The sequence below is a fragment of the Adiantum capillus-veneris genome, chromosome 19 (assembly GCF_014529385.1).
Source record: "Adiantum capillus-veneris isolate H3 chromosome 19, ASM1452938v2, whole genome shotgun sequence".
Lineage (NCBI taxonomy): Eukaryota > Viridiplantae > Streptophyta > Polypodiopsida > Polypodiales > Pteridaceae > Adiantum > Adiantum capillus-veneris.
In genome coordinates, this window is record NC_140949.1 from 83,446,113 (window position 1) to 83,590,291 (window position 144,179).

The window sequence follows — 144,179 nt, forward strand, 5'->3', positions numbered from 1 at the left end:
TCACTGCGGTAACTCTACAAGGTGAAGCACCTTCAAAGCTGATTTGATGCACTTTGGATCTGTCTCAATGTGGGATTGTTGATTGCCACCAAGGGGTAGATCTAGGGCTGAATTGCCCTTCTGATGTGAGAGGGATGAAGAGCTGAAAATGCAGATCTCAAAGATGCCGATGATGGCAGCAATGGGAGCACTCAATGCTATGAGGGAATCGCCAAGAAGAGACTCAATGGGCTGCCAAAGTATCAAACCACATCTAGGAGACTAACACTCATAGATTTCATGCACCTTCGACAACGGAAGTGCTAAAAAGTAAAAACGTGCTGGTTTGCAAGGCTTTTGCTAGCGCTAGGGTTGGAAACTGCAATTGTTGGAATCTACTACTAAAAATCGGTAGGATGATTTGGGAGTAAAAATGCTAGGGTGGTCTCTGCTTTTCAAAAACGTTGAGGCTCTCCTCCACCTAGCATTTCCAAATTTGATGCCAATCAATGGAGCCCTTTCTCCCTTCATAGTCTAGAATTTAGGTTTATAAATATCCTAGGGCTCAGGTAGGAAAAAACCTTTGTAAAATTCCTTACACATAAATCATTAAATTATTTATCCAATAAGTTTGATCGGGGGTTAGTTTCCGAGTGAAACTATCGCTTTGACCGGGTGTTAGTTTCTGAGTGAAACATGCAGTCCTGCAAACAAGCTCACAAAATTGTCGGTACTAATCCCCTAGAATTCTAGACACTCCTACCTAGGAGCTGGCTAATAGGATTCTCCACTGCCTGCTCCCTTTGGCCATTTAATTTTCCTTGATCTCTGCCTCTACCAAAAAGTGGGTATATACCACCTCTCTCCCTAGACAGTTGGGGACAATCTGGTGCATAATGTCTGTTTTCTCCACAACTGTAGATCTACGCCTTGCCTTACCTCTTACTCCTCTTGGATGTCCTCTATCCATCACACTTAGACTTAATTCCTGATCTGATCGGACAAATCTTGTGAAGGAGTATGAGCGGAAGTGCGACGCGAGAGAGAGTGCGAGAAGAAGAGCACGACGATATGGTGACCTCGCTCTACTGTAATGTGTAGAGCATAGTGAGTTCTTATTAGGTTTTTACAAAAGAATATGTGTACATACCTGGCGGCCCGCACACTTACCTGGGCGACCACATTGGGCTTTATACCCCAACAACCTCCCACTTAAAGTCCAATGTGGTACTTTAAGTGTGAGAGAAGCTACTATACAAGCTAATATACAAGAGATGTAGAGAAGTGATGTACTACCCTACACCTAACTGCTTGCAAAAATGCGCAAAGCTCTCTGAGGGAAGTCCTTTTGTAAGTAGATCAGCAGGATTTTCTGTGGTATCAACTTTGACAAGCTGAAGTTGCTTATCCTCGAGCATTTCCCTGATGAAATGATATTTCACATCCACATGCTTTGTCTTTGAGTGATAAACTGGATTGCGAGCCAATTGTATAGCACTTTGACTATCACAATATAACACAGGCATCTCTTCTTTGATTCCCAAATCTGTTACTAGTCGATTAAGCCAAATTGATTCTTTGCATGCCTCTGATGCTGCAACATATTCAGCCTCTGTAGTAGACTGAGTAACACAATCTTGTAATCTAGAACGCCATGATACTGCTCCACCAGCCAATGTAAAGACATACTCTGACGTAGACCTTCGGTTGTCTAAGTCACCTGTATAATCTGAGTCTCTAAAACCCTTTACACTTAGCTCCTGACTCCCATAGCATATACGCATACTCTTTGTAGCTTTCAGGTATCTCAATATTCCTTTCACTGCCTCCCAATGTTTCTTGCCTAGGTTTGACATGTATCGACTTACTACTCCCACTGCAAATGCAATGTCTGGGCGAGTAGCAATCATTGCATACATTAAACTACCCACTGCAGACGCATATGGAATCTTATCCATTTCAGCCTGTTCTTCCTCAGACACAGGACAATCTTGTTTGCTAAGTTTCACATATGGTGGCAATGGAACACTCAATGCCTTTCCCTTCTCCATATTGAAACGTTGCAAAACCTTGTCAATATACTCTGTTTGAGATAACCAAATCAACTTCTTTGATCTGTCTCTCTCAATGCGCATACCAAGTATATGACTTGCCTCACCCATGTCTTTCATGTCAAACGATTTTGCCATCTTTGACTTCAAAGCTAAAATTTCTTCCAAGTGCTTGCGAGCAATCAACATGTCATCCACATACAAAATAAGGATTAGCCAACTGCCATCCTTAGCCTTCTTTGTATATAGACAGTGATCGAACTCACTACGTTTGTAGCCTTGAGAAAGCATAAACTTGTGGAATTTATGGTACCATACCCTTGGTGATTGTTTTAAGCCATAAAGACTCTTTAACAACTGGCATACCCAATCTTCCTTGCCTTTCTCAACAAACCCTTCTGGCTGCTGCATGTAAATTTCCACATCTAAATCACCATGCAAGAACGCTGTCTTGACATCCATTTGGTGCAACACCAAATCTAATATGGCAACCAATGCAAGAAAGCATCTCAATGTAGTCATCTTGACCACCGGAGAGAAGAATTCATCAAAGTCAATGCCTTGTTCTTGCTTAAATCCCTTGGCAACAAGCCTTGCTTTGTACTTTGGCTGACTATCATGAGCGGTGATCTTATACATGTAAATCCATTTACAGGGTAGAGCCTTTTTGCCCCGTGGTAACTTAACTAGCTTCCATGTCTGGTTTTTATGCAGAGCTGTCATCTCTGACTGCATGGCCAATTGCCAATTCCCGGAGTCCTTCATTTGCACTGCTTCCTTGTAACATGAAGGCTCATTGCAATCAGTCAACATGACATAATTCATAGATGGAACAAACCTATCAAGAGGTGGTGTGACACGTCCAGATCTACGCACAATAGGTGGCTCAGGCTCAGCCACAACCTGTGGTTCCACTCTATCCTATCCTTGCTCCTCTTGAGCCCTGACATTTTGTCTTGCACGTGCAGGTCTATCTTCTTAGAAGACAACTCTTCTAATCTCCTCAACCCTCTCTGGTTTAGAATGATATTTGGATTCATTAAAGTGAACATCATTGCTGTGGACAACCTTTCTGGATTCGGGATCCCAAAGTCTGTACCCCATCTCACCAGAATTACCATAGCCTAGAAAGATGCACTTTCTAGTCTTTGGCTCAAGTTTGTTCCTAAATTCCTTTGGAATGTGAGTATATGCCTCATAGCCAAAGACTATGAGATGCTTGTATGAGCGCATTTTGCCTGACCATACCATCTCTGGCCTTGAATCCTTCTGCAAAACCTTGCTAGGAGATCTATTTACAAGATGAACAGCTGTTGATACAGCTTCAGCCCAAAACCCATTTGGCAGCTGTGCATTAGACAACATACTTCTGACCTTCTCTTGTATGGTCCTATTCATCCTCTCAGCAACACCATTTTGAGGAGGATTGTAAGGAGCAGTAAGTTCACGTTTTATACCTTTTGACTCACAAAAGTCCTGAAAGGACTTTGAAACATACTCTCCACCATTGTCAGTGCGTAAGCATTTAAGCTTCTTGCCACTCTGATTCTCCACAAGTGTCACAAACGTTTTGAAAACACTAAACGCTTCATCCTTGTGCTTGAGAAAGTAAACCCATACTTTCCTCGAGTAATCATCTATAAATGTCATAAAGTAAGAAGCTCCCCCTAGAGATAGGTTAGGCATAGGTCCACACAAATCACTATGAACAAGTGCCAACTGTGTATCTCTTCTATTGCTTCTATGCTTATGTGGCTGCTGTGTTTGCTTACCATACAGACAATGTTCACAGAATTCAAAATCATTAAATGAAAAGCCGGGCAAATAACCAGAACGAGACAAGATTTCCATTCCCTTCTTGGACATATGTCCTAACCGGCTATGCCACAAAGAAACGTTCGGCTGCTCGGTTACATTGATTACATTTTTAGAGACATTTGATACATAAATCATGTAAAGTCCTCCAGAATTTACTCCATGTGCTACTGTCATAGAACCCTTGGATATCTTCCACATGTTCTGTCCAAAAGTGGTGACGTAGCCAGCATCATCAAGTAAACCTGTGCTGATCAAGCTCTTTGTAATTGCGGGAACATGTCTCACATTCTTCAGCGTGAAAGAAGAGCCATTCTAAAACTTCAATTGTACATCTCCAACACCTAAGATCTCACATGTCTGCCCATTGCCTAGCCGAACATGATCTTTAGTGGTCACATAAGAGGTAAACCACTCCTTGTTTGGAGACACATGAAGTGATGCCCCTGAGTCTATAATCCAGTCACTCAGTGCATTTCCATCAGATGTTGTAAGAAGAGCTGAGTCCATTGTATTCTTCAAGAAGTAGATGTCTCCTGACACTAGACTGTCATCCTCTGCAACAGTGTTTGTCACATTTATTTCTTGAATCTTCACTGAGGACTTGTTCTTCTCACCATGGTCTTCAGCTTTCTCTTTGCCTTTTTCTACTTTCCATTCTCTGCAGTCTCTTTTCATGTGACCCTTCTTGCCACAATGGTAGCATTCTATGTCACTCTTGCCTTTAGCACTGCGGGACTTGCTACGAGACTGGTTCCTCTTTCCACCTTTGTACTTTTCTTTGGTCCTTCCCCTGACAACTAAGGCTGTTCCTTTGCCTTTGTCCATTGTCTTTCTATTGGTTTCTTCAATAAGCAGACTTACTTCTACACCTGCTATGTTCAAACCATCTGGAGGTGCAGAATTACTTAAAGCTGTGCGAAAAGTGTCCCATCTTTCCGGCAATGTGATCAACAGGAACATAGCTCTAACAGGTTCATCAAACTTGACACCTTGAGCTGACAACTGACTATAGATTGTGTTGAATTCATTCAGATGATTGGACATAGGTGTCCCTTCTTTCATCTTCAAGTCAACAAGCTTCATAAGCCAGTATACGTGTGAAGCTGCACTCTGCTTCTCATAAAGATCACTCAGCTTTAACCATGCTTGATAAGCCGACATCTAGTCTGCTACATTGAAGTAAACGCTTTCTGCCAAAGTCAGCATAATGATAGAAAGTGCCAATTTATCCATTTCGCTCCATTCATCTTCATCCATATCTTCTGGTTTTATCCCCTTGAGCTTTATAGGTTTTATATGCTTCTTTTGTACCAACACATGCCAAATCTGCTGCTTCCACAATGGGAGATTTGTTCCATCCAGCTTCTTGATATTGTAAAGAGCAGTGTCCTGTGATCCAGGCATGGATACGCTTCACAGTAGTTTACTTTCCTGGGAAAAATTCGGCAGAGTTTCCCCTGTAAACTGACCTCTGAACCAATATCAACCTGTCAAATGAACCAAGAAAGCTTCAGATTCTGCAGAAATTTTGGCAGAGTCTCCTTTGTAAAATGGCTCTGGTGTACTAAAAACAGACCAAAAAACAGCTCAAAAAACACTGTCTCTCTGACACTGTAAGCTGCGGGTAAACTTGTCCTGCACCTGTACTGTCTCTCACTGTCCTGTCACTGTCCTATAAGCATAAACTGCAACAATGCCTCAACGGCAGTAAAGCAAAGATGCAATCCCAACTGTCTAACTCACAGTCAATACATCCTAGCTGCCTATCTAAGGGTGCTCAAGGGATCGCTCCAAGACCTGTATCACCGAAAGGATCTCAACATTCGAAAATCCCCCAGCTCAATAAAACCTCACTCGACCCTCAACAAAGGCTGCAATAAATCTGACAGTACATAGACTTCCCACAAAGTCATACATCCACAAATTTCCCACTGTATGTTGTAACCGCTGTGGCGGTTGTTTGCTGCGTGACTCACAGCCAGCAAACCCTCAACAGACATACATCATCTCTGACAATACATCCCATGTGGAAGTACCTGCAATGTCAAGATGAAATCTGGAATATCAAGCAGCAAACACAAGCTACCTGATGAACTAGTGGATGTCGCCTACAGTCTGTGTGTAGATGCGCCCGTGTCGTATGTGACACGCCTCCAAGAACTGTGAGCCGTCCTTTGATGTGTAGACAGCCACAAATCAACACTCTGGGAGTGTCGATATCCTCAGCACCTGCAGTCGTAGGCCGAAAAACCCCAAATTTGCAGAGTCGGATCTGCACGGATCTGCACCCGCTGAGACCACGTAGTCAAAAATGGTCTACGCAGACCTTTGTCGAAGCCGAACGGTGGCCGAGATGACCTCAGAATGAAATTCTGAGAACACCGAGTCCTTCGGGGTCTCCCACAAGATTTGGGGCTGTGTCTTCGCCTGTCGAATTTCACTCCAATCTGAGCTGGTGACTCTAGCCTCCTGCAGTGCTGCCCCGAGCCTCGATCTGAGCTCTGATACCAGTTGAAGGAGTACGAGCGGAAGTGCGACGCGAGAGAGAGTGCGAGAAGAAGAGCACGACGATATGGTGAACTCGCTCTACTGTAATGTGTAGAGCATAGTGAGTTCTTATGAGGTTTTTACAAAAGAATATGTGTACATACCTGGCGGCCCGCCCACTTACCTGGGCGACCACATTGGGCTTTATACCCCAACATCTTGCACCATGCACCCAATTCTGTGGCACAGCTGCTACACCTCAATTTCCATGATTCTCCTCATGAACAGCCTCTAGGACTCTGTGGTTTGGGGGGAGGGAGACATTGTCTCCTAGCCTAACATGCCCTGCTCTATCCTCTTCTTTATCTTCTTGCTCTTTGATCATGCAATAGCCACAACACCATTGTAATTATTTGGGCTTTCAACATCTCCCTTTTCTCTCACTTTAGGATGCAGACATGCCATGAATTTATCCAACATGAAATAATCCCCATTAGCCAATTTCATGGATGCCGCTAATTTTGCCCAACATTCTTCAAAAGATCCAAAAACAAATTGAACTCTTCACTTACATCTTGTTTAACCGCCTTTAGCTTCGCATCCATCTCGACTTGGGACGCTTCCTGGCAAAAGTCGTGAAGAACCGGCCGGTAGAGCTGGCCACACTTGCCTCAGCTTGCCTTCTAGAGCTTTGTACCAAATTTAGCTTTTCCATGTATCACCAAAGGAAATGTCTGCATTTTTCTATCCTCGTTTGGCATACGCCATGATAGCATATACAACCAAAATCCAACATCCACTCGTCGGGATTCTCTTCACCTATGGAAATTGGTCCATAGCTTCTCCTTGCCATGACATCCAACACCAAAAAACACTTCTTTTCGACCAATTGGGAGCAATTAGTGTGCTCCTTCGTGGGGGAACCAGAAGATGGAGAGGGGGAATGGGGGAACACGCCCAACACAAACACACACAAGGGCCTCTCTATATCTCAGGGTATCCGCAACACCCTTATCCTCTCAAAAACACCTTCGAAAGACACACTTTGCACTAGCAGACCATCGCCTGCTCACTTCCCAATGCTTACACACTCCTCAAGACCACCACACAACTCACACCCAACACTGCCACAACCTGTATCAACCCTTGAACATGCACACAATTACTCAATCTCACTCTCTTACGCAAAGCACCGCCAGTTTGGGGGGCCACACGCATCACCGGCACCACGGGGAAACATAAGAGCGGGAGAAAGAGAAGGGGGGAAGGGGAAACGATACCAAGAACTGGACAATAGTGGTTTGATTACACTTCAAGATACATGCACAAAGATTACACTGCCGTCACAATGGCCATTTTCATGAGAAAACACAAAGGGGGTTGACAAGCACACTCCTCTGTCAATTTTCTGGCTTCAAACGACACCAAAAAGCCCCCAATTTGATTTAAAAAATGACTTTTATATGTTTGGGGGGGGGGGGGGGGGGGGGGGGGGGTGTCTTCAACTTTGGAAATTTCTGTGTGATTGGTCCACTTGGCATCCTCTTTTAGAAACTTTGAAAGTAAAACTCCTTGCTTGCTCACTTGTTCTTTATCTTCTCTCACTTTGAACTTGAGCACTAGCGATGTCGCAGTGCCCTTGGACTTTTCCAATTTTATATTTTATTTTTCCCTTTTTTGCTACCTCCTTACCACTTTGGTAATGCCCTTTTGACGGGCTTCATTTGGGCCTTGGACTGCCTTGACTTGTCATGTGGAATACTCTCCCCCTTGCATCATTTGGGGACGACTTTGTCCTCTCTCTCACTCTCCTACATGCTCTGGGGGGAGGCACTAGCAAGGTTGCTATTGCCCTCACCCTTGATCTTTAAAAATTGGGCCTAAGGAGGTTGTGGGAGCACCCCCTTACCCGATGCCATGTCAACACCCTACAATGCAATCTTTGATGGATGTGTCATATAATCCTACTAACTTCATGTGATGCCCACTACCTTCTGAAACTTGGTCAAGCCCCACAAAAAACACATGGTGGTACACCTACCGATGCAATCAACTTGGCACACACTCGGTACCCAACAAAATTTTTAGCTAGCCATGACTTTACCTGTAGAGCTTCGATTGAGGATCCAAAAGAACTGACATGCTTCAAAACTCAAGCTCTTCTCTTATCCCCTCATTCCAGCTTTGCCCACATATCCCCAGTTGCCCTGTCAATCGAGGATGTGCTAGAATTTCCAACTTTGAACTACAATATCTTTCACACTGGGGCTCCGTTTGAGGAGCCATCTTGATTGGATTCTAGAGAATATTAAACACTACATTCTCAAGCACAACATCAACACTTTGGACACCTAGATGTGCCATACCAATCGGCTCATTCTAAGGCCCTTTTGGCTTAAAACACCACCTTAAACATACATTTCTGTTATCCTTTGCCTGCCCAAGACCTTTGTACCTATTGAAACAATTTTCCATGCACTTGTGCACACCTCTGGCAGTGCTTAGTACCCCTTCTAGCCTCAACCAACTTTGTCTGTACCAACGTGACAATGTCAGGGTACAAAAACAAACTTTAAATGGCTATTGTCATTAAACTAAGGAGCCCAGAGATGTGTAGCACTATAAAGTGTGTGATGATGAAACAATGGGTAGTACAATCTCAATGTATGAACATCAATGTCTGCAGATGTCTGACATGGGGTGATGTTCAAGGATGTACCACATCAATTGTTGTAGAATATTGTTGATGTCCACCATGGTAAGTACTCTTATTGGGACTCTTGCATTTCAAGCTACAGTGATACATATCCTCTTTTGTAGTCTTTGTCGATGTTGTGAGGTACCCCCAGTCGTGGGTGTTAGGATCTCCATAGCTCAGTAGCACGATCAATCAACATACCTCTGGTATGGGTGATCTCTAGGCTAACTCTCACTCTATTGGTCTTCACAACTTGCTCTCTCTATGTCTACGTAGCTCGAGCAAAAATTACCCAAGACATCTCTGTTCCAAATATCTCATGACCTTGGATAGTGGTCCAAAACCCTCTCTAAAGAGACAATGAAATTGCCCTTGTATCTTGTAGTTAGTACATCGAACGATGACATATGTAATTGTTGGTAAATTGTTGCAATCGGACAATACATCCTAGAGAGAACTTAAACCAAGATAAATATGTCAATCCGAGGATATAGACAACCCAACTAGTGGATGGAAATGTTGAATGCAAAATGCCCCAACAACAATGCACCGGGGAAAGAAGTGTCACTCTCAAGGAAGCAACTAAGTGGAGAATGCCGAGGTCTCCCCTGCGGTCTAACTAACACTCAAATGGTCATAGAGGTATCAAATGAACTCCAAATGACATGAAACTTGCGATTGGGGGTCTCTAATCTATAGGTAATAGGTTCCCAACATCAAAATCTGCAAATGTCACAGTCGTGTAGGTGAGCAACCGCAATTGTTTCCACCTCTCAACTTCACCAAAAATGATGAATGAGGGGTTGTTTGGCTCCTCCTAAGGCCTAATTACCTCTGTTCATGCTTAATTTCATGCAAAACACCATCAGCAACTCAAAACAATCAATTAAACACACTAGGCAACCTAGAGCTCTACACTCATTGCATCACGTACACACACACACACACACACTCAAACATATCACATTGAACATTTACACGATGCCAAGAGCATGAGGAAGCAACACATGAAGTTTCATTAGTAATGCTTACCTATATTAAGAGTAGTGAGCGTGCAAGCATAGGCGTACTCTTCATTACGTGAGCTCCAAAGTAAAAACAGTTCTTCTAATAATTACAAATTTTGGCTTATATACCCAAGGTATAAAATTGGGTATTTGGCTAGAAAGGGATAATTACTTCAAGAATGTGATGGAATAGGACATCTAGCCTCTTCCTTAAGTATATTAAAATGAGCTAAAGATAATCAAAATATTTTGAGTTCAGTTTTTGCAACGCCGGCTAGGCAGAAATTAAATGATTAAAGGGAAAAGGTTTTGCAAACCTGTCCAAATTGGCACGATTGGGCTCCTTGCTTCAACACTCCCCCCTCTCGGCTTCTTTTCGTCCCTGACAAGATTTCAATCTATGAGCAAGGGCTTCATTTGCTTTTGTTTGTCAAACATGCGGCTGAAAATCCATCATCATTTGTCGTACTTGGTCTTCTTCTTGTGGCTTCTAGATTCTAGTTAAGGGGTTCTCTTGTTCATGGAGGGTGTATGCCACAAACTTGAGTCTGAGATCTTTGCAGATGGGCATGAACATTGTGGAGTCCATCTTAATGTCTGCATGTAGTGGCTGGGAAAGAACATGATTGTAGAGAATAGGCCATAAATTATCTTCATCTTGGGGGTATCATTCAAGTTGCATATTAGTCCTTTATAGCCCTCCAAGAATGAAGTCCATTTTACTTTGGTGGCCTCTGTATTCCTGAAAGTGTTGATGCATGTGGAGATCATGTAGAAAATTGTTTAGCATCATCTTGCACGCTACATCTGGCTTTCCTCGAATGAGGCTAATCATTTGCTTGATGGCCTTCCTCATGTAAACGAGTGAAGGTGCCTCTCGCTGTTTGGGGAAGGCTGGGTAATTTAGCCATGTGGGGTGAGAGATAAATAGGTGCTCAAAATCAACCTACCTTCTCCTTCTGGATGATTGGGCAGTATGTTGGGTCAATTTAAAGGTGATTTGGAGCAAAGGAGTTTACAACAATGGCCTGCTTGTTCTCCCCCATGATTTTATCCTTCCATTCTGGTATGGCTTCTTTGATCTATTATGTGGTCCATCTAAAAGATCAGCTTCTTTGTAGCTCCCCTCAGCATCTAGTAGAATTGATGGTAATAGATCTTTCTTTTTCTCTATTGTCAGTCATTTGAGTAGTGGATAGGGAAGTTTTGGCTCAGGAACCTCCTCTCATAGATGCTCTGGAGTAATGTACTTTAGTAAATCTGATTTTAATAAATGGTGCTCCTAGCAAAGGTTCTTGGCCACAACTTCCCTAGTCACTTCCCAATGTTCCTCCAGTAGATGCAAGTACTCTTGAGGTAATTTGTGGGGTTCAGTTGAAGTGCCCACATCTACCGGGCCTTTAAACTGCATGTCCTCTTGCTCTGTCCCTTCTTCTGTTTGCTCAAAATCAGGCCCTGTTTCCAAGGGTCCTTTCTCTCTAAGTGGGAGGTTCTGGAACTGCTCTATTGTTGATAGTTGTTTTCTTAACTCGTCCACCTCCTTCATAAGCATCTTGATGATTTTTTCTTTTGCCTTTCCTTCTTTTGTCATGGCCTTGCTCTTGGTGTGTAGAGCTTCTTCCAATGTGATTCTTATTGTTTGAGAAACCTCTAGAGCCTATTGCAGTTCTATGGTATGCTTCTTGTAAATGTTGGTATGCTAAGAACTACTTGTTGGGATGAGCAAGGGATCTTCTATAAATGCATTTAGCTGTCTGTTCTGATCAACTATTTTTCCTTTAAGCACGTCTAGTGAGATCCTTTGCTTCTGAGCAAGTGTTGTTGATTCTTTGGCACTTTCATGGGCTTGTTGATAATACTTTCCTTTTTTGTCTAAGGAAAGTTTACTGCTTTGAACTATACCCTCTTGCACTTGCTTGGTCATCTTTTATTTCTCATATATCTCCTTGTACTTTGCTAGCTCCCCACTGGCATGCTCTAATTGTGCATCTCGTCTTTGAAAATCTTCTACTAAAAGAGTGTGAGTTTTGACCAACTCCTTGTTTTCACTTCTTTTGTCCATCTCTTCTTGTATGCTGACCATTGCTAAGCTGAGATCAAAATTGTTGTCTTCTTCTCTCTAGTATTTCTTCTTATCCCTAGTATTTGAGAGTTATCTGCATCATTTTCTTGTTTAAATCCTCAACTAGCTTGGATATCAATGCTACCTTGGCCATACTAGACATTGTCTCTTGGATGAGTCACCTTTGAACAACAGCTTGTGTTGTTTTTGTAGCGGTTTCTGGTATGGATTCTTTGCTTTTATCTTTCTTGATCAGCCGTGATGGGGTTTTCTTGTGTTTTTGTAAGCCCTCTGACTAATCATCTTCACTTGTAGCCTGCTCGTGCGTTTTTGCAAGCCCTCTGACTAATCATCTTCACTTGTAGCCTGCTCGGGTTTTTTCAACTCTGGGCTGGGCTCTTTTAGGAAGGACATTGGTAAGTCCACTGTATCTTGGGCCTCTTCTAGACTATAGCTTACAGCCAATAAATCTTGGATAGTCTTTTCTGCTTGCTTTTCCTCTGTGAGTGGTCTGTATGGGACCTCTACCTTTGTACTTTCTGTGTGGATTTGGCTGGCTTGTTTTGACTGAAGACTTACATTAGTGGGTGGGGACTCCATATGAATGAGATATGTAGGCACAAGGCTTGGTGTTTTTTGTTCCTCTTATTGTTGAGTTTCATGTTGCTACCGTTGCCTTGCCTACTCCTCTTGCTGGTAGATATGGTTCATCATTTCTATGACATTTTCTTGATCAAAGGTTTCTTCTTCCGTAGTGGTTGTAGTGGTTTGTTGGCAGTCCAATCGTCTTTTTGTTTTTAATTCTCTGGTGGAGGTACTTTCTTCAGTCTGATCTTGAGTCTTCATTATTTTGGGCTCCTCCCCTTCTATTCCTTCCTTTGCTAGTCTCTTTGATGTCTGGCCTGTTTGTTCTTTGAGCTTGGCCCTCATCATGTCTGAAAAACTCTGGGCTTGCTCTTCTTTTCTAAGATTTTCTGTATCTCTTCTCCTATGAGAAGATTCCCTTTGTTTCTTCTTCCTTTCTTCTTCATCTTTCTACTTTATCTCCTGTTCATCTTTAGCTCTTTGCTCCACTCTCTTGATGTATGCCGATACTGGCTTTATTTCTTGGGTAGTGGGATCTAACTGTTGGAGCTCAATCTTTTCTTTGTCAGTCTTTGATCCAAACAAATCAAATTTGGTGGCCCCTTCATCCCTATGTGTTGTGTTGTTTTCTTTGCCCTTGTAGTCCTTGCAGATGTAGAAGAAGATGATGCCACCTTGTTTGCTTTGGGTTGTTGTACTCTTTCAGCCCATTCATTTGAATTTGGGGTATCATCCAGTGAATCCCGCTCTTTGACTAGACATGCCGCAATCTTTGTCAAAAAATCAGCTCCCCTTAGGTGTGGGATGCCGACTACTTGGCCCATTGCTTTTTCTCAATTGCTGCTACTTAGCCGATCGAAGCCCCAGTTGGTTAGATCAACATGTACATGTCTGTGTTGTGGTACTATCTTGTATAGGGTTGATGCCAAATTTTTGTATGGCCTTGTGTATCTAGTCTGTCTATCAAAATGTAGATGTTGATGCAGAACCCTCATTAAATTTTTTTTCCCTCTTTCTTTGATGCTGCTAAATGTAGGCAACTTCATGGTACTGAAGTTCTCCTCAGCATAGCCCTGGAGCTTTATCAGTTCTCCCCTTTGTGAATTCTGCTATGGCATTTGGGGTGAATTCCACATTTACCTTCTCTTCATATGCCATTGTGAGAGTTGCCATCATCTTTTCTCCATCTACCTTTTGGAGAGTGGTGATCAGCTCATGAGTCGTCCTTTGTAATCAACTTGTACTATTGGCTCGATAGGAAATCCTCAATTCCTAGCCTTGAGATGGATATGTCAGCATTTTGTGGTATATATGCAATAGTGTTGAAATATTTTGGCATCTATGATGCCTCCCATCTTTTTCCTTGTTCATCTTTCCATACACAATTGAAAACTTTGAGGCCATACTGCACTTGGATGGCCTCGCCGTCAACAAAACAAGCACAGGACCCTGAATGTGGTCCACGACGTCAATCTGATAGCTCCCCTTTTCTTCAAGTTTGTAAATGCTTCTACGTCTCATTTTTTGGGAGTATCTGATCTTGTGGCAAACAAATGAGAAAAATCCAATTTTTAGTTAGATAATCATCAAATGTCAGTTATTTTTGCAATTAGTACCCTCAAAGTTAGTTTGGTCAATATCTTGAGCTTGGAGTGTCCAATTTTGGAATATGAGGTGTCATTGGAATCCCCTTGAGATGTACTTCATCATGGTATACTCCAGGTCCTAAAATCTGACAAGTGGTAGCAATCGATCGGTGACATGTACGTCCAATCTGATATTTTTTCACATATTTTGTATGTTCATCTCTCCTTGATCCCATCCATTGTATGTATGATCAATTTGTACACCTAAAACCTCAAAAGTGTATGGATCCATTCTGATTTGGTCTTTCCGGGTTCAAGTTGGAATTTTTGCCTTTTGAGCTGCCTTTTGACTTTATTTTTACCTTTTTCTCTTCAAATGGGTTCTCTAGACTGGCAACATACTATAGCCTGTCAATTTTCCTAGCTCAAGTGCACTTTTCAGATCATTTGGCAACAATCGCAGTACCTGTCAACTATCCCCATTTTTAGCATGAGTGGTACCATTTGATTCCTCTTTATGTGTAGAGTCTACTCCCACCCTGCATGGTCAATTTGGATCACTGGTTTGTCCACCACTTAATTTTTCCTCTTGCCGAAATTCCTATTTGTTAAGCAAGCCCTAGTTATGGTTTTGCAGTTGGGTTCATGCCTTCCCTGTAGCTTCCTATGGTCATTTATGTGCTTCTGGAGAGTTGGGTTGTAAACTTGTCCCAAGGGCTAGCCAATCTGCATGTTTTTAGAAAAAGCGCACTAAAAATGCACATTCTGTGAGGATAAGTTGAACTCTGGCCAACTTTCTATCATATTCCTTGTTGCAATTGGTTCCTTATGGTTAGATGGAGCTTATGGTCCAAAATGCGAGGCTTTTGCACAAGTTTGGCCTAGTTTTGCAATTTTTCCCGTTGTTAGACTCTGAAACCTGTAAATCTTTGAGTGGAAATTCCATGTTGGTCGAATTTGAGCAAATGAAGTGTCTATGGACTCCTCATCCCCTATAGAAATTGTTGGTCTCAAAATTTGCAGGGTCTGGGTCATGTGGCAGCTATCGCGGTTGGTGGAAGCTGAGGCCATTTTGCACAAAGATCACATGGTTGGGTTCCCTATGCCAAGGAGATCCTACTAGGGCCATGCACCTGCAGTTTGGCAACCTGTCCTTTGTGTGAGGGCAATATCTAGGTCCCTGGGCACTTTGGATGTTCCTGTTGGGTTTTCAGGTAGCCATTTGAGGTGAACATAGCCTCATTAGGATCCATTGGTGGTGTACTACTTGCTGATATGCTTTTTTCTACTTTGGTATCAGATGGAAACTACCACGATAGCTATCATAGGCACCTACTGTTGACTTGGGTCATACATTTGCATTCCCCATGCTTTGCGGTTTCTTTAGATACCCTGCGCCTTTTATTTGGACTTTTCTACCTTGTGGTGCAGTGCTCAATTCTCTATGTGAGGTGCCTATACCCTGTTTTTGTGTTTTTGGTGAGTGGGTTAGTTTTTGGCATGCATGCACATGTTCGATAAGTAGTATAAAACTCACCATCACTAGCTCTGCTTTCCATGGGGATGCCTAATCTATGCATATGAGTTCTCCAAAATACGCACGTACTCGCTCGCTCGCTCTCTCCCGCAAAGTCGCTATGTGGAAATGACTAGAAAATCCCCCTAAGTTAGTATATGTGTCCAGTGCTTCGGAAACCCGTTTTCCTTTTTGATCCCATCATTCCCTATGCATACCTTAGATTTCCATCGGATCTTCAATTTCAGCGTTTGGACTTTGTATGTCCTAGATACGACAGGTTACCTTTCGGGCCACCGTTGTATTTAGGTCAAAATTTGACGTCTTCCATTTGCTTCCAAACTTTTTCTGTGAGTTCCTTTTGTTATGGAATTTTGTCATTTGGATTCAGATTCTTAATGTCTTTTTGGGGATTTTTATTATATTTTTGAAAAGAAATTCCAAAAAACTGTGGTAATTCCAAAATTTAGCAAAAGCAAGCCAAAAGTTATAGAAAATTACCCAAAATCATCAGGTAGATTGTTCTTGGCTTAAGAAAATAAGCTTTCTGCTATGTACAAAGTGTTTAAGCTACCATTGATCTATTTTTGTGGTTTTTCTCAATTTTTGACCAAGGTTGACCATATAATTAGAAACAAAATACGAAAAGCTTTTATGTATGGAGTATATACTAAATCCATTACATGGTTTTTGAAGGCAAGGGTTTTTGTCCGTGTCATTAGTCGTTTTCATTGTTGACCCTGTTTTAGTGACTTTGGTCAGTGGAACAGTTTGCTTCTCCGTTTCATTCTCAATTTGTACCAGGTTGGATTTCCAATCTATGTGAACATTGTACATCCTTTGCCATGGTTGTCCTAGCAAAATTTTGTGTTGGTTTTGATGATCCTCCACCACATAAAATTTGTGTGGGTAGCAATATTGATTGATTTGAACATACAAGGTCACCAATCATAATGCTTTGATCTAGTGGTCAGTATAGCTCTGCATCTCGTGTGATGTCGTTTGAAGCTCTGCCTCGTGACCAAGCTATGTATACAAGATAATGGGAATGATATTTTGTTGGACTCATGTATCAAGTAGAGTGGTACTTTCTACTTGATTGTTGCCGGTTTTGACTTTGATTATTGGATCCACTCTATGTTCTTCGAATTCAATTATGGAAATGGCATTGATCCACAATGGTCTGCCATGTTTTTGTTGTTTTCATAGAAGCCTTTGTTTAGCCATTTGTTCTTTAGCTTCTATTTGTGCTTCTTCAACAATTTGTTGCTTTTCTTTTGTTCTTTGTTTTTCAATGTGAATCTGTTGTAGCATCTCTTGGGTTAGTGGCAGATGAACTTCTTGAGCCTACATCCACTAATCCAATTAAGCATTTCTTCCCCGTCTAATGTCACAAGCTTTACGGCCCCACTTGGTGACAAATTTTTTATCACAAAGGGTCCCATCCTGTGCTTTTTGAGTTTCGTAGCATGTTGGTTTTCATTGTGAATCTGATGTAGCATCTTGTGGGTTAGTGGTAGATGAACTTCTTGAGCTACATCCACTAATCCAATTAAGCATTTCTTCTCTGTCTAATGTTGGAAGCTTGATGGCCCCACTCGGTGACAAATTTTTGGTCACAAAGGGTCCCATCTTGTGATTTTTGAGTTTCGTAGCATGTTGTTTTAGAGTATACACCAAGATGTAACCCCTATTTTAAATTCTTTGGATCGCAGATGCTAGTCGAAGAACTCTTTTTTGTGTCTTTTCTTAGGATAGAGAGATGCTACACTTGAAGGTGTAGCTCATCTAACTTTTCAAAATCATCTAGTTTTGATGACAATTCATGACCAGTCCACTCTAGTTGTTTAGCTACTCCCAAAGTTGAGATTAAGAATTCAATGGGTAGAATGAGATTAAGACCAAACACCATATTGTAGGGTGCCGTTCCAATGGATGTCATATAGGCCACTATATATGCCCATAAAGTAGAATATAGATTTTGGTCCCAATTTGTTTGTGATTCCGTCATATTTTTGTTAGTATTGTACAGAGTGTTTTATTAGTAGCTTCAGCCTGTCCCAGTGGCTTGTGGGTGATATGGGACAAATTTCTTATGAATAACCATGAATTTATCAAGAATATTTTCAATAACTTAGTTCATGAAAAGTGTGCCTCTATCACTGACAATTTCTATGGGTAATCTATATCTTACAAAGACATTTTCATATAGAAACTGTGGAGTGGTTCTCTGATCCGCTTTTTGTGTGGCTTTCACTTCAGCCCATTTTGTGAGATAGTCCATGGAAATGGTGTGATCAAGCATTGTGGTGGCATCGGCGGTGGTGAGGAGGTTGAGTGCGGTGGTGGCAACGGCTCCTACTTCTTTGCAGCATTGGATACTTCACAACGGAAGCATTGAGTGCTGAGTGACACACCATTGCCCCTTTGAGCTTGCTAGGACTGTCTAGTTGTGTGCTTGCAGCCATTCGTGGCTCGCATATGGTGTTTTGGCAAGTTCCCAACCTCTGACACGTGCACTAGAGTGCCACCTACAACAATGTTGCAAGTAAAATCATGGGAGAGTACCTTACCATCCTTGCAGCTAAATGAAATACTTAGGGTGGTCAAAAATTATTGTCAAAGTCTTCACCCATAACGACTTGGAACAATTGGTTTCAAAAGGTGACAACATCGTTCCAAAAGGTATGATCTACCCAAGGAAGGGGGGAGTGTTTGTTGACATCTGTCATTCACTTGCTCCCCTCTTAACCTTCCTTCCTGACCTCTCAATCTCCCAATATTAGGGAATGTATATATATATCCCAATACTCAAGAAAAATAAATAAGAGCAAGAGCCACCAAACCAAACGATGGAAACCTACAAATTCTAGTACATGACCCAAAATCATAAAAACACATTATGCACAAGGACACGACCTTTTGACATGACCCTTATAATATTTGCACACTAACCATCATCTATTTGTGTGTACAAATATACCTAGTATACTAGAGTCATCCACTCCTACCTTGCGTGAGAGGTACCCTCTTTACTATTCACAGGTGTTTCCCATAGTCTACCCGGTGCTTGCATGTGAATGGGATTTGGTAGATACACTAGCGTGTAGAAGAAATTTTGAGGAATTAGAATGGTTGATACGTCTCTTGACCACGACTGATCCCTACTTAGTAGAGAGCGTTTCTCCAATTGCACAAGCTTATCCTTTTGACCAAGATGACTATAGACGCCTAGTGACATTCTTAGTGAACATTTGTGCCTCTACTAATGAGGAAGATTTACATGATTACACAGATGGTATGTATGGTCTCACGGATGACAACATTGTTTTTCTCAACGATGATGAGGTTAGGGGTTTATACCTAGGGCTACCCGCCCATCTATTCAATATCCTGTTCCCTTGACTCTCTAGGGGGGTGCAAATAATTAGGTTAGGGTTCCTTAAGTTGTTTTGATTGTGTTCAATACAGGTTGGTCCCTCCTAGAGGTATTCATTCTGTTTTCTAGTGTGTGCAAGAATGCATTCTAGTTGTTGGGATTTTGAATATTTCTCTAGTTCAGTCTTCGTATTGAGTGTGATCCCATCAATCCGAATAGGAGTTTCTTGTCCATTATCATTGTTGGAATTAGGGTTGCAGAGAAATGCACACAGCTTTTAGAAGACGAAGGAATCTCAAGGCACACAATAGAGAGTGTGTTACTTAGTATGCAATGGAAAGATAGATAGCCCTAGTGTGATGGGCGTATTTACAATGCTTGGGGGGAAAAAACCTCCTAAAGAGGGAAAAAATGCCCGGGCGGTCCTAGTGTGTTCACACACATCACTAGCACATGTATATGGTAACAAATCCCCCCTAGAGTGATGCGGTGAACAAGAGCTGGCACATGAGTAAAGCGAAGTGCCATGCCTTGAGGACATGATCAGTCCACAAAGGGGAGTAAGCCCAAAGCTTTGCAGAAAGCTTCAAGCTTCTCACAAGACAATGCCTTTGTGAAAAGATCTGCAAGGTTGTCCTGTGCTGGCACATGAGCCAAGTTGATCTCTCCTGCTGAGAGCCTCTCCTTGACATAGTGGTAATGCACCTCAATGTGCTTTGTGCGAGCATGAAAAACAGGGTTCCTTGCAACTGCCAATGCACTCTGACTGTCAGTGTAGATAGTGTTGGCAGTGTCTTGTCCAACACCCAAATCAGCCATAAGGTGTCTGAGCCATACACAATTAACCGTAGCTGTGAAGACTGCCCTGTACTCAGCCTCACAACTCGCAGTGGCCACAGTAGGTTGCTTCTTGCTCAACCATGATATACATGAGCTGCCAAGCATGAAACAAAAACCACTTGTGGACACTCGCATGTCAAAACAACCAGCCCAATTTGAGTTCGAAAAAGCATGTACGTCTGGCGGCAATGATCCCCCCTTGGGATAGAACAAGCCAAGATGTAAAGTGCCACTAAGGTAGCGGAAAATCCTCTTGACATCCTGCCAATGCTTAGACCCTAGGCTATGCATAAATTTGTTGACCTGTGAGACTGCAAACTGAATATCTGGCCTCGTGTTGCATACATAAATGAGGCAGCCAACAGCAGTTTGGTAGAGAGTGACATCAGCAGGATCGCCAGCATCATGTAGACTCAACTTGTTTCTATGGGAGTGGCAATAGGTTTGCAATCCTCAAGTCCAAACTTACATAGCAATGTCTCTATGTAACTTTTTTGACACAAGGCAATACCACCATCACACTGCTTAAACTGTATACCCAAGTAATGATGCAACAGACCCAAATCTTTCATCTTGAAAGTATCATTCAAATCAACCTTAAATTCGAGCCTCAAGTGATCGATCAAATACTTATGCCATAACTTATGCATTCTATGTATTGCATCTCTAGTGCATAATAACTTGTATATGCTTATCAATAGCATACTCATATGTAGATTGATACTAGTAACCACATTGTATATAATACTCAAAATGCTTGTTAACATGCTAGGTACGATAGGTAGCATGCCATGAGTATGCTAGTTAGCATGCCTAGTAATCTACATAGCATACAGAGGATGCTGGTGAACACAATATTCTATGCTAGTTAACATAACAAGTATGATGTTAAGCATGTTGAGTATGCTATTTAACAAAATGTTTATGCTAGTTAGCATTCCTAGTATGATGGATATGTTGTTTAGCATAATGAGTATGCTAGCTAGCATGCCTAGTAATCTATCTAGCATACAAAGTATGCTAGTTAACACAATATTTATGCTAATTAACATACCTAGTATGCTCACTAGCATTCTCAATATGTTGGAGCACAAGGTTTATTCTAGTTAGCATTCCTAGTATGTTGGGTGTGTTGTTTAGCATAATGAGTATGCTAGCATAATGTGTTGTTTAGCATAATGAGTATGCTAGTTAGCATGCCTAGTCATCTTACAAAGTATGCTGGTTAACATAATATGTATGCTAATTAACACCCTTTATGCTAGTTAACATACCTAGTATGATCACTAGCATTATGAGTATGTTGTTTAACAGAAGGTTTAAGCTAGTTATGTTTAGCATAGTGATTATGCTAGTGAGCATGCCTAGTAGCCTCCTAGCACTACAGAGTATGCTAGTTAACACAATCTGTATGCTAATTAACACCCTAGTAATCTTACAGAGTATGCTGGTTAACACAATATGCTAAGTAACACCATTTATGCTAGTTAGCATACCTAGTATGCTCACTAGCATGCAAAGTATGTTGTTTAACACAATATGTATGCTAATCAGCACCCTTTATGCTAGATAGCATACCTAGTATGCTCACTAGCATGCAAAGTATGTTGTTTAACACAATATGTATGCTAATCAGCACCCTTTATGCTAGATAGCATACCTAGCATGCTCACTAGCATGTCGAGTATGTTCTTTTACAAAAGGTTATGCTAGTTAGCATTCCTAGTATGTTGGGTATGATGCTTATCATAATGAGTATGCTAGTTAGCATGCCTAGTAATCTACCTAGCATACAGAGTATGCTAGTTAACACAATATGAATGCTAATTAACACTATTTATGCTAGTTCACATACCCAAGATGTTTCATATGATGTTTAACACAATGTTTATGCTAGTCCTGGTATGCAAACTAGCATAATGGGTATATTGGTTAATTAATTTTATGCTTTTTAGCATACCTACTATGCTAATTACTATGCAGGGTATGATCAACTGTATAATTGATGTCGTGTAGCTCCACTTCCTTGATGTGAAAAAGGTTAGAAGGATGTACATTGTGCTTGATTGAAATCTACATAATTTTTTACCAATGGTCAGGGCTTGATAACAAGCTAATTCTATGTTAAATGTATGCCAGATGCGGCTTAAAAGGGCCAAAAATTGTCTTGATTAATGCTAAAAAGGAGTATGCTTGAAGTGATCACAAATAAGAGTTTACAGACTAGATTGTAGTACTCAAGGTGCTCTACAAGCATGTCTTTACGGCTCATCCATTGGAGCTACGGAGAGGAAGTTTATGCCATTTTGAAGTTTGAGCAATTTGCAAATCTGTACCGGATTGAGCGGCTATAGATGAAGGATCAAGGATGAAGTAAGTGCATGGACCTGAAGTGCTCATCTTGTCGAGCATGTTGGTCTTTTCAAATTGGCAATCGAAGTTCCAATTGCCAAGATACTACCAGTTTCAGTTTCACCAGGGGCTAGTTCAGTACCAGATTGGTCGCATCAGTTAATGTGCTACCTGAAGGTTTACAGCCTTGACAGGGTTTGTATGCAAATTTTACAATGTGTGAAGACCATATGAATTGATGGATTGTCAATCAAAGCTTGGAACTATTGGAATTAGGGTTGCACGAAAACACACACAGCTTAGAGAAGACGAAGGAAGCTCAAGGCACACAACTGAGAGTGTTTTACTTAGTGTGTAATGGAAAGATAGATAGCCCTAGAGTGATGGGTGTATATACAATGCACGGGGGAAAAAACCTCCTAAAGAGAGGAAAAATGCCCCGGTGGTCCTAGTGTGTTCACACACATCACTACCACATGTATATGGTAACAAACCCCGCATTGGAGTGATGCGGGGAATGAGAGCTAGCACATGAGTAAAGGGAAGTGCCATGCCTTGAGGACATGACTAGTTCACAAAGGGGAGTAAGCCCAAAGCTTTGCGGAAAGCTTCAAACTTCTCATGAGACAATGCCTTTGTGAAAAGATCTGCAAGGTTGTCCTGTGTTGGCACATAAGCCAAGCTGATCTCTCCTGCTGCGAGCCTCTCCCTGACACAGTGGTAATGCACCTCAATGTGCTTTGTGCGAGGATGAAAAACTGGGTTCCTCGCAACTGCCAATGCACTCTGACTATCAGTGTAGATAGTGTTGGCAGTGTCCTATCCAACACCCAAATCAGCCATAAGGCGTCTAAGCCACACTCAATCATAGCTATGAAGACTGCCATGTACTCAGCCTCATAACTCGAAGTGGCCACAGTAGGTTGCTTCTTGCTCAACCATGATATACATGAGCTGCCAAGCATGAAACAAAAACCACTTGTGGACACTCGCGTGTCAAAACAACCAGCCCAATCTGAGTTCGAAAAAGCATGTAAGTCTGGCACCAATGATCCTCCCTTGGGATAGAACAAGCCAAGATGTAAAGTGCCACTAAGTTAGCGGAAAATCCTCTTGACAGCCTGCCAATTCTTAGACCCTGGGCTATGCATAAATCTGCTGACCTGTGAGACTGCAAACTGAATATCTGGCCTTGTGTTGCATACATAAATGAGGCAGCCAACAGCAGTTTGGTAAAGAGTGACATCAGCAGGATCACCACCATCATGTAGACTCAACTTGTTTCCATGGGAGTGGCAACAGGTTTGCAATCCTCAAGTCCAAACTTACATAGAAATGTCTCTATGTAACTTTTCTGACACAAGGCAATACCACCATCACACTGCTTAAACTTTGTACCCAAGTAATGATGCAACAACCCCAAATCTTTCATCTTGAAAGTTTCATTCATATCAGCCTTAAATTCAGCAATATGTCTCTCATTTGGTCCAATGATCAGCAAATCCTCGACATAAAGAACCACAATGAGAAGTACATCACCCTCACGCTTTACATACAATGTGCTTTCTGTTGGACTGTTACGAAAGCCTCGTTTAACCAAATGGGTGTCAGCTTTCTCATACCAAGCACGAGGAGATTGCTTCAACCCATACAAAGCCTTCTTACATTTGCACACTTTGTCCTCTTGTCCTTTTATGACAAAACCACGAGGTTGCATTACATAAACTTCCTCAAATATGTCACCATTCAAGAAAGCAGTAACAATGTCTAATTGATGTACATCCCAACCAAAATGAGCTGCCAATGCACATAGAAAATGAACAGTAGTCATAGGACAAGTGGGAGCAAAAGTTTCAACATAATCTATGAGCTGCCACAATAGGTTGCTTCTTGCTCAACCATGATATACATGAACTTGCAAGCATGAAACAAAAACCACTTGTTCAAAACAACCAGCCCAATCTGAGTCTAAAAAAGCATGTAAGTCTGGTGGTAATGATCCTCCCTTGGGATAAAACAATCCAAGACGTAAAAGGCCACCAAGGTAGCAGAAAATCCTTTTGACAGCCTGCCAATGCTTAGAGCCTGGTCAATGCATAAATCTGCTGACCTATGAGACTACAAACTAAATATCCGGCCTCGTGTTGCATGCCTTTTTGCTGCGCATAGCCTTTTGCAACAAGTCGAGCCTTATGGCGATCAACCTCACCATCCGGTTTGCGTTTCAACTTGTAAACCCACTTTGTACCAATGGCCTTTTTTCTAGGAGGTGAATCACATAAAGTCCATGTGTCATTTTCTATAAGTGCATCATATTCAGATTGCATGGCAACCATCCAATTTTCTAAATTTTGTGCTTCATCAAAAGAGAGAGGTTCCTCAACATCATGTAAGCTAGACACAACCAAAGCATAACAATCTGATGCATATCATCAAAAGAGAGAGGTTCCTCAATATCATGTAAGCTAGACACAGCCAAAGCATAACAATCTCATGCATAAGATGCATGGCGAGAGCCTGAATGAGTACGACTAGACAAAGGTGCATCCAATTTATTATCATGTAATGTATGCATCAGCCATTTTGGCAAACCTTTCCCCTGCTCATTTTCAGCCCTTTCCTCATCAAGTACATCATGTACATCTGATCAGTAATAGGCTGATCTGTAGCATTTTCAAAAGCCCCCATAGGATATACATTTGTCTCATTGGAATTTACATTTGAACTTCCACCACTGAAAAGAGGCAACAAAGTGTCATAAATGTCCCGTGAGCTTACATTCCTATCTCTAGTACATGACAGCAAGGGCTGAACAAAATCTTCCACAGACACTACATCCCGTGAAACCATAATACGCTTTGTTTGCGAATGATACAACTTGTAACCTTTGCTTTCAGCACTATAATCAACAAAAATACATTTGACAGCCTTATCATCCAATTTCCTGCGTTGTGTCTGTGGCACCAAAGCATATGCCAAACAGCCAAAAACATGCATGTGCTCAATAGAAGGCTTTCTATCATGCCATGCTTCATATGGAGTAATAGATTGCAAAGCTTTCATAGGACATATGTTAAGTACATACGTGGCACACATGATGGCCTCAAGCCAAAAAGAATGTGGCAAAGCTTGACTTTTGACCATACATCGTGCCATTTCCGTAAGTGACCTGTTTTTCCTCTCAACTACACCATTTTGCTGAGGCGTATAAGGCACTGTACATTGGTGTTTTATCCCATGACTAGCCAGAAATGCATTAAATTCATGAGACATATACTCCCCTCCTTGATCGGAACGGAGGGTGCCCATAGTACATTTTGAGACATTTTCAGCCATAACCAAAAATTGTTTGAAACACATAAAAACTTTGGACTTCGCTTTAAACGGAAATACTCATGCATGCTTGGAGTAATCATCAATTAAAGTCACGAAGTACAGGTAATTGTCCAAAGACGGAGTTTGCATGGGCCCACAAACATCACTATGCACAAGCTGCAACCTGCATGTGACCCTGAACCTTCCTTTGGAAACTTAGAACGCTGCATTTTACCCAAAATACAGCCTTCACAAACATGTTTGACAAGTGCTTCAAGAGGTAGAAAAGAAGCAACCATATCAGATTTCTGCAAATGCAGCAAACTGGCAAAATGCATGCCACAATTTTGCATCTAAAACGGTCCTTGAATCTGCAACTGTATTTGCAAAATTTTGTCCACACTTGTCATACAAAGTAAGCTTATACAGCCCACGGCACAAAAGGCTAGATGCAACAATTTCATCACCAAAACTGAGATCATGAACTGTACATCTGTCATCCACAAATTTGACTACAAGTCCAAGTCTAGCAAGTGCAGATACAGACAAAAGATTCTTCTTGATCCCAAGTACATAAAGTGCATCAACAAGTGTGAAAGAACTGCCATTTGCAGCAGTAAGCACAATTTTTCCAATTCCCTGAACCGAAGAAGAGGCATTGTTGGCACAAGTGACTGAATTCCCATGAGGGACAGACTCGAGAGAGGTGAACAATTCACGATGTGAGGTAATGTGCTTTTTAGCACCACTATCACAATACCACACATGCATGCAACATCAGCATCACAGTCTCCTTTCACAAAAGACTCAACAATGGCCACATTTGTAGTGGAACTAGCATTTGCAGTGGAACCACCCTCTTTCTTCTTATCCTCTTTGGCCTTCAACTTAGGGCATTGCTTGATCAAGTGATCATTAGCTTTGCAATAATGGCAACGCATCTTCTTTTTGCCCTTATCACCAGAATTGCTAGACGTAGTGCTGCCAGCAGAAGCATTGGGAACAAAAGTTTTTCCACTCGCAACAGAACCATAAGAAGTGGCTGCATTGTTGTTACCACCCTTTCTTTGACAAGCAATAAAATCCCATTCAATTGTACGATGTCTAGTCCTTTTCTTTCTCGAAAGTGACACTTGCAACAGCAATGGGGACAATGCATCAAACTTGACAACTTCAAGATTTCCTTGGGTCATAAGTCTCCAAGTACTAGCAAAAGTCTGGTAAGAATCTGGTAAGGCATCAAGAACAGTCTGCACAAGGGAACTGTCTGAAATGACTTCACCTACAAAAATAAGTTGCTCATTGATATCCTTGACACCAGCAAGGAAAGTCATCTTCCTCATGCATAATCTTCGACTCCAACTCTTTACGCAGCAATGCAATTTTTGCCTCATTGCGGCTTGCATAAAGACCAACTAGAATATCCCAAGCCTGCTTTGCAGATTTTGTTGAACAAATGTGATGAGTAATGGTGCGCTTTATAGACAACGCAATCAACGCATGAGCCTGCGCATCCTTTACATCCCAACGAGCTCGTTCTGCCGTAGGCAAAACAACTCTAACAGCAGCAATCCTTGCAGCAAGACCTGCAACATCCTCAATATCGCTTACATCCTCAGAATCAGGACGAGCATTAATGTCCTACACAATATTTCATCAACAACAAACATCTTGAACACATCTGTGTTGTTGTCAGCCATCGTAAATGTTGCAGCTGATGTGAAAACTGCCCAAAAAGAGGATAAACGAAGCGGGAACAACATGTACTATATAGCACAAACCATAGAAGACTGTAAGGGACTTGCTATGCAGAAAATGGCACTGACAAAATTTTTGCATAAAATGACGGAATAGCCTGTGCAACACTGCCTGTAGTGGAAATGGATGCCGAAATGAGCCCGAATCAAAAATCTGAGCAGAATGAGCTCTCCCAAAAGTTTTGTCACCTGCGAACGCTCGCCAAAGCTCACTGAAATCGGAGAAAGTGAGCAGGCGTATGCTGGATCTGCTGGCGACTAAGCCCGGGAGGACGCAACCTGCTCTAATACCAATTGTTGGAATTAGGGTTGCAGGAAAACACACACAGCTAGGAGAAGACGAAGGAAGCTCAAGGCACACAACTGAGAGTGTTTTACTTAGTATGCAATGGAAAGATAGATAGCTCTGGAGTGATGGACATATATACAATACACGGGGGGAAAAACCTCCTAAAGAGGGAAAAAATGCCCCGGCGGTCCTAATGTGTTCACACACATCACTATCACATGTATAATGGTAATAGGAACAGCAAGATATTAAAGTTCAAGTCGGTGATAGTTGTCAACAGTCCGGTACCAGGTGAATGGCGGCCTTGGATTGTGTGTCCAACAGAGTCCAAGTGAGGTGGAGTTCTTATGAGTCGAAGATAATAAGTTGAGATTTTGGTGTGGCTTGTCAGATTAAAAATCTAAGCAACAGGGAGCAAACTACAGAGCAAGGAACTGGAGGTGAAAAGGAGGCTTTTTCCTTTGAATTTTATAAGGATTTGAGAAGATTAGAGGCTTAGATATTTCCATGCTTCCACATGGCAATGGGAAGCAAAAATCCCACATGCGATTCAAATGGCCTTGATGGTGGGGTATATGGGTTGGATCGAGTCACTCCCTTGGCATCACAAAGGCATGATCCTCTTGAGCTTCATGGTGTGGTTATGGCGCCCGTTGCCTTGGCGCTGCTTTCTGTCGTGGTTGATAACGCCACGGGCGGCCGTTGGCAACATTGTGGTGTACTGAGTGACACATGGCAAAGATGCTAGGGTCTGGGCATCCAAAACGATGTTGACGTGGCAGGGGTCTATCTTGCGCACCCATAAGCCCATATCTTTTTTGAAAGTGGGCCGGGGGGGGGGGGGGGGGGTTGATGCTCAAGAAAAGCCAGAAATAGACAACGGGTGTCACACGCAAAAAGCAAGCCGAGAATAGCAAGAGGGGGATCTCATGCAGGGAGAGATGGACAAAATAGAAAAAACACACCCATAAGGGGAAAAAAATTTGGAAGTAAGGAGAGCTCGAGTTTTTTGGGGGGGAACCAATACAGAGAGAGTTTTCTAAAGAGCTCTTGTCAAGATTTGAAGAGGAGAAGAAGACTGTCCATGCATTATTTGTGCCACAAGCGAGAACATAAGCAAGGGTTCCTTGGCTTCACATCACGTGTTCAAAGGAGAGTCACAATGTGGGAGTCAGTTCTCTATCCAAAGCTAGTAGATGCATTTTTTCATAGAAGAGAATGCCTGACGGAGACTATAAGATACGAGGAGTCAAGAGGTTAGAATTATGGTTCTTGTAGATAGAAAATCCATGTAAGAATATGATTGCCTATGATGCTTGATTAGCTAGATCTTAACTAATTAGTGGTTAATCTAGCTCTAATCTTGTTTCATTGCCCTTTATTCTTTGTGTGTGCATGTAGGTTTGATTGGATCTATGTGTGTGCGCTTGTGATTAATGTGTTGCATGATGGGATTAGTGCGGCGTTGCAACTATTAATGTGTGTGATTGAATTGATTTGAAGTGAAGAGAAGTGGATGCGGAGATTACCAATTCTTTGTGGCTTAGCTCCTCCATAGTCCAAGAAGATCACCTTGTAGAGTCACCATTTTGTTGCCAAATTTAGCTCACTAAAATTGTGAGTGTTTCCAAGCCCTAATCGGGTAGCTCATCACTCCGGATTGAAATTTATGTGTTGGTCATTTGAGAGAGAGAGAGAGAGAGAGAGAGAGAGAGAGAGAGAGAGAGAGAGAGTAATAACATCTTGAATAGGTCAATGGGGCCCACGAGATCACACACAATCTATACAAGCATTACAAAGTTGGATGCTATGCAAGAGAAGTGTAGCTACAGGCTAAGACAAACAGCTAGAATTAATTATCTAATCTCAATATCGACATAGTTGTTTTAACATCCTCTATTCATCTAAAACTAGCCTAGAGCTAAAAGGCTAAAAAGCTGCCTCTGTAAGTACATTCAGAGTCCAAGATGTTACATGATATCATTGAGAAGGTGTTCTCTCTTAGAGTATCTCTCTTAGGGGAAGATAATGGCATACACTAAGCTTGAGTCTCATTTCAGTAGACGAGAAGTCATGGCATAATAGTTGCACGATACATTTCCAAATAACACTATATTACAATGAGTAGGTGAAATTTCATGCGCCATCAGAGGGAGGAAGAATTTCCAGTCATCCTTCCGACAATCAAATATTGCAAGCACTTTCACTAGCAAATGTATTCCATTCTTGCTCAAGTCAAAAGCATATATTGAAAACTTGTTTAGCTCTACCTTTTCTTGAAAATTCACAATATCATACCCTATTACATGGTTTACTGAATTGGTCTACTACCGCTAGGTCTTCAAGCAAAATCGCATGGCACCTAGAATGGACATGAGACCGACAAGGTACGAAACAAGAGCAAGGTGTACAAAAGAATACAGCAAGTTTGCAAATTTGAGTTTGACGTGTAAACTTTGAATACTATAAGCCTCTTGACTTTAGTAGCCTAAATGTAAGACGGAGGGGATTGGACCATGCAACTCTCCACCCAACCATGCTATATGTAGGCTCGTAGCCATCTAAATATAGCACCCCTTGACTGCATGTCCTTCTTGGCCCTTGGCCAAACAATACTCCCCCCTTGGAGAAGCGTTTTCATCCTCGAAAACACAAGTGGTGATATCTTCATAAGAGCACTAATGTTTTCCACAGTGGCATCCCTTACTTGGGCCAACTGTTCATTTACATATTGCAGTAGGAGGTTCAATGAAACCAAGAGAAACATCTTGATTTTCCACATTGTTGTCCCCTTGCAACCACCTATATCCAGAATTGGATGAATATGATAGTGAGTAGACTCACTTTATAACTCACTTGAGAACTTGAAATGAATTACCACAATTAGGAGGAGATGTCTAATGAATGACCAAGTTTCAAACTTTCTGAAGGTACTAGAATATGCAATAATACCTCTACTCAACTTTGCATGAAAGTGACACGCTTATATAACTCATCAAGCATCGACCAAGTCCTTGACTTACTTCATTCTGTGTAGTACACATTCTCATCATAACCCGTGATCAAGGTTGAAAAACTGGACAATTACATGCAGGGACTAAAACTAATCGCAACATGCTTTGCTAGCGTATGCTCTTAGCATATCCTCTAGTGCTTCTCGCTAACGTATGCTCTTAGCATATAATTTATCGCTGGATCAATACTTACTTGTCCATCCGTGTCTAGATGAGTGGTAGTATGTATTGTTGTATCTCCCCAACTGTTTACAAACATTCCCCAAAAAAGGACTAGTAAATGTGTGGTGCAATATGCTTCATAAGCTATCATGTCCATAAATTTGCGTGCCGTTCCAAACAAGCCTATGTTAAACACTAGGGTCCATAACACTTAGTGTGCATGCATTCAACACAAACTTATTCGAACCTGAATTTTCATAACTAGACTTTCCATGGTACGTACGTGAAAGCCTTGTTACAAAAGTTGAACCATAATAGAATGGGAAAAATCAATCACATCTAAGTACCAACAATGAGACATTTTCATTAACAAAACATAGCCTTGCTATATATTTAAACAACCATCCGTTGATGATGTTTACCATACTTGTAACCTCAACAAGTATGTACTTAGTACTCGATAATTTTCTATGTGCTCAGAATGCACTAACGGATGTGACCAGCACCTAGGGTCTATGTCATGACACATCATTAAGAAACGAACGCTAGTGTCAATCTCAAAAACTCATATTCTCCACATGTGGAATATGTCTCAAAACATAATGTCAGGGAAAGTGACATCTAACAAGTACGAGATGTACTTGTGTGTGGAGGTGATTTGCAAACACTCAGCGACATGAGTGAGAGGGACCCTCATATACTTGCTCCACACTGGCTAAACTAAACTTTATGAATTCTTGGACTTGCAGAGCTTAACCAAACTTATTTGGAAATGAAAACGAACCGAAAGCGTATACTTACGATGAGGTTGAAATTACCTTACTTACCAGGAGTTTAAGTACATATTTCAACCTATAAGAATACATTATCAAATTCCCTTTGACCTTCTGATCACTAAAAATAAAGATTAGTGAAGATAAAGATATTTAAGCTATTAACCTTGGGTGTTCCCTTGGCAATCCGAACCCCTTGGTTAGATTTATGAAATAACATATCAAATAACCCATGGCAGATGGATAATTCCTTTTCCCAAAACAAAAGTATGAAGGTTTTCGGAATTGACCGTTAACACTTATTGAGTGATTTAGTAATCACCATTGGGTCCTACCTTAAAAACAGTACTCCTATAGACACCTCTAGTGCTATAGAGAAAAATGAATCTCAGGTTGAAATCTTATTCACAACTAGATTTGCACAAGACTTGAAAGTCTGTAACCTTGGGTTCTTGTGGACAGTTGTGCTTTTTCTGGAACACTGTGCTCAGCTATACACCATGGTATAGATAAGCCTATATGAGTGTAAGTTCATCTAAAACCTAACTCGATCCTTGCATAAAAAATATGTAGTGCTAAAGTGACACCCAAAATACCATAAATGGCACGGCTCTTGCTTGTCCATTAACATCGATGGGTACTCCACTAGGTAGATATGTTCGATCTTGAGAACAATGACCCATGGACTGAAAATAGTTGGTTGTTAGCCCCTTGAAAACAAATGGCCCTTAGCCTTTGTGGCTCTTAGTCCTTATGCCAATTTTAAGGAAATATTCAATCTAGTGACCAATGGATACTAAATTTTTATGGCGTCATTGCCAATTTCTTGTTGAGAGTCAGAGCACCCTAGATCATGAGTACATACAATCAAAACATGCATCAAATACCTACTTAGAATGTTTTCATTATTCCTTGAGAGAAAGAGGAAAGATAGAGAGAACGAGCATGTTGGGGTAAGGAAAATTTATTAGCCTACTGTGGTGGATTCCTTTTGCGTATGTTGTTGTGCATACTATGCTTGGCTTGCAGCATATCCTATAAGCATACAACAATCTGCTTGTATGACGCTCTCGCAGAGAGAGGGAACAAAAAACATAAGTCACATCTTGGCCCACCTACCTTGTATGCGATCGTGGCGATACTAGGGTGACTTAATTATAGCACTTTACATGTGAAGCAAGTCCTTGTGTTTTAGGTTCCTTTTAGTGTTGTTTCATGTTGACATCAATAGAAGAAACAAAAATAAAAATCGGTTTAAACAACCAATAACTTACCTCGTCCTTGACAAAGTAGTTTGTGTTATGGCGGAAGCATAAACACTGATGAGGTGAAATTCATTCTACCTGACTAGCATGCCGTACATGAAGAGGTGTAAGCCCTTGGCTACAATGACGGCCTCAAAAGAGAATCGACCGTGTCTAGCCCTTTCAACTCAAATTGGCTAATAATGCCGCATGGTTAAGTATTCTCCGCAAGCTTCTAGAAGCGGTGACAAGTAGGCAGCCATGCCGAGCAACTTTGCACCCTTCATCAAGTCTAGCAACAAGCCGTGCCGATCTCCTTGAGATGCTAGAATATTATGGATTTGTCATGCTTTGCATGGATACTCGGGAGAAACCATGCTTCTGATGGACACTATTTATACTCAAGCCGGGCTTGAGTCGGGTTTACAAACTAATCATTGGTCCGTTGGCAACAATGTATGCAGCAAAATTGTAATGTTTATGGTAATTGTCACAAGCCGTGCTTGTGATTGGAGTGCTTAAACTGCACTCACCTCTATTACATGACAGAGCTATGTAGCATGTTTTGAAAAATTTCCCAAACAAATTGACAATCTATGCATACCTTATGGTGGTTTGTAGCCTTGCCGATTGCCTTGGTCCTATTTCCGAGCAAGGCTGAAGTGTCTCCTCAAAGAAGAGCATCCTCACCTTCACAGGTCGTATGCTTGATCTTGGAACATCTTGGCAAGATACTTTGTCGTAGCCTTGATTCCCTTGATGTCAACATCTGGCATGTATGTTGGCTCATAGCCTTGCCAAAATCTGCACGTCAAGAGCGCTCCATGTTGAAGGATATTGCTTTGCCACCATGCCAAAACATACATGGAGGCCTTGCCTAAGCATGACAGCGCAATCAAAGCCTTGCTTTACCATTCTCGATCACATCGTAGTCAACATCGTCGCACTTGCTTGACCTCAAGATTTGTATCAACGGTAGCTCTTCGACAACGCCAAATCCAAAAACATGGCTTGAATTGCGCAAATCCGTTGATTTGGGAGCATTTGCCTAGTTGGCCATGCCGAGAAATCCTACCGAGCCCTTTTAAAATTTTTGTGTGCATCGCTAATTAGTTGTGGGTATCTTCGAGCTGCTGGTGGGCCAAAACCGTTAACTGGGGAGGGGGGGTTGCCCAAATTAGGGCACCCACCCTAAAATAAATGGTGTGGGGGGGAAAACATGGTGATGCACCCTCTACAAATGTTATCTGCTCCAGCCGCAGTGACAAGAATTACTCCCCCTGCTATTGCAAACCAAGCAAGCTCGTCCAGGTCGTATTTCATGCACATCGTCGCCGCCTTCTTGTGCATGCAAGGGGTCTTTCCCCCACAACCTAGCCCTGTCGAACCGGCCATGGGAATCCTCACATGCAAGAGGTTGCTCCCACGTCCATGTCCTCTGCCGGTCCAGCCATGGGACTCTTCCCGAGAAAGAGAAAGAGAGAGAGACCATCGAGAGCGAGGCTATGCCTCCACGCTTCTGAGAGAGAGAGAGAGGCCATGTCTTTATGCTTCTCCATAGCTGCCCTTCTTTCCCAAGCTCTCATACCAATGTAAGACAATGGGGACTGAACCATGCAACTCTCCACCCAACCATGCCATATATAGGCTCGTAGCCGTCTAAATATAGCACCCCTTGACCGCATGTTCATCTTGGCCCTCGGCGTGACACTAAAACCAGCACATTTGAAACAAGTCCAAATTGACTCTTAGCTGGATGCATGGCTTACACATTGCTAGATACAGCATTGATACAACTTACATGGCAAGAAAATCAAGAGAGAGCAACATTCTTTCTTAATTAAGCAATGACCCAAAAGAGGAAGAAAAGTGATCCAATAAAAGTGGGAGAATATGCAAAGTTGAAAAATAAGGTGGTGCAATAATGTGTTGAGAGCACATTGATCACTAGCCTCCAAACAACAGTCTAGTGGCTCACCACTTTATTTGCCTTTTGACGAAGAGCCTCAAACTCAAAATCCATCATGAAAGCTACTCATGCAAGTTAAGAGGCATAGATGTTCCAAAGGGTCATAAATCTCTTGTATCTTTGTTTGTTGGGCTCCCTCTTTTCAAGAAGCTCTAGCTTGCAATTCATGGCGATTGACATTAACCTTTACCATGCCCAGGCATCATGCTGTCCACCACTTTGAGCAAGTGGACCATAGGATGCAGTGCCCCAACAAGGGTGTTTAAATTCTCCCAAATTGGAGATTATCTGACCATTCGAGTGCTGGAAAGATTGATGAAAGAAAATCCTAACAGTATCAACAATGATGAGCTCAAATTTTAGCAACTTCCCAATATCTTTCAAGAGAATATCAAGACAAAATCCTAAGCACAATGAAGAAATCTGATGTGGAGACTCTCTTATAGCGGGCACATGCACGTCAATCTCGCCCCCATTCGACCAAAAAGAAGAGGGGGCCAGCCATTGTATTGTCTTCTTGTTGAACGCATGTGCATCGACACCAATAGGATGCGCCCCCCCCACCCTCCCCAAACACGAAATCCCGTTCATTCGCGATCAGTTCACTACGTTCAATTGGCTCTGGAGAGGATTTTCTGAAGTCTATCAGAGTGGCGAAGCACCTTTTGCAGATCAACTAAGTGTCGAACCCATTGACCTATCAAAGTCGACCATATGAAAGCATAGAGACCAAGAGAGAGAGAGAGAGAGAGAGAGAGAGAGAGAGAGAGAGAGAGAGAGAGAAATGAAATGAAATGAAATGTTACATTAACGTCTTCAAAAGGCCAAAATGACCTATGAGACCAAAGCGTTACAATGTGGTGAATCTGATACAAAGTCAGAGTAACAAAATGAAATGACAAAATGACAAAATGATAAAATGATAAAATAAAAGTACTATGGGATCCTAAACTATCAGAGTGGCGAAGCACCTTTTGCAGATCAACTAAGTGTCGAACCCATTGACCTATCAAAGTTGACCATACGAAAGCGTAGAGACCCAGGAGAGAGAGAGAGAGAGAGAGAGAGAGAGAGAGAGAACCAATCAACCTTTGCAATGAATAATTGATACAATGTACAATGGGGACAAGGGGTCACATATATACCCACCTCAGTAAATTTCCCTACCCAAACTGACAAATAAGTAAAATAAATACCTAAAAGCCAAAATAAATAATGGGATCACTTTGCGTAGTTCACTTGAGATGCCAAAACTCCTCTCTCTGCAACTCATAGTGGACATAAATAGTGAGACCAAGTCGATGAAAGAGCTACCATGGACACCCCAGTAACAGCTGTCATGTTGGATACACCTCGATTTGCTACCCTCAATTTTGTACCTTATTAAAAATGCCATCTTGAGCATCGGTTTTCTTTTAGAAAATTTGAACTACAGACCACAGTATGTCCAAGAATCCCCATTCCCAATCTGTCCATAATCCGACCAACAACAATGGGTTGGTGCACTCATCCATAGTGTTTTAGATACGTCTGTTTGATTCCGTGTCAAATGCATGTGCCTTCAACTCCGACCCACCGGTTCAAACACCGATAACTTGAACTCCAACACAAGGGTCCAAATTAATTATAGGGAGCATTGCTTGCCCCTCTCTGCCACTCATAAGCCTCTCTCTGACTGAAGCTGGTGGCCTTCATGTGACTAGAAGATGGGGGTCCTTGCCAATGTAGTGGCCTGAGTCACTATCACTGCTTTCCTCATGATGCTCGTTTTTGCCTCTGTCCTTTGTAAAGCCTTTGTCTTTGCCTTTGGATCTGCAATCTTTAGACAAATGACCACGCTTTCCACAATTGTAACGACGGTTCTTTGTCTTCTTTTTGGAATCCGATGCATCAAGTGCTTCCACACCTTTCTCAAAAATCTGAATTTTGCCTTGCATGGCTTCCTCCTCAATGAGGTAAGAGCTTAGATCATCAAATCCAAGCTCTTCCTTCATGAATTGTAGTCTAAGTGTCCTCGACACCGTTTCATACGCCTCAGGCAACTTCATGAGAACCAAAGCAGCTAACTGAGTACTAGTCAATGCACTTTCTATAGACAATGGTTGATCATGAATAACTTTAGTGTTCATTAGAAATGATTGCATGGAACTTCCTCGTGAAAACTAGATGGCAAATAATTGTCCAAGAAGGGTGATTGCTCGCATCATAGAATCATGATCAAACATTCCAACAAGCTTGAACCACATCATTGGCAGTCTTCAAAGTCTGAATGGCTGGAGAAATTTCCTTTGTAAGAGATTCCGCAATGGCCAACATTGCCTTCGCATTACGAGCATCCCAATTGACACATAATTTTTTATACTCGTCATCTTTAAGGCGGTGTACCTGTTGTAGGGATCCCTCGTAGGACGGGGCTCCGAGCCGTCGACTATGTCCCATAAGCCTTTCCGTGAGGACCAAAGTCGCATAATCAAATTCCAATGGGCGGAGTTATCGTCGTTCAATTTGTCGTTGGCGCTCGAGAAAAGGGGGGCCATACTGAAGTTGCAAGATCTGGAATTGGCAAGTCCTTCTCACACTCGAGGGGTGACCGCACAATCTCCAAGCCGCTCCTTCTATTATCCCTCTCTTGAGCTCCAATTTCCGCTTATTCCAAGCGGCAACAAAGCGTTTCAGAGGTGGCCGCAAGGTTGGTACAAAGCCGCTCCCAAAGACAAAGGCCTCCACTGCCAGGGTCGTGCCCCAAACTCGTCCAAAGCTTCTCCCCGTAGGTGCTCCACAATCCCTCGTTGAAAGCAAGCAAGACTTTGTCGACAGTTGCCCCCTCTACTGCCCTAGTGTGCCCACGATTCTATGAACGCTAGCTCAGCATGTGAGAGAGGAGGCGTAGTCAGGTGTTGCAGATTGGGGGGGGGGGGGGGGGGGGGGGGGGGGGGGGGGGCACGTCAAGGGGCTGTTGCAACCAGCGTTTTAAAACGCAGAGGGGTTGAGATCCGCTATTGTCACTATCACCGAGAGGACACCGTTTCACAACACCAGACTGCCAGACAGGGGACTGCATGTGCCCACTACATCTGCTTGGCTCTAGCCACATTATTAATAATAGCCGTCCAAACCATGCCAAAGCCAACAACATGCTTGTGGCTCTATGGCATTAATATCCACCCTGAGGCGGCATGAGAAGTGGCAGCAGCAGATCGAGCAAGACAAGATGATGCATCATCGATAGAGCAATGTGTTTAGGTCTACACTGTGCATATCGTTCAGCTTACAGCTATAGTCCCATGTGCAGCAACCTTTCCTAGAAGCTCTTTTATCTTCTCAGTGGAGATGAGCATGCAAAACTGTACCTCATGTTTGGACTCCAGCAAATAGATCTGGCTGCCCCTTGTAATCCCACCCTCCTTCCCCTAGTATATTTTGTCTCTCTGGATAGGCTTCACATTGCAATAAGCGCTAAAGCTGACAATCAACAACGGCTTGAAATGCACCTCATCCACCTGTGTGGATTCATCTCCTACTCAGAGAATCTATGCATAAAAGGAAAAAGGGACACGAGCCAGTTTAAGACTCGACAAGACCACCACTACAAAAAACGAGAACTCAGTACAGCACGAAAAGGAAAAATTCGATACTTAGTTGAGAATACCCCAAAAAGAATCGTTGAGTAATATTATGTCTGTTGTATCAGTAATTTACAAGGTCACAGCCAATAATGTGGTTGTGTGTGTTAAGCCACCTACAAGTAGTCTATGTCAAGGGGCTTGAATTTGTTACAAGGTTTAGTAACTGTAGAGCCGTGTAGGGGCTCACAATATCTATTTGATCCTGGATGAGGATAAGCTTCAAATGTAAAATGGCAGTCCGTGTTGAACCCTTCGGTCATTGATGATGCATGCTGCTAATCCAGCATTAAGTAACTTGCACAAGTAGCATTGAATTTGAAATGGTACTGATGTAGCCTCTGACCAATCATTCAACTAAACATTGTCAAGTGCAGTGGTCCAACCTTATGATCTTTGCACTGGAGCAAAATGCATATTCATCCATATCAGGCTCCGACCGAAATCCGCCAAGCTAGGGCAAGCTCCATGGGACACTCTCTGCAGACCGAGCAGTACTACATTGATGCAAGAGCAGCAGCAAAACCTCATTAACACATTGACATTTCCTTCATCCAACCATGCCACTGCAGTAATCTTGCTTGCTCTATGAAAGCACCCTATATGTCTGTAAATGTAATAGCTGGTGCTGGGGAGAAGCTAACATAACCATAGGTTCTGATCCCGAGGAATCCACAGTCATTTCTGGGTCTGTGTCACCTCTTTTCTTGGCCAAACCACCTTGTAGTCCTCGCCTTCAAAGTACGCCTTTGAGGTACTCTGATGCTGTTGATACAGAATACATTAGGGTCGCCTCGCTACTTTTACTGACCTCTTTTCCTGCATCTCTTTGTTCAACCACTCTAAGGCTTCTGCAGCTGCATTTCTTTCTGCCTGCCTTTTACTTGATGCTGGCTTTCCAAGGAAGTACTGACCATTACATTTTACCCTCGCTTGAAACATATCCTTTTTGGGACCTTTCACCTTGTAACTAGGTAGCTCCTGGCCAGTTCGTTGCAGTAGATTGTGAAGCAAACTTAAAACATTTTGCTCACCTTTGTCCTCCAAGACCTTCTTGGGCTCTTTCGCCTTTTCAGGTTGTGTAACAGCTCCCACAGATTCAAATTTTCCTAAACTTTCATCTCCATTAACAAGTGTAGTCACAGCATCTAAAAGATGCCTACTATCCTCGTATATGTCCAGTTTTGGATCCTGCATCTGCAACAAAGACAAACCAGCTCTAAAAACTATAAAGGGGCTCACATAGATCGGCGAAGGAAGATACTCTAATACTAGAGTTATAAACAGCTTGATAAGTATAAGTAAACTAACCTTTCTTTGCAGTAAATGATCAAGCTCCGTGCGAAGTTGCAGAATGGTATTTGCCAAATTGGTCGACATGAAAAACTCAAGGTTATCTCCCATTATGATTTGACCAGGCTGAAAGTATCAACAACAGGAAAGGTTAACATTAGGTAGCATTCATAAAAGTATGTAGTACGTATAAGGCCGTGTGTATGCTATAATTCTCTCTCCTTTTGACAATAGAAAAGAACGGCGTCAAATGAGGCCTTAGAATTCATACAAACAGAAAAGACTGATCACTGTAACACAAGAGTTGTCCACATAACAAGCTCAGAAATGCTCATTGTGTAACACATCTCAGAGAAATTCTACAAACAATTGAACCGTACAAAACATTTGATGATTTATACCTTTGCCCCACATCTTAACCCACCCACAAACAATAACACCATTATTCCTGAAAAAAAAATTGTAATTTACTGAAGTTCCTTGACTATTTACCTTTGTCCCACAACTTAACCGACCCCCAAACAATAGCAGCATTGTGTCCGATATCCCAGTGGAATCCCGAAGAATAACAATGCCTGTCTTCACTTTTTCATGAAAGACTATCCAAGGATGAGGAATGGCTCTCAGTTTTGAAAGCACAGAATTCTGCACAAAGAATAAATGAATGTTCAATTATCTGACAGGGCACCCGGTATTTTTCATCTGCTGAAGATAAACTGGCATCACTCACTTGATTTAGAAGCACTTCACCATCCTCGACTGTCTTGAAATGTACAACATTGTTCTTCGGTGGCTGTCACAAGAAGCATATTCAATTATGAAAACACTGAGTAAAAGTCAGTTGACAAGATGCTTTACTGAAAAGTACCTACCAAAACTGCTGCAACTCTTGGAAAAAGGCCAGAGCATATAACTCCACCAAGAAGCTCCGATGAAGTGCGATCATGGTTCACGAAAACATCCCCATTCAGAAAACCAGCGTCCCTAATGAGATCCTTGAACTGTCTGCGAAGAGAATGCATCGCCTCAAGGGCTTGAGCAGATAGATAATTGTCCCAACAAAAATCCATAGCATTGCCCTGCACTTTGGCTTCCCGCCAACCATCATAAGCATGCACATAAGCTATATGATCACTACAATCTCTAGCTCCAAATTCGAACCGTTTTCTGTCTGCCATCTGCCACATATAACAAAAGCCTGAGAACGAATCAAAAGTAAGGTAATCCACCACTTCCCTGCTCTAATGCTGCAAACTATCTTTTCAAACCATAAAGCAAAGATTATCCTTTCTTATCCAAACAATTCCTTGAGCAGACCGACACATCCAGCACACAGATCAACTCATGAAAGTAAAAAGGGAACCTTTTGTTTGAGTAAACTACACTAATAAAAGAGCTTGACCAAATTTCGGTAACCTTTAGTTTGATTAAACTACACTAATAAAAGAGCTTGACTGAATTTCAGTGGCTTCAGACTTATACCAGAGACATTTCATAGGATTCCCATCATGTGATTGCTACACAATTATGCTCAGAGCTGTGTTTCATCTAAAAGCTGATTAGCTGATTAAGCATCAATAATTAGTTTTACTTATTGGTTAAGTCTTCTTATTTCCCCATACGTATTTTCTTCTCCAACATCATCTTATCTCCCAATTCAAACTCCAGCATTCAAAGTTCCCAAATCATAAGAGTTATATAGCACAAAAACCTCTTGTACAGGTTTGGCACGCAAGTTATCAAGGAAACATCCCTATTTGACTCCTACAAAGATTGTGTGGTAAAAATAGACGGCAATATGGTCAGATGCCAAAAATTGCACACGGAATTTAATATCCATGAACTTGGTCAAATCAGCCGATACATGCAGTCATTCTTTACAGCAGAAAAACACATTCGGCACACATGCACCAAAGGCTTCCACATATTGGGGCCTTACAAATGTGCAAACATATAACAAAGGTAAGCAAAACAGAGAGGTGGCATTGAAAGTACAATGACATGATTCATAATAACCACTTCTGCTCATTTGCAAATCAGTTTCAATTCTTCGACAAATATCTAACTGTCGACAGATAGTGATGAGCATTTTGATTGAACAACAGAACTTCAATTTATACAGGCCATTAGTCAAAAGTCAATGTGTAAGCCCTTGCATTTAGAGCCATGTGGTTGATGTAATAAGCGAGATCCATTGATGCCTACACATGAATTGGTCCATGCTTTCGAGGGCCTCCTACCTTCTTAAGAACAAGGCAAGCAGCATTGACCACACTATAAACTGCGCATTCAGAAAATCAAACTGGCCTCATCAAATGAAACAAAGGCAAGCCAGTAGGAGTAAAAATATGCGCCTCAAAAGACACACGTCTCCTTTTATTAAAGACTCACACAGTGTCTGGACAAACGTTGGTCTTGAATAATGTGTGCCTAAATTAAGGATGCGAATAAGTTCCAGCTATAGCGATGAAAGATCATGAGGAGCATCAATTTCTTTTATCCAGAAATTAAAAAAGAATTAAGAATGGGCATTGTAACCTCAAATCACAAACATTAAAGTTCCTCATCTAATCAAGAAATAGAAGGGAATATATTTAATAATGGCCTCCATAACATCGATGAACATTAACATTTGGTGACCAACTAACATTGATGCCATCTCCTAATTAAGTAATCCGTGTACTTCCACTCAGATTAACTGTAAAGTTATCTAATCATTAAAAAGAACTGTTACATGTCTTGATCAGCGATAAATAGACTAGCTTACATCTCTTTTATCGAAGGGAGAGACAAATGGGTCTCTGAGAGTAAGACCAGCTGCAATTGTAAGGACTGGTTCCAGACATCCAAAAGTAGAACCCATGACCAGCATTTTTCCAATGGTTGGCTCCACAGGAAAAGTTGATAGATGACGGCCTTAAATAGTCCCCCCCCCCCCCCCCGGCCCCACAAAAAAAAACAAGATTGGTTTCAATAAATGAAGCTATATATAAAACATTGTTTTTCAATGAAAACAAAGGACCCAAATAAAGAGCATTTCCTCAGTAGCCTGCGAGTATACCTAAATATGTTAGCTCTTCGTTATCATCCAAAGCCCCAATTATTTTTAGCAGATGTATGGCATTCTTTACCTGAGATGATGAAATAGATAGTAAGACCATCAGAATTCACACCATGTTTGAAAAAAAAAACACGCTCTACAAAAGCTTACTGATAAAGGTTCAGGTGGTTGCATAGCTTTTGATAAGAAGCCTTCAATGCTCCCTAAATTAAGACTTTTTATTTGAAGACACAAGGAATGCAAAGGAACTCTGTGTAACTCTGGCTGTTGATAGTCAGCAAAGGCATCAAACACAGCTTTTGGATAAATATGGTAGGACTCCCCTGGTTGAACTCGTCCAGCCCTTCCTCTCCTCTACACACAATAAAAATAAAAGGGTCGGTATCTGAGCTCATAAATGGAGATTGTTACATGTGGGTATCTGAAGCCCTAGCTGAAAATTGGAATTGAAAAAATAAATATGATGAGGAAATATCCTGTACATCTAAAATTTTGACTGCTGAAAAAGTGATGATAATCATCAGTTTCAGTTAGAGCACTAACAACATGGTGATCCGGTTAATTACACAACAAATCTCAAAAACCTCAAGGGTAGAATACTCACTTGGCGAGCAGATGCTTTCGATATCCACGAAGGCAAAAGACAAGGTGTGTTATTTAGAGCATCATAAGAGGTCTCCTTTGCCTTTCCACAATCTACAACAAAGACGACATCATTGATAGTGATGCTTGTTTCCGCCATGTTTGTCGCGAGTACTATCTTGCGAACGTTTGGAGGTGGATGTTCAAAAATCAATTTCTGATATCGAATGATCAGTGCCCTTGTAAGTTTTCACAATTCCAGAGCACCATTTAAACCATCATAAGAAGATAAGAAGAAGAAGCATACCTGCTCTGCACTAGCCATACTCCCGTGGCATGGCAGAATCAAAACCTTTCTTCCATCACCCAAAAGCGGATGTGAAGAGAGTTTATCCTTTAATGCTGTGATCTCTTCCCACCCTGTCATAAAGACCAAAACTGCACCAGGTTTTTCTCGTGAACAAATATGGCAAAGCAGAGCTTGAATAAGGTTGAACCCTAGGCTTTCTGGATCCCATCTTGAAAGAGAAAATCTGGTTGAATAACTGCATCCCTCAAAATTTGTGCCTGAGAGAGCATTCTGCGAGAATTCAAAATACAAACTTGAACCTGGTCACAATATTCAGTGCTTACCATGACAAGAAGCTCGTAATGAAAAGCAATTACACAGCCTACCGTGACCAGGTTATTCACGGATGTTTTACGCTTTCTATTATGACATTGTTTTTGCATTTTCCAGGATTTTGAGTGGCCATAATCATCAATCTGATTTCCCTCTGTCAACCTGTGGCCAGTGAGCTCTAATATATCCTCCAGAAAATGATCCTTTACAGGATGAGTGAAACCCTGTATTAGAAAAATGCAGCAGCATCAAAAAAGGAGTGTGGCACAGTGGCACATTATCAAACCTCTGACCATACATGATGCAGGCGGCAGAATAATAATTATGATGCTCTACAAATTTCAAACATACTGATATGTCATCAGCACCCAGACTTCATAGTTTTGCAAAATCTGAGAAGCACATCAGCGGAATGACAAAGAAAGATTTTCAAATGTATGGTGGTTAAGGAGGTCATATTTGTGTTCGATTAGTTTTCTACCGCAAGTATGGTCTTTAACAAAAGCACCTTTTGCAGGACCTGTTTTGTACTATACTGTCATGTTGCTTAAAAGTTATCAGATTTGTGTGAAATTTCTACTTTTATTGGTTTGATAAGAGAGGATTGATTTTCACACACAAATTTGAATAGCCCTAGAAGATCTAATTACCAGATAAGGTGGGTTTTGGATAAACCCTTTTCCACAAAAACACAGTTAGCGCCCAACGTGTGTACAAATGCGGGCGTAGAAAATACAACCTTTTCTACAACTAAGGCAAAGGTTAAGGAGAATGCAAAACGGATTGTAGTCATGAAATTCCAAAAGAGTGTTCCATATAAAAAGGTGGAGGTGATGAATGCCCACCCTTGAAAAGGAAGCTAAGAGACGTGCTCGCTATTGATGCAGTCCCTCCTTTTGACTCTAGCCTTGACTGCCTTTTCCTCAATCTTAAGTCTCACAGACCTGAACTGAGTCATTTGGATGAAAATTGTGAAATTAGACTTGGAATGGACATGAATAAGGCCCTCACAACCACATGGCACAAAATGGTACATTACTAGGAGCATTTTCTACACTCCTCTCCAGGCAGGGTTATTATACGCACCACATACATGTACACACATCTCTGACATGGTAACAAAGGTGCTATTGGCCACATATCAGAGGTGTTATTTCAACTTATTGGCCACATGCGTATCTCCACTAAGATTGGAGACAGGTAGGTATAAGGGTATATCACAAGACAGAAATTGCAGGATGTGTCATTAGGAGGTGGAGTTGGAAGAGCACTATGTATGGCATTGTACTGTCTATAATGAGATTGAGGGAGGTACCATTGCTTTTCTCGTGAAGGTTTTGGACCATTGCATTGAATCAAGTGCTTTGAGGGGTGTCTTGGGCTCATTTTATTCGAGCTTAGGCGGCACTAAAAGAGTCTCTTGAAGGAAGAGAGCAGTGAGCCTCGTGTAGCAAGCACAGAGACCGCTTACAGACTTTTTCATTCCCAATCCTACAGCTCTGACAGGTTCTACACCCTCATCTACTCGCATCACTGTAACATACGCCTCTCTAGAGCAGTAACGTTGTACAAGGTCATTGCCATTTGCAGAGAAAGATGTCCACGACCACAGAGACCTCACTTACAGCTTCCTTGCCCATTCAAGCCGTGATTCCTTTTTACTGGGAGGCTTGTCGCTCGTAGGCCCACCTGCTTTATTAACCTAGCTTTGCTCCTCCTCACCCACATGTCAACATTCCTCCATGCCTTCATACACCCTTCGTTGACATGATAAAAGAGTATAAACAGCCTAACCTTTATGGCCGGTTTCGTTGCTAGATTATGCACAGCTAAAAAGATATAGGAATGAGTCACTGCATTTACAGTGAAAAGAATTTGTGCATTTACAGTACATTTCTCCTTGTTGTTTTTGCACCTGCATATACCTTCTTGCAAGCCAAAAAGCCAATCTCATCTGTGCTTTTAAGGCAATCTAATTTATCAACAGATCATCCTTATTTAAAGCCAGTACTTCCTATTTTACTAGGCAGGAACTTTCTCGAAAAGTCACCACACCTTAGTTTGAATTACTCCAGGTTAGCTCGATGTAAAGTGCACTTGGAAAAGATAAGACTTCTACGGCTGCTGTAAGTAATATGCTGTTGCACCTTGTGAAGCTTCAAGAAATCTACATTCTGGGGTTATCGTGGAGTCAAGCAAGAAACAGGACATGTGCAAAAGGAGGTATAGGCTTATCGCATTAGAGATTGAGACTTACAAAGGCTGCACTAAGATATCTTCTATCTTACATGGTGAAGCTTCAAAATACTCCTAATCAATTGTTTATAATGTCATGACATATGAAATAAGTAAGTAGGCAACTAAAAGGTGACCTACCATGGACTCTTTATCTATAAGATTGTTTGATCAAAGGCGGTGGAGGCTGGGAGAGAGTCATGAACCAGACAGACGTGACAAACAAAGATGAAGGGTAACATAATACAGAGACCTCGCCTACAAGCACAAACCTTGTCTGATTATCAAGGCATTCAAGCTCAAAGTGCAAACATTCCGTTGCTAAACCAGACAAAGAAATACACACTGAGCATCTGATTTGAAATGAGAAAGTGTGTCATGAAAATACAATAAAGTGGAGTGTACGCCACAAAAACCACACGAGAATTAGAACTGCAGCCAAGGAAATAGATCTGGATGCATGTGTATAACCAAATATATACAGCTACAGCTTATTCTCAGAACTATATTTGAGATCATGTCTGATACTCACAGGTATATGGCAAGTAGGAGCCATATTGAAGAAGGTTGAAAATAATTCAGCATTCAAGGTTGCACTCATCAATATAACTCTGAGATCCGGACGGCGAGGAAGTATGTCTTTTAAGACAATTAACAAAAAATCTGGAGCACAACCACAGACATATTGCTCGGTAACACCATGCATGTGAATCGTTGGGCTTTTGAAAAATGACATGCACAGTACTAACCTTCATTCATGCCTCTTTCATGAATTTCATCCACAACCACATGGCTAACTCCTGAAAGTGTCGGGTCCAATATCAATCTCCTCAGTAAAATCCCTGTAGTGCAAAAAAGTAAGCGTGTGTCCCTTCCGCGAGTACCCTCAAGCCTTACTTTGTAACCCACCTGGAATAACAACCTTAATGCATTAATGTAGGCATCCAGAATTTCACATGTCTCAGCATTGCATATTTGCAAACTGGAAACAGAATGCTGTCAATTCGAACTCACAGAATCACCCAATGGTTCCCCTCTCTCTGCAGCTACTCTCTCTGCAACAGACATTGCAGAGATACGTCGAGGCTGCGTGCAGATGATATTGCAGGATCCTCCACGGCCAGCTTCGATTTCTGATTCCAAAATGTACTGTGGTAACTGTGTTGTCTTACCACAACCAGTCTCACCAGACACAACAAGGACCTAAAGAAAAAAACACAATAAATTCACATGGCAATCAATGCATATTGTAGTCTCGCAGACGAAGGTAGCAACATGCATAATATGAAGCTAAGAAACCTGATTGTTTGCCACTGCTGTAAGCAAGCTTTCCCGTTTCTTGTATGCAGGTAATGAAGCTCGTAATGCCATCATTTTTTGACCTTCTGGAGAATCCTGCCAACATTCAGGAAGTGATACAATTAGCCAAAGATTATGCAGGCCAATCCTTCCTGTGACTAAAACCCCATTTTACCCTCCAAGCTTGCTGCTTCTCTTGAAGAAGTGTGCTCCTGAGCTGCAGAACATGGCTGGATACTGGAAATCTCTCAGGTTGAGCATTAAGAACTGTATCTGAAGGTCCATATACAGGAGCTTCTATTACTTGTTCTATAGAAGCGCCTTTCTCGTTAAGATGTCGTCCAAGTAAGGCGTCCACGTTTCTATGGACATGGGGTGCTATGCATACCTGCAAATAAAAGATTATGTGAAGAAGGAAAATTGAAATACCACAAGTTGGATGCAAGATAGCTCTTACAACCTTACCTTTCGCACTGGCCGTTTGAAATCCAAATCAGCTCTATAATTTGCCAGTGGCACTTTACTGAAAGCCACAACTCTTCCATAATTTTGGCTGCAAGAAAGCAGTGAGGTGTCAGTTGGGGGGGCCTGGTTGTCTGTTATTTAGCAACTTAACAAAGGAAAACCTTCACATGAAAAAGGATCTTTCACATCATCATGGGCTGCACGCATTGAAACGCACAACATCCTCACTAGTCAAGTACATTTCTAAATCTTCTTAATTCAAACACATGCACCTGTGGAGCCCAAGTTGACTGGCCAACTGAGAGAGATGTTTGTAATCTCGCCTATCCTTCTTGTTTGTAGAGATTAACTCTTGCTTTTTAGGATTTTGAACAAATGCTGCAAGCTTTGCTCTCCACTCATTTACATTTGCTGCAGTAGACGACTGCAACAATTCCAATCATAATAATTACTGCACATTTCTATTAAAAAGAAAGATGGCTGAAACAATACAAAAAGGATAGACCAAGATCCAAATCATTTCAAACTTTACTGCTACTAGAATTGCAAAGGCAGTTTATCTGCTTCGTTGCAACTGACTGACACAAGATAGTTTCTTTCTTTGACATATAGACATAGCACTCTAAAGCACATCTTTTATGGACACCTGTACTTGGAAAAACAAGAGTCAGAGACTATACTCTCCTTAGATAAAGAATACAATATGGCATATATAACACTTCACACAGTTCAGAACCTGAGTCAGAAAACATACACTTCCCAAAGTGATGACAGCTTTCGCACATGCTACTGCAGTCAAGGTAGAGGCTCCTTGTGAAGTCAGTCATGTCAAATGATCATGCCAAGAAGTAAATTGACTTCAATGATAAGAGGACAAGAAGGCAACTGACTAGCCAAACGAAAAGAATAGACAAACCCATCCAAACTGATTTATCCTGCACTCATCTCATATGTCCAAAATCACTGAACTTTAAGAGAGAGAGAGAGAGAGAGAGAGAGAGAGAGTCGACGCGGCCCGACGTAGTTCCGTGCCCAGAGGTATTGGCCCCAAAGTCTGGTGCCCCTTTCGGTATTTCTTTATCATTAATCATTGCAAAGTACAACTTCCGAGTGTAAGGTGCAGCCCGTTCTAAACTCTGCTAAAATTTGCCAGCAAACTTTCTGCTAAAATCTGCTAAAATCTGCAAATTGCTAACTTTCTGCTTAACTCTGACACTGTGTCAGCGAGGATAGTGATGACGACGATGCGCTGAAAACACAGATGCTGAAATCTAAAAACAGAGGGCTGAAACTTTAACTGTTGGCTGACTTGACGGTACGGCAAGGATTTGCTATGGGTAGGTGAGACAGCTAAGACCATTAGTGTTTTCAGATTTCAGCACTTAGCCTTTGCAGATCTCGCCCCTAGCCTCACAGAACTCGCGCCGGAAACTGCAAACGTTAGGCTTGATCTGGAAACCAAAAACGCTAGAGGAACTGTTGCAGAAAACACTAGAGGAATGTGCTCCAAAATGCTGGCTGCTGCTGTTGGCTGAAAACGCTAGGTTGTCTTCTATCGGTCTTGCTGAGGAGAGAACACTGCAAGTTGCTGGAACTTCTTCTGTCTCTTCTGCTAAAAATGGGCGCCCCCTGTCTGCTTATATAGCTGCAGCAAGCTGGGTCGAGCAGTCTTCCCAACAGCCCACGACCTTGAAAATTATGCAATTTAAATAAATAAAAATGCCCAATTGCTTGTAAAATGCTCTGTCCCAAAACTGGCTGAGATTTTGGGGATTTGGTCCTTCTGCTTGGATGGTACATATGCTGGGTGGTACTGGGTGTGCAATCAGAGGATATGCAACTACTCTAAGAGCCTGGACATGCACGGCCTGCTCACAGGCTCACAAAGGTGCTAGAACACTTTCTAGGCTGACCTGAACCCTAGACCTGAGATAGCTTGTCCACATGCACATAGGGTTAGATGTGCACGTGACATCCCCTCCTTTTCAAAGTGAGGTATTGGTACCAAGCTGCATGGCTTCCTTGTAGTCTGCCAACAACTCTGGGCAATCTCTGAAAAACTCTTCATCAACCCACACTGCCTCGTGGGAATTCAGTAGCGTAAAAAGCAACTTTCTGTACGAAAATGCCAGGTCAGCAACTTCCGCGTTTTGCACCGCAAAATCAACCGCAATTTTCGGAAATCCATACTAACCTGTCGGTGCATTTGGCAGGCCTTCTTTTCCGGGGTGTGTGTGTGGGAGTGCTCTGCTGCCCCATGTCCAGGCCATGCCATGTCACCAGTTTGTGACAGAGCAAGAATTACAAGAGGTGGTTCAGACACAGATCAGCCGATTTTTGGACGCAAACAACAAATCCAAAAAGCACGAGAAAAAGCACAAGAAAGGTACTAACTTCCCCGGTTATTTGGGTCGTCAATCGGCAAGAAAGCAGAAGAAGTGTGTACGATTTGAAGGACTACACAGTCCTTCTTCTTCTTCTTCTTCAGACGTTCTTCTAGCTCTTCTGACTCGAGCGAAGAAGACAGAAAAGGTAAAAAGCGAAGCAAAAAGCAAAGCTTCGGAAAGGGCAAGAAAAAGGCAAAGAAACTGAAATTTCGCCCAGTTTCTGACAATTCTACAAAGGAGTCATCCTCAGATAGTTCGGACTCCGACAATCTCATGTTTTATGCAAAGAAGAAGCATTTTTACAGAGCCAACCAATATGACTTTGTCGAAGATAAAAGCAAGAAAGTAAAAGAATTCAAAGAAGGTGGACAGTCGATTAAGTTTGACTCCTTTTCTACGTTCCGAGATGCTCCGAGGGCTTTGACCTTCATTCAGCAGTTTGACATAGCCTTCTCTCGAGGGCATTACTCAGAGCACTCCAAGATTAGAAGGGCTACATCTTTCTTCAAGGGAAATGCTCCAACATCGTGGTCCACTCTTCTTTTGAGGCAAGAGGTGCCACTTAAATGGTTGAAATTCAAAAGGCTTTTTATTTCTTCTTGGCTGACTCGGGAGTACGAACGAGATATACGAACCGCTTGGAATCATCTTCGGGTGACCAAGGGAGATTCTTTGGACGCTTATTGCGAGAGATTTTGGAACTCTTTTCTACCAACCTCTTCATTCAAGAAGGTCTCGTTTAAGGAACAGATTGAGCGGTTTTGCTGTGTACTTCCTACAGAGATCCGAGACTACTGCTTGGAACAAAAGTCAAATTCTATTCAAGAATTGATGGGTCATGCGAAACGGGGTTTTGCGATACATTCAGGAAATTTGACTTACCCCACTGATGAGATCTTGACTCAAAGAACTCAACCGACTTCTAACAATCAAAGTAGAAAGACAGAGTTCCCAAGAAGAGAAAGACAAGGACACACGACCCCGGCTCGCTCTTCAAGAGAGGGCCAATTACATCAAAGAAGGGAAGTGTTTTGGATGTGGGGAACATGGGCATGCCTCCGCAAAGTGCCCCAAAAAGGCACACCAAGAACAGAATGAAGACAAGCCAGAGAGTTCGAGAGCAGCTGAGGAACGTGGCAGAAAAGGCAAGATGAAGGCAAGACTGGTTCCAAATTGCATGGGTACTGACCTATTGCTAAATGGACTATTTTCTCATTTTCTTATTTTCTCGAGTAATTTCTTTTGATTGAAATTAGGATATTTAAATATGAGCACTTGAACCGTAAGGTTAGGAATTGTAGATCTACTGGAATTATTAAAAGCCATCAGGAACGGAAACCTCTAATGCGTCATATGATGGGTGACACTAAGCATCGCGAAGGGGTTTTACAGTTAGTTCATTAGGAGAGACCGGGAAACGAATATTCCTGATGCGTCACGTGATAAGGTGACGGGAGCATCGAAATGGGAATATCTCGTTGGTCTGGCAAGAAACCTGAACTAGAAAAAGGAATACGTAGAAAGACGCAAGCACAAGAATAAAGATGGGTTCTGAGAAGCTTTTCTTAAAAAGCTGTAAATTTTAATGAGTTTTCCGGGCAGAGAAAACTTTCCTGCGAGGAATCTATGTCTGCGTTGCATTTGTATATATGGTTGTTGTAAGGTGCAACGGAAGTGAATGTTGAACTTTTCTCAAGATGAGTGCTCCAAACTGTGTTCAAGGTTCCTTTTACTTAAGGAAGGGAGAGCCTTTCGTTCTTTTAGTGGGAGAGTGCAAGTGATCACAAACAAAGTGGATAAACACTATGAATGAATGTGCTGAGACTGAGAGATAGAGAGAGAACAATACGACACCAGAAAGTTGTTAAACCCTCCTCCAAGGGCCCCTCTCTCGATGGCGAAAGAGGTCTATGCTATAGATTGCACAAATCTGGTACAAGATGCTGATGCAAGTTGCAAAACTATGATGCAATGTGGATCTAAGTCTATAGATGACGGTGACGACGAGAATGGCGACGACGACAGCTGGAAATACTAACTGCTGGGGGTGCAAGATCTGCTGCTGTTCATGCTGCTGAAAACGCTGATTTTCATGCTACTGGAATCGCTGATTCTTGCTGTCCAAAACGCTGAACTACTGGCTTTAATTGCTGGTTTTTCTGGCTGAAAAAATGCTGGTCTGCTGTCTCTTAAAAACGCTGGATGGCTGGCTGCAAAACGCTGGTGCAGAGAGTTGCAAAAGCGTTGTCTAAGGCTGCTGAATTTATGGGCTGGAAGCACTAGCTATGGTGCTTGAAAAACGCTGAAGTGGGGGCCTTCAAAACGCTGGGCTTCTTGCTGAAAAACGCCAGGCTTTGATGGTTCTTGCTTGAGAAGTTGCCTGATGAGCAAGTGCTCCTGCTACCTCTTTTGCTGTGGAATGCTAGCGCTAGGTTTTCTTATATACAAGCTTAGCAAAATTGCCCTACCCAGTTCCCAACAAAAGTCACTTAAAAATAATAAGTGAAAAATGTCAAAAATAGGAAAAATAGGTCTATGCATTGTAAAAATGCTCTTGATGGGTTCTGATGGAAAATTGATGATCATGTTGTGTGCAACCAGAGGATATGCATCTAATCTAAGTGTCTGGACATGCACGGTCTGCGAACACTCTCACAAAAGTGCCAGATCACTTCTTATCTGTTAGAGTTACATCTCCGGCTGCTTCACACTTCATGTTGTACGGCTAGTATGGTCCGGGTTGGCCACCCATGTCATGCACTTAGCCTAGGGTCACATGTGCACATTGCACATGGTCATTCCTACATTGGATGGTTTTATACCTTAGGGTATTTTTCCCATGAGGGTCGTGGGGTCTTTTATCTCATGAGGTCGTGGGGGCCTTGGGGCCTAGTATATATGCTAGGCCCACCCCACTTGTATCATTCACTTGTACACTTACGATAGTAGAGAGGTTCCATTGGGAACCAGTTTACCCACTCTCTCTCCATTCCAACGTTGGCACTTTCTCTCTCTCTCTCCATCGCCATTCTCACATGGTATCATCGCTTGGACTGGGAGCACCTTACACCTGCGATTGAGGCATACAAGGCTAGCGCTCAACCTCCTCTTCACTTCTATCGCGAAGAAGCATCAGTTGAAACATCAGCGTTTTTGCCACCAGCGTTTTTCCCTCATCATCACATTGGGCAGAGATTAACTCCAACGTTTTTTCTTCATTGGTCCATCTTCCCCCCTCATCGCCACTTGGTGCTTGTGTTATTCAGCAACACAATTGGAGGTTTTATCGTCTGTTGCAGTTGGCTTCAGAGTTCCCCTTCATCCCCTATCACTTACTCCTCATTGCCCCTCATCGGCCGGGCATTTACCTTAGCAATTCGGCAATTTTCAGCTTGCTGTGTTTTTTGCTACTGCTGCGTTTTCAGCGCACACACGAGGTGAGGACATCGATCTTGTCAGTTCTTACCATACCCTCTTCATCGGGCATTTTCCCCTCTCTTCCGGTGCGATTCTGGACGAGTATTGCTTGCTGTTTTTCTCTCATTTCAGCCTCTTTAGAGCTGAGATACACAGGGATTACTAAACATCCGCTTCTGCAGCGTTTCCATCTTGTTCGGAGACTTACAAGCTTGCTGTTTTTTACTGTTCGGCGGTGATTTTCAGCACCTTAGCAGTTGCTCTTGGGCAGACAGCTTGCCTGGCACTTATCCTCTAACACAGTTGATCACGGTACCCTCACATCGACTTGATCTCTCTGCTTTCTGGGCATACGCTTCCGCACGGAGATTAACGAGACATGGCTCCCCCTGCAGCATATGGTTTTACGGTCTTCGCAGAGACCTCCAAGCTGGATAATTCCAACTGCAGTGTTTGGAAGACGAAGGTGAAGACCCTGATCACCTACAATGGATTCTGGGATTGGCTTCAGGACAGCACATTGGCTACGAAGCCGGTTCTTACTCCAGGATCTGTTTCACAGGCAGATATTGATTCATGGGTCGACACTGACCGTCGGGTGTACACTTTTCTCCTTATGAACCTCTCTGACACGGTTCTACAGGAAGTTAGAGCGGAGAAGCACGCACACAAGCTTTGGCAACGCATTACGGAATTGTTTGAGGACAAATCTGTCACCAGGTGTCTTCGGCTAGAGCGAGAGCTTTACCTCTTGCAGTTCAGCCAGTTCAACTCACTTCTGGGGTTGACTCGCAAGATGCGGGAGATCTGGGACGACCTCGTAGCCTCTGGAGGCAGCATGACCACACAGCAGATGGCCAAGCACTTGCTCTTCAAACTCCCTCCTCGATTTGATTCCTACTACCAGGGGATCATATGCTCACGCCCCGCAGCCCCGCCTACCTGGGAAGAGGTTCTTCCCGAGCTCATGCAGATTGAGAGCCACTCCGAGTTTCGGGCCGGAGGAGCTGTTGGAGAGGATGGCGCATTGTTGGCTAAGGGCAAGGACAAGGAAAAGAAGGCCCAAACATCAAATTCGGGCGAACCTTCTACGTCGGATGACAAGAAGAAGAAGAAGAACAACAACAACAAAGACATCGAGTGCCATTATTGCAAGAAAAAAGGGCACAAGCAAGCGGAGTGTCGGAAGAAGAAGCGGGACGAGGCTGACAAAGCTAAGGAGAACATAGCTTCCACAGCGGTGACAACTGCCAAGCCATCTAAGGGAATTTCTCTTGTTGCTGCTACCGGTGCGGCATTGACTTCTACTCAGTCTAGAGCATGGATTGTGGACAGCGGTGCTACCGCCCACATGACTCCTATGAGGGACTGGTTCAGTTCCCTTACAGCTACGTCAGATCAGACTATCACTCTTGGTGATTCCCACACGGTATCGGTCTCTGGTACAGGCCACATACCCATTTTCAGATCTTCGACTGACCCACGATACAATGCTTTGGAGGCTTTGTATGTACCTGACTTAGCCTTCAACCTCCTTTCAGTGGCTTCACTTGATTCACTGGGGGCACTAGTTCTATTTGGAGGAGGTAAGGTTGTTATCTCCGACTCTGCTACTGGCACAGTGCTAGCCCATGGTGAGCGAGACGACGCCCTCTTCAAGCTCACAACACTACTATCACATGGCTCGGTATCTTCTTCATTGTGGCATGCCAGATATGGCCACTTGAACTATTCCTACATGCAGCAGGCATCCAGGGAGTCCTTGGTTGATGGGCTTCCTAGCATTCGCTCTCCTAGGGTGTTTGCATAGCTTGCCAGATGGGCAAGCAACATCGTGACGCCTTTCCGAAGCAGGCTGAAACCAGAGCTTTGAGACCACTAGCCTTGATCCATGCACCGCCATTTGTGGCCCTCAAGCCACTCCTTCCTTCAACGGAGCCCTCTACATGTTGGTGCTAGTGGATGATTTTACGAGGTACACTTGGGTTTACTTCTTGAAACTCAAGTCGGAGTGCCTATCCTACTTCAAGGATTGGAAGACTATGGTGGAGAAGGAGAAGGACTTAAAGATTGTCTCTCTTCGCTCAGACAACGGAGGTGAGTTCACTTCCAAGGAGTTCGCGCAGTTCTGCAAGTCGGAGGGCATACAGCGCCAGCTGACTACTCCTTACACTCCATCGGACTATTGTTGAGATGGCTCGGACGATGCTCGAGCATGCTTCTCTGGCTCGGGTTTTCTGGGTAGAAGCTTGTTCCACGGCGGTCTACCTTCAGAACAAGTCGCCTACATCAGCAGTAGCATCTATGACCCCTTATCAGGCTTACTATGGGCGCAAGCCCTCTGTGGCACACCTACGCGTGTTTGGGTGTCCGGTCTTCGTGCATGTGCCGAAGGAGAAGCGGACGAAGCTGGATCCTAAGTCCAAGAAGATGATCTTCGTTGGATACAGTCAGGAGTCCAGTGGATTTCGCCTTCATGATCCAGTCACCAAGGCCACTACAATGAATCGTGATGTTGTCTTTGATGAGCAGTTCATCGGCTCTTCAAAGGGGGCGTCTACATCGGAGCCTTCTACATCGACACCTCTCTCCCTTCCCGCACCAATCAGGCCTCCACCACCACCTAGACCTCTACCACAACAGCCAGTACCTACCTTGGATCATGTTGATTTTGACACTGACTCTTTCCAGTCTGCAGATGATGCTGAGGACCCTCCAGAGGACGCAGCGGCAGCACCTCGGGAGCGGCTTGTACCTCGTTGGCTTTATTCGACAGTTTCTTCTTCTGGATTGACGGAGTTACCACAACCACAGGAGCCTGGGCAGCCTAGACGCTCAGCACGCCTTCAACAGCGAAGGCAAGTATACGAGGGCAACGAGTTCGTGAACTTTGCTCTCATGACGCCGATTTCTTCTGCAGCCCCAGAGCCCTCTTCAGTGAAAGAGGCCCTTGAGTCTAACTCTTGGAAGCGTGCGATGCTTATGGAGCTCGACGCTATTGAGCGGAATGGTACTTGGAAGCTTGTTCCTTGACCTAAGAAGCAGAAGATTGTTGGGACGCGCTGGATCTTCAAGACGAAGTTCAAAGCTGACGGTTCCATCAAGAAGCACATGGCGAGACTTGTGGCCAAGGGCTATGCACAACGCCCTGACGTTGACTTCAACAAGACTTTCGCTCCGACCGCTCGAATGACTACTATACGGATGTTACTCTCATTAGCAGCCCACTACGGCTGGCCTATCTATCAGATGGACGTCAAGAGTGCCTTCCTCAACGGTACTCTTACGGGGGAGATTTATGTTGAGCAGCCGCCAGGTTTTGCGAAACCTCGCTTCGAGGACTACATCTATCGACTGTACAAAGCGCTATACGGCCTGAGGCGGGCTTTCAAGGCCTGGTATCAGAGGATTGATGAGTTTTTCATTAGTCTCGGGCTGAAGCGTACACATGGTGACGCGAACTGCTATGTAGCATCAGAGGGCAGTTTGGTTGCTATTGTTATTGTATATATTGATGACTTGATCTTTTCAGGTTCTTGGACAGTCAGGATCCGCTCCATCATGCAGTCTTTGGAAAAGACATTTGAGATGACGGATCTGGGCTTGCTACACTTCTTCCTGGGTTTTGAGATTGACCAGACACCTCACTGCATCTTCTTCTCTCAGCGGAAGTCTGCTACGGATATACTTGACCAACACAGAATGGGACAGTGCAGACCTATAGGCACTCCACTTGAGCCCGGGGAGAACCTTTCTATCCATGATCCCTCAGCTCGGGTTGATCAGACACAGTACCGCAATGTCGTAGGCTGTTTAGTGTGGCTTACCTATTCACGCCCAGACATCTACTACGCTGTTTCCATACTCAGTTCCTTTTCCTCCAAGCCTCGGCAACGACACTGGAAGTGTGCTCTTCGTACGATGAGGTACATTTCTGGCACGGTTGATCTGGGGATCTTCTATCGTCGCTCAGGCGGTTCCACACTTCGTGGATGGTGCGATTCGGATTGGGCTGGCAATCCCGACACTCGGCGCTCGACTACTGGAGTCGTTTTCACACTTGGCTCAAGACCTATCTCATGGAGCAGCAAGAGGCAACCTACCGTTGCGCTCTCATCTACAGAGACGGAGTACCGTGCAGCTTGCTACGCTGCGTGTGAGGGCATTTGGCTACGGAGACTTCTGGGGGAGCTAGGGTTTCCACAGACTGCAACGACACTTCTTTCCTGCGACAACCAAAGTTGCATCACCATCGCCAAGAATCCGGTCTTCCATGCGAGGACCAAGCACATCGAGGTGCAGTATCACTATGTACGCGAGAGGATTCTGGCTGGAGATTTGCGATTGGAGTACGTCCGTACGGCGGACAATGCTGCAAACATCTTCACCAAGGTTGTTTCCCAACAGACTTTCGCTTCTAATCACCGCATTCTTTCTGTTTGCTCAGCATCCGGTCCACTCTAATGTGTGGGTCGTGCGATACTTGAACTTCATAAAGGTCTGCAACGCTTGCTTCTTTGGGCCGCGCCGAAAGCGACACAAGGTCATCTGTAGCTCCTTCAATGCTTCAACTTTGTCGATAGTCATGCATCTACCTTCTTCGAGAATCTCAGAGGATGAAAATTCCTGAAACCACTGCCAACACAAAAACATGAACATACCCATTCCAAGTAAAGTGACTGGAAAAATACTATTCCTTCGAAAAAACTGTGCATGTAATGCAGATGAACATATAGACGGAATGTCAAACCGTTCATCAAACACACACAAACAATGAGGTCGAATCTTGACTTTTTGATCTAAATCAATCAACTGTGGCAAATCATAATGAAAATGCCGATGCTTGATGCTCAATCCTTCTTGTGCTCTTTTGAATACTTTGTCATGCCAAGGAAGAGACATGGAATGTGAATTCCTTGAATGCAAACATTTCATCTTTTCACGAGTATTCCGCATACATCCGTGCTCATTCATGAGTGAATCGTACTCAAAGTGTACAATATGTCATGCCTGTGAAAAGGGATCACATAAGGACAGGAACTAAAATACAGGAAAGCATCACGAATGAAACACTCGAACAATGCGTGCTGACTAATCATTCGTACACATAATACTTCTTGTGGGGGTTCTTTGGACCTCGACTCGAGAGCCAAGATCGGCTCTTCGTGATCGATCGAATCTGCCTATGGGGGTGTTGTGGACCTCGGCTCGAAAGCAAAGATCGGTCCTTCGTAATTGACCGAATCTGCAACGAGGTTAGCTTCGCTAAAAAAGCATCAACTAAACCATCATCCTGGTGAACAATCACATCATCTTCTTGCAGATCATCATGCTTGTGAGAAATCACATCTTGATCATGCAAATCATCATGCTTATCATTATGCTTGTCATTATCATGCAAATCATGTATGCCATGCTTTGGAGAAGACGAGACTGAGAGAGTCTCCTTCTCCTGAATCCTTTCAATCTTCGCCTGCACATTAGAAATGAGAGATGGAGAATGAACAACTTGCTCTCCACGAATGATAAGGGGAGAGTCACTTTTGACATTGAAATGAACGTATTTTCCGCCCAATCAATGAGAGGGTTATGTTCACAAAACCATCGAATGCCCAAAAGCATATCACATCCTAAAAGAGGAGAGACTACAAATTTCCTACGGAAGGACACTTTTTGAACAGTGAACAAAACATCAAGGCACTCTTGCGTGATGAGAGAGTCCATACCGGGAGAGAAGCCAAACACCTAGAAAGGAGATGTCTTGCGAACCTTCAAGCGGGCTCTTTCGACAAGAGTCACTAATCAAATCATGCATACTGTCTGGGTCAAACAATATGACAAAACGTTGACCACTCACATGACCATAACACTTAATGAGAGACTCATCAATGGGAGGATCATGAGAGACTTGGGTCACACTCGTGTTCTCATTTATTGCATTGACAGAGAAAGTGGGTTCTATGGGATTCTTAGATTCATTCGATTCAAGCTTAGGACATGTTCTTTTTATGTGACCCTTAATGTGACAATGAAAACAACGACCTTCCTTAGAATAAGTGCTTTGCTCCTCCGACGTGATGTATCCTCCTAAAGTTCCTTGTTCTACCTTTTCATATGGAGTGAGCTTAGGTTTAGCAATTGTGTTAGCTTTACTCTTAGGTTCATTTTGAGAGTTCTTTTCTGAGAGACTATTGGAAGATTGGTTAGAAGAGTAACCGTTCTTACCAGTCTTATCTTTCTGAGGGTTCTGAGAGGTACTTGTGGAAGTCTTATTTTCCTTAGGCTTTCCCTTGTTGTGCTTCATCTCATGTGCGAGAGGAATCGCTACCGCCTTGTTGAGATCGATTCGATCAAGCACCTCGACATCATACTTGATATACTCGTCCAATCCATAAAGGAATGCCTCTTTGCGCTCCGCATCCAATTTGTGTAATTGAGTGCCAAGCTGCAAAACACGATTAGCAAAAGACATAACTAGCATACTATTTTGCTTGAGACCGCACCAATCAACCTTCAATCGTGCAAGATATTGGGGTGGCATAAACCGCGCATTGAGCTTGTCTTGGAAGTCAGCCCAATTGAAAGAAAGGGGCGCACCATCCTCGGCTTCCTCTAGGTGCGCGGCTTACTGTGCCTCTTGCCATGCGTGGTACCAATTAATGGCATCACCGGCAAGGTACATGGCTGTCGTCAAAACCTTGCTATTGTCTGTCTTCTTAGTTGTCGCAAAATAAGCATTAAATTGATGCAACCAAGAATGAATAACCGTAGCATCCATCTTACCATCGTACTTACTGAACTAGATCTTCTCTGTGATGACGGGGTTGTTGGAGTCCGGATCTCGGCTTGTGCCGCTTGATGAACTACCAACATCTTTGGCCGGCTCAGATTTTGAGGTGAGAGCCTGTCGGGCCAACTCTTGCATGTGTAGGTCATTCTGCACCTCGCGTTTGTCTTCGGCTTCCAAGCGCGCTTGCTCAAGAGCCGCCTTTCTTTCTGCTTTTCTTTCTTTGCGTTCATCGCGCTCGTGTTCCAAGGCAACGCGAGTCGCTTCTTGTCGTGCCATCATGTCCATCATCGATTTAACCAAAGCCTCCATAGGATTCGGTGCAAACTGTGGCATAGATGAGAAAGGAGGAGGGTCCGAAAAACCTCCTTGGTGGTGAGATTCTTCGTCGCTACTGTCATGCCCATCACCTCCATGCGAAGTATCCATTCCGCTTCAGGTGATGACCATACACTGTGATCTTTGGTTCTTAAGTTCACGAGGAACTTGGGTTCTTGTGGGTCCTCGGTTCTTGAGGGTCTTGAGGTTCTTGAGGTTCTTGAGTTCTTGAGGTTCTTCTTTCGCTTGCAATCTGTGTTAGAGGAGGATCTTCTCTTCACCCGAGTTCTGCTCTTTTCCGCGGGCGCACCCCTTGGCGGCCTTGCGCTCACACCAAGGTTGCTTTTTCCCCACCTCACGTCGATTGGCCGGCCGCTCAGTGCACGGTCCGCTCTCGATGAGTGAAAAGAGGCACAAGGGGAGGCTGGACAAGCCCTTCTTTCTTGGATTTCCTATCACTCTTCAAAAACATGATTAAGAATCGACACGCCCAAGAGGACTTGGGTTACGTGTGATCGCAAGAAGCAAAAAAAATTTATGTGGTTCTTGTGGTTCTTTCCTTGAGTGATACAGAACACTATCAAAGCTCTGATACCAATGTAAGGTGCTGCGGAAGTGAATGTTGAACTTTGCTCAAGATGAGTGCTCCAAACTGTGCTCAAGGTTCCTTTTACTTAGGGAAGGGAGAGCCTTCCGTTCTTTTAGTGAGAGAGTGCAAGTGATCACAAACAAAGTGGATAAACATTGTGAATGAAGGTGCTGAGACTCAGAGATAGAGAGAGAACAATACGACACCAGAAAGTTGTCAAACCCTCCTCCAAGGGCCCCTCTCTCAATGGCGAGAGAGGTCTATGCTATAGATTGCACAAATCTAGTACAAGATGCTGATGCAAGTTGCGAGGCTATGATGCAATGTGGATCTAAGTCTGTAGATGACAATGACGACGAGAACGGTGACGACGACGGCTGGAGATACTAATTGTTGGGGGTGCGAGATCTGCTGCTGTTCATGCTGCTGAAAACGCTAATTTTCATGCTGCTGGGATCGCTAATTCTTGCTGTCCAAAACGCTGAACTGCTGGCTTTAACTGGTGGTTTTATGGCTGAAAAAACGCTGGTCTGCTGTCTCTTAAAAACGCTGGATGGCTGGCTGGAAAACGCTGGTGCAGAGGGTTGCAAAAGCGTTGTCTAAGGCTGCTGAAAATCGCCAAGTTTATGGGCTAGAAACGCTGGCTATGGTGCTTGAAGAACGCTGAAGTGGGGGCTTTCAAAACGCTGGGCTTCTTGCTGAAAAACGCCACGCTTTGATGGTTCTTGCTTGAGAAGTTTCTTGATGAGCAAGTGCTCCAGCTGCCTCAGCCCGGAAAACGCAGATTTTACATCTGCGTTTTCAGCGCGTCATTGTCGCATCGTCGTCATCAACATCGTCATCGCCATAGAGTCAGAATTCAGCAGAGAAAGGTTTGCACATTTCAGCCCTTAGCATTTTCAGATTTCAGCCCATCTCGTTCTCGTCCTCATCGTCGTCGACATCGTCGGCAAGTCCAAGCATTGTAGAGATTTGTGCAATCAATAGTAGACCGCTCTCGCCATAGAGAGTGGGGCCTTCGGAGGAGAGTTTTGACAACATTCTAGTGTCGTATTCTTCTCTCTCTATCTCTCAGTCTCAGTACCTTCATTCACAATGTTTATCCACTTTGTTTATGATCATTTACACTCTCTCACTAAAGGAACGGAAGGCTCTCCCTTCTGTAAGTAAAAGGAACCTTGAGCATAGTTCGGCTTGGGCAAAGTTCAACATTCACTTCCGCTGCACCTAACAGCTTCAGAAGAGCATGAAGGTGTACCCACACGACATGTCCCCTTCAGCGGATGATGGAGTCGGCAATTGTCACAAGACGGGTACCACGTGCCAATAGAAACGAACAGACTGAAACAGACTTTTAGCACTTCAATAACAACTGAATTGAGAGAGAGATAGAGAGACGACACGCGACACGGAGTGGCGGAATTCCACCCCAGAGAGTATTGGCCCCAAACCTTGGCACCCCTTTCGATATTTCTTTATATTGCATCAACACAATACAAGCCGGTACTCCAAACTCTGCACCTTCTCCAGGAAGCATGCCAGAGAATGAGCCCTAACCTCATACTTAAAGGCCCTTGGCCTAAAAAGCAATTACAGTGAAAAGCCTTCAAACTCAAAAGCATCTGGTCCAAAAGCAAAGCCAAAAAGTTGTCAACGCAATTTACGGAAATCCGTACAATCCTACCACGTCAGCACTGCCAATGTGAAAAGCAGAAATTCGTATAGTTCTGCCACGTCATCAACCAGCGTGATTTTCGAAAATCTGCCACGTCATCAACCTGCTTCGCAAGTTCTTGTGTGTGTGTGTGTGTGTGTGTGAGTCTTGCTTTACTTCCTTTATGTCATTTGGGGCTCCATCGGACGGGGTCCCCATAAGTTGGGAGGACTTGTTCTGTTACTTGTTCTTCTTAGGTTTTAGGCCCCTTGGCCGACATCTGCAAGTTGGCTCCCTTCTTCAAGGCTTTGACACGTTAGCAGTTTGTTACATCTCCCCTTCTTGAAAGAGAGTAATCGTCCGCGATTACAGCATATCTGCAAAACAAATCAAGTTAGCTCAAAAATTTCCGAGGGACATTCCAAGGGACAATCAGTTTGCTCTTTTTATTAAGAAGTTAGCTTCTCCTTTCTGCTCTTTTCATAAGGAGTTAGCTTCTCCTTTGGGCTCTCTTTTGATCAAGGAGTTAGCTTCTCCTTTCGTCCAGATCAAAACTCTTGATTTTCCGGCGTAGTAAATTTAGGCATTACACCCAAACCGTACTGATCTTCCACGGTTGTCTTGATGCACAAAAAAATTATACCCAGGCAATCTCATCCAATTAGAAATATTCAGTAATTGGCACATCACAATGCAACACAAATGCTCACATATGCATGTTACAAGACACAACAAACATCGCCGTTGAGCACTCCCCCGAGACAAACAGTCTGCGATATGAAGCTACTCAACGACTACCTCGTCACTCCCCCGCAAATAACCTACAAAGGTCCGGGCCATGAGCTCAGAGGACTATACAACCAAACGTTCCCCAGACCGCAGTCTACGTCACTTGGAGGTTCAAGCATACAACCAAACGCTCCCCAGGCATCAGCCTGCGTCATTCAGAGGTTTTCTAGCATACAACGAACGCTCCTCATGCATCGGCCTGCGTCGTTCCGAGGTTTTCAAACATAAAACAAAACGCTCCCCAGGCATCGTCCTGCGTCGTTTCGAGGTTCAAACAATACCAAAACACTATTTCTCACTTCTCCACCCGAGAGTAAAATTACCAATCAATGAAACCAGTATTTATACCAGAGTCAAACATTTCAAATCGGCACCAAAACAGGTTCAAAACAGATACCATCCATTTCAAACAGGATCACCAAACAAGTTCTCAAACAGATTTCAAACTTAAAAAAACAATCTCGACATCAGTCGAGCTCGAAAAGTCGGCTGACTTTCCATCATGAAACCTGCACCAAAAAAATTAGGGTTAGGTTCATTCCATAGGGTCGTAGCCAAGCACAGCATGATCCATCAGCTTTTGGACAGAGAGTGTTTTCGTTGGCGGCGATGGTAGTCCCAAATAGCAATCACACTGGACCTCCAAGGTCATTTAATCGTCAAGAGACATCTACTGAGAGATGTTGACAAAATTTCAAGTTATAATCTGCTAGGGTTTCCATGGCAAGCATTTCAAAATACCCCACTCTGCCAGCAATTGCACTCCGAAGGAAGATGTCAGAAACCATATAACTTCGGGCAAAAATTTTATTGAAAGCTTGCCTAAGTACTTGGAGTATGCTGCTTGGTAGCTATCAACATCTACATAGCACTACCTCAGAGAAAAGAACTACCTCGAAACAAATCTTGGATCCTTCTCTTGTAAGTGATCTTTATGGCTTATGCCCTGTAAGACATGAGCGGTGAAGACAGGAGCGGGCCCAATGCGCGATGAAGTAAGGGTGGGAGTGGCTAATAAACCTAGGTTGGAGGGCGAAGATACCTCAAACAAAATTCCAATAGCTCTGTCTGCTCTTTTGTAGGACCGGTATGCTTTCAGAAAAGCACACACCTGATGCTCTGATACCACTGTCACAAGGCGGGCACCACGTGCCAATAGAAAAGAACAGACTGAAATAGACTTTTAGCACTTCAATAACAACTGAACTGAGAGAGAGAGAGAGAGAGAGAGAGAGATGACACGCAACACAGAGTGGTGGAATTCCACTCCAGAGAGTATTGGCCCCAAACCTTGGCGCCCCTTTCGGTATTTCTTTATATTGCATAAACACAGTACAAGCCGGTACTCCAAACTCTGCACCTTCTCCAAGAAGCATGCCAGAGAATGAGCCCTAACCTCATATTTAAAGGCCCTTAGCCTAAAAAGCAATTACAATGAAAAGCCTTCAAACTCAAAAGCATCTGATCCAAAAGCAAAGCCAAAAAGTTACCAACGCAATTTATGGAAATCCGTACAATCCTGCCACGTCAACACCGCCAGTGTGAAAAGCGGAAATCCGTACAGTTTGGCCACGTCATTAGCCAGCGTGATTTTCGAAAATCTGCCACATCATCAGCGTGCTTCGCAAGTTCTTGTGTGTATGTGTGAGTCCTGCTTTACTTCCTTTATGTCACTTGGGGCCCCATCGGACGGGGTCCCCATAAGTTGGGAAGACTTCTTCTGTTACTTGTTCTTCTTAGGGTTTAGGCCCCTCGACCGACATCTGCAAGTTGGCTCCCTTCTTCAGGGCTTTGACACGTCAGCAGTTTGTTACAGCAATCATTGCCGAGGATTTACATTCCACTAATACCCCCAGACGGATGGAACATAGCACAAACCGTGCAAGGCAAAGAGCCGTCTATGATGACCATGGCAACCAAAAAGCGTTCCCCTGAGGACCCAGATCAGCCTAAGAAGCCAAAGGGTATCGGAAAACGGCTTAAGTATCTCACGCCGAACCAAGTACAGACCTTGAAAGAACAAGAAAGGTGCTTCTATTGTGGTAAAAAAGGACACATGAAACCCGATTGCCCTGTTCGGCTGCAACAGCAGACACAAGCATCTTCGAAGAAGGAACCCGCTCCACCGAGCTTGAATTCCATTCCGGATGTGCAAGGGACTACAGAAACTGAGAAAGGGAAGCGCCAGCTCCTTGGTTGGGGATCTGTGAATAACCAGCGGGTGTTGATCCTCTACGACCCCGGATTGACAGACAACTTCATCTCGCTGGAAACTGCAGAATACTTGTGCCTTACACCGGCTCAACTTGAAACTCCGATCACTTCCGGATTGGCATTCGAGGGATTGACCACCAATGCAACTCCCGTGCAAGGACAACTCAATCTTCGGATTGGTGAATATAAGGACCGCGAATGCTTTTTGATGGCACCTATCGAGGGATGTGATATCATCTTGGGTATGCCATGGCATTACCATATGCAACACGTGCCATATTATGTAGAAAAGACCTCGCTTTTGAGCATGAGAACAAGAACATTAAAATTTTTGATGATGCAAGGGATTAGCTATTCCCTATTGTAAGCCATATCTCCATTAAGAAGGAAATAAGTGCGTTTCTGCTTACTTGATTTTTGCATGTGAAAGAGATAAAACTAATGAGGGCTCGCTCTCTAGTTTGGAAATTAACCATTTTCAATTTCTTGAAAAGTATAAAGATTGTTTCATGGATACTCTACCACACAAGCTACCTTCGGAACGTCCCGAAGATCATTGCATTGATCTTGTACCAAGTAGCTCTACCCCAAACCTACCCTCTTATCGGGTTAGTCTTGCTCAGCAAGAGGAAATTTTGAAGCAAGTCAAGGAGCTTTTGGAAAAAGGTCTAGGACGACCAAGATCACTATCAAGAATCGCTTTCTGATACCCCGGATTGATGATATTCTCGATAAGTTGCAGGGAGCAAGCATCTTTAGTCGCATTGCTTAAAAAGCAGGTATCATCAGATACGCATAGTCCCCGAGGATGTCTATAAGACTGCCTTTCGCACAACTTTTGAACTTTATGAATTTTTGGTAATGTCGTTTGGCTTAACCAATGCTCTTGCCACATTCAATCGAATGATGGATCAAATTTCCAACCCACACCGAGCTTTCACATGAGTGTTCTTTGATGATATACTCGTCTTTTCAAAGACTAAGGAGGAACATCGAAACTAGCCATTACACATGTCATTGGCAAACTTCGGTTGCATTGTCAGGGGTATTTGGGACACGAGGACTTTTACATAATGCCCTTGGAAGGTTGTGACATCCTCCTTGGAGTCCCTTGGTACCATAAGAACAACGCCGTAGTCGATTATCGGGCGAAGAAAGCGACTTTGACAAATGAAAAGGGCCGAAAAATTGTACTTGATATAAAACTGAAGGGCGAGTCTGTCCCTATTGTATCGGCTTCGATCGTTTCCAAATTGATGAAATCCAGTCTGTTTGTTTACTCGATCTATTTGAAAGAGTTAAATAATGAACACAGAACGAATATGTCTGAACTTGATAAAAGACGCCAAGATTTTCTCCACACGCATGCCGATTGCTTCTTTGAGGGTCTGCCAGGCGAGTTGCCACCATCTCGTCCGGAGGATCATACTATTGATCTGATACCTGGAAGCACACCACCAAACCGGCTACCTTACCGTGTTAGCCGAGCCCAGAATGAAGAGATTATGAACCAAGTGAAAGACCTTTTAAAAAAGGGTCTTATCCAGCCGAGTACTTCACCCTACCGCTCTTCGGTATTGTTGGTTTTAAAGAAAGACGGATCTTGGAGAATGTGCATTGATTATAGAGCTCTCAATAAAATCACCATCAAGAACGATTTTCGATACCGAGGATCGATGATATTCTTGACCGACTATACAGGGATCCTCTTCTTTCAGCAGGACCGATTTGAAAAGCAGGTATCATCGATCCGAATCACGCCGAGAGATGTCTACAAGACAGCCTTTCGGACGAGCTTCGGTTTATATGAATTTTTGGTGAAGCCTTTTGGCCTTACCAATGCTCCAGCGACTTTCATCCGAATGATGGATAGGATTTTCAGAGAGTATAGATCTTTTGTCGGCACTTTCTTTGATGACATTATAATCTTCTCCAAGGATGAGGCATAACATAGACAGCATCTGCTATAGGTCTTTTAGGCATTGCGAGATCACAAGTTAGTTATCGATGCCAAGAAGAGTGAATTTTTCTTGCCGAAGATACACTTTTTGGGACACATTGTCTCAGCTACAAGAGGGACACTGTACGTGATTGGCCCAATTTGAAGAATGTTCATGAAGTTAGAAGCTTCTTGGGCTTATGTTCTTACTACAGGCGGTTCATTAGAAAGTTTACAGAGGTCGCTTCCCCCTTGCACATTCTGACACAGAAAGTAGTCCTTTTCTCGTGGGGACCCACAAAGGTGACTACCATTCAGACTTTGAAAGAGAAATTGACTATGGGACCAGTTTTGACTTTGCCAGATTTGCAAAAGTCATTCGAAGTATATTGTGATACTTGTGGTCGTACTCTGGGTGCGGTCTTAATGCAAGAAGGCCATGTCATTGCCTACGAGAGCAGATTGTTTTCAAGGCCGGAGTACTCTGGGTGCGGTCTTAATGCAAGAAGGCCATGTCATTGCCTACGAGAGAAGATTGTTTTCAAGGCCGGAATTGACGGCACAAATTTATGAGAAAGAGCTTTTGGCGGTTATCTATGCTCTTACTCAGTGGCGACCTTACCTACTCGGAGCCGATTTTACTATCTTCACTAATCATCAGAGTTTAGGCTACTTCTTGTCACAGAAGCATCTTTCAGAAAAGCAAATGTGGTGGCTAACATCTTGTCACAGTTCCACTTCTAGATTGTCCATGTTCAGGGACAGAAGAACTTGGTGGCAGATGCTTTGTCCCGGAAACCATTTGTCACGTGCACATATAACCCTATGTGTACGTGGACAAGCTGCTTCATGACAAGGGTTCAGTTCAGTTCAGTCAGTCTAGAATAGAAAGTGATCTTGCACTTTTGTGAGTCTGTTCGCGGACCGTGCATGTCCAGACACTTAGATTAGATGCACATCCTCTGGTTGCACACAGCATGATCATCACAATTCCATCAGAACCCATCAGGAGCATTTTCACAGTGCATAGACCTATTTTCCCTATTTTTGACATTTTTCACTTATTATTTTAAGTGACTTTTGTTGGGAATTGGGTAGGGCAAATTCAGTAAGAACATATATAAGAAAACCCAACGCTAGCATTCTACAGAGAAGAGGCAGCAGGAACTCCGCGTTCGAAAGGCAACTTCTCAGCAGGACCCCCATCAGCAAAGACCTAGCGTTTTTGCTACAGACAACCTAGCGTTTTTGCATGCAATTCAGCCCCTGGCGTTTTTGCAGTGCAGATCAGTCCGGCGACAGCAAGAAGACAGCAGATCAGCCCTAGCATTAGCAGATTTCCACCGCAAGGGCAGAACTAGCCCTAGTGTTTTTGCATCAGCGTTACCTCCTAGAGTTTTTTAGATTCATCGCGACAAGATCATCCCTTGCACCAGTGTTTTCAGTTTTCAGCGCGTCGTCGTTGCATCGTCGTCATCGCCGTCGTCATCGACATAGAGTCAGAATTCAGCAGATGAAGATTTGCAGATTTCAGCCATTAGCATTTTCAGATTTCAGCCCGTCTCATCCTCGTCCTCGTCGTCGTCGACATCGTCGGCAAGTCCAAGCATTGTAGAGATTTGTGCAATCATAAGTAGACCGCTCTCGCCATCGAGAGTGGGGCCTTCAGAGGAGGGTTTTACAACATCTCCGGTGTCGTATTCTCTTCTCTATCTCTCAATCTCATGCACCTTACCAAGCACAGTGTCCATTCGCTTTGTTTGTGTCCATTACACTCTCATTAAAGAACGAAAGGCTCTCCCTTCCGTAAGTAAAAGGAACCCTTGAGCACAGTTCGGAGCACTCATCTTGAGCAAAGTTCAACATTCATTCCGCTCCACCTTACATTGGTATCAGAGCTTTGGCAATGTTCTATATCACTCAAGGAAAGAACCACAGAAATTTTTTTTGCTTGTTGCGGTCGCATGTAACCCAAGTCCTCTAGGGCGTGTCGATTCCTAATCGTGTTTTTGAAGAGTGACAGGAAACCCAAGAAAGAAGGTCTTGTCCAACCTCCCCTTATGCCTCTTTTCACTCATTGAGAGTGGACCGTGCACTTAGCGGCCGGCCAATCGACGTGAGGTGGGAAAAAGCAACCTTGGTGTGAGCGCAAGGTCGCCAAGGGGTGCGCCCGCGGAAAAGAGAAAAACTCGGGTGAAGAGAAGATCCTTCTCGAACACAGATTGCAAGCTAAAGAAGAACCTCAAGACTCAAGAACCTCAAGACTCAAGAACCCAAGAACACCAAGACCCCCGAGAACCCAAGTTCCTCGTGAACTTAAGAACCCAAGACCACAAGAACCCACGACTTCAGTGGATGGTCATCACTCGAAGCGGAATGGATACTTCGCTTGGAGGTGGTGAGCATGGGAGTGGCGAAGAAGAGTTTTCCCCACCAAAAGGTTTTTTTGACCCTCCCCCTTCCCCATCTACGACAAGGATTGCACTAACTCCTATGGAGGAGTTGCCGCATTTGTTTATGGACAGGCAGTTAGAACACGACGAAAGAAGGGCAACCATAGATCGTGACTACGAAGAAAGAAAAGCAGAAATTGAGCGTAAATACGAAGTCAGAATGGCAGCCATAGAGCGTGAGCGCGAAGAAAGAGAAGCCAAATTTGATCGTGAGAACAAAGAAAGAAAAGCATAAATGGATCGCGAGAACAAAGCAAGAAAAGCAATGAACGACCGACACAGAGAGGAGATGTTGCAACTCTTTTCTCAAGTGCAGGCACAGATGCAAGAGATTCGGGAAAAGGAGACTCTCTCAGTCTCTTCTTCTCCAAAGCATGACACATGATTTGGATGATAATGACAAGCATGATGAATTGCATGATGATGATTTGCATGATCAAGATGTGATTTCTCACAAGCATGATAATTTGCACGAAAAATTCACAAGAATGATGGGTTCGTTGATGCTTTTTCTAGTGAAGCTAACCTCATTGCAGATTCGATCAAGCACGAAGAACCGATCTTGGCTATTGAGTCGAGGTCCACAGAACCCCCACAGGAAGATTCGTTAGATCTCGAAGAACCAATCTTGGCTCTCGAGCCTAGGTCCCAAGAACCCTCACACGAAGTATTATGTGTTCAAATGATTAGTCAGCACGCATTGTTCAAGTGTTTCATTAGTGATGCTTTCTTGTATTTTAATCACCGTCCTTTTGTGATCCCTTTTCACAGGGATTTCATTGTACACGTTGAACACGATTCACTCATGAATGAGCACGGATGTATAAGGATTCCTCATGAAAAGATGAAGTGTTTGCATTCAAGGAATTCACATTCCATGTCTCTTCCTTGGCATGACACAGTTTCAGAAAGAGCACAAGAAGGATTGAGCATCAAGCATCGGCATTTCCATTATGACTTGCCAAAGTTGATTGATTTAGATCAAAAAGTCAAGATTCGACCCCATTGTTTGCGTGTGTTTGATGAACGGTATGGCACTCCGTCTCTATGCTGATCTGCATTGCATACACAGTTTTTCGAAAGCCTTGAATTTTTCCAGTCACTTTACATGGAATGGGTATGTTCATGTTTTTGTGTTGAAAGTGGTTTCGGGAATTTTCATCCTTGGAGATTCTTGAAGAAGGCAAATGCATGACTATAGACGAAATTGAAGCATTGGAGGAGCCACATGTGACTTTGTCACTTTCAGAGCGGCCCTAAGAAGCAAGCGTTGCAAACCTTTATGAAGTTCAAGTATCGCATGACCCACACATCAGAGTGGACCGGCGAAGAGTCCTTTCCAGGATTCCGACAGTTGTTGGCGATCTCCCTCGACGCCATACAGTTCGGTATCAGTACCTCACTTTGAAAAGGAGGGGATGTCACGTGCACATCTAACCCTATGTGTACATGGACAAGCTGCTTCATGACAAGGGTTCAGATCAGTTCAGTCAGTCTAGAATAGAAAGTGATATGGCACTTTTGTGAGTCTGTTCGCAGACCGTGCATATCCAGACACATAGATTAGATGCACATCCTCTCGTTGCACACAGCATGATCATCACAATTCCATCAGAACTCATCAGGAGCATTTTCACAGTGCATAGACCTATTTTCCCTATTTTTGACATTTTTCACTTATTATTTTTAAGTGACTTTTGTTGGGAATTGGGTAGGGCAAATTCAATAAGAATATATATAAGAAACCCAACGCTAGCATTCTACAGAGAAGAGGCAGCAGGAACTCCGCGTTCGAAAGGCAACTTCTCAGCAGGACCCCATCAGCAAAGACCTAGTGTTTATGCTACAGACAACCCAACGTTTTTGCATGCAATTCAGCCCCTAGAGTTTTTGCACTGCAGATCAGTCCAGCGACAACAAGAAGACAGCAGATCAGCCCTAGCGTTGGCAGATTTCCACTGCAAGGACAGAACTAGCCCTAGCGTTTTTGCATTAGCATTACCTCCTAGCGTTTTGCAGATTCATCGCGACAAGATCATACCTTGCACCAATGTTTTCAGTTTTCAACGTGTCGTCGTTGCATCATCGTCATCGACATAGAGTCAAAATTCAACAGATAAAGATTTGCAGATTTCAACCATTAGCATTTTCAGATTTCAGCCCGTCTCGTCGTCGTCCTCATCGTCGTCGATATCATCGGCAAGTCCAAGCATTGTAGAGATTTGTGCAATCATAAGTAGACCGCTCTTGCCATCAAGAGTGGGGCCTTCAGAGGAGGGTTTTACAACATCTCTGGTGTCGTATTCTCTTCTCTATCTCTCAATCTCATGCACCTTCATGCACAGTGTCCATTTACTTTGTTTGTGTCCATTACACTCTCATTAAAGAACGGAAGGCTCTCCCTTCGGTAAGTAAAAGGAACCCTTGAGCACAGTTCGGAGCACTCATCTTGAGCAAAGTTCAACATTCATTCCGCTGCACCTATAGTCTTGGCTATTTCCGCAATTCACCATAGAAACTTCGAGGACAAGGTCGATCAGTACGCCTTAGATCCAAATTTTTCTAATGTATTCACTCAAATACAGAATTGGGATTAGTTGTCATTAACACGTCATTAACCCCTTTTATCCTACTCATCATTTTTGTCTTGTTTTGATTGAGGGATTTTGTGTATATATGTGTGCAAGATGTAGCAGGATATCCCATACAGGATGGCTACTTGATGAAGAAAACGATGTGCGTTATACAACCGTTGAGGGAAAAGATTCTAATTGAATGCCATTGTCCACCATTTACGAGTCACCGCGGCATTGACACCACCTTGAAAGGTGTGGAGAGTTACTTCTTTTGAGCGAGACTCAAGAAGGATGTGGACGACTTTGTACGCAATTACTTTGTATGCCAGAAGGTCAAGTTTGACAGGCATAAAGCACAAGGATTGTTACATCCTTTACCCATTCCCACCTATCCCTGAAAAAGTATTGCTATGGATTTCATTTTTGATCTCTCGAAGACACAGAGTGGGCATGATGGCATTTGGTGTAAGGTGCAACGGAATGAATGTTTGAACTTTACTCAAGATGAGTGCTCCGGACTGTGCTCAAGGTTCCTTTTTGTTCTTATGGAAGGTAGAGCCTTCCGTTCCTTTAGTGAGAGAGTGCAATGGACACAAACAAAGTGAATGGACACTGTGAATGGAAGTGCATGAGACTGAGAGATAGAGAAGAGAATACGACACCAGAGACGTAAAACCCTCCTCCGAAGGCCCCCACTCTCTATGGCGAGAGCGGTCTACTTATGATTGCACAAATCTCTACAATGCTTGGACTTGCCGACGATGTCGACGACGATGAGGACAACGACGAGACGGGCTGAAATCTGAAAACGCTAATGGCTGAAATCTGGAAATCTTGTATCTGCTGAATTCTGACTCTATGTCGGTGACGATGTCGATGACGACGATGCAACGTCGACTCGTTGAAAACGCAACTGCTGAAATCTGCGTTTTCCGGGCTGAAACTGCAAACTTCGCGGAATCTGACCATGCGGCGAGGATCTGCTGCGGAAAGGTGAGATATGCTGTGGAAAGGTGAGATCTGCAAGATTCGGGACTTCTACTGCAGGTGCTAACTGCTGAAAACTGAAAACGCTGAAGTGTCTTGCAGATGCAAAAACACTAGGGCTGAAAATGGTCTTGTTGTGGAGAATCTGCTAACAATGGGGCTTCTGCTTGGTTTGCTATTGCCACGGATTTGCAAGAGCAAAAACGCTGGCTCATCTGGTCCAAAAACGCCAGCTTTCTGCTGTGAAGCAAAACGCTAGGGCATATGGGGGTTCTGCATTTGAAGTTACCTGTTGAACGAGTGCTCCTACTGCCTCTGCTGCCAGAGAGTGCTAGCTCTAGTTTGCTTATATATTATCTTAGCAAAATTGCCCTACCTAGTTCCCAACAAAAGTCACTTAAAAATAATAAGTGAAAAATGTCAAAAATAGAGAAAATAGGTCTATGCAATGTAAAAATGCTCTCGGTGGGTTCTAATGGAAATCTGATGATCATGCTGTGTGCAACCGGAGGATATGCATCTACTCTACGTGTTTGGTCATACACGGTCTGCGAACAGACTCACAAAGTGCCTAATCACTTCCTATTCTAGACTGACTTGACTGAACTGAACCTTGGTCATGTTGTAGCTTGTCCACGGACACATAGGGTTAGATGTGTCACGTGACATCCCCTCCTTTTCAATGTGAGGTACTGGTACCGAACTGTATGGCGTCGAGGGAGATCGCCAATAGCATCCAGAATCATGGAAAGGACTCTTCGCCGGCCCACTCTGATGTGTGGGTCGTGCGATACTTCAACTTCATAAAGATCTGCAATGCGAGCACGCTCGCTACTGCTGTGTAATCCTCGCTGCCCCATCGCACACCCCCCCCCCCCGCACTGCCTTATCCTCCCGCTGCCTGCCCCCCCCGCCTGCCCTCAGCCCCCCCTCGCGCTGCCCCTGTCCCTGCCCGTCTGCCCGCCCTCAGCCCCAGCTGCCGCCGCCTGCTGCCCTATCCCTTGCGCTTGTTTCGCTGCCTGCCCGCTTGCCCCAGCCCGCTACCCCCCCCCCCCGGCGCCTCGGCCCGTTCGCCCGCCCGTTTGGTTCCTTCTCCTCGGCAACTTCCTGCATTTCGGCACTTTCGGCACTTGTTTCAATTCCTTGGAGCAGTGTTTGGCGCGCCCAATTGCCGCACCCTCCCGTCGTCCCCTTCTTACGCCACAGCAGTAGACACAGATGGAGGCTCTAGCTTCGCCACAGAGGGACTCGCGAGAAGCCCCCTCGCCCGACCCCGCTGAGCCCACCATTCGACTTGCTCTCTCGCCTACAGAGCAAGCGAGCCTTGCCGCAGAGGTAGAGCGATTGCAGGCGACCTCGATCATCTGCAAGATTCTCGCCACCCGACCTAGCAGAGGAGAGTTGAGAGACCTTCTCCAGGACCGCCTTCTCGCAGAGGTGGGCAAGATCTTGGATGTCCAGATTCTCGGACGGGGTTACTATCAGATCGAGTTTGAGTCCTCCGAGATGGCGTCCAAGGTCATAGCTACGAGTCCACTGGCCATCCGAGCATCACGTGTCCACTTTCAACAGTGGCGACATGGTTTTGACCCAGCTTCGGATGTTCTAGTAGAGGAGGCAGACATCCCCATCTCAGTCTGCTTTCCGGGTTTACGGAGGGAGTACCTACCACTTCTTTCCAGGATCGGTTCCGCCATTGGGACTGTCGTGGAGACACCTCGTACGGAAGCATCAGTAGCTGCCAAGGCGGCTGGCATGTTCGAGTTTTGGTCAGAGATACCCACACGCTCCCGAAGGTTATCCTTTTACCTCGGGTGAGTAGGGGTTGGTTTAGACATAGTGTGGAGTACTCGGGCCTCCCGAACCAGTGCTTCATTTGCCGACAAATGGACCATCTAGCGAAGGCCTGTCCACAGAGGAGGCCGCGACCTGCACCACAACCTCAGCCCCAACCTGCCAAGGCTGGCCCGCAACCACAGCCAGCGGCACAGCGCACAGATGCAGAGCCACCCTCCGAGCCTGGGGCTCAAGCAGAGGAGGGGTGGCAGCAAGCCCGTGGCCGCCGACGCCAGTGACCACAGCCTCAGCCTGGCACTCAGAGTGGCCCTCAGGTGCGTACTCAGCAGCAGTGGGTTCCCACGGGGAACCGTTTTGGTCCTCTTGAGCAGGAGAAGATCCCTGCCCCCCCCCCTCCCCTCCCCCCCCCCCCCCCCCCCCCCCCCCCCCCCCTCCCCAAAGTTCCCCCTCTCTTCCTCATCCTCCCCGCCTTCTGCTCCCGTAGCCTCTCCACCTCGCCCCTCTACCTCTGTCGCCCCATCCCACCCCTCTTCTCCTCCACTCTCCCCAGCTCCTTCTCCCCCCCCCCCCCTCCTGCTCCAGTTTCACAATCGGCTCAGGAGACTGGTCCCTCTCCGGCGGGGCTAGGAGATCTCTTGGCAGCGCCTTTGCCACGAGTTGCCTAGCGAGAGAGGATCAGCCCTTCTTGTGGCTCCCTTTGCAGATTCAGACATCCTCCCTTGCAACTATCCCTCGTGGGCTGACGAGCATTGACATCCGACGCCGCTGGGACTTCTTCGACTACGGGTTCACTCGTTTTCTCCGCGATTCCGCAGCATACCATGAGGCAGCCTGCTTCAAGGTCCATGTTTTGTTCCTCGCCGCTAGGGGGACAGAGGCCTTGGACTCAGCAATTGGTTTCTCCTTCCCCCTCTGTGGTAGGGCCGAGACAGAGTGGTTCCTCGACTCAGTGGTGGGATGGTTGCATACACAGGTCTTAGAGTTCTCTCACCACATGGGAGAACTTGGAGTTACAGATATGCTGCAGACTTTGTGGCCATTGGCCAAGTTTGCGGTGACACCCCCAGACTCAACAGGATGTAGGCACGTTGTGGTGTACTTCTTTGCTGATACGCAGTGTTTGCCTTGCTATGTACACATTCATGAGGACTCCTGGACAGAGGAGGTTGCTTTACACACGGCTCGCTCTGCTTGGGCTTGGGCTAGGCACTCACTGCAGTCACGCCTATCTAGAGGACGCTCGGATGCGGATTACTCCCCATCCAAGCCTGCCTCGAAGATAGCCCGTCTTGCTACTGCAGCAACATCTGTTCTCTCTCACTCCCCATGAGGATCGTCCCATGGAACGTGCAAGGACTAGGTGGGCCCCAGTTTCAGCGACAGCGGGGCCGATTGTGTCAGGAGCTTCAGCGTTGCCTTGTGGGAGGAGAGATTGATCTCCTTATGCTTCAAGAGCACCATCTGTGCGAGAGCCGCATTCGGCGATGTGGTCAGATTTTGCGTGGACGATATGATACCTTTTGGTCAGCTGCTTTTGGACCTGGAGGCATCCAGGGTGGGGTATGTATGACTATTGCGGACTCATTGCAGCAGGCCATTGTGGGCAGAGGGATTATTGTGCCAGGCAGGGCTCAGTGGATTACTATGCATGTTCAGGGTGGCCTTGTGGGCTTCCTAAACATCTATGCGCCCAATGTGGCGAGTGCTCGTGCAGAGTTTTGGTCCCAGATTGTTGAGTCTTTGCCGCAGGCCGATTATTGGTGTATAGGAGGAGACTTCAACATGTTGGAGGACCCTTCTGACAGGATTGGTGGCAGCCATGCTACTGTGCATGGAGTCGAGTTAGCAGCTTGGGAGAGGTTTTGTATGACTTTGAGGGTCTCGGATACATGACAGCACTTTGGTTTTGTGAGGCCCCCAGACAGTCTTGCCTTCTCTAGATCGGACCGCAGAGTGGGAGGAGTGAATCTATCGCGGATAGATCGCTTCTACACTAGTGACCACTTCAGTGACTTGGGGGGTTCAGTGGGCATCCTAGCAGGGACTTCCTTCTCGGACCATGCACCAGTGATCCTCACGGTGGCAGACAGGCAGAGGATTGGGAGCACGATGCTTCGCATCCCAGACAGGGTCTTGTTGGACTCAGCACTCAGAGAGAGGGTAGAGGCTCTCTGCACAGAGAGCATAGACAGCCAAGTTTCACCTGCAGACAAAGTGGCCTCAGGCCTAGCTCAGCTTAGCCACTTTTTTCTTCAGGAGTCTCTGGCTTGCCGGGCTGCAACAAGAGAGGCGGAGCAACGTCTCAGACGAGGCATTGCTTCACTACAGAGGATGCAGGAGCAGCATCCAGACAGTCCATGGTTAGAGGAGCAGTTACAGCAGGCTCGACAGGAGCTTGCTAGCACAGAGGAGAGGCGTCATGAGTTTGCCTTTCACCGACAAGCATCTCAGTGGACTCAGGTGGGTGACAGAGTGACTGGTGCTTTTTTTGAGACAGTGGGACCTTGGCACTCGCATGCCAAGGTCATTCAGTTGAGGAGGCCCGATGGGTCAGTTGCTTGTGAGCCCGAGGATATGCATGCAATTGCTACTGACTTTTACCGTGAGTTACTGTCGGCTGAGCCTCAGTCAGAGCGGCAGGATGCATGCAGGGAGCACGTTTGGGCACAGATGCCATGTCTTGTGACAGAGGAGATGCGCCAAGGGCTAGAGATGCCACTTCAGCTTGAGGAGCTGCACACGGCTCTTAGGGCTCTCCCTCGTGGTAGCTGTCAAGGTGAGGATGGGTTGACTCCCAGCTTTTTCTTGGAGTACTGGGACCTGCTTGGCCCAGATCTTTGTAGTGCTTTTCAGTACATTTTGCACACAAGAGTGATGCCTGACAGCATGAGTGAGGGTCTGATCTACCTCATTCCCAAGGAGGGTGGCTCCTTGGATGAGATTCGACAGTGGCGCCCCATCACCATCCTCAACTCAGCCTACAAAATTCTTGCCAAGGCTCTGAGTTTGAGGATTCAGCCACTTTTAGAGAGCCTTATACATGGGACTCACAGAGGTTTTGTCAAGGAACGCAGTATCCTTGACAACATCTTTACTTTCTGGGAGGCTTCTGCCTTGGCACGGCTCCGTGGTGAGGACCTTGTGATTCTTCTTCTCGATTTTGAGAAGGCATACGACCGAGTTGACTGGGACTTTCTAGAGGGCACTCTCCGTAGGATGGGCTTCTCAGATGCTTGGATCAGAGGGGTGTCAGCTTTATACAGACAGGCTCACAGTCAGGTGCTTTTGGCAGGAGGGAGAGGTGAGCGCTTCATGCTCACACGCTCGGTCAGACAGGGTTGTCCTCTTGCCCCCTTTCTCTTTCTGTTCTATGCGGAGGCGATGAGCAGATTTTTGGTGTCACAGCAGGTTGGTCTTCGGGGCTAGGCACTCCCTATTCGGGGAGAGGAGCTACTGGACGTTGAGTTTGCCGATGACTCAGCCTTGTACTTAGATGGCCAAGAGGCCAATCTTCACAGATGTGAGCAAGCTTTGGAGACCTGTTGTGCATCCGGCGCACTGATCAACTGGAGAAAGACAATGGCTTTTTCGGTTGGTAGTGGCCTGTGCCAGATTGGATGCCAGGAGAGGGTTTCAGGTGGATTCCCCCAAGGACTGCAGTTCGGTACTTGGGTTGTCAAGTTGGTTTGGACTTGTCTCCCGAGCAGCAGATTGCTCTTCTTCTCCTGTCCATCAGGAGAAAGCTGTTACATTGGAGCTCAGCACGACTTTCGCTGGCTGGTAGAGTAGTAGTTGCCAACCAGGTGCTGTAGGCGACTATGTGGTACATCACTTCCTGCTAGATCTTCTCGAGTTCTTGTATCAGCCAGGTAGAGAGGCTGATCAGGAACTTCCTTTGGTCAGGACGTGACACTCAGATGGCCCAAGCCAAGGTGGCTTGGTCGGTCATCACGCTTCCTTGTTCTCAGGGAGGGCTTGGGATCATTGATCCAGCACAGCAAAGCAGAGCCCTTCTTGGGAAGTTCATAGTCAGAGGACTTCTTCCAGGTGAGGAGCCCTGGAAGGAGTTCTTGTTGCAGAGGCTTCGTGCCAGGGTGCCTCAGTCAGGAGGCCCTTGGCAACCTTGGACCAAATGGATCTTTACAGAGATGCACCGAGTTGGTTTGAGCAGGAGATTGGAGGACCGCTTCGCTATGAGTTTGCTTCGTTCTTGGGAGCTCTTACGGCATGGCCTGGAGCAGCGACAGCCGATGTGCACAGAGGAGCGCCTACGGCAGCCTCTCGTCTAGAACCCCATGATTGGCACTCAGAGAGGCCACTTGGTTGGTAGTCGGCCTCGTGTTTCCTGGGGTCCCATGGCAGCAGGTCCAACGCGCTCTCTAGGTGACTGGCTAGAGTTCACAGGTTTGTCAGAGGAGGTGCAGGGTTTCCAGCTGCAGGGCATGAGAGGGGTGCAGAGCATGTGTAAGGACATCTCAGAGTCGGTTCCAGCTGAGTGGCTCACGCCTCTCGAGCCAGTAGCACCACGGTGGATGGGAGCCTTCACACGACTGGAGGTTCTCATTTCAATCAGGGCCTGCTCAGAGATTGTCCCAGCCTTGTTCTTCGAGCTTCAGGGTGGGGGACGATTACAGCAAGTTACAGTAGAGGCCCCGCAGGTAGCAGGGACCTCATTTCAATCAGGGCCTGCTCAGAGATTGTCCCAGCCCTGTTCTTCGAGCTTCAGGGTGGGAGACGATTACAACGAGTTACAGTAGAGGCCCCGCAGGTAGCAGAGTGTTGTTTTCAGAGGATCCGAGTTGTGGGCATCTGTGGGAGGACTTGCGTCATAGACCCTGACCCAGCAGCTTGGAGACTGGACACTGGAGGCTATGGGCTTGGGAGTGTTGTCCACTGGCACGAGTACAATGGGATCCTGGTGAGTGGCTATGGAGGGACCCCTTCTCTTCTGCAGACCACTCAGGAGTCCCCTTCTTTCAGTACACTATTCCGCTTGGACGTCATATACTTGCAGCACAGAGAGAGGCCCACCCCGCTGCAGAACGTCATTGGCAGGAGGAGGGCCTCAATCGAGTTCTTGGCAACCTTTTGGCAGAGGCTGTGGGACTCCAGACAGCCGAGGCGTGTCACTTTGTTTCAGTGGCTAGTTGCACACAGAGCTACAGCAGTAGGGAGCTGGCTTGTGCATAGTGGTCTCTCAGCCACAAGTGCAGCCTGTGACCAGTTGGTGGAGAGTCAACGTCATTGTCTATGGGACTGTCCCTCGGCCCAGCAGGTGTGGCTACGAGTTCTTCAGCTGATGCCTACTCTCTCCACGGCTAGACAGTACACTTAGGGGGCAGCGGCTTGGTCCACTCTCACGGGCCCGGCACTTCAGTTTGAGCTATCTTCCACCAGCAAGATGATAGTGATACAGGGGGGGCGTCCTACACTCCAGCCTGCTACAGAGCTTACTCCACAGGAGTGGTGCAGTGAGAGAGAGGAGTGTTGGGAGCTCATCAGTGGCCTGACACTGTGGTTGGCCTGACACTGTGGTTTATCTGGCGGGCCCGCTGTTTCCGCATTTTTTAGGCCCGCTCTGTGCCGCCAGTAGAGACTGTTCGTGACTTTTGGCTAGAGCTGATCCATACCCTCAGAGGACAGCTTGAGGAACTACAGGGCAGCTCCAACCGCATGCGGGAGCGCCGTGAGGCTTTCCTTCGACTCTGGCCCCTTGGGCCTTTCTACACCATTGTCCAGGGTGTGCTCAGATGGCACTACCGACCACCTGTGTGGCTCTTCCCTCCTCCCATCCCTTGATTTAGCCTCATTGTATATATGTTGTTCTTTCATTGGGAGAGTCTCCCCATCATGTTTGTTGTAGCCCTCTTGTAGAGGTGGTTGTAGCCCTACAGGCAGCTTTCATTAACTAATAGAAGGATCTTTTTCTCGGAAAAAAAAAAAGATATGCAATGCCTTCTTCTTTGGGCCACGCCGAAAGCGACACAAAGTCATCTGTGGCTCCTTCAATGCTTCAACTACGTCTAGAGTCATACGTCTACCTTCTTCGAGAATCTCTGAGGCTGAAAATTCTTGAAACCACTTCCAACACAAAAACATGAACATACCCATTCCATGTAAAGTGACTGGAAAAAATCTCGTCTTCTCTAAAGACTGTGCATGCAATGTAGATGAACAAATAGACAGAGTGCCAACCCGTTCACCACACACGCAAACAATGAGATCGAATCTTGTCTTTATGATCTAAATCAATCAACTGTGGCAAAACACAATGAAAATGCCGATGCTTGATGCTCAATCCTTCTTGTGCTCTTTTTGAGATTGTGTCGTGCCAAGGAAGAGACATGAAATGTGACTTCCTTGAATGCATACTTTTCAGCTTTTCATGAACAATCCGCATATATCCGTGCTCATTCATGAGTGAAACGTGCTCAACGTACAATATATCGTGCCTAGGAAAAGGGATCACATAAAGACGCTGACTAAAATATAGGAAACGATCACGAATGAAATACTCGAACAATGCGTGCTAACGAATCTTTCGAACACATAGTACTTCCTGTAAGGGTTCTTTGGATCTAGGCTCGAGAGCCAAGATCGGTTCGTCCTGTTTGATCGAATCTTCCTGTGGGGGTTCTGTGGACCTCGATTCGAGAGCCAAGACCGGTTCTTCATTGATTGATCGAATCTGCAATGAGATTAGCTTCACTAGAAAAAGCATCAACTAAACCATCATCCTTGTGAACAATCACGTCTTGATCATACAAATCATCATGCTTGTGAGAAATCACATCTTGATCATGCAAATCATCATGCTCGTGAGAAATCATATCGTGATCATCATGCAAATCATCATGTTTGTCCTTATCATTCAAATCATCGTGCAAATCCTGTGGGTCATGCTTGAGAGAAGAAGAGACTAAGAGTCTCCTTTTCCCGAATCTCTTCAATCTTTGCCTGCACATTAGAAATGAGAGAGGAAGAATGAACAACGTTCTTGCGATCCAATTTTGTTTTTCTTTCTGCGTATTTGCGATCAAATTCTTTGGCCTCCAAGCGTAATTGCTCGCGGTCAACGCTCCATGGTTGCCATTCTTGCTTCGTGCCACGTTGTCATCATGTCCATCATTGTCTTGCACAAGCCTCCATAGGATCTGGTGCAATCCTTGGCGTAGATGGGGAAGGGGGAGAGTTGGAAAAACCTCCTACCCCTTGGCGGCCTTGTGCTCACACCAAGGTTGCTTTTTCCCACCTCACGTCGATTGGCCGGCCGCTAAGTGCACGGTCCGCTCTCAATGAGTGAAAAGAGGCACAAGGGGAGGCTAGACAAGCCCTTCTTTCTTCGGTTTCCTGTCACTCTTCAAAAACACGATTAGGAATCGACACGCCCAAGAGAACTCGGGTTACGTGCGACCGCAACAAGCAAAAAAAATTATGTGGTTCTTTCCTTGAGTGATACAGACCACTACCAAAGCTCTAATACCAATGTTAGGTGCAACGGAATGAATGTTTGAACTTTGCTCAAGATGAGTGCTCCGAACTGTGCTCAAGGTTCCTTTTTGTTCTTATGGAAGGAAGAGCCTTTCGTTCCTTTAGTGAGAGAGTGCAATGGACACAAACAAAGTGAATGGACACTGTGAATGGAAGTGCATGAGACTGAGAGATGGAGAAGAGAATACGACACCAGAGACGTTGTAAAACCCTCCTCCGAAGGCCCCACTCTCTATGGCGAGAGTGGTCTACTTATGATTGCACAAATCTCTACAATGCTTGGACTTGCCGACGATGTCGACGACGATGAGGACGACGACGAGACGGGCTGAAATCTGAAAACGCTAATGGCTGAAATCTGGAAACCCTGTATCTGCTGAATTCTGACTCTATGTCGATGACAACGATGCAACGACGACACGCTGAAAACGCAGATGCTGAAATCTGCGTTTTCCGGGCTGAAACTGCAAACTTCGCGGAATCTGACCGTGCGGCGAGGATCTGTTGTGGAAAGGTGAGATCTGCGAGGTTCGGGACTTCTACTGCGGGTGCTAACTGCTGAAAACTGAAAACGCTGAAGTGTCTTGCAGATGCAAAAACACTAGGGCTGAAAATGGTCTTGTTGTGGAGAATCTGCTAACACTGGGGCTTCTGCTTGTTCTGCTTGGTTTGCTGTCGTAGATTTGCAAGAGCAAAAACGCTGGCTCATTTGGTCCAAAAATGCCAGCTTTTTGCTGTGAAGCAAAAACGCTAGGGCATATGGGGGTTCTGCTGAGAAGTTACCTATTGAACGAGTGCTCCTGCTGCCTCTTCTGCCAGAAAGTGCTAGCTCTCGTTTGCTTATATATTATCTTAGCAAAATTGCCCTACCTAGTTCCCAACAAAAGTCACTTAAAAATAATAAGCGAAAAATCTCAAAAATAGGGAAAATAGGTCTATGCAATGTAAAAATGCTCCAGGTGGGTTCTGATGGAAATGTGATGATCATGCTGTGTGCAACCGGAGGATATGCATCTACTCTACGTGTCTGGTCATACACGGTCCGCGAACAGACTCACAAAAGTGCCAGATCACTTCCTATTCTAGACTGACTAGACTGAACTGAACCCTGGTCATGCTGTAGCTTGTCATAGGGTTGGATATGTCACGTGACATTTGGATTGTCATCGACAGATTTAGCAAACAAGCTCACTTTGTTCCAGTGAAGAAGACTGTCAAGCCAGATCATTTAGCGTGACTGTTCATTTCGCAGATTTTCAGATTACATGGCATGCCTGAGACAATAGTCTCTGACAGAGATCCCCGATTCACAGGTTTGTTTTGGAAGGCTATTTGGGAGAACATTGGCACACGGTTGCAGTTCTCGTCATCTTTCCGCCCGTAGACAAATGGGCAATCTGAGATTGCAAATTCAGTCGTATTGGATTTGAAGTTTTACATTTTGGATCAGAAGACTCAATGGGAAAAAAATTTGCCCTAGTGGAATTTGCCTACAATAACACAATCCACTCTTCGACGAGGAAGGCGCCATTTGAGATGATTGAAGTTGCTATAAAGGTTCCATCCTTCCTTAGCACGAAAGATAAGATTTTTGAAGCCGACCAGTATACGAGGGACTTGGACACTGCTTTAGCCAAGGTCTAAGAGGCTTTAGCGAAATCTCAAGAAAGACACAAGAAGGCACAGATCGACACCGACACAATTTGAAATTACAGGAAGAAGATTGGGTGCTCTTACGTTTTGAGAAGGCACGCCTAAGAAAGAAAAAGGGAAAGTAGCGACAAAGCTTAGCATGAGATACAGATAAAAGAAAAGATAAATGATGTCTCCTTTAGAGTGAAGTTGCTCGATACTTGGAGAATTCATAATGCTTTCATGTGAATCTCTTGAAGCCTTTTAAAGCCGATGTGCCCGATGATGGGGAGCCAGATGAGCAACCCGAAGTGGAGGAAAGCGAGGACCCCGATTTCAGTACTGAATCTAGTGCAACGGGCTTACACAAGAGGACAGTTGCTCCGCTCCTTTGTCAACAGATTACCCCGAGTTTGATATAGAGTCACTAATGTCCCTTTGGGTTTCAGGGATACTGTTGGGGTGACAGTATTCTGTTGTATAAATTTATGAACTAGAATTCCCGAAAATGAGAATGATACTGATTGATTTGTACTTGACTTGTTTGAGTGCAGCAACTGAAAGACGAAATGACTGCAGCATTTCGGTCTCACGAATCTCTATAGACATGATTGCAATGAGTAGTTAATCGTGCATCTATGAGGTCCCGATTGGATCTAGATGCGATTACTAAATACGTTGCCGATTAATCATGGTGTCACGTGGCACATCCAACCCTATGTGTCCGTGGACAAGCTACAGCACGACAGGGGTTCAGTCAGTCCAGTCAATCTAGATTAGAAGTGATCTAGCACTTTTGTGAGTCTATTCGTAGACCGTGCATGCCCAGTCACTTAGTGTAGATGCATATCCTCTGGTTGCACACAGCATGATCATAAGCATTCCCCTCAGAATCCATCAGAATCAATCAAGGAAATTTTCCAATGCATTTGGCCTATTTTACCTATTTTTGACATTTTTCACTTATTATTTTTAAGTGACTTTTGTTCGAAAGTAGGTAGGGCAATTTTGCTAAGTTTGTATATAAGCAAACCAAAGCTAGCACTAAATGGCAGAAGAGGCAACAAGAGCCAAGCTCAGCAGGCAACTTCTCAACAAGAACTTGGTAGTCTCCCCTCCAAGCAAAGGACTCAGCACCTTGGCGTTTCCATAAAGGGGGTCATCGCCATCCTCTCAGCCTGGCGTTTTTGCATCAGCACACCATCGCCAGCAAGTCCCAAGCATAGCGTTTTTGCATCAGATCTTCACCATCGGCATATCCTATCCCCTGGTGTTTTTGCATCAGGATACCATCGCCACAGATCCCATCATATAGCGTTTTTGGAGAGCCACATACCTAGAATTTTGATAGTTTTCAGCCACAGCAATGCAGCGTTTTCAGCAATGAAGCACCTGCAAGTTTCAATCCTAAGAGTAGCAGATTCAGCATGGAAGGACCAGCAGTTTTCAGCCCCTAAAAACCTCAGTTTTCAGCCATAAGACCTGCAGATTTTCAGTGTCAAAGTCCTACAGAAACAGCCCCAAAATCAGCGTTTTTGGACTAGCCGCAGATTTCAGCCCATAGCCTAGACTTGCATCAGTCACATGCATTTCCATTGTACCAGTTTGTGCAATCATAAGTAGACCACTCTCGCCGACGAGAGTGGGGCCTTCGGAGGAGGGTTTTACAATGTCTCTGGTGTCATATTCTCCTCTCTCTCTATCTCTCAGTCTCATACACTTGCACGCACAGAGTCCATTCACTTTGTTTGTGATCAAAGCATTCTCTCATTAAGAACGGAAGGCTCTACCTTCCATAAGAACAAAAGGAACCTTGAGCACAGTTCGGAGCACTCATCTTGAGCAAAGCGCAAACATTCATTCCGTTGCACCTAACATTGGTATTAGAGCTTTGGCAGTGTTCTGTATCACTCAAGGAAAGAACCACAAGAATCACAAGGATTTTTTTGCTTGTTGCGGTCGCACGAACCCAAGTTCGCTTGGGCGTGTCGATTCCTAATTGTGTTTTTGAAGAGTGACAAGAATCCCAAGAAAGAAGGGTTTGTGGCCTCCCCTTGTGTATCTTTTCACTCATTGAGAGCGGACCGTGCACTTAGCGGCCGGCCAATCGACGTGAGGTGGGAAAAAGCAACCTTGGTGTGAGCGCAAGGCCGCCAAGGGGTGCGTCCGCGGAAAGGAGAACTCAGGCGAAGAGAAGATCCTTCTCTAACACAGATTGCAAGCGAAAGAAAACCTCAAGAACCTCAAGACTCCAAGAACCCAAGTTCCTCGTGAACTTAAGAACCCACGACTTCAGAATGGTCATCACTCCAAGCGGAATGGATACTTCGCTTGGAGGTGATGAGCATGAGAGAGGCGAAGAAGAATTTTCCCCACCAGGAGGTTTTTCCGACCCTCCCCCTTCCCCATCTGCATCAAGGATTGCACTAACTCCTATAGAGGCTTTGGACCAGATGTTTATGGAAAGGCAGTTATAACGCGAAGCAAGAAAAGCAGAAATGGAACGCAGACATGCAGAAAGAATGGCAGAAATGGAATGCACGCAGAAAGAAGAGCAGAAAGAGAAGCAGAAAGAAAAGAAGCCAAAGCATTCCAAGAACAGAGCGACCAACACAACAAAGAGTTCTGGCGACTCTTTTCTCAAGTTCAGGCACAGATGCAAGAGATTTGGGGAACGGAGACTCTCTCAGTCTCTTCTTCTCCCAACCATGACACACAAGATTTGCATGATTATGCGAAGCATGATGATTTGAATGATGATGATAAGCATGATGATTTGAATGATATTGATAAGCATGATGATTTGGATGATAATGACAAGCATGATGATTTGCATGACCAAGATGTGATTTCTCACAAGCATGATGAGTTGCATGAAGATGATGTGATTGTTCACAAGGATGATGTGTTCGTGGATGCCTTTTCTAGCAAAGCTAACCTCGTTGTAGATTCGTTTTAATCACGAAGAACCGATGTTGGCTTTCGAGTCGAGGTACAAAGAACCCCCACGGGACAATTCAATCATTCAGGAAGATCCGATCTTGGCTCTCGAGCCTAGGTCCAAAGAACCCTCACAGGAAGTATTATGTGTTCGCATGATTGATACGCACGCATTGTTCGAGTGTTTCATTCGTGATCGTTTCTTGTATCTTAGTCAGCGTCTTTATGTGATCCCTTTTCCTAGGCATGACATATTGTACGTTGAGCACGTTTCACTCATGAATGAGCACGGAACCATGCGGATTTTTCATGAAAAACTGAAAAGTATGCATTCAAGGAAGTCACATTCCATGTCTCTTCCTTGGCATGACACATTTGCAAAAAGAGCACTTGAGCACCAAGCATGGGCATTTCCGTTGTGAATTGCCATAGTTGATTGCTCTAGATCATAAGAGAAAGATTCGATCTCATTGTTTGCGTGTGTGTGGTGAACGGTTTGGCATTCCGTCTATCGGTTCATCTACATTGCATACACAGTCTTTGAGGAAGACACGATTTTTTCCACTCACTTTACATGGAATGGGTATGTTCATGTTTTTGTGTTGGAAGTGATTTTAGGAATTTTCAGCCATGGAGATTCTTGAAGAAGAAAGAAGCATGACTCTCAACGAAGTTGAAGCATCGAAGGAGCCACACAAGACTTTGTGTCGCTTTCGGCGTGGCCCAAAGAAGCAAACGTTGCAGACCTTTATGAAGTTCAAGTACCGCACGACCCACACATCAGAGTGGCCCGCGAAGAGTCCCTTCCAGGATTCTGGATGCTATTGGCGATTTCCCTCGACGCCATACAGTTCGGTACCAGTACCTCACTTTGAAAAGGAGGGGATGTCACGTGACACATCCAACCCTATGTGTCCGTGGACAAGCTACAGCACGACAGGGGTTCAGTCAGTCCAGTCAATCTAGATTAGAAGTGATCTAGCACTTTTGTGAGTCTATTCGTAGACCGTGCATGCCCAGTCACTTAGTGTAGATGCATATCCTCTGGTTGCACACAGCACGATCATAAGCATTCCCCTCAGAATCCATCAAGGGAATTTTCCAGTGCATTAGCCTATTTTTGACATTTTTCACTTATTATTTTTAAGTGACTTTTGTTGGAAAGTAGGTAGGGCAATTTTGCTAAGTTTGTATATAAGCAAACCAAAGCTAGCACTAAATGGCAGAAGAGGCAACAGGAGCCAAGCTCAGCAGGCAACTTCTCAACAAGAACTTGGTGGTCTCCCCTCCGAGCAAAGGACTCGGCACCTTGGCATTTCCATCAAGGGGGTCATCGCCATACCTCTCAGCCTGGCGTTTTTGCATCAGCACACCATCGCCAGCAAGTTCCAAGCATAGTGTTTTTGCATCAGATCTTCACCGCCGGCATATCCTATCCCCTAGCGTTTTTGCATCAAGATACCATCGCCACAGACCCCATCAGATAGCGTTTTTGCAGAGCCACATACCTAGCGTTTTGATAGTTTTCAGCCACAGCAATGCAACATTTTCAGCAACGAAGCACCTGCAAGTTTCAGCCCTGAGAGTAGAAAATTCAGCCCGGAAGGACCAGCAGTTTTCAGCCCCTAAAAACCTCAGTTTTCAGCCATAAGACCTGCAGATTTTCAGCGTCAAAAGACCTACAGAAACAGCCCCAAAATCAGCGTTTTTGGACTAGCCGCAGATTTCAGCCCATAGCTTTTGGACAGCAAATACAAGATTGCTGATTTCAACCCTTAGGACCTTGTCGTCATCGCCGATATAGCCTAGACTTGCATCAGTCACATGCATTTCCATTGTACCAGTTTGTGCAATCATAAGTAGACCACTCTCGCCGACGAGAGTGGGGCCTTCGGAGGAGGGTTTTACAACGTCTCTGGTGTCGTATTCTCTTCTCTCTCTCTCTCTCTCTCTCTCTCTCTCTCTCTCTCTCTTGCACGCACAGTGTCCATTCACTTTGTTTGTGATCATAGCATTCTCTCATTAAGAACGGAAGGCTCTACCTTCCATAAGAACAAAAGGAACCTTGAGCACAGTTCGGAGCACTCTTCTTGAGCAAAGCGCAAACATTCATTCCGCTGCACCTAACACATGGTCTGAGATTTGGAATGAATTTGAATGTGATTTGTCATGTGATGTCCTGTGATGTCAAGTGATGTCCTGTGATGCCCGGTGATGTGACTGTTGATTGGTACATGTGCTAGATGTGTTGTGTCTAGTGCGTCAATACTAAAAGTCAGTGTCTACTAAGACAGTTTATGGCCTCTGTCTGTTTTGCAGGAGTAATCGAGGGCGATTACAATTCTTTTAAGAGGAGGGTATGTCACAAACTAGTGACATGGAAACCCTAGAAGTTGTCCCAACTTATGGCCAGTGACGAGAGGACCCCGAGGACATAAGAAAATAAGAGAAATAACGCGAAAGACTGGCTATTGTACAAATATCCGCAATTCATGTTGCTGACGTGGTTGTCGTACGGAATCTCCGCAATTTGCGACGCCAAAAAAACCAAAAAAAAAAAAAAAACGTGACCAGACTGTACGGATTTCCGCCAAGAGCGCTGGCTGCTTTTGGGCTCTCTGCTTTTGAGTAAGAAGCTTTTAAATTATAGATTTTTGGGACTCTGCTCTTGGGCATCCCTTGTATCAATAAATAAGTGGGCATCTGGACGTAGAGTCTAAGAGTGAGCGCTTGCCTACTCTCTTGTACTTCGAACACAGATTAATATAAAAAGAAATATCGAAAGGGGGGCCAGTCTTTGGGGCCAATACCTCTGGGCACGGAACTACAACGGGCCGCGTCTTTGTGAACTGTTTTGCAGTGAATCTCTGTTGTGTCACGGTAGAATCTTGACTTGGGGTGTCCAAGTTTGTTACATAATAAGTGGGCAGCCACTTAATAAAAATAAAGCAAACTAAAGGAGAAGCCCCAAATCTGCTAAAATCAGCCCAACGGCAGCGCGATCTGTCTCCTCTCTCTAGAAGGTGTCGCTAGCTATTCTCTCTCTCTCCTCGCTATTCCAACACACTTGACATGTGCTATTGTTGCGAGAAGTGGCTATTCTTGCCACCCTCCAAAGCCTACAAAAGCAGTCCTAGCGTTCCCTCTTCCCAAATTTGCCAACGCTAGCACAAGGAAACTCTGCCACACGGAAACTGCAAGTGGTCGCGAGAAATCGGCATACAGAGGTCCTTTTTCCGTACTAGAAGCGACTGAAGTTAGTGAATACGCTCTACGAGTAGTTGTCACGTGCACATCTAACCCTATGTGCAAGTGGACAAGCTGTAACTCCTACTTCTAGGGTTTAGGTCAGCCTAGGAAGTGTTTTGGCACTCTTGTGAGCCTGTACGCAGGACGTGCATGTCCAGGAACTTTAGAGTAGTTGCATACCCTCTGATTGCACACTTCATTAGAACCAAGCATATTATCGCGTGTGAGCCCAATTTACCGCAAGTGAACCACCTCTTAATAGTGAGTTGTCAAACTTATTAATAAGTGACTTTTAAGTTTTAAGCCTTATTTTTCAAGATCATGGAGGGAAAGGAATGCTGCTCAACCCAGTTTTTTGGGGCTAAATAGGCAGCCATGAGGGACGCTTGAAAAGTCAAGAAGTAGAAGAAGACGAAGCAGACGAAGAAGTACAAGTAGTACCGCAACACCAGGATCAACAGTACCCTCAGCCTAAGCTAGCGTTTTCACCCTCAGCATTCCAGTGTTTTCAGCCCATCAAGTCAACGTTTTCAGCCCATCAAGTCGGCATTTTCAGCCCATCAGACCAACGTTTTCCGCTTCATCAGAGTTTTCAACATTCAGCCCTTAGCCTCGCAGTACCCAACGTCTACAGCAAGTTCCATCAACATTCCCGCATTAGAATCATTGTCCTCTCTATTGCTAGAGAGGTATTTGCTTTAGATTGCGCAAATGCTGGTGGGGGCCCTTGGAGGGGGTTTTGGGACCCCCTCTGCTCTCTCTCTCTCTCTCTCTCTCTCTCTCTCTCTCTCTCTCTCTCTCTCTCTCTCTCTCTCTCTCTCAACACTCACTCACAATTTCATTCTCTTTCTCGCTCTAGTCTATTGCACAAGTGTCATGAAGTTAAAAGGGGGGCTCTCTCTCCCCTTCAGTAAAAGGAACCTTGAGTACGCACTGAGCACTCATCTTGAGCATTCACCATAAATCACTTCCATTGCACATTATAGTTACTTTTGTGTTTGTGCTTTTTGCAGATACTCCATCGCAGAGAAGGGGCAACGAGGCCGAGGCCTGAGCTTGGGGATTCCGGAAACGAAATCCGAAACTGTCTGTGGAGCTTTACACTCTGAGTACAGACGGGAAAGGAATTGGAATTGAGAGCTTCTCTCTCGGATTTCCTTAACAAGTAGGAAACAACCATCGAGTCTAAGATCTAGAACGGAGGGGTTTTCTCCGGCTCTTTATTGTAAAAAGATTCTCCTAAATAAAGAATCTATTTTTAAGAAGGGGGACCATCCCATCTTCTCGTCTTAATAGTGTGTCGACCCTCTCCCTCGTCTCTTTGGTCAATATTCTATTTATTTTCAACTTGTTGATTATTTGTGTGCGCTCCCATTTGTGACACCATGAGTTCTCTAGAGCATAATACACCTCAATCATGTCTTATTTTGACATGATGTGCAATGGGGATGGTCAACTAGTGTCCATTTATAAATGTCAACATTTAGCTTTAACTTTTCAACGGCTCTTGGATAATATTTCAGGCATAGTCCGAAAACCCCTGGAAGTTCTAAAATACATTTCAAAACTCCATGACTTCTATGCTTTAAGAAAGGGTGTGTATAGTCTCATGGTAGTCACCCAAATGACAGCACAACATTTACAGACTCTAACAATCCTTCACTGAATTATAAGCTAACGTTGAGAACTTGAGGCAAACAATCTATCTCTCAAACCCAAGTATCTCAAATCATTCAATGGGTGTATTATGCAAAGTAAACCTTTCTATCTCTTTATTTCTTCACATGAAAGACTAGCACAAAATTTCAATAAAACACGACTTGAACCGACAAGTAATGGTTCTTCAAAAGTGAGATTCACACCATTTTTTCTTCTTAGCTAATTCATGTAGAAATGCAAAAAACATGTCTTGCACGAAGTCAAAAGGAACTATGTCTTAACGCATCCTTCATATCTAGGAACATGCACTCACACACATGAAATATACAATCCAATAAAGAAAGAAGGCCTTTCTGGTGTTCGAAAATCACTTCCAGGTATTTGAAACTCTCTGTTACCATATACATGTGGTAGTGATGTGTGTGAACACACTAGGACCGCCGGGGCATTTTTTCCCTCTTTAGGAGGTTTTTTCCCCCGTGCATTGTATATACGCCCATCACTCTAGGGCTATCTATCTTTCCATTGCACACTAAGTAACACACTCTCTATTGTGTGCCTTGAGCTTCCTTCGTCTTCTCCAAGCTCTGTGTGTTTCTCTGCAACCCTAATTCCAACAATTGGTATCAGAGCAGGTCACGTCCTCCCGGGCTTAGTCGCAAGCTGCTCCAGCACACGCCTGCTCACTTTCTCCGATTTCAGTGAGCTTTGGCGAGCGTTCGCAGGTCGACAAATATTTTGGGAAAGCTCAAAGAGCTTGGTCTGCTCAGAATTTTGATTTGGGCTCATTTCGGCCTCCGTTTCCACTATGGGCAGTACTGCACAGGCTATTTCGTCATTTTGTGCAGATTTTCTGTCAGTGCCGTTTTCTGCATAACAGGTGCCTTATAGTCTTCTACGGTTTGTGCTATATAGCACAAGTTGTTCCCGCTCCATTTCTCCTATTTTCGGGCAATTTTCACATCAGGTGCAACATTTACCATGGCTGACAACAACAACACAGATGTGTTCAAGATGTTTGCTGCTGAGGACAGGTTGGATGGGGACAACTACCCTATGTGGGCTTATATGATGCAACATGTTCTTGTGTCAAAAGGTGTCTGGAACATTGTGCAGGGCATTGATGTACGTCCTGGTTCTGAAGATGTAGGCGATGTTGAGGATGTTGCAGGTCTTGCTGCAAGGATTGCAGCTGTTAGAGTTGTTTTGCCTACGGCAGAACAAGCTCGTTGGGATGTTAAGGATGCGCAGGCTCATGCATTGATTGCGTTGTCTGTGAAGCGCACCATTATTCCTCACATCCGTTCAGCAAAATCTGCAAAACGGGCTTGGGATATTCTAGCAGGTCTTTATGCAAGCCGCAATGAGGCTAAAATTGCTTTGCTGCGTAAAGAGCTAGAGTCGAAGATTATGCATGAGGAAGATGATATGGACACTTTCCTTGCTAGTGTCAAGGATATCAATGAGCAACTCATTTCTGCAGGTGAAGTCATTTCAGACAGTTCCCTTGTGCAGACTGTTCTTGATGCCTTACCAGATTCCTACCAGACTTTTGCTAGTACTTGGAGACTCATGACCCAAGGAAATCCTGAAGTTGTCAAGTTTGATGCATTATGCACATTGCTGTTGCAAGAGTCACTTTCTAGAAAAAACAGGACTAGGCAGCGTGCAGTTGAACAGGCTTTTATTGCTTCTCAAAGAAAGGGTGGTAACAGTAATGCAGCCACTTCTTATGGTTCTGCTGCGAGTGGCAAAAATTCTGTTCCTAATGCTTCTGCTGGCAGCACTTCGTCTGGCAATTCTGGTGATAAGGGCAAAAAGAAGATGCGTTGCCATTATTGTAAAGCCAATGATCACTTGATCAAGTCGTGTCCTAAGTTGAAGGCCAAAGAGGCTAAGAAGAAAGAGGGTGGTTCCACTGCAAATGCTGGTTCCACTACAAATGCAGCCATTGTTGAGTCTTCTGTGAAAGGAGATTGTGATGCTAATGTTGATGCAGAATGGGCTTTTAGCGTAGAGTGCACTTACAATCCTGCTGTCCATGATGTATGCTTGTCAGTTGCTGCAGATTCACATGTGTGGTATTTTGACAGTTGTGCTACAAAGCACGTTACCTCACATCGTGAATTGTTCACCTCTCTTGAGTCTGTCCCTCATGGGAATTCAGTCACTTGTGCCAATAATGCCTCTTATCCAGTTCAGGGAGTTGGAAAGATTGTGCTCACTGCTGCTAATGGCAGTTCCTTCACACTTGTTGATGCACTTTATGTACCTGGGATCAAGAAGAATCTCTTGTCTGTATCCGCACTTGCTAGACTTGGACTTGTAGTCAAATTTGTGGATGACAGATGTACAGTTCATGATCTCAGTTTTGGTGATGAAATTGTTGCATCTGGGCTTTTGTGCCGTGGGCTGTATAAGCTCACTTTGTATGACAAGTGTGGACAAAATTTTGCAAATGCTGTTGCAGATTCAAGGGCTATTTCAAATGCAAAACTTTGGCATGCACGTTTTGGTCATCTGAATTTTGCTAGTTTGCTGCGTTTGCAGAAATCTGATATGGTTGCTTCTTTGCCGCCTCTTGAAGCACCTATCAAACATGTTTGTGAAGGCTGTATTCTGGGTAAAATGCAGCGTTCTAAGTTTCCAAAGGATGGTTCAGTTAGGGCCACATGCAGGTTGCAGCTTGTGCATAGTGATGTTTGTGGGCCCATGCAAACTCCGTCCTTGGGCAATTACCTGTACTTTGTGACTTTCATTGATGATTACTCCAGGCATGCATGGGTATTTCCGCTTAAAGCGAAGTCCGAAGTTTTTATGTGCTTCAAACAATTTTTGGCTATGGCTGAAAGTGTCTCAAAATGTACTATGGGCACCCTCCGTTCCGATCGAGGGGGGGAGTATATGTCTCATGAATTTAATGCATTTCTGGCTAGTCGTGGGATAAAACACCAATGTACAGTGCCTTATACACCTCAGCAAAATGGTGTTGCTGAGAGGAAAAACAGGTCACTAACGGAAATGGCACGATGTATGGTCAAAAGTCAAGCTTTGCTGCATTCTTTTTGGCTTGAGGCCATCATGTGTGCCACTTATGTACTTAACAGGTGTCCTACGAAAGCTTTGCAGTCTATTACTCCATATGAAGCATGGCATGATAGAAAGCCTTCTATTGAGCACATGCGTGTTTTTGGCTGTTTGGCATATGCTTTGGTGCCACAAGTGCAGCGCAGAAAATTGGATGATAAGGCTGTCAAATGTATTTTTGTTGGTTATAGTGCTGAAAGCAAAGGTTACAGGTTGTATCATCCGCAAACAAAACGTATTCTGGTTTCACGGGATGTAGTGTTTGTGGAAGATTCTGTTCAGCCCTTGCTGTCATGTACTAGAGACAGTAATGTAAACTCACAGGACATTTATGACACTTTGTTGCCTCTTTTCAGTGGTGGAAATACGAATGTACGTTCCAATGAGGCAAATGTACAGCCTATGGGGGTTTCTGAAAATGTTTTAGAACAGCCTATCACTGATGCAGTTGTACATGATGTACTTGATGAGGAAAGGGCTGAAAATGAGCAGGCTAGAGGTATGCCAAAATGGCTGGTGCACACTTTGCGTGACAGTAAATTGGATGCACCTTTATCTAGTCGTACTCGTTCAGGCTCTCGCCATGCATCTTATGCATCAGATTGTTATGCTTTGGCTGTGTCTAGTTTACATGATGTTGAGGAGCCTCTGTCTTTTGATGAAGCACAAAATTCAGAAAATTGGATTGCTGCCATGAAATCAGAATATGATGCACTTATAGAGAATGACACATGGACTTTATGTGATTTGCCTCCTGGCAAAAAGGCCATTGGTACGAAGTGGGTTTACAAGTTGAAACGCAAGCCGGATGGTGAGATCGATCGCCATAAGGCTCGACTTGTTGCAAAGGGTTATGCACAACAAAAAGGCATAGATTATGAAGAGACTTTTGCTCCCACTTGTCGTATGACTACTGTGCGTTTTCTATGTGCATTGGCAGCTCATTTTGGTTGGGATGTACATCAATCAGACATTGTTATTGCTTTCTTGAATGGTGACATATTTGAGGAAGTTTATGTAACGCAGCCTCACGGTTTTGTCATAAAAGGACAAGAGGACAAAGTGTGCAAATGTAAGAAGGCTTTGTATGGGTTGAAGCAATCTCCTCGTGCTTGGTATGAGAAAGCTGACACTCATTTGGTTAAACGAGGCTTTCGTAACAGTCCAACAGAAAGCACATTGTATGTAAAGCGTGAGGATGATGTATTTCTCATTGTGGTTCTTTATGTTGATGATTTGCTGATCACTGGACCAAATGAGAGACATATTGCTGAATTTAAGGCTGATTTGAATGCTACTTTCAAGATGAAAGATTTGGGGCTGTTGCATCATTACTTGGGTATACAGTTTCAGCAGTGTGATGGTGGTATTGCCTTGTGTCAGAAAAGTTACATAGAGACATTGCTATGTAAGTTTGGACTTGAGGATTGCAAACCTATTGCCACTCCCATGGAAACAGGTTTGAAGTTGAGTCTACATGATGCTGGCGATCCTGCTGATGTCACTCTTTACCAAACTGCTGTTGGCTGCCTCATTTATGTACGCAACACGAGGCCAGATATTCAGTTTGCAGTCTCGCAGGTCAGCAGATTTATGCATAGCCCAGGGTCTAAGCATTGGCAGGCTGTCAAGAGGATTTTCCGCTACCTTAGTGGCACTTTACATCTTGGCTTGTTTTATCCCAAGGGGGGATCATTGCCGCCAGACTTACATGCTTTTTCGGACTCAGATTGGGCTGGTTGTTTTGACACGCGAGTGTCCACAAGTGGTTTTTGTTTCATGCTTAGCAGTTCATGTATATCATGGTTGAGCAAGAAGCAACCTACTGTGGCCACTTCGAGTTGTGAGGCTGAGTACAAGGCAGTCTTCACAGCTACGGTTGAGTGTGTATGGCTCAGACGCCTTATGGCTAACTTGGGTGTTGGACAGGACACTGCCAACACTATCTACACTGACAGTCAGAGCGCATTGGCAGTTGCGAGGAACCCAGTTTTTCATGCTCGCACAAAGCACATTGAGGTGCATTACCACTATGTCAGAGAGAGGCTCTCAGCAGGAGAGATCAGCTTGGCTTATGTGCCAACACAGGACAACCTTGCAGATCTTTTCACAAAGGCATTGTCTCGTGAGAAGCTTGAAGCTTTCCGCAAAGCTTTGGGCTTACTCCCCTTTGTGGACTGATCCTGTCCTCAGGGCATGGCACTTCCCTTTACTCATGTGCCAGCTCTCGTTCACCGAGGAACCCAGTTTTTCATGCTCGCACAAAGCACATTGAGGTGCATTACCACTATGTCAGGGAGAGGCTCTCAGCAGGAGAGATCAGCTTGGCTTATATGCCAACACAGGACAACCTTGCAGATCTTTTCACAAAGGCATTGTCTCGTGAGAAGCTTGAAGCTTTCCGCAAAGCTTTGGGCTTACTCCCCTTTGTGGACTGATCCTGTCCTCAGGGCATGGCACTTCCCTTTACTCATGTGCCAGCTCTCGTTCACCGCATCACTCCAGGGGGGATTTGTTACCATATACATGTGGTAGTGATGTGTGTGAACACACTAGGACCGCCGGGGCATTTTTTCCCTCTTTAGGAGGTTTTTTCCCCCGTGCATTGTATATACGCCCATCACTCTAGGGCTATCTATCTTTCCATTGCACACTAAGTAACACACTCTCTATTGTGTGCCTTGAGCTTCCTTCGTCTTCTCCAAGCTGTGTGTGTTTCTCTGCAACCCTAATTCCAACACTCTCGTCCAATACAAGAAACACAAAAAGAACAACTGAAGTATATAGAATTCTAGGAGGCGGCCATTGCTTTGAAACTTGATAGGCAGTACAATGCAGATACAAATTTAAAGGTGTGCATTCACACAGATCTCAAATCTGCAAGCACATCCCAAAACCAAATTTGGAAACAACTCACTTTGGACACTAGTAGACCTACTAGAATAAGGAATGCAACCGAAAATTGATTAAAAGTAGCATCTTGATCAAGTTGAAATGGTGCAAAGCTTGTATTGCAGTCAAAAATATCCCATTAGAAAAATAAAAATAAAGTATTGCCATTCAGCTTCATGTTCATGACATTATACTTCCACACAAAACATGATACGTGACTTTGCAACTAAGCCAAGGCAGTAAAGGAAAATATAAATAAACCATTTTCTGAATAAAAAATTTGAAGACTAAAACTGAAACTATGTGTTCATAATACCAAACACTGAAAATAAAAAGAGAAATGAAGAGCTTACTTTCATTCCTTGATCCTCTTCATCAGAACTCTCAACACCAGATTCATCATCTTCTTCTTCAGCAAAAGAGGCTGAATGGCGGAAACGAGCTTCATGATACCAATACAATGCCTTTCTAGGAATAAAATTTCTTTGTCTGTATGACGATTCTAGGTGTGCAGCAGCAGCTCGACCCTTAAACCTTGCTGACCTTGAAAAACCATGGGGCTGGATGTTGGCCCACCCACTTTGAGGGCATGAGCTCAATGACCTGAAGCTACGGAAGATACATACACCTCGCACAGCATGTGATAGACTTCCCCCTCCACGATCACAAAAAGCTCTAAACATTGCACCGAAGTGATGCGTAGAGAGGTCACACATCAGCTACCTGTCGTCGTTTCTCTCTCTCTCTCTCTCTCTCTCTCTCTCTCTCTCTCTCTCTCTCACACACACACGCACGCACGCACGCACGCACGCACGCACTTACTTGGGAGTCAAGCGGAAAATGTCAGCTGCTATGAGCACCATAGCCGGAGCTGCAAGAACAGCTACCTGCCTTTGCAGAAACACTGTGGAAGAGAAAAGCCTTCCCTCGAGCGTGGCGGCGGTCGGCTAGAGGAAACCTATGAAACTCCTCTCTCCGCTTATTTTCTCTCTCTCACAATACTGCATTCACGAGCTATGAAAGCGAGCTATGGAGAGCCGAGAGAAAACTTGCAGAATTATGCTCGAGGTGATGGCACTGGGGGGGCGAGCGAGACGCCCTCCTGGAAGGGCTTCAATTTTTTCAAGTCCCCTAAAATGAAAAGAGACCAGCACCACACACAAATGTCGCGTGAAACTTGAAAGGTTCATCGAAGTTCAAAGTCATGTTGCCTAGTAGACGATGGATGCCTCTAGGGTAAAACCCCCAGTTTTAAAACCTTTAAGCTGGTGCTGGACAATCTTGAACATGCAAGCAGCAAATATAGTTCTGATGAGTGCTACAAATGTCGGACAATGGGCTGAAGTTGGAAAATAAAAAACAATTGTCGTGGTGTTGCATAGAGAAAACACGAAAGGCGTTCGTTGATCTCGAGGCAAAAAAGGCATGTAAAGCGAATTAGAACAACCAAGTGCCAGTTTAAGTTTCGTTACGCACCAGATTTAAACTTAAATCCTGAAAATGGCGTGAACACATGTCAGATGCCTTAACCATTAAGCCCACAGCCGTTGGTGCTAAAACTGGGGTATGGTAAATCTGTAAAGCGGAACCTATTAGGCCATTTACCCTAAGTGCAAGGCTGCCCTCTTTTAACCTCAAAAGAAAATCCATATACACAAGAGAGTGGTCTTGCCTAGTTTGTCCCTGAGTTTAGCAATGAGGCAAGGGAATTGCCAAAAAACAACTAAATCTGGTCATGAAAATCACATGTGAGTGCAAGACCTACCTTTTAAAACCTAAAAATACAAATGCTTACACAATAGCAACATCATCAGGCATTTTTACATAGAAAGAGGGAAGCATTGCAAAATGTAGCGCTAGGATGGTGTTGGCTTATGAGTGCGAGAGAAAAAGGATACATGACAACCGGAAGCCAATGCAAAGGTCCTCAATGGGAAACGAATGGGATGAAATCCCTATGTTGAGTTGTGGATGGGCGGCCAAGACAAGGCTATATGGAGGAGCACCAATAAAATGGAACATCTCCTAGTGCTCTAGAGATTGTTATTACTCAAGTCCTCCACTTTCAAGCGAAATGTCTTCTTCGTGTATGGAATTCTTGCATCCACGCATCTAGGGCATTTTTGTCTTGAATTAAGATGCTTTTGCATGAAAACATAGAATCAAAGTGGTAAGAACTCCTATGCGCTAATAGTCGTAAAAATGGGAGAAGTTTTATCGCAGATCCTCCAAAGTGTTTTTCATTATCTTCTCTAAAACAATTCCTTGAGATATCTAAAGTAACAAAGTTTCACTTCATCTATTTGCATGAGGGTGAGAAGCAAAAGAAAAACGCAATCATTTACATAAAGCAGTATTCTCCAAAAGAACTCTTCTTTTACAAGGATCTCTATCTCATACTATTGACTTTAGCAACCATGGTGTTTAAATATTTGCAAGAAAAATAATTAGCAATATGATTGTGATGGCCAAAGAGGAACATAACTTTCATTGAAAGTGGGTTTGGTCTTTTCTTTTTAAATGCTCATTTGAGTTGGATTGAAATTAATTCAACAAGATACATACAAAACCTGGCATATCCTTTGCACATGGGCATCCATTATATACAAAGAAATCCATTCAATGGGCGCAAAGCCCCCAAATTCATGTTACAAAATGTCCCTTGTTGCGCTATATTTCCATCAAGGAACTATCTTCTTCTTCTCGACAAGCCACTTTCTCCTGCTTGTGGCAGAAGCCATCCGCAAGTTTCCTGCACTAACTCAGCATGTAGCACTCCATTCTTTTTCTAGAAAAGTTTTTCATTCCTAGAAACCCATATGGCTTTCAGGACAACAGATCCAACTATACAAATTTCTATCCTCAAATCATCATTGTCCAAGCGTCTGGAGCCAAGTGTTCGGTCTCGTCTAAAGAAAGGGGTGCCAAGCTTGAAATACACCCATCTCTGCACACTCTTCCACTGAAGCACTTGATCGTAGAACATACCCATACAAGGTGGGATATGGTCTCAATTTGTTGGCAGATTCCATTGCCAAGACCCCTCACTTTGGCCTTATCCCCGATCAGCAAAAAACCAAAAAAATCTTCCAGTAGAAAACTTTGTGCTCATCTTTACGTTCAGTATGCCATATATTCTCCAATACATGGCTCCATTGATCTTGCTCCACTTTTTGGACCAACTTTTTGTTGAGATGCCCAACCCATTGCTCAGAGCAAGCCAGCTTCTCATATACGTTCTTTGTCAAAGGAGAAAGAAATGACTTTCCCCCATGCCACTTCCACTTGATTGTTGTGGAGCAAGGTGGGAAGAAGATGTGGGAAAGGAGGTTCATGAGTATTTCAACAAGGACCTTCTTGGAGGGACAAGCTATTGGCCTCTTTCAATTGTTTTAGAGACTGTCATCCTCCTTCCCGAATGATTGCACAAAGAGGCCAGGGTCCCTTTGTTGTTGATCGTCTTGCAATCTCGATCCAATGGCGATCAAGAACAAAACCTTATAAAATGGGGCCCCAAGGAGATTAGTGCAGAGCAATGTTTTTCTAGTATCTGGTCTCTTCATCCCAGATGAGAGTGGACACGGCTTTACAACATTTGCCAATAAATTTTTTAAGTGAATCCTTCGAGCTCTAACTACACTCTTTAGGGTGGCAAAAGTCTGTTTTTCATATTAAGATTTAACCACTTGCCCCTTTTAGATTTCAGATTTTAATTCGTCACCATTTCCCTATCCATAAGTGACAGCTCTCGTCAAATTCGGCCAAAGTCCGATACAATTTCGCACAAAGGGCCTCACTGTGAATGGAAGGGTCAAGAATGCCCAAACCTCCCTAACTCTTTGGCTTGGCTATGGCCTCCCACTTACCCCATTACCATGGCCTACTTCTAACTAGTATGTTTCTCCATAGTAACTCCTTGATGGGCTTGAGGAATGCCTTCTGATTCCTCTGAGATAATTGGAGGATGAAGAGGCAAAGGTGATATACGGTATCAGGAAGGTGTTGATGAGTCTTTCCCCGCGATGAAACAAAAGGAGGGTGAATTCCCTTCTTTTCATCTTTTGTTTGATCCTATCCTGAAACCAATCGAAAGCTTGTTTGAAGGTCATCCCCTCCCCCATAGGTACTCCCAAGTGTTTGAAAATGTTTCCCCTCTTAACAATCTCTTCGATCCACCCAATATAGTCAAATTTTTCATCCTCAGAGAGGGAGATCAATCTCAACTTCTCAAAACTACATTGGGAACCAGATGCTATTGCAAAAATCTGAACCAGTTCCAATGCATTTCTGGCATTGTTTTGTTCAGCGTGCAGAAATAGTAATGAGTCGATTGCAAACATCTTAATTAGCAGTGCCATTTTGGATTTTCAATCCTTGGATTTGACCCCTTGCTACTGGCTGCTCCAGCAAAGCTATTAGGGGATGGGTGCATGCAACAAACAAAAAGAGGGTCCAAGGGGTAGCCTTGATGAATGGATCGCTTGACATCAAATGAGTTGACCAATCTTGAGTTGAAGAGAAGCTTGGACGAGCTACCTTACCCAAGGGTGAGCACTGATTGGCAAATTTGTGGTCCAAACCCCAAGTGGCTCAATGTTTCTTGCACAAAAGGACCACGTTATTATGTCATAAGCCTTGTCCATATCTAGTTGAATCAATATACATTCTTGCTCAGAGAACCTTGCAAACTCCATTCCAACCATGGCTGCCAGAATGTTGTCATAGATTGATCTTCCCTTAATAAATCCATGAAGATGAGGGAAAATGGCTTCCACCAAGATAAGAGACATTCTTTCGGCTATCATTTTTGCCAAGACCTTGTACACCACAGTCAACATGGTGATAGGTCTCCAGTTTTTAAGCTGAGAACATGCAGTCTGCATAGGGATGGGCTTGATTAGTCCTTTCTTCACACTTGGCTCTAGCTTACCAAAAATGAATGCCTTGTTGATCATGGTTAAAAAGGATGGCCCCAAATCCTTCTAGAATGCTATACAAAATTCATTGGTAATCCCATCCCAGCAATCTGGAATTTTTTCCTTGCCCATCTTATTTAACATGGACCAACATTCTTCTAAGGTAAACGCTCTCTCCAAGTAGCCTGCTCTGCCTTTGTCGACCAAACTTGACATAACTTCAAATAGCGTAGTTTGCGGGTGACGATGAGTCCTCCTTCCTGATAATTTCATTGAGATGGCCAAGCATCATCTGAGCCATTTGGTCCAGTTGGCGATCATCTCACCTTTATTTGTCTAGCAACGAGGTGATAGTGGCTTGTTTTTTTTTCACCTTGATAGACTTGAGCAACGCATTCGTGTTGGCTTCCTCATTCTTAACATGGCTCTCCTTTGCCTACAATCAAAGAGTGTTTATGTCCTCATGTTCCCAAGTCAGGAGGGACTATTTAATCCTCAACCATTCCACATGCTCCTCTTCTGAAGCGCTGCCATGCACTTTCTTTTGATTGATCTCTTCAAAATATGCGGTAAGGGTTGACACTTCATGAGCTATGCTCTTTTTCAAGGTTGGCCCAACCCTCTTAATTGCAGTTTGAAATTTTTTTCCAAGGGTTGGATCTCTATTTTGCAATGTCTTGATTGAGCTCTCTGGATGCACACTAGCACCTTGAAATGGAGGTCCTTAAACAAGTTAGGGCTAGTGATTAGCAGTTTCTTGCTTCCTTGAGGTTGGTAATTTCCTTTGGCCGTAAAATCCAACACTCTAAGAAGGGAAAAGTGATCCGATAAACATTCTTGTACGAGAACTTCCATATGAAGAGATGATGGAACCCAGCCAGCATTGTGCGAGAAGTATAGCGTGTCTAGCTTGGAAGCCAATTGGGTTGACTGAAGACAATGATTAGTGAACCCTACAACATCACTCCAAGGACCAATCTTCCAGGCATCAACAAGCACCCATTTCTCCTCCAAAGTTGACCGTTTTCTAAGGTCACCCCCTGAGAGGATGTTTAAAGGACCGCTTTGGTCTTGCCATGAGCACACCATGTTAAAGTCCCCCACTAAGCAGTACTCCCCCTCAATTTTTTGTTGAAAGAGGTAATTCCAAATAATTCCTCTACCTTTAGAATCATTGGGTGCATACACATTGATTATCGTGATCGTAGTATTGCTTAACTTATTTGATGCACCCAGTACCCTCCTGGACAGGTGCTGATATACAATTTTTGGTTGCAGGTCTCTATGAACTCGTGTCAGATTCCCACTAGATCCATCAATAGCATTACCATAGAAAAATAGGATTTCCCCAAGAGTTTGCTTTCTTGGAGAGGTGACATCAAGGTGGTGTTCTTGGAAATACCAGCAGGACACCCCTCTTCTACTCTTCATCATCTGCCAAAATTGTTCTTATTTCTCCCTTGTCTTTATACCTTTCACATTTGAAGAGATCACTTGGAGATTAGGGTTTGTGAGGAAAGGGGGACAAATTCTTCAACCGCAGCTCCACTCTGGCCCCCAAACTCCCTCGCTTCTCCTGCTGACGTGACTCTTGGCTATCCTGGGTATCATGTCTTATAGCACCTCAAAAACATTGTGAAGGGGGATAGCAGATTCCCCTTTGTCAAGAGGTGAGTGGTGATGACTTTTCTCCTTACCCTTTCTTATGTTAACAAAGTCTGTTCTCCTCCCTCTTGCCATAACTTTTAGTTTTTGATGCTCTTAAGTGTTGAATTTTGTTCTGGAATTGTGATTGGAACATTAGAGGCCATCGTAAGTAGACGAGGTTTTGTTGTCTCAAATTCACTTGTTTGTTCCTTAAGTTGATTTTGAGGGGCTTGAGATGGATTTGTAGTGGTGGGCTCCGCTTGCATAAGGGGCTGGGATGAGTTATCAGTTTTATTGTCTTCTTACTTAGAACAATCCATTTTTTCTCCTTCTGTAGATTGTCCATCTCCCTTCTTCTCTCCCTCTTACGCTCTAGGCTTCAATGGACACTCTCTGAGCAAAGTGGCCAAACTTGTTGCATTCAAAGCATGCCCCAAAGTAAGTCCCAAACTATAGTGGAATTACTCTTAGTCCTACCTTGACATCAATAACCATTTGCTTGGGGGTGGGTTTGGAGAAGTTCCATCCGATGCATACTCTATTGGAACTTCTACCTAGGCCTCTCGTAGTTGTGACAAACAATGGGGTGCCTAGGGAACCCGTCATACCCCTAAGGTTATCCCACAACCAACTTGGAAGGCCTACGAAATTCCACCCATACAAGGTGAATTTCTTGCAAAGACTCCTGCAAATCAAACAAAATGTTCCAGGGTACTACAAAAACCTGAGCTTTGTTGAACATAAGAGGACCCGTACTTAGGACCTTAGCAGTTGTGGAAGATTCCTTGAATACAACTTAGGAAAAACCCTTAGCTAGGTAAATTGCATGGTCAATTGCACTTGCATGGTCAATAATATGTGTGCCTTGCAGCCATTGGAGCAAATCATGTCTATTTGGGATCATTCTACTGAAGCCAAAGATTAAAGTGAGTTTCACTTGCATAGCTAACTATTTCTTCATATCCCTCGTTGAATTTTTTTTTAATGACAGAGTCATCATCCCCCAACAAATGTTGGGGGGTGTGCGCGTATGTCGCACATGTCAATGCAAGGAACTTGCCGATACACCGTGTGCGAGCCACAAATGGCTCCAAGCCACACAACAAGCCTAAACTAGTAAGCTCAAAGATGGTGTTGGTGTGACACTCACCGCTCTACGCTTCCTGTCGTGGAGGATTCCTCGCCGCGAAGAAGAGGGAGAAGCCGCTACGCCGCGCTCAACCGCCTCGCCACCGCAATGCTCGATCACACACACTCCCACTCTCTCTCTCTCTCTCTGTGTGTCACGCATACACACACACACACAAGGAGATGAAGAAGAAGAAGATGGAGATGGAGCAAGAGCACTCTTCAATTGCACACATGAGAGAATGAGTGAATTTTAGGTTTAGTTGACTTTTATATGAGCTCGCCCCATTCACACTTGGGCGCCCATGCTTAGCCAACTAATCCCTTGAATGTTCCAGTTAGAGTGCGCCGATCACTCTTACCCTTTTCCTATTGGACCGACAAGCCCGGTACCTGACTCTACCAAATAAATAATACAATGTCCGCCGTAGGTTACAACGTCCGTCGTAGGTGATAGGGTGTCCGTGAGCCGTGAGGGTTAACATGCCCCCCTTCCTGATGTAGATTCCGTCCTCGGAAGCTATTGAGTTGAAGCTCGTTCGTCGAGGTGGAAGATCATTTGAGATGAATGTCCTTAGTCTTCTTCACTGCAAAATCAAACAACATTGGCACAGTAATTGCATTCTCATAAGTGGTTAAAAATCATATGCAGTTTTAGACAGACAAATTGATTGGTAACAAAATTTTAAACAATTTGTCAGCAATAAACATTAAATTGCAATATAATCAAATGCATAAACAGATGTAAAGGTAAATAATTAAACAAGTTTGGGGTCGCGAATTTAACGGTCGAAAGGCACTAGAGATCGACTATTAATACCATGGGTAAGCTTCTTAATTTTCTCTTGTCAATTAAGTTGTTTAATCGCGAGAGCCAAGTATTTCATGTTCGAGGGCTGACTAGAGGCTATACCTAGAAGACCTTGTAGTTAAGCTACGATAAAAGGAATTTCTCATGAAATCATTGCCTGAATGATTACCTTTTCTTTGACCCCCCAAAGTCTTTTCACAGTGATTCAATTTTGATGTGTGTGCTTATTTTGTATGCCTTGGGTTTTTTGCTTTTCAAGGAAAAGTGCCCACACTGGGAACCTCTAGGGCTCTAGTACCATAGGCGATACATGTGAGTGAAGTACCCAATCAAGCTGAGATTTCTCTTCTAGCTTAAGATTTTACATTGTGGCACTTTGATTTTTTGTTTGTTCATTTTCAGAATTTTAATTTTGTAACTTTGGGGGGTCATATAACACTGATACACCTCCCCAGGCTCATCACACAAGTAAACTCCCTTTATAATACTTAAGCTAAAGGTCAATCGGGTCAAGCCCAATAGAAAGCCCTAGTACATTTCACACAATGCTGCCTAAATCGGATTAAGAACCTAAGTAACCATTGATTATTAGGAAGGCATTCCCCATGGTATTAAGAGAAGATCTCTAACACCTAACTTGGTCAAACTAGCTTAGTCGGACTGCTTGATTTTTAAATCTAGACAAGTGATTATGACAAAAAATTCATTGAATTTAATGTTTGGTACTAAGCAAATGCGCTGGATATTATGCTACCAATCACAATCAAAGCAGATAAACATGGATGCAAAAAGATAAGGGGCAATGCTAATGGACAAGAAACACCTGTTTGTGTCGATGGTCGCGCTTGATTTGAAGTGTGAATGAGAGAAAGATCCCATGAAGGTCCAAATCCTAACAACATCAACACGTTCCTATACACACTAAGAAACACAAAGAATACCTCTAGGAGGCACATCAGTGGGAAAAGGTACCAACACTTATTGAACACAAAAAAAAAACATAAGGAACCCTAACCTAATTATTTGCACTCCCCCTAGAGAGTCAAGGGAATAGGATATTGTAGAGATTGGGGAAAAACCCTAAGGCTAAACCCCTATCCTCGTCGTCGAGATAAACAAAGTCATCATCCATGAGACCATATGTGCCATCCGTGTAGTCATGTAAATCTTCTTCTTCATCATAGGTACCCATGTTTACTGAGAAGGTCACTAGATGCCTATAGTCATCTTGGTCAAAAGGATAGGCTTGTGCAATGGGAGAAACGCTCTCTACTAAGTATGGATCAGTCGTGGTCAAGAGACGTATCAGCCACTCTAACTCCTCAAAATTCCTCTCACATGATAACATACCTACCAAATCCCATTCATATGCAAGCACCGGAAAGACCATGTGAAACATTTGTGAAAAGTAACGAGGGTACCTCTCACCCAAGGCAGGAGTGGATGACTCTAGCGTACTAGCCATATCTGTACACGCAAATAGAAAGGTTGAGAGGGAAGCAAGTGAATGATGGATGTCAACAAACACTCCCCCCTTCCTTGGGTAGATCATACCGTTTGAAATGATGTCGTCACCCTTTGAAACCAGTTGTTCCAAGTTGTTATAGGTGAAGGCTTTCATCAATAGTTTTCGATCGCTCTATGCGTTTCATCTAGTTGCAAGGGTGGTAAGGTACTCTCCCATGATTTTATTTGCAACATCGTTGTAGGTGGTGAACTTACAACGGGAGGTGTAAACTCTTTCTTGCTTGTATGGATATGTACAATTGTAGGTGGAGGTTGTGTCGAAGCTTCTATTTCCGTATAGGAACTACATGAAGAGCAAGAAGCTTCATTTGATTTCCCTGTTCCTGAGCTAGATGGAACAAATCGTTCTTTCTTTGGTACCCAAACTAGCTATGGAGCGGGTGTGTCGCATTTCGTGATTTTTTCCTTTCCACGATCTTCAATTTGTTTTGGAGCCACAGGATTGAGCTCACATGGGCCCGGTGACAAGTAAGAGCACAATTTACCTTTTGGCACCCAGATTTGATCATTTCCTTCATAGTAGCCTTGGGCTTCCAATAGTTTTTTAGGAATCCAATGCAACATTTCTTTACATTTCTTGGGGCGAATGGGACGTCTCTTACCAGGATCCTCTCTTTTAGCATTGGCTATGGTTGCTAAAGAAGCTTTAGGGACCCACTTGTATGTTTTCTTTGTTATATTGGGATGGGTCTTGTGTGTCTCAAGCTTTATTTCAACTACATCAGTTGAAGCTCTAGAGACTTGGGCTATGGGGACATATGGTTCAACCTCTTGGACATGCAATGTTTTGGGTTTTATTTCCTTAAGAGGCAATATCTCAAGGACTATGGCTTGCGTAGCAGGGCTAAGAGTTGGTTTCTGTGTTGTGACCACCCCTATGCCCCAATCAATAGTGCATTTGGTGGCTATCATCCACGTGCGTCCTAGGTTTATATTACCCTCCATAGTTCCAACAGGCATGATCAAAAAGTCTTAAGCTACAACCCCATTGTTATAACTGACAGAAGTGTGCCAGATTCCAAAAACTGCAGTTTTTTTCTTGTTGACACCCTTGACTTGGATAATACTCTCAGATAGAGGTGGCTTCCCTAATTGACACCACACCCCATATGATAGCAGATTATATTTAGCACCTCTGTCCAATAAGGCGCTATATAGCACTTTTCCATAGGTGCTGTTTAGCTCAATAGGGTATCGTAGAGGTGTGTCAGAGTCCAACCAATCCTCGTCGATTTCAACGTGGAATGCATGTGTGACTCCAAGGTTAGCCTCTCGTTTTCATCTTATACGTTGTTGTCGCTCCTTAGCCTCAACTTGAGCTTGTATCTTCTTCAATTATATTTGTGCCTTGGCTGCCTTTTTTGTATGGATGGCACGCAACTCCTCTTGGCTTAAAGGATCATAGTATCTTTTAAATTTTCTCCCATTGAGGAATCCAATGGTTTCAACTCCATCAAGAGTCTCCACACGAATGGTTCCTTGTGGGGTGATCTCACATACTCTATATGGTCCTTTTCCCGCATATTTCAACTTTTTCTTTTCGTTACGCACTCCATACATAAGGACTTTATCACCAACATTGAGATCTTTGTTCTTTAGATGACGGTCAAACCATTTCTTCCTCCTATCTTTCTCCACAAGTGCATTTTGCACAGCTAATTGCCTCTCTTCATCTAGCCTTTCAAGGATATATAATCGCTCGACTAAGGGTTTACCATCCCAACCTTCTTGAGAAGCTACTAGAAGACTAGGAACGACAAACTCCCATGGCATAACCGCTTCTTGGCCATACACCATCTTGAATGGTGTGCAGTTAATGACAACTTTATACGCAGTACGATAAGCCCATAGAGCTGATGTAAGCTTTAAATCCCAATCTGTGCGATGAGCTTCCACCGTTTTGGTTAAGATAGAGATTAAGGTCTTATTGGTGCTCTCACCTTGGCCATTTTCTTGTGGATAATAAGGTGTGGATTTATGGTGAGCTATCATAAAGTTGGTTTTTATTACTCCATTTATAAAATGAGTACCATTGTCACTCACAATTTCAAAGGGACAACCAAATCTTGCAATAATGTTCTCAAAGAGAAACTTGGCAGTTGACCTCACATCGGCCTTACGTGTCGCCCTGGCTTCCGCCCACTTTGTCACATAGTCAGTGGCAATGATAATATATCGAGATTGAGTGCTACGAGCTGCCGGACTGATTGGGCCTACAAAGTCCAAACCCCACTTTCAAATTGTTGAGTCACTTTAACAGGATGTAAGGGCATTCTATCCTTTTGTTGTGTGATCTTGTAACGTTGCCATTCATCACATCCACTACAACATAACATGAAGATATCGACACATCATATATTGACGGCCATGCCTTTCCACGTGTATATCGACGTAATTAGAGCACGTCGATATATGCGTTGATATACGCGTCGCAATGCGCGTCGAAAGACATTATTTGCCACGCATATATCGACGCAAATTCCCACGAGTATATCAACGTAGTTTGCGACGCAAAAAAAATTGGGGGAAAAAAGGGAAACCCGCGCGCGCAGGAGCCATTTTCGCTTGCTCAAATCTTGGCCGAAACTTGCTGCGCAGGTATTATGTCACTCCCCCCCCCCCCCCCCAACCCCTCTCTCTCTCTACATTGTGTGTGTGTGTGTATGAGAGAGAGAGAGAGAGAGAGAGAGAGAGAGAGAGAGAGAGAGATAGGAGAGAGAGAGAGAGAGAGAGATAGGGAAGTGGAGAGCGATACAGAGAGAGAGATAGGGAAATAGGGAAATAGAGAGAGAAAGAGAGATAGCGAGAGCGAGATCGAGATCAAGAGAGAGAGAGAACGAGAGATAGGGTACGTAGACAGAGAGAGAGAAATAGAGAGATAGAGAGTGAGATATATATATATATATATATATATATATATATATATATATATATATATATATATATAGATAGAGAGAGAGAGAGAGAGAGAGAGAGAGAGAGAGACACTACTAGAGATCACTTGAATACTGACGCCAACTTACCGACGTCATTGGCGGGCGTCGGTATGTGCATAGGCAATATTGGAGGGAGCTCAGATTTTTAAAAAAATTTCAAATTTCAAATTTCAAATTTCAATTTCCGTCGCGTATATCGACGCAGATACCGACGCGTATACAGCAGCGTATACCAATGCGTATACAACAGTGTATATCGACGCGTATACAGTAGCGTATACCGACGTCGACTGGTAAAAACAAAACAGCGGGCTTATTTTCTGCCCGTTTCCAAAAACTCATTCTCTCTCTCTCTTCACTCAACTCGCGGCTAGATCTACACCTTTGGACTACTGCGGGCTTGGGCAAACACCATCACATCTTCTCTACTTGCTGCAGGTAAGCCTTTTGTCCTTGTTTTTTGGTTATTTTGTGTGTGTGTGTGTGTTTTTTTTGGCAGATGTGGAAGCTACTCCGGAAGCTTTGTGCACACATATGAGTGTATGTGAGTGCACAATCTCATTGCTCTCACACACACACACATTAATTTTAATTTTGGTTTAATTTTATATTTAAATTTGTTATTTAATTTTAAAATTCAAATTGTTATTGTTGTTTAATTTTAATTTGTTATTGTTATTTAATTTTATATTCAAATTTGTTATTGTTAATTGTATTCTAGGGTTTCTTGAAATTAATTTTAGGATTAAAGTTAATTAGTTTTAGGGTTTTGTATATCCAAAAATAGAGTAAAAAAGCTCTCTCTCTCTCTCTCTCTCTCTCTCTCTCTCTCTCTCTCTCTCTCTCTCTCTCTATCTGTCTCTGTGCAAAGAACCAACGGCCCGGGCGCACACACGCTCCGTCAGCGCCACGGCTAGTACGAGAGCAGAATAGAAGAAGAAAAGGGGAAGGGAGGAGCGACAAAACACAAAAGGCAAAGATGGTGGCTCATTGCTTGCTCAAAAAACCATCACAACGCTCCACAGAGCTTCTCTCTCACTCTCCTCTAGCATTTTTAATAACCGGCCGACATGTGACACTCCTCTTGAGCTTCTTTGACTTCATTTGACCAGCTCAAAATACATTCAAAGCTCAACTCTCACCTTTACACATAAAAGTCCTCTAGGGAGCAACAACAGCGCCGTTGTTGCTTAGAGACAAGCTTCCTCCTCAAAAAAGGTTGGGCGGGGGCATATAACAAGCCTAGGTCAAACGGATAGAAGAAACGCCCAAAATACAAGCCGTTTTTGAAGTTCGGTTGGGTTTTTCTACGGAAAAACGCAAACGGACTTCATAAACGGCTTCTACGCCGTAGGTCAAATCCGGTTGAGTTTTTCTACGAAAAAACGCAAACGGACTTCGGAAATGACTTCTATGCCTACCGAAACCATATGTAGTTCATTAAATAGTCTTAAAGCAATGTCAAGAGCGTGTATGACAAGCCGTAGGTCAATGGGTTTGAATTAACGCCAAATACACAAGCCGTAGGTCAAATCCGGTTGCGTTTTTCTACGAAAAAACGCAAACGGATTTCGGAAATGACTTCTATGCTTACTGAAACCATCCTCGCGTATGGCAAGCCGTAGGTCAAACGAATAGAAGAAACGCCAAATACACAAGCCGTAGGTCAAATCCGATTGCGTTTTTCTACGAAAAAACGCAGACGGACTTCGAAAACCGATCAAGACGATCTTAAGGCAATATCAAGACCGTGTATGGCAAGGCGTATGTTAAACGGACAGAAGAAACGTCAAATACACAAGCCGTAGGTTAAATCCGGTTGCGTTTTTCTATGAAAAAACACAAACGGACTTCGAAAATGGCTTCTATGCCTACTGAAACCATCCGTAGTCCATCAGGTAGTCTTTAGGCAATGCCAAGAGCGCGTAGGGCAAGCCGTAGGTCAAACGGATAGAAGAAACGCCAAATACACAGGCCGTAGGTCAAATCTAGTTGCGTTTTTCTACGAAAAAACGCAAACGAACTTCGGAAATGGCTTATATGCCTACCGAAACCATCCGTAGTCCATTAAGTAGTCTTAAAGCAATGTCAAGAGCATGTATTACAAGCCGTAGGTCAATGGGTTTGAATTAACACGAAATACACAAGCCGTAGGTCAAATCCGGTTGCGTTTTTCTACGAAAAAACGCAAACGGATTTTGGAAATGACTTCTATGCCTACTGAAACCATCCGTAGTCCATTAGGTAGTCTTAAAGCAATGTCAAGAGCGTGTATGGCAAGCCGTAGGTCAAACGGACAGAAGAAACGCCAAATACACAAGGGATTGATCAGATACGATTACGTTTTTCTACGAAAAACGCAAACGGACTTTGAAAACTGATTCTACGGTTACCGAAACCATCCGTAGTCGATTAGGTAGTCTTTAGGCAATGTCAAGAGCGTGTATGGCAAGCCGTAGGTCAAACGGACAAAAAAAACACCAAATACACAAGTCGTAGGTCAAATCCGGATCCGAAGATAAAACGAGAACCCTTGAGACCGTTTACATGGATTGTCTGAAGAGCACATCTGTGTGTGTGTGTGTACGTATGTTGCACCCACAAATATAGGCTTTAATTTGACCAATAAAGACATGATTTACCCGGTGGTCTTGATCTTTGTGCACCTCTAGACAAAGTGGAGATTTTAACCCACCCGACATGAAGAGATTGTCTATTTTTCACGAACTGTCGTACTGGAGTGATTTGCTTATAAATCATCTGCTCGACCCAATGCACATTTTTAAGAATGTGGGAGAGATCATATGGAAGACCATTATTGGAAAAAGGGAGAGCAAAGCTCAGAGAGATGACCTACAGGCTGTGGGTCGAATGCCAGAGATGTGGCCTCGACTAAAGTCCAATGGAGCGTATGCTATTCCAAAAAGTCCATGGGTTTTGAGTCGTGCTGAAGAGAAACAAGTGAAGAAGACCATATCTTCTTTCCAGACTCCTACTGGGTGCATGCGATGTTTGAAAACGGCCTTTACTAGAGATGACAATCTTAGTGGTCTTAAGTCTCATGATTGGCACAAATTTTTACAGTTTATCTTACCAATTGCCATAAAAGATTGTCTGACAGATGACATCAGATGTACCATTTATAAAATTAGTGAGCTAGTGCGTTGGATCTCATCAAAAGAGATAAGAAAAGATAGCATAGATGCAGCTCACTTGAATGCAATCGAAGCAGTGTGTATGGTGGAGAAGTATTTTCCAACGAACATTCTTACCATCCAAATGCATTTGCTTGTGCTTGTGGTCAATGAAGTTGCAGTTGCTGGAACCGTCAACAGCAGATGGATGTTCTTCTTGGAGAGATTCATGAAGACTTTAAAGGGGTTCGTTCGTCAAAGAGCTCGTCCTAAGGGTAGAAGGATGGCTTGTTTATGGTTATGTTTAACTTTCTGGTTATGCTTATGGTTATTGTTTTGTTTGTGGTTATGGTTATCTGCATTATGGTTTTGATCAATATGGTTATGGCCGGTTATGTTTTAATTTGGTTACGATTTTGCACAAATTAAGTTCGTTATGGTTATGGTTTTAAGTTGGTACGGTTATGGTTGTGCACAAAGTTCATTTCATTTCTTTTATTGGCCTTAAATCTCATGTGAGATCCTACATGGATAGCATGTAGGAGGCGTATACATGATATGGTTTTTTTTGAAAAGTTTATGTAAAAACAAAGGGAACTCTGCCAAAATTTCTGTGCGCGGGAGCACGGTTGATTTTGGTGTTGCTCGCTTTCTTGGGCAGAGGGCAGGAAGTCTGGCTGTGGCTGTGTCCATCTTTTCATTGGGCATAGGCCAGGCTACCTGCCCTCTACCTAAGAATTTTTTTTTCTGTTATGGTCGTCGAGATATGTGTCTATATATCCGTCCGTATCTGCGTCGCTATCTGCGTGTATAACTGCATCCATATCTGCATCGCTATCAGCGTCTATAACTGCGTCGCAAATAAAGCCTTTCCACGCAGATATCGACGCAAATAGCGACATTTTTACAGGGATGCAGATATCGACGCAGTGCGTCGATATCTGCGTCGATGACACCTTCTTTTGTTGTAGTGATCCTTTTGCAAAAAGTGATGCATCCTTAAATAAGGTTGGCCACCAATAGCCTGATTGCAACACCTTTCTAGCTGTTAGTTCCCCTGAGAAATGTCCTCCGGATATACCCATGTGGGCTTCTTGCAGTATGTATAAATACTCATCCTCACGGGCACAATGTCTAAGAATATCATCCTTCCCTAGCCTATAGAGAGTTCCCGCAATGAGAGAGTAAGGTTCACATTCTTTTAATAGTTCTCAAGCTCTGTCTTTACGAAGCTCTTTGGGTGTAAAACCATTAACTAGAAAGTTCACAATCTTCTCACTCCATTCATGTATGGTTTCGACTAGGAATAGAGAAGTATCAGGCAATTCATCATCGACTCCAGTAGGGGCTTCACCATTGGGTATGCGAGACAAATGATCAGCCATGACATGTCTTTTACCACGTCTCACCACAACGGTAAAATCAAACTCAAGGAGAATTAACAACCATCGTGTAATTCTTCCCGTGGAACAAGGTTTATTTACTAGATACAACAAGGCTTGATGATCAACATAGAACACAAACTTGTTGGCCAGAAGGTAGTAGCAAAATTTCTTCACTGCATAAATCATACCTAAACCTTCTCGCTCTGTAGTGGTGTAGTTTCTTTCGGCATCATTCATCTGACGACTTGAAAAGCTGATGGAGTAGTCCAGTTTATATTATCCTGGTTGAGCTAGAACACACCCAATAGCAAAGTTCGATGCATCAATATGCACATGAAAAATTACATTTCAATCGGGCACTCGTAGAATAGGAGTGCTAGTCAAGGTCTTTTTCAATGACTCATAAGCATGGTCACACTCCGCAGTCCATTGGAACTCAATAAGAAGATTGTACAAAGGACGAGCTATCTCGGCAAAGTTTAAAATAAACCGTCGGTAATAACCAACATGGCCCATGAACCTTTGAACCCTTTATAATTTGTAGGTGGTGGCAATTCAGCAATGGCTTTAATTTTGCTCTCATCTGTGGAAATCCCGTTTTTGGACACTATATGCCCTAAAATGACTCCATGTTTAACCCAAAATTGGCATTTGAAAGGGTTTAAGGAGATGCGATACAATCTACACTTCTCAAACACTTTTCGTAAGCATGATAGATATTCTTTCCAAGAGGAATAAACACAAAGGTCATCTAAGAAAGCTTCACAAAACTCCCTCAAATATTCTCTAAAAGCAATGTTTATTAATATTTGAAAGGTAGTGATAGCCGTTTTTCGGCTCTCCATAATTGCCATAGTAAGTTACTCCACCCTACCAAATTCACCCAAATGCTATGGCTATCCCTACCATTTCACTGTAAATAGGCGTGTGTGAGTTAGGGGGCTTTTCCCATATCTTCTTAAAATCCTCAGCTAGCTAGTCACTGGGCTAGTTGAGTCAAAAAAATAAATAAAATCAAAAAAATAAAATATATTACGGCCCATTTGTGTGTAAATATTGCATTATATATATGGCCTAAATATAGGGATTTTTATAATTATTCTGGTATTTTATTTAAATATTTATACTTAGGTGTGTGTTTTATTAAACCTGTGTATGCCTTCTTTCATCCTCTTACACCATAAGTATATTTTGCCAATGTGTACATACTCTAACCTCATATTTTTCTTTTATACGAATCACCCCCACATTTTCACCCTCACCCTCGTGAAAACAAAAAAATTGATTTTCTACTCATTGGTAACGTTTATTATATTATTTACTTGCATACCTTTTCCTCTTTCACCCAAAATAATACAAAGAGGGACCATATCATATGATTCCAATATCTTTCTATATCCATAATTCCTCCATATTTTTATTATTATTTTTACTCATTATTCTAACACCATGTGCTCATTGAGCTAAAGTCCATGAATAGTCCATACACTAATCCCACCATGTATATATTTCTTTATTCACCAATAATCCTCCTCCATACATGGGTCAAGGGCAACTTGGATGCTTTGTATTATGATATGACAAAGGAGAGGCTCACTCTTGGATGCATTGTACAAATTCAACAAAGGAGGGGGCCACTAAAAGACTTTGCAGGCATAAAAACAGGCTTTTTGGTGAGAACTTTGGCACCCATCTCCACTCCGAATTTGGAGCGGTGGTCAAAAGAGAAAATGTGGACCAAGAGCTGAATAATCACCTCAAAAATTTTGGTGATTTTTGGAGCAACCACCGGTGAGCTATGATTTATATCTCTTATGGCTCTAAATGCAAATTAGAATACATTGTTTGGAGCATTTTATCGTGATGGATTCAAATAAACAAAAAACCTATGGGACAGTGATTGGTAAGACATTTGGATCAGAAAGGGTAGTGACCTTCTAATCAAAATTTACTCTATTTAAATAAATATAAACCCTTTTCTAAAAAAATGGGCTCTAACTATATGTTGTGTTGTTTCCATGGGTGTAGGTGAGGGTTACCTTCTCAACTATGGTTTTCAACGTTCCTTGGCTTGACGATGGACTTTTATATCTTCTGGCTCTTGATTTTAGTACTAGTGTATAAAGACTGTTCTGTACTATGAATGGGAATTATACCACCTTTTCATTGACATAGTTTCTAGTGTCTTTTGTAATTCAAAAGGATTCTTTGGTGTATATGTTATATTGTTATTGGAACACACACACATGTCTGAATCGAGAAAAGGAATAGAGTTGGTAGCTCGTAATTGGAGTTGAAATCAAGCAAGCTTGGGCAATCAAAATCAAAGGAGGGTAGCAAGAGTGCAATTAGGTAGTAGGAGACTGGTTGTGTGTGCATGCACGCACGCGCGTGCACGTGCGTGTGCACGCGTGCACACACACACACACACAACTCATAGATCTGATAGTTCAATAGGCTACAATGCTATCTTTTTTGGTTGTTGCGTTTTTTTTAAAGTGGAGCAAGGGGACATACACACATATTGCAAACAAAAAAAAGGGGATTTGTAGCTTGTCATTGATAGCATTGAAAAATTGACCAAGGTCCAAGCATAGATGACCAAAAGCAACAAAATACAAGCGGCGAAAGACGCCAACAAGTAAGCTTGGGCATCCCCCAACATCGGATAGACATCCTAATATGCTAGAGGTGTCATAGAAACTAATATCTAATTCTCCCAAATGATTTTCTCATGTTAAACTGATCATTTGATATGTGGAAGTACCAGGGGAGTAAAAGCTAGAATATTGGTAAGGCTGCTAGACCGGTCTCTGTAGGGATCCAAAGGAGGGAAAATAGGGATCCAAAGGGGGACAGTTTGCAAAAGAGCAATGTGTTTTAATGGGGCTAAAAGGACCTAAGGTTCAGCTCCATCAAGACTTCCATAGGCTAAAGTTCCGAAAATTAACTCAACTTTCCAAAGGCCAAAGTAGGGAAATTTGATGGTAATGGGAAGACTAAAAAGTCTTCCCACATCGCTATGAAGGAGGGGGCAAGCCCTTTTAGTAGGGGATGAAAGAGAAACACACACACACACACACACACACACACACACACACACACACACACACACACACACACACACTCCAAAGCTTGCCCTTTACACAAAGGGAATACTGGACACATGTCAGGCTCTTAGGCCAGTTGCCCCCAAGCTCCCCTCAAATTCCATTGGATGGCCATAGAGGTGGACCAATGAGAATTAGGCTAGAGTAAAGTTAGTCTAATCAATTTGAAAATTGCTTGATAAAAGAACCATTAAAAATTAAGCTCTCTAGAAGACTATTAGACGGTCTACCAAGGGGTCCAATGAGCATCCAGCAGCCCAATGACCTGCCTGATTCCTATTGGCCAGAAGACTAAGAGGTCCAATGAGAGTTTAATTGAATTATTGACTAACCTAAAGCTCTCACAAAAGGGGAAAGGGAGACACTTGTCAAAAGGCTATCAATTATGCTTCTAATTTGTGATTGGCTAAGCTTTACAGGAGCCAATGAGAGTCCAACATTAGTAATTAGCAAGAGGGGTCGCCCAAGAAGAGAGAGAGGGCTGCATTCTACTCTAACACAATGCTACACACACACACACACACACACACACACACACACACACACACACACACACACACAAAACTCCATCTCCCTCATTGAGAAGTAGAGGTCTACATCAACAACTCTTGGCTTTGGAATGCAAATCCAACCAAGAGCCAAGCTTCAATGGCATGCTCATCTCCTCTACCATGCTAATTACTAAGCTAAACTATGTTATTAGAGTGATTATGTGAGGAGAATACTTCTTTCTCATAAGATACACCTTCTTCCTCTCAATCTTTCCTCATTCCTTGCTAGCTCTCACCATTTTTGAAGGTGTGTGAGGCCTTGGCATTGAGGCTAGGGAGACTAGGTGTGTTTTTCAAGCATAATTTGGTGTATGAAGCTTCCATCTTCATTGCACCAACAAGTTTTGTCAATGAACACAAGAATTGTATTGTACAAAAGTCTCCTTTGATGGGAAAAGCTATAATACAAAGCCTTTATGGAGAGGGACCGACTCCAAGTAAATCCGGTCCTCAACTGTTGTCAATTGTTCTATTTCTCTCTCTTTTCAAGTATTGTCAATGCCAAATTAGCTAGGTGTAACTTGCTATGTTGCTTTCTCAAATTAAGTACTCTCTCTATGCTCATTAGGAACTTGTTCTTAATGAAATGCTCACTATGTTATGATTTTTGCTACACACAAGTTACTAGTGCATTAAATGTTACATTGGTATCAGAGCTATTGGTTTCTCTTTTCTTGCTCAAGAAGAGAGGTCCCCAAGCTTGCTATAAATGGTTGGTGTTACTAATTGCAAAAGAGTAAGTAGAATAGGGATTTTTCATCCTTGAAGCATGCCTCTTTATGCAGTTAACGGGATTCCGTCGAGAGCTATGGACTTAATAATGGAGTCCTACTGTCAGGACACGGGTCCTGTACCCTAAGAACTAGGCTAGGCAAGGACTACGGCCAAGGGCTGGGCTAGGCAGTGTGGACAGGGGATCCGTCTAGGGCAAGGGGCTAGGAGCCCACCTATAAAGGGAGGTTGGGAGGAGGATCCAGTAGAGCCTAGTTGCCTAGTTTCTTACACTGGTATCAGAGCTTGGGACTCTCTTCCACCCTCTCTCTAGGCGTGGTCATCTTTGGCCCCTAAAAGCATGCCCCTTTTGTGAGAAACACTGCTTTTGAAGCCCTTTTCCAATTTTAGCCGGGCCCCTTGCCAAATCGGGTAGTTCTTCCCGTTTTGGAAACCACTGTGTGGTGCACGATATCGCGGGGAGTTAGCCTTGAAGGGAGCGCCCTCAGGTTGCAAGGCTAGCGCCAGTCCCTCGCGGCCGTAGCCGGCGGCCTGTGCAAGACACACTCTCATTGTCATCATCCTCGTCGAAACCTGCTCACTGCCTGCGCTTGAAAGCCTTGCGATTTCGCATTTAAAAGGGCCTTGGGCCATTGAATTGAGTCTTGGCCACTCTCAGCGGCCCTTCCCACGAGTAGTCGAGCAACTCAAGGTAGTCGGGTAATCCAGAGCAAGCTACAACCGCCGAGGAAAGCCCCTCGATCGTCACGGCTTCAAATTTTACTCGAATACTGCAGAAAATTCCAGAACCAGCGTGTTCGGGTGGAAGATCAACAACCACAATTCGTTGTTTGGCAAGACTAATTCAGTATTCCGACCAAATCAAATTTTGAGTGATTTTTCGTTTGCATACGATGCAAATCCCGTCATCGGCTACTATGAATTGATTGGCGTTTTCAAATGCGTCCTCGGCTCCGAATCAATTATTGATTGCTCGGTGGCTTGGGATTGACAATCCGACTTCGACCTAGGCGTTCAGTTCCGTTCAGTTAAATCTAGCAATCTGCTATAAGTTTGATTACGTGCTGAGATGATTGAGGCTACGACAAGGAGTAGCTCTACTTTGCAAGGACGACCACCATCAGGTATTTCTTCTAAGTGTTTCTTACACTGCACTGTGTAGCCATGGGACGTATATCAACATGAATTTCGATTTTGAGCAAAGTATTCCCGCTCCTTCCAATGATGGCTCGTGGTCGGATACTCTCAAGGAGAGTACCCACGATGCTACGGCAGGAGAAGATACTTACGAATTGCTCGATATTCAAGGATTTCGTGCACTTCAGACACGCATGACAGTCATGGACGAAAATTTTAAGGCTTTAAATGAAAATGTTACTAAACTTTCTACTTTAGTCATTCAATTGATGCAACAACAGACTAAGAGTCCGACTGACACTCACATGCATGAGCACGTTGGAACACAAGGGGAAGGCCCAATTAATGAAACAATGCATACTCTCACTGCGAAAGAGGTAGATGATTTGTTGAAGAATTTCAAACCACCAGTTTTCAAAGGCGAAGACCAGGACCGCAATAAGGATGCAGTGAACATCTTTCTCAGTAAATGGGATGGAATTCACGCCTTACGGCGCACTCCGGATGCAGTAAGAGCTCTGCAAACGAGCTTAACTCTGGAAGGCAAGGCCTACAAATGGTGGATGTCTCTCAAGGAGAAGAACATCATACCGCAGAGTTGGGCAGCCTTTGAAACAATGTTCAGCAAGGAGTTTTTGCCTACAAATGAGGCAGATCGGAATTGGACCGACTGGGACACATGTTCCATGAGCCAATATCCATCACTCCTTGAATATATCTCTCACTATTGGGACGTCATCATCAAGTTGGAAGGCTTGGATACCTTTCAGCAAGTACGAGGGTTCATACGAGGTCTGACTCCAGAACTTAAGAAGTACGTCAAATCTCAGGACCCTAAAACACTTGAGGAAGCCATAGTGAAAGCACATATTCATGATGACCCTAATGATAAGAAAACACATAATAGTCACGTGCCTGCTAGTACACATAATAATACACGCACTCAGTACGGGCACAATAAATGAAAATTTATAGTTGCTAATTCAGATGCATCTAAAAAACCCAAGGGCTCCAGGGGTCCTCTCTCTCCTGAGGATTTTGATAAGGCAAAGAAAGAGAAGCTATGTTTTGAATGCTTAGGAAGATTCCATGGCAAAAAGGATTGTCCCAAGGGGAAATCTGCTGCCCAGGGGAAGGAGAAAGCAGTGCACACGGTGCAACTACTGCCTCTCTAGTCTTCCTCCAAGTTTTCTACAGTGGAAGTAACACACACTGAGGTGGTGCATGAATGCTATCTCACAGCTTCCATGTGGCAACAGACCTTTGGACCACATGAGTTAGTACGTATGCATGGATATCTGCAAGGGCACAAGGTGCACATCTTGGTAGATGACGGTGCTACGCACAATTTCATCAATTATGGATCGGTGAAAAAACTCAAACTGCCTCAAACTCCGAGTACCCACTGCTACAAGGTAGCAATGATGAATGGACATGACAGTGAAGTATGGGATACTCAATGCAGAGCTGTTCCATTGGAAGTACAAGGGTACTCTACTTGTTTGGATTTTCAAGTTATGAACATGGAAAGGGCTGATGTGGTTCTTGGTAGGGAGTGGTTGCATAGCCTAGGACCATCACTGAAGCGTAGCTATGAGCACAACAGTTTGATGTTTGATTCCCATGGCGCACGTGTTGTTGTTAGGAGAAAAGGATATACCATCATCACCACTGATTTGTACTGCTGAGCTGATGCAGCTCATTTCTGATAATGAAATAGAACAGGTTTTCTTGTGTTACTCACTGTCTCATTTCCTTTCCAATCTTGAGTCTATTGAACATTCCTCAACGCCACATGCTTCTCTCTCCTCTATTCCACCAATTTCTAATTCTACACAAGCAAACATTGCTAATCAGTTACAAAAATTGTTAAAGGAATTTCTACATGTTTTTCCTAATGATTTACCATCAGGTTTACCGCCGACACGTTCAATGCAACATGGCATTGACGTGGCTGCAGGCTGTAAGCTTGTTAGTAAACCACCATACCGTATGAGTTACTCAGAGGCTGCTGAAGTGGAACGTCAGCTTGCTGACTACCTTAGCAGAGGGTTTTTACGACCCAACTCTTCACCATGGGCTTTGCCTATACTTTTGGTGAAGAAAAGGACGGCAGTATGCGCATGTGCGTAGACTACCGGGGCTTAAATTTGGTTACCGTTAAGAACAAATACCCATTGCCAAGGGTCGATGAGTTATTTGATAAGCTAACTCACAAACGAATTTTTTCAAAAATTGACTTGTGGTCAGGATATCACCAAGTCCGTATCCGGCTTGCTGATATACCTAAGACTGCATTCCGAACACGGTTTGGACATTACGAGTTTTTGGTGATGCCCTTCGGGTTAACCAATGCACCCGCAACTTTCATGACACTTATGGATAGTGTCTTGAAACCATATTTGGGAAAATTTGTCATTGTGTTCCTCGATGACATTCTAGTTTACAGTGCTTCTAAAGAAGAGCACTTACAACATCTCAGGCAGGTGTTTGAGTTGTTACGTGCAAACAAGTTATCTGCCAAGGAATCTAAATGTGATTTTCTAAAGGAAGAAATTCATTATTTAGGGCATGTCATTTTAGCTAACGGCCTATACATGGATCAATCCAAAGTGGATACCATTCGGAAATGGCCACCTCCTAAAAATCTGGAAGAATTACAGATCTTTTTAGGCTTCATAGGCTTTTACCAAAGGTTCATTAAAAACTATGCTCACCTTGCTGCACCTATGACAGACCAACTAAAAGGCACAGGTAAGTCTTTTCAGTGGGGTTCCGCTCAACAGCACACTTTTGAAACACTCAAGGATGCATTAGCTACAGCTCCTATACTAGCTATTGTCGATCCTTTGAAACCATTCGTTTTGGAAACAGATGCCAGTGACTGTGCTATTGGAGCAGTCCTGTTACAAGACGGACGGCCAATTGCATTTGAAAGTAAGAAGTTGGATGCAGCTTAGCAGAATTACTCTACTTACGAACGTGAACTCTGCAATAGTGTCTGCCTTAAAGACATGGCGTCACTATTTGTATGGTGCTCAGTTCGAGATTGTGTTTTGACCATGAAAGCATCAAATGGTTTACACAACAAACATATTTAAAGGGTCGAAAAGCCAGGTGGGCCAAGATCCTTCAAGAATATGACGCCAAGTTAAGGTATCGCAAAGGCCGATACAATACCATGAAAGCATCAAATGGTTTACACAACAAACATATTTAAAGGGTCCAAAAGCCAGGTGGGCCAAGATCCTTCAGGAATATGACGCCAAGTTAAGGTATCGCAAAGGCCGATACAATATAGTGGCAGATGCTCTCAGTCGACTGCCTGAGATCAATTCGCTATTGTTCATGGAACTTCGTAGTGAATTTTTAGATTCTCTCAAGGGAAAATATGAGCAAGATGAAACATATTCCAAAGTGTGGAGCCATGTTCAAAAGAGGGATCCTTCTCACTCCAACGCAGGTAGTGCGCAGTTAACCTCCACAGCTAGTTCTCCTTTATCAAGTGATGAACTACAACGATGGAAGCATTTCACCATCGACAATGGGTACCTACTCCACAAGGGGAGAGTTTATGTACCGACGGACATAGACATTCGGTGCCAAATTCTTTATGAATTTCATGATAGTCCAAGTGCAAGCATAAAAACAACCACTTAAAGTAGAACTAATCCAAGACATCACTTGGGTATTTAATCAAAGTAAGGTATAAGCTAGTACAACTCTACCTCCACACATGATATTTTACAATATGTATTTAGGCATGTAAGTAAAGGTAAAATAATTTTGTAACATAATGCAAGAACACCGAGCAAGGTGATTAAGTGCTCTATGTTATATCTATAAGTAATATGCGAGTGTTTTTAGGGAAACAATCATTTAGTGTGTTGAGAAGTGGTAAACTAATATTCCCTAAATGTGGTAGTTGGTAAGACCGTGGGAGTGGGGGTATATTTGTGGGTAGGGTTTTGGCATCCAAAGACCCAGATGTGGTAGGAGACATTTTGGTAACAAGTGGACTCATCAATTTTGGGGGTGAGGGGTGGGGAGGTCAGGTTTGGTAGGGATGTTGATTCTAGAATTGACATTGTGGGCACTGACCAATGATTTAGATTAGGTGTAGAAGCTATTTTGATTGGCATGTCGAGATTGGATACGGTCCTAAGCCACCCACTTTTTGTCCTTCCCAATCAAGTACACTTCAACATGATGCTGGAACATGTGCTCTTGTAGCATAGAACCTCTTAGGTTTGACTGTAAAGCATCAACATCATCAATGCGGGGTCAACCAAAGTGTTGCTCCCTAGGGACAACATGGTGCAATGGTGCATTGCTCATGGTGCCATGTATGAATGAGTGTGGTGCACCTCTCTCATGACTGCAACAAAAAGAAATGAAATAGGCAAGTGAGACAGGCATGTGTCTATCATCTGAATTAAATCTAAACACCAATAAACCTATGAAGGTAATGTAATTGCACCAGTGGAACGACACAATGATTTGAAGAGGTGTTGCTATCTTCCGACATGGGATAACTGCCAGTTAATGGGTATACCCATTAACAAAAATGTTGTGTTGTGGGTGCTCTATAGATTGCAAACTCTTCATCACATGACCAAACTATACCAACAAGGATAGTGCAATCAAAATAAAAGCAGATTAAAATACCACCATCATTAACAACAATCAAAATACACCATGTGACCAAACTACACAAATAGGAATATTGCAACCAAAGTACAAGCATATCACTATGCCATCATCAATCAAAATATATCATGTTTAGACTACCCTTACCTCATATAAATGCCAAAATATGTAAGGTGTCAACGTCATAGGATACATCCAAAACATACAGAAATGCCATAAATTACCATATGAAAATATACTGGTCACAAATTTCACCATCATAGGATACAATAAAAGAAAGAAGATACCGTCAAGATACATAGTGTGCCCATCACTCTAAGTTTGAGTCTAGCACCTTTGTGCAAGGGGCCTATTGAAACCTCACATGGTGGCTTGCACAACTCTTTATGTGATAATGTACCAACTGCCAATCATTATAACATCCTCACTACAAGCCTCAATTGCATGAGAAGAGTCACCTAATCTCGCGTGCTCCTTCTTGTCCCTAGCCCTAACGTCTTGGAACTAAATACACACCAAAGCCATCTCTTAGTCTAGAAGGGTACAACGAGACTTCCATCATTTTTCCAAGATGCAAAAGTCAACATATATGTGAGCTATGAACTCCTTGCATGAAATGAGCTAGAGCTTGACAACTATTCTAGAGTTAGGCCTCAGAGTAACCGAACAGGTTTGGACTTTGGATATCACATGACTTCAAATGACCAAATGATAGACTAAAACTTCAGATGATTTTGACATCGGACTTTAGATGAAAGACTAGATTGAAGTGAAATAGATGGTTTAGATTATGAGACACTAAATGAAAGCAACTCAAGAAGTAGTTCAAATTCGGATTTAGATTGAGAATACACCTAGATACAAATAGTTTAGACTCTGGATATGTTTGACTAAGGACCTTAAACAAAGCTCTAGATTACAATGTACAAATGATACAACTAATCAACACTGACTAATGGTAAACACTCCTAGGCTCTAGAGTTACAAGATCTAAGAGTCAAGAGTCTCAAAAGAAGCAAAGAGACAAGAGTCAAGAGAGGCTAAAATGAGATTAATGGGTTCTATTTATAGGTGAGTTTTGATTGCAATGCGCAGTCGTATAGTAGATAACTGCTCTTTTGTGCCTCCATGTGGCATATACCATGTAAGGTTTCCATCTTTTTGCAATAAAGAAAATGTGTACAAAGTTAATTAGAGAATTTTAGATCCACAAATTAGTCAAAAATACAATGAAAATAGTTGCATTTGGTATTTTTGGAATCTTAAGCAGAATTTTTTTTGAATCAGGTTCGAATAGAAATAGACCCTTGAATCTCTATCGGTGGAAGTTTTCACAGTCACTTTAATAAATTAAATAATTGGAAGCTCTCACAGATATTATATCACATGGACTAAAGATATTAAATCACATGGGCCGGATATTTTACATTGAAGTAGTAAAATGAAACGAAAGTTAATAAATTGGAAAGTCAAGTTGTGCACATGCTAGGGGAGATACTTTTGACCTATAAGGGACCGAATTAGCAACATGGGGTGCCTAGGGAAGTTGGGGGGTGCTCAAGCAGAGTCCCCGCTTGCCAGTAAACTATAAATAGGTCCCTAGTCTTCACAGTTTTCCTCAAATCGGAGACCTTGACAAAATCTCTCTAGCTTAGAGAAATTCTTCTCAAAAATCACTAAGAGAGAAAAAACCTAAGTGATTAATTGAGGTAATTAACCCTAATTGTTGTAGACTTAGGCTTCTCTCTATTAATTTAGGTTTATTTTTATAATTATATTATTAATTAAAAAATATTAGGCTTCTCTCTATTAATAATTAACTTCATTATATCTATTTCAACTATTTATTACAAAAAATTTGAGTCAAAATAGTAATTTACTTAATTATCAGAACATATTAGGCTTAAAATTGCTTAATTTTGGCCTTAATTAAAAGAAAATAAGCTAGATTATTTTAGACAGCCATGAGATAATTTCTCGAGCTTTTATACACTATTTAAAAGTTGTGGAAATTATGTCAAAATTATCTTTCTAGTTTTGTTAATTATTAAAGTAAAAACTATCTATTTTTAGATTATATTTAGCAAGAAACCTAGAAATATAATCTAACAATTCATGAGATTATCATTCAAGAAGCTTTAAATTGTTAATCAGTCATGGTAATTATTTCAAAATTATTCTAATAGTGTTGATAATTATTAGCCTCAAAATCCTCTATTTTTAACAAAAAAATTAAAGGGAAAAAGTAGTAAATTAGCTTTAAAAATTATAAAATAATTTTTATAATTAGGGTATATTCTTTGAAACCCAATAAAAAATATATTAATTATATATTTTGTTTTATAAATTATTATGTTCAAAACTCTTTGTTTTTAACAGAGAAATGAGGGATGAGATTAGCAAATGAACCTAGAAACTTATGAAATAATTTTAAATGTTAGATAAACTTTTTAAAAAGCTATGATAAAAATATATTAATCAATTTTTTTTATATACTAATAACTATATCCATAATTCTTTGTTTTTAGTAGAAAAATAAAAAAAGAAATAAGTAAATTAACTTAAAATCTTATGAGATAATTGTTTAGTACTAGAAAACATTGCTAAAAGTTGTGATAAATATTTCGTAATAAGATACTTATTTGTACTAGTTACTATAACCAAAATTCTTTATTTTTAGTAGAAAATTAAAGGGAAATTAGCAATTAACTAACAAACTTATGGAATAATTCTTAGAGTATAAAAATTTATCAAAAAGCTTCAATAAAAAAAAATTAGTTAGATATATAATTTAGCTAATTACTATGCCTAAAATTCTCTATTTTTCATAGAAATTAAAAGAGAAAAATTAACTTAGAAAACTATATGATAACTTTTAGAGCTGAAACACATTATTAGAAACCTATTATAAAAATATCTTGATCAGATATCTAGTTTAGATACTTACTATCTCTAAAATTATCTATAAATTAGTAAAAATAAAATGGGAAAATTAGTAAATTGATTCTAAAACTAATGGAGTGGTTTTTAGAGTTGCAACACAATGTTAAGAAGCCATGAAAAAAAATTATTGACCAAATATTTAGTTTAGATCATTATCATACCAAAAATTATTTAATTTTTGTCATAAATTACAAGAGAAATTAGAAACTAGCTTAGGAAATTATTTAATTTTTTTCATAAATTATAATAGAAATTTGAAACTAGCTTAGGAAATTATGAGATAAGTTTCAGGGAAAATCAAGAGCACTATAACCCAATAAGAAGGCCTAGATTTTGGGAGAACTGGACTAATTAAAATAGGAAAAAGGCATCTTTGTAAATCTTATGGCAAGCTTTTAAGTTTTATTATTTTGCCTAATGGTTAAGCATCCTTTTATAAGAATAAAGAAAATGTCCCCCAGAAGAACATGTGCAAGTCATCAAACAGAAGAGGAGATCATCACTAAGAGGGCTAAAGCCACTCATGACAATGAGGCTGGTCCAAGTAGCCTACCAACGGATGCAAGTATTCGGGCCCCTGAGGCACAACGGATCCCAATGTTGGATCAATCGCACGTGGATCATCAATTATTAAAACTTCTATGATTTAGTATAAGTTCTTTAAGTTATACATTGCATCCATCAAGGAATAGATAGGTACTTAGGAAATATTCTAATTGGCTAAGAACGGAAGGACGCCTTCAAAGAAACACCGTGCACTTGTTTGTTACACTAGGAAAGAAATTCTTTGGTTAGTCTAGGAAAGATCTGATTGATCATCCTTAAGATAGTTTTTCTCAAGACCACCTCTGATTCCTTGGTCACTTCAAGTGATGAGCAATGATGGGTTTTGGCCAATGTTAAGTCGGTCACCCCCATGGACAAAGAGTCTTTACTATGTGCATGTATATGTCTTTACATATCTTAGGGTACTATTTCTTATCCTAGGGGAGCCGCCTAGTTGCATGGGCAACTGGTTAGGGTGTATGGGTGCCCAAACTTTTGGGTGATGTCTTCTTCTACCTCGGATTCTGAATAAAGAAAAGGGTGTGATTTTTCACCCATCTATAGGTGATATTAAGACAAGATGAGTATTGGTCATGGTTGTTTAGCTGACAATATCTTTGTCTTAAGTTGTTCACCAATTGCCCCATTTTTGGTCCTTCCACTAGGTCATCATTGCTCTGAAGTTGTCCAAGTCTTTCTTCAACTCAAAAGCAATGTCTTTCTTTTCAATGTTGCTAAGCACTAGTTTCCAGGCTACCTATAGAGCATTGGGAACGCTCTTTCCAATCTCAAAGCTAGTCTACTACCTGAACATATGTCATCTAGAATGCAAGTTCATTGTAAACTGGGTAAAGTGCTAGGTAGAACCTAGATAAGTCATCTTCCTGACATGTAGCATTGTTTCAATATAGTGCATGACTTCTCATTTTCAAAAGGTGTTCCAAATGTGCCTAATTACCCAAGGCATTTGTGTATCTGGAGGTCAAGTCCTCTATGTCACTTTTCATATTGTCTACCAAGTAAATAATCCAGATTCAGAGTTATATTAACATGATCTATCAGTTATTCCTTTAGCTAGACTAGCTCTATAGACTCCTGACTAGCTTGGGCCTCATTCATTTGGGTGATTTATTCACTTTTGTATTCGCATCTATTTGAATAGTGGCTATACGACCATCAATGATAGAGTCTACATCTTTCCTATCGCTATCAAATCTCGTTACAGGTTGAGGATAAGGTACAACAAGTTGGCGTGAATTGTCCAATTGTAGTCTTCCCACCAGTGGTTGTTTTTGTAGCACCTACAATCTATCAAGGGATGATAGAACTTACAATGGTTGTGGTTGATTGTGCTTGGCAGGTGTTGGTTGTCGCTTGTTCAGGTCATCGTATCACTTTAATCTTGGTTGGCTTAGTTGGTTCTCTATACATTTCAATGGCCATTTCTAGAGTTGTAACTGATAGGGGTATTATGGCTATGTTGTTTGGTGATCCACCTACTAGTTCAGCTACCTCTTCAACCTACCTATCTTCATGCCATTGTTTTCTTTTCTTTGCCCTTGAGTGAATCCTATATTTCTTTTGTTAGCTTTTGGTTCTTGGTGGGTGGCTCATATGAGCCTGCTTGGTAAACTCTTAGATCATGTTTCTTTGATGTTGGGGAAGGCTACTCTAATTGGCCCATTGGTCTTGTTAGTGTGAGTGTTTGTTTAGACTACCTCCTGTTGCTATTAGTGTCAACGTCTGTGCAGATTGGCCTTATGGTGCTACTTGCTTCTCTATCGATGTTTTGACCCTACAATGGGTAGGTACACAGGTAGTCTAGTATATGAATTTCCTGACATATCAAGCTTTAAATAGATGCTAGGTTTTAATCTTTCTAATGTAAGCTAGCACATTGTTGTACATGATAGAGCTAAGATTGCAAGGACAGTTCTTATTCAATGGTTTGGCCAACAACATGTTGAAAACCTTTTTAGATACATAGGTGGGATTGTTTTTCAAGTTACCTTATGTTCCAATGCTAAGACTTTTAGGATCCTCTACTCTCTAGATTGTCTCTTTACCTTCAGTTCTAGGGTTTCCTTCAAAAAAAGCACTAATTTCTTTAGATGTAGTGACTTGGGGGTTTTGGTGATAAGATAGTCTATAAACAATGGCAATCAAAGCGATAGTTGACTGAATTTCCTTCTTATTGATGGTGATAGTATCCTTGTTTGGGTCAAATGTGTCCACCATGTACTGTATCACTGACATGTCTATGGGGATTTTGGATACCTCCATCAAAATATTCATTCACCAATTCTTTAACAATTCTTTCTTTGCATCTTTGAATACATACTTACCAATAGTTTGGTAAGATATGGCAGTAAGTTGTTCTTCTTTTGCAACCTATTGTGCTCCTACAATCGCTTGCATAGCCTTGGATGCTTTTATCTTCCCCATGGCTTGTGCAGTGGTAGGTGTACCTTGTGTGTTGAAAGAGAATATGTCAAAACTGGTTGCAAATGGAAACAAAGTATGGACAAACAATCTCTTTCACAGTGGTTGTAGGTAAGAGCTCTTGTGCAAGTAACACAGTGTGTGCAAAGGTTGGCAGTGAAAGTGACTTAGGGTCATGAATGCGTAGCATCATAATTGTAATTCGAGCCATGAATGACCCACTCCTTTCATGTCTCGAGGAAATAACGATCGTGATTGACATGGCAAGCATGCATTGATCGGTCTTTATAATGATCATCATATGATTTCCCCAAAAAAAATTCCCTTTAATGCGTCACTATGACCATTAATTACTTTAGATATTGGCCCAATGTCTGATTGAGTCTCCAAATGATCTAGCTACTGAACACATCTAGTGTCTCAATTTCAAAATCTGATGTATCCAATAGTTCAATGGGTTATGATGCGGGTTCTTATGGCACTAAATAATGCACCGTGATCTTTGACCCATTATGAACACCATGTAGCATCAATCTAGATAAAATCTTTTAGGCTAATTGTACCATTTAAAAATATCTAGTTGACCTCATAAGGTCTAGACCATGCAATCTTTAGATTGGGTTTCTTAGGCCCTAACTTAGACTGGTAAGATTTGATATGAAAAAGGTGACCAAAGTTTTTAGCACCTTTTTTATGCTCTTTCATGCCAGTACTTTCTCCTCTGTCGAATGACCTCTTGTTCTAGCATTGCCCTTTGTCTGATCTTGTCCAACTTTAAGAGATCATCCGTTCTCCTTTCAAGTTAGTGTCATAATCCAGATTATGTGCGGTTGCAACTCTGAGACTGTGTACTACAAACTCCAATGGAACTACATCCTTTTGGACCATGCACCATTTGAATGGTGTCATGTCAGTAGTGATCTTATAAGGTTGTTCATCAGTACGCCCATAGTATGGTTTGAATCTTTTCATACCATTTGTGGAGTTCTTTCTATACAATCTTAGTTTAAATGGTCTTTATAGTCTTGCTACAGCTCTCAACTTGCCCATTGCATCTGGGGTAGTATGGTGTTGATTTCAGTGCTTGATGGAGAATATCTCATTCAGGATTTACATAGCTTCAATAACAAAATGAGTTCCCTGGTGTGAGAATCTTCCTAGAGGATAGCCATTCCGACATGTGATATGTTCATATATGAACTGGGTTGTAGACTTGGTTGTATTGTTTGGTAGAACCTTGGTGGCTTCTACCCATTTACTGACATAACATGTTGCCATGACTATGTACTTATTCTTCATGGGCATACCCCCACAAGAATACACGTAATGAGCCTCCTAGAGCTACCTTGGTCAAAATTCAATAAGAGGATGCTCATCACAAAGGATCTCCTCTATGCCATTGTTGGGGAAGGTAAGAGAACATGATGCTTTTATTTTCTTTGACCCTGGTTCTAATCACAATTTCATATCCACAGAGTTGGCCACCAAGCTAGGTATCCAAGCCTATGAGATGAGAGATGTCCTACTTGCCAATGGTGCTTTCAAGGGGCAAGAAGCCTTAGTCACTCCCTTAATTGGGAAATTGAGGCTCCATGTCCAAAGCTATGTGGACAAGGAGGATTTCTTCATCTCTCCTCTCAAGCATGAGGATGTAATCCTAGGGGCATCATGGTTTGATTTCATGGCTACCAATGTTAAATTCCATGAAAGGCAACTCTACTTTAGGTTCAAGGAAAAAGATATGTACATAGATGCTAAGGAGTTGGGTAGTACCATACCCCTTGAACATAAGCAAGCTTTCCATAAGTCAATAAAGAGCTCTATTTCTGTGTACATGATTTTGTTAAAGATTCTCAAAGTGAACCTAATGCTTTAGAAAAAGAAAACATAAATAATCAAAAGGAATTAGAGTTATCCAACTTCCTCAAGGGGTTCCAAGATGTTTTTATTGACGACATCCCTTGTGAACTACCTCCCAAATGAAGCAATGACAACCATGCACTTGAACTTCTTCCAGGAAGTTACACCGCCTAATAAACCTCCTTATCGAGTTTCTCAAGCTCAACAAGAAGGGATTATGTGGCAAGTGCATGAGTTAGTTGAGAAAGGCATGGTTAGGCCTAGCTCATCTCCATTTTGTTCACCAATGTTATTAGTGCAAAAGAAAGATGGCACATATTGTATGTGTGTCGACTATGAAGCACTAATAGGATCACTATCTAGAATAGGTTTCCCATTCCATGAGTAGAAGACCTATTTGATAAGCTACAAGGTACGACCTAATTCAATAGGATTGACTGAAAAAGTGGCTATTGTCAAATAAGGATAGTTGATCAAGACATTGTAAAGACCGCATTTTGCACTACCTTTGGTCTTTACAGTACATTGTCATGCCTTTTGGCTTGACCAATGCACCAACCACATTTAATCGCTTGATGGAGAAGCTATTCATGCCTCACCAAAACTTTGCTGGAGTGTTCTTTGATGATATAATCATCTAATCTAATTCATTAGACAAACACAAGCAACACCTCCAGGTAATATTTCAAGTTTTATGAGAGAATAAGCTTTATATAAATGGAAAGAAAAGTGAATTTTTCTTACAAGAGATTTATTTAGGTCTCATTATCTCTCAAGATGGCATCCAAATGGATCCATCAAATTTAGAGGTAATAAAAGGATGGCCTAATCCAAGAAATCTGCATGAACTAAGAAGCTTTATAGGTGTGTGTGCATACTATAGATGCTTCATAGAAAAGTTCTCACAAATTGCAGGACCATTACATGACCTAATCAAGAAAAAAATTAGGTAAATATGGTCCACCAAGGGGAACAATGCTGTCAAAAATCTTAAAGAGAAGCTTTTTATCTCTCAACTTGTGCTTACACTACCGGATCTCTCAAAGCCATTTGAGGTCTAATGTGACGCTTGTGGTGATCTCCTTGGAGCTGTTTTGCTCCAAGAAGGGCACACCATAGCCTATGAAAGTAGAAGGCTCGACCCTGTTGAGCAAGCTCTAGGCATATATGAGAAGGAACTCTTAGCAGTTCTACATGCTCTAGACTCATGGAAGCACTATTTATTGGGGACTCCTTTCATTCTACGAACGAATCACCAAAGACTAAAGTACTTCATGATGCAGACTAAGCTCTCTGACAAACAAATGAGGTGGGAAAATTCCTTTTGTAGTTTCATTTTCATGTTGCTCACTGGCAAGCATAATCAAGTAGCTGATGCACTCTCAAAACGATCAAGAGTGAATGCAATATCCATAGCAACTCAAAATGATCTAACTTCTATGATAGATGAGTACGTATCGATCCCAATTTAAGAGATGTGATTTCAGCCCTTGCACTGGAAGAAGGAAGAATCATTTACCCTACAAGATGGTTATCTTCTCTATAATAGACTATGCGTTACAAACTCACTACGTGAGAAAGTAATGTATGAATCTCATGCTCCTCCTTATGCGGCGCATAGAGGGATTCAGTCTACCCTAAAAGGGATAGAAACATATTTCTATTGGCCTGCCATGAAAGCAAAGATACAACAGTATGTTTCAAAATGTGTCGTATGCCAAAAGACGAAGTTTCATAGAGGGAAGCAACCTGGATTGCGTCAACCTTTGCAATTCCCTAATTCACCATGGGAGATCATATCCATGGATTTTATCTTTGGATTGCCCGAGTCTATTCATGGGAATACAAGAATATGGATGATAGTAGACAGGTTTAGCAAACAAGTGCATTTCATACCTATCAAAGAGACTATCAAGGCCCATCAAATGGCAACCCTCTTTATATAAAAAATCCTTAAATACCATGGTTTTCCAATGTCTATAGTGTTGGATAGAGATCCTAGAATGACCAATAATTTTTGGAAGGGTCTCTTTGAGAATTAGGTATAAGGTTAAACTTCTCTTCGGCCTATCATCCCCAAACGGGTGGCCAAAGTGAAATAGCTAACCTAACCATTCTTAATCTACTAAAAGATCATGTCACAGAAGTAGATCAAAAGTCCCAATGGGAGAAGTACTTACTCTTAGTGGAGTACGCCTACAATAACACTGTACATACTTCCACGGGAAAAGCACCTTTTGAGGTGATAGAGGGAAGACCTGTTACTCAAGGTACATGAGAAGATCTTCCCTACAGATGAATATAGCCGAGACTTGCAAGAATCTTTCCAAAAGATTAAGGATGCTATATCCATCTCTCAGCAAAGGCAAAAGGCTGCTATTGATAAGCACGGAAGAGCCCTAACCTTTAACAAAATGATTGGGTCTTGCTTAAGTTTCCCAAGGCTTGATTAAAGCACACAAAGGGCAAGAATCCTACAGGGCACCAAAAGTACTATTCTAAATTAGCAAAAAGGTACTATGGTCCCATTCAGATTCTTAGGCCAATCAATGAGATGACCTTTCAACTTAAGTTTCCCAACCATTGTCTCATACACAATGCTTTTCATGTGAGCCTACTAAAGCCTTACAAAGGAGAGCCACCTCAAGAAGCAATCATTGAAGACCCACCAGAGATCAAGGACCAAGAAGAGGTGTTGTAGCCCAAGTCCATTCTTCGTCACAAAGACAAGGTATTACGAGGCAGTAAGACTATCCGACAATATCTTAACAAGCTTAAAGATTATCCTTTTGAAGATGCTAGATGGATGCAAGGCATACAATTAAAGGATAACCTAAACCTTGGTAATGCTTACAATGATTCCCTAGAGTAAGCAAATGTAAATATTTATAAATGAAAAAAGTTTGTCTTGTAGGACTCTCTTTTTCTTTATTGTGCACACATGCTAATAAGTATGCATGCTTAGGATTATGTTTGTGGGGACGACATCTCCTCAATACCAAGTAGAGTTTGTCACTCTTCTATGGAAGATTGATACGGACTAAAGTGCAGACATGCTTGTTAGGTAAAGGTGGTGTGCCTCACCGTGCTTTGCCCATGTTCGTCGGCCAGTGTCCGGCTGCCCACATTTATCTCCTTATTCTTTATACATAGAAAGAATAAAGAGCTCTCACTCATATTCTCACACGGTGCTCACACAGTGAGATTTGGGAGCTCCACCCCACATCCTGTTTCATGCTCTCTGTCTCTCTCTCCCTCTTTCCCATTTGCACTCTCTGTGCACATGCACCGCATCCACGCACTCACAATTGATATCAGAGCTTTGGCTTCGCGGGCAGATGGAGTGCTACAGAAAAGTGAGCTTTCGGCTATGGTGAGTTCGCTTTCGGTGGAAGCTTGAAATCGGTGAGCAACCACCAGATCTGTGCTCATGGATGCTTGAGAAAAATGCCTAAGCTTGAGGGAAGAGTGTATTGCAAGTGTGTATGGTTATTTGTAGCCATACTTACAGGAAGAATGCAGATTTTCATTTTCGCAGGTCATTTTTCGGGCTCCAAAACAGTGTTTTTCGCATAACTTTTGCATACGGAATGCGATTTTTGCAAGGTCAGGGTGTAACGTGAGGTTTTGGCACGCTCCGGATGCACCGGTAATGTTCATTTGAGCTGATTTTGACCTCTAAAATTTCTGCAACAATAGCAAGTTTTTGCTGCGTTTTTAAAGTCGCAAACAATGTTTTTTTTGGCATATCTTGCACATTCGGACTCAGATCTATATAATCTAGGAGTCTACCCCAAGGTTTGTCGATGTTCCGGATGCAATGGTGATATCAAAATTTTAAAATTTTGATCTCTGAATTTTTTGCAGCAACCTGCATTTTTTTGATACACAAAAGATTTGCAGTATACAAAGATTTGACAGTTAAGGGCTTGTATATTGCAAATCGTTGTGTAGATTGCGTCTGGGGATATGTATGTCACATTGTGGAGTCCATTGGGTACTGATTTAGCAATTGTTTATTTGGGATGTGGTTCTTAAACTAAGATACATCCGTATGTAGTTTTTCGGCACATGGTTTTGTGTTGATGTATGCTCTAAGTGGAAACGAATGTGGAGATGTGGAGCCATCATGGCTAAGTATTCTGGATGCATGGTTGATGCTCGCAGTTGAGCACTTGTTTATGTGCATCCATTGAAGCTTGTTTATGCAAACAAATTGACAGGTTTTGTCAATATTCCGTTGAGTGGTACTCCGACTAGAGCGTGCTTGCTCTTTGTATGACTTTTGTGAGGTGATTCCGGACGACTACATTCCCGGATTTGGCCATTTGGGCATTTTGTGTTGTCTCCATTTGCGGTTTACTGTTGAGTTTTTGCTCCAGTTACAAGGGAGACTCTACCAAAATTTTGTCAATTTGTTTGCCTATGGTAGCGGCTTGTGAGCTTAATAGTTTGCTCACTTTGTCTGCTTGAGATAGTGGTTTGCTCTCAGGTGGGAGAGTTTTGTGATCTCGAGCATTGTTTGCCATTGTTTGGCATGGCCATGAGAGATGATTTTTGTTCACAACGACTAACATGTTGGTATTGTGGCCAGAAGGGGCATATTAGGCACCGTTGCTTCAGACGTATGAGGCAGCGAAAGAGGCAGATGCATGATGCCACTATGAGGACAGATGCTAGAGAGTATGCATGTGACGGGCATGTCACTTTTGAGTCTAGCTTGCCTTTAGACTACTTTGTGTCTTGGGATAGCACATTGTCTACGCGTTTTCTACTAGACGAGCATGTAGTTTTTCACGTGATGCCACATCGTGATTTGTTTTACTCTTTCTCTAGTGGGAGACTTGGTTGTGTGCAGTTTGTTGATGGTTCAGCATATGACATAGAGGGTGCTGGAGATGTATGCATGTCTTTACCTAGCGGTGCATTGCTTATGCTATGAGATGTACGTTATGTACCAGGACTCAGTTAGAGTCCGATTTCAGTGCGTCAGTTACAGAGTAGTGGACATTGTGTACTGCTTGGAGAGCGGTTATTTCAGATGCATAGGGGATCACCGGTGATAGCCAGCGGTGCTGGGAGTGGTCTGGTATACCCTTTGCATATTTCTGACACACGAGGCGGTGTAGTCTTTTTGTATTTGCAGCCATGTTTAGAGCGAGAGACAAGGCGTGTCTCTTTTGCGGATGTGCTGCATGGAGAGAGTAGGTTGTGTATTTGTCTTGTGGTGATGTTCACGCAGACAGTGGTATCTTTGGGGATGCACAACTTTGTCGGTCATTTGTTAAGGTGACATCAGTTGAGCCAGAGACTGATGCATTGTTCTATGATGCGTCTGATACCTTTGAGGGTGATAGTGTCCTTCAGACAGCTGTGTGTGATTGCAGTGGTGCTGATTTTTTGGTTTTGCAATTATTCTCAGCAGATATGACTTTGCCAGAGGATGTTGACATGGTGATGCATAGTCAGGTGGTTCCTGATGAGGATGCATATGGCACTGAGGTTGCTGACAAGGATAGGTTGGCACACATAGTGTATGTTTCGTCGGCTTTCAGGTCTCTCATGTCTGACCTTCTGGTTTCGAGACCTGATCTTGCTTATGCGGTTGGTTCATTTGCAGTGGGAGTTGTCAGTCGTGCAATGACTAACACTGGCATTGTGCATTGTGGAGCCATGCAGGTCGTCACTCGATACCTGTCATCGTAGCTCTAGCCCTAGTGGTATGCATGCTGCATCTACACTAGAGCATGTTTGGAGTGAGCCAGTGGGCATAGGTTGAGAGTCGTTTTCTCTCACCTCTTGTATATACTAGTTGTAGACTAGTCTTCTCGCCACTTATCAGCACACAGCCTTTAGTGGGAGAATGTTAGGTAAAGGCGGTGTGCCTCACCGTGCTTTGCCCGTGTCCATTGGCTAGTGTCCGGCTGCCCACATTTATCTCCTTATTCTTTATACATACAAAGAATAAGGAGCTCTCACTCATATTATGACATGGTGCTCACACAGTAAGATTTGGGAGCTCCACCCCACATCCCGTGTCGTGCTCTCTCTCTCTCCCTCTTTTCCCTTTGCACTCTCTGCGCAGACGCACTGCATCCGCGCACTTACAATGCTTGTGGTAGCTAAGGCTCTCAAGCACCAAACAGACTAGTCATCCATTCTGGAATGGTGTCGTAGGGTAAAATAGGGATCCTTTACCCGCTAGCAAAATGGACTAATGACTAGGCTTTATCTTCTCTACCTCATAGTCAAGGATGACTATTATTTCAAGAGAGAGGTAATGTCATAAAATCTAATATCTAATTCTCCCAAATGATTTTCTCACGTTAAACTGATCATTTAATATGGGGAAGTACCAGGGGAGTAAAAACTAGAATATTGGTAAGGCCGCCAGATTGGTCTCTGCAGGGATCCAAAGGAGGGAAAATAGGAATCCAAAGGGGGGGAGTCTGCAAAACAGCTATGTGTTTCAATGGGCCTTAAAAGACTTAAGGTTCAGCTCCATTAAGACTTCCATAGGCTAAAGTTCCGAAAATTAACTCAATTGTCCAAAGACCAAAGTAGGGGAAATTGGATGGTCATGGGAAGACTAAAAAGTCTTCCCACATCCCTAGGAAGGAGGGGGCGAGCCCTTTTAGTAGGGGATGAGAGAGGAACACACACACACACACACACACACTCCAAAGCTCCCCCTTTACACAGGGAATACTGGACACATATCAGGCTCCTAGGCCAATTGCCCCCAAGCTCCCCTCAAATCCTATTGGATGGCCATAGAGGTGGACCAATTAGATTTATGCAAGAGTAAAGTTAGTTTAATCAATTAAAAAAATTCTTGAGAAAAGAACCAATAGAAATTAAGCTCCCTAGAAGACTACTGGACAATCTACCAAGGGGTCCAATGAGCATCCAGCAGCCCAATGACTTGCTTGATTCCTATTGGCCAGAAGACTAAGAGGTCAGTGAGAGTTTAATTGAATTATTGACTAACCTAAAGATCTCACAAAAGGGGAAAGGGGGACACTTGTCAAAAGGCTATCAATTATGATTCTAATTTGTGATTGGCTAAGCTTTACATGAGCCAATGGGAGGCCAGCATGAGCAATTAGCAAGAGGGGTCGACCAAGAAGAGAGAGAGGGTTGCGTTTTACTTAACACAATGCCACACACACACACACACACACACACACACACACACACACACAGACTGGTACTTAGTTATAGTTTCTGGCCTTTATTTTAAAACTTCACGTCCTCACCATAGGACTAGGCCCGTACCTATTACCTGCAAGTAGGTTTTTACTTAAGTGGTTTACTACCCTACTACCATTACTTGACATGAAGACGGAGTGGCTCTCTCTCTGCAACCGTAGGCAGCCTCACTGTCGTGTAACGCAGTCGGTTCACTCATGGCGATTCTACTCATGACTACACTCTGGCTGACCGACTCCCTCCTTCCTCTATATAAAGAGGTGAGGGCACTTCTCTGGCCCTCACTTAGATTTGTTTGGTGGTTTCCGTGCCTAGAGAAATCTACGTTGTGTTTTGACATTGAAGCATGGAGCTCACCGCTTCTAGCACACATGTCTGCTTCCTTGGCCATTTGTTTTTTGTTGTAGGTTTTCTATAAAATGAAAAAAGGGGAGCATTATATTCAAGTAACTATTGTTGAGGGTGTTTTTTAAAGCATGTTGCTATTGCTCTAATACCGGGTTGTGATACTTCTTGATGAGAAGCATATATGGATAATCATGCCATGACATGGTGACTATGGTAAGTTGCGGGCTCTGCTAATGATATAAGTGTTTACTGATTGCCTGATACATGAGGTTGTTCTGGCTTTTTTCGATGGGGGCTCCTTTCTACTGCTCTGCTGAAATTGACTTTACTTGGTTAAGGGGTACTGAGCATACCAAAGGCCTAAATAGGCGTCAACATACTGCATTAATTGTAATGGAAATGGCCTATGAACTTAGAGAATAGCGGAATTAAGAGAATTAGAGTGAGCAACTTTGAGAGCATAGATGGTGAACTTAATTGGTAGTAGCAACTTAATCATAACACTTTATTAACTATGCATGAGCAATACCTTTGCAAGAGAGAGAGAGAGAGAGAGAGAGAGAGAGAGAGAGAGAGAGAGAGAGAGATTTTAGAGAATATGACAACAGTGTAGGACCGGATTTATGTGGAGCCTATCCCCCCTCCAAAAGGCATTTGTATTATAGATTCTCTCATTAAGAGAGACTTGGTACAATACAATCTTTGTGTTCCTTGAGACCTCTTTGGTAGTATGGAGATGGAAGCTTCATACACCAAGCTTTTGCATAATATTAACAATCAATCTTAGCTTGAAAACAATCAAGAACTCGTAAACATCATTAGTCTTTGTGTTCCCTAAATCATTTGAGTGCATGAGGATGTATACTTTTATGCATCAACTTGTGCCTAAAGCAACAGTTAATCTTCCTTGCAATACAATTAATCCTTGCAATACAATATCTATATTGCATTAAACTAATCTCTTATAAGCCATAAGCATATAATGCACTTTGTGACAAGCATGGAAACTATCAAGCCTCATCCCAAGCCTCAGTCACCTCAACACCTTCGAAGGTGGAGAGAGCTAGTAGGGAATGAGGGTAGGGAAGAGGAAGAAGAAGTATTCCATAGGAGAAAGAAATAATTCCTCACTTATCATCACTCTTCTTGCTTAGCATACATAATAGCATAGTAATGAAGATGGAGAAGATGGAAAGCTTAAGCATTGAAGCATAGCTCTTGGTTGGATTTGCATTCCATAGCCAAGAGTGTTGGTGTAAGCTCTCAACTTCTCAAGGAGCTTGGAGAAGGAGATGGAGCTCTTACACCTTGCCTAGCACACAATGAGAGTGTTTGTGAGTGTGTGTGGGTGAGTATACCCCCTAAGCAACCCCCTAGCTTGCTTGGGTCGACCCCCCCTTGTAGCTCATGCTTGAAGCTCATTGGACCCCTCCAGGCCTAGCCAATCATAAGCAGGAGGCATTACAAGCAGCAAGGGTAGCCTTGAGACAAGTGTCCCCCTTTCCCCTTTGAGAGAGAGGACTTGATAAGTGAAAAATAAATTAATTAAATCCCCTAAATTATCATTGGACCCCTTGTGGCCAACCAATAGGCTTTAGGCACACCATGAGGGCAACATGAGGAGGAACTTGACAAGTGTCCCTTTTGCTTTCTTTGTACCAGGCATGCCTTGTGTGAGTGTGTGGGTGTTCTCTCTCATCCCCCCTCATGTAGGGCTTGCCCCCTCCTTGTAGGGATTGCATCTTTGACTTTTTGACACCTCAACCCCTCATGCATAGGCCCAGTTCCCACCACAAGCTTGGCCCTTAAGCACTTTAAGCTTGGGCTAGGTTCTCACCTCAAGTGCAACCCTAACATCTCAAGCATGTCAAGCACCTCAAGCATCTCAATCATTAAGAACCTCAAGCATCTCAAGCACCTCAGTCATCAAGCACCTCAAGCACCTTAGTCATCAAGCATGACAAGCAGGACAAGCACCTCGAGCTGGGTCGGGTTCCCGCGCCTCAAGCTCAGCCCTAGCTTACTTAAGGTCAAAGGACTTTTACACACATTATTGGAGTCCTTCAATGAAGCTAAGCCTAAGGTCTTATGCTCCATTGGTTAGCCTTGCTCTTTCATAGAATATCTCTTATTTGGGCTCCTTTACCATTGCCCCGTGTTGAGATAGATCTATAAGCACATGTCTATATGTTAACCCTTGTTTCCGTTTATTCTCCCACATTAAGTGATCAGTTTAATATCAGA

At 43.1% G+C, this 144,179-nt stretch overlaps 1 protein-coding gene across 2 annotated transcripts; it reads right to left on the reverse strand.

Moving 5' to 3' along the window:
• Positions 1–38,529: 38,529 nt before the first annotated feature.
• LOC147434345 (DExH-box ATP-dependent RNA helicase DExH3-like) lies at positions 38,530–100,081 on the reverse strand. 2 transcript variants are annotated; one of them, XM_086490855.1, is made up of 21 exons: positions 99,743–100,081; positions 99,274–99,595; positions 48,336–48,487; positions 48,064–48,151; positions 47,774–47,986; positions 47,599–47,694; positions 47,314–47,502; positions 47,049–47,208; positions 46,832–46,962; positions 44,118–44,288; positions 43,750–44,022; positions 43,465–43,659; positions 43,011–43,214; positions 42,861–42,930; positions 42,567–42,715; positions 40,672–40,977; positions 40,530–40,592; positions 40,292–40,444; positions 39,818–39,925; positions 39,318–39,703; positions 38,530–39,240 (listed from the first exon to the last, which is right to left on the reverse strand). In XM_086490855.1, exons 1-21 carry the CDS (start codon positions 99,781–99,783, stop codon positions 39,093–39,095), a joined length of 3,618 nt encoding a protein of 1,205 aa, XP_086346981.1. In that variant the 5' UTR covers positions 99,784–100,081; the 3' UTR covers positions 38,530–39,092. The 2 variants fall into 2 exon arrangements, with proteins under 2 accessions (XP_086346981.1, XP_086346980.1); XM_086490854.1 differs by having other exon boundaries at positions 38,530–39,703; positions 99,274–99,643; positions 99,743–100,077.
• Between the last annotated feature and the right edge of the window lie 44,098 nt (positions 100,082–144,179).

What these genes read in the sequence shown, in the direction of transcription:
- LOC147434345 (XM_086490855.1), bottom strand. Translation starts at nt 99,783, where the DNA reads ATGGTGCTCATAGCAGCTGACATTTTCCGCTTGACTCCCAA. An exon ending in AGAAGCAGCAAGCTTGGAGG is followed by an intron (nt 47,695 to 47,773) that starts GTAAAATGGGGT and finishes GAATGTTGGCAG; the next exon opens with GATTCTCCAGAAGGTCAAAA. An exon ending in AACCACCTGAACCTTTATCA is followed by an intron (nt 42,931 to 43,010) that starts GTAAGCTTTTGT and finishes TCATCATCTCAG; the next exon opens with GTAAAGAATGCCATACATCT.